This window comes from Thamnophis elegans, chromosome 2 (genome assembly GCF_009769535.1).
Source record: "Thamnophis elegans isolate rThaEle1 chromosome 2, rThaEle1.pri, whole genome shotgun sequence".
Taxonomy (NCBI): domain Eukaryota; kingdom Metazoa; phylum Chordata; class Lepidosauria; order Squamata; family Colubridae; genus Thamnophis; species Thamnophis elegans.
Window position 1 is genome coordinate 132,340,189 of NC_045542.1, and position 144,179 is coordinate 132,484,367.

General features: G+C 38.6%; 1 protein-coding gene across 1 annotated transcript; it reads left to right on the forward strand.

Annotated features, from left to right (window-relative positions):
- Positions 1 to 3,319: 3,319 nt before the first annotated feature.
- MDFIC2 (MyoD family inhibitor domain containing 2) lies at positions 3,320 to 64,200 on the forward strand. Its single transcript, XM_032239111.1, is given in 6 exon segments — positions 3,320 to 3,511; positions 9,985 to 10,072; positions 53,151 to 53,366; positions 63,939 to 64,015; positions 64,017 to 64,148; positions 64,150 to 64,200. Coding segments are annotated over 6 exon segments (756 nt in total).
- The last annotated feature ends 79,979 nt before the right edge of the window (positions 64,201 to 144,179 follow it).

The window sequence follows — 144,179 nt, forward strand, 5'->3', positions numbered from 1 at the left end:
GTCTTTTGTAACCTGGAATGTTGAAAAAGTGGCATATTTTGTTAAATGTAGATAAACATTAATTAAGTTAAAGTAGATGGGATCAGAAACTGCTTTTTTGCACTAGATGAATATTCTATCTAAGTAGAAGTGTTTCTATTTTAACGCATAGATTTACTAACTAAACCAATTGTTGAAGAAATATCAGAAGAAGACTGTTTCCTAATTTTCTCAGTGCCAGATGGAGTGATCAATGTTAGTACTCTGAAATTGATATCGTCCAACTATAGACTCTCCAAAATAAATGCATAATTATTCTCAACACTTTTGTGCTAAACCAACAGACCATAGAATTGCTATAAGTGATTTATGTCACACTGGATTCTTTTCTGGATTTTAATTTCCCAACATCTAAATTATATTCTCATAGTAATTTGCTAAATTACATATCATAAATGCTTTGCTATATTAGGTATCTGAATTTAATTTAGATGATATTTGGCATTCTATTAATTCTTCCTGGTATATACTTTACTCTCGTCATACACTGGACATGCTTTAAGACAGATGACTTCTAGATTACTCATTCTTGGTTACCTAAAATGGAAGCAGGTGAAATAAAAGCTATTATGATTTCAAAACATGTTCCTGTGATGGTTATTGCTCCATTTGAGGATCATTTACATACATTCTTTAAATGCATCTTAAATCTATCCCTGTTGAATGATACATTCTGCTAACAGATGGAAGATTCTCTTAACAGATGGAAGAGGAAATGATAGATTTTTTTTCATCTTAACCGAGACTTGGTTGCCTCCCTGACTTTGATATGGAATACCAGTGCAGAATTCATTTGGAGTCTTCAGAAATAGAGTGACATTTAAGTTGAAGTAATAAATAAATAAATATCACGTGCTTCCTATAAAAAAGTATCTACAACCAGTTAAAGTTTTAGAGGAGAAATTTTTATTAGGTTGGAAAAGACAACAAGGGAGTAAAATCTAAAAATTGTTTGGCTTCTAGACTTAATCAACTTAAGCAATATAATATTGTATCACTTCTCAGAATACAATTGGACATATTCTTTACTAGTCTTATTAATCAATGTTTCCTGGATTTTATTTTAAATGGTGTAATACTACTTTTTAATCAACAGGAGATGAGTTAGATTATTTTTAAACAGAATGTGAGCTTACTACACTTGTCAGGTTACTTAGTTAATTTCTTTCAGTAGTAGCTCCGACCCTTTGGAACGATCTCCCCGTGGAGATTCGTACCCTCACCACCGTCCAGACCTTCCGCACAGCCCTCAAGTCCTGGCTATCCCGTCAGGCCTGGGGATAAAGATCGTAATCTGTCCCCACCCGAATGATGAATGAATGTTGTGTACTATTTTTACTCATGTATTGTTTCATGTTTACTGTTTTGTACCCCCTTCCCTATATTTTGTAAGCCGCCCTGAGTCCCCTCAGGGAAAAGGGCGGCCTATAAATAATAATAAAACTAAAAAAAACCAAAAAACTCAAAACTTTCAAGAAGTGAAGAAATCACCACTTTATGTAAAACTATGGTGCTGGTCTACTTCATTGATTGGTATAAATGTATATTGGATTTTAGTCTCTCTCTCTAGTACAAAGGTGGTGGATGATTTCTGATCTGCAGCAATGAATTAATGTTTATAATTGAAAATATATGTGAATAAGAGTATGCTTTCATCTGTGTACTTTGTTATATGGAAGTAAGAGTTGGATATGCTACAGAAACATAACTGAATGCAGTCTGAACAAATATCTAAAAACTTCATGTGTAAAGCAGAAAAGATAGAATCAAGAATGCCTGCTGAATAAACATGGATTAATCCACAAATGAATGACCAGTATGAAAGAAGTATTTTGAGGTTGATTTGGCCATTTGTAGAGCGAGAAAATGCCCTCAATGAATCCACTGATTAAATGTTTTCATGTGTATTGGTACTTCAAAATACGTCTGATGAAAGTATAAGTAAGTTCTCTCAAGCATTGTTGGAAAAACAGGCACAAAAATATCCAGGAAGGTGATTGAAGTCTGGGAAATGGACCCCTCATCAGTCAACAGGATTTATCACCAGCTTATCAAGTATTTAGAAGGTGAGGACTTGGCAGCACAAGGAAACAACAGCCAATGATTTAATAGCCAGCCATCAACACCCTAATCAACATCAAAAAAGTCACATGCAACAGACACCATATAAATATAACCCAGAATAACCCAAAGCACACACTCTCTAGAGCAGGTGGGTCAAACTCAAGGCCCATGGCCGGATCCGGCCCACAGGGTGCTTAAATCTGGCCCATGGGGCCAGCCTGAAAATATGAAGGGACCGACTGCAGTGACTTTGATGGCTAAAATGGAAAACATACAGCCCCCCACACCTCATTTTCTCCCTCCATGGCCTTCTATAGCACTTTGCTGGCCAAAACTGGGTCAAAAAATGGGCCCAAAATGAGCCCAAAGTGGCCTGAAAAATGGGCACAAAACAGCTCCCAAAATGGCCCAAAATGGGCTGAAAAATGGCCCGAAAACATGCCATGCATCCCATTTTTGGCTGGCAGAGTGCTGCAAGAGGCATCAGTTCCCCCTCCCCTTTCTCCCCATCCACCAGCCCTCAGAGTAGAACTACAATGCTAACCCAGCCCTTGAAGAAATCCACTTTGACACCCCTGCTCTACAGACTTCTGCTTGAAGACTAAAGACAGCTTGAAGACTAAACCTCTGGTCCTGGCAACTGACTCTGATTGGGTTCTACAACATGATCCCGGGAAATGTATATTTGCCTTAATTCTCTCAAACATGTATAAAGTATTTACTACAATGTACATGAACTCTATAGGAATTTCTTCTGACTCAATTTACAGAAAACTGCTTTGTAAAAGGGCTCATATAGCACTTTGTAAAATAACACAGGGATAATTTTTTCCCTCAAGTTTTTATAAAAGAAATTGGATTCCACTATGATTTCTGGTATGTTAAGGGCCAATTTTACATCTATGCTGTGGGCAATTACAGCAACTCCATTGCCTAAAAGCAGGCATAATGTTGAGTACATCAAAAGCTGTAAGATTCTATTTCAAAGCATTTCTAGCACAGGTGCAACTTCTACCAGAAACTCTACATAGTTGATGTCTATCAGTGCAGCATACATTGACTAAGATAAGAGTTTGTGCTTTTCAGTTTTCTCATCTGTGCTCTTATCAAACCTATTATGCTAGTAAAATGCAGACAAAACCATGAAAGATTACCTGTGTCTGCCCAGCTTATGTGCCAAATCCAGTGCTAGTTGAAGATTACCTTTTAGATGGACATGGTTTTCAAAATAGGTGATATGGTTTACCAAATACACCTATATGGTAATGCACAACACCATCTTAATGTCCAACATGTTACTGATAGGACAGTCATAATTTCTGTAAAAAGAAAGGACCATAAAGAAGAAACAGTCTTCAATCCTTCTTTTCTTCTAATATGTCAAGCACAGGAAAATCAGGAAGTCCAGGTAATTCATATGATTATAAAGGTTTATTGCAAGCTTATACTCTGTACAAGAATCTGAACTACTAATGGTCAAAACAAATAGGCAGTAGGTAAGAATCAATGGAATTCAAAGTGGGCTGGACTGAGATCTCTTGTGGGCATTTGAGACTGATGACATGTTTGACCCTTCCTTTGGATTCAGCATGGTCATCTCCTACACAATCTTTGTGAAATTAACCTACTCTCAGATGGTCCCACTTCTAAGGAGTGATCATTGTACCACATGGCAAAGTTAGTATAAGTTATCTCTCCTTCACTTCAGTAACAGAACCTGGAATAGTTATAGCTCTGGGGAATAACTTGGAAAATATCATTTTCTGCTAAATCATTGATTCAAAAAGAGAGTGTTGTTCCCTCTTTGAAAGTTAATCAGATACTGAAAAGTAATTCTCTGGAAAGCTTTCCAGGACAGCTTTTTTCCCTCACACCAAACCCATCATCAATATGGTTCAACTCTGAATCCCCATCAATTATTCAAAGACATTTAAGCAAGCTAAGCAAATATGTAAAAATGCATGTTTCAGATATTTCATCTATATTTTTAAGCATTGTAAAGTGGCTTAAAGAGTTCATTAGCTTGATTCTTTAAACCAGTCTAGAAAAAAATGGGAAGGGGAGCAGAAGAAAGGCTTTTTTTAAAAAAAAGAGTTTAATTGATGACAGCCAAAGTGATCCACCTTGTGGGAAAATGCCCACCCTTAGGAAGAACCAAAATGGGTGGAGATTTTGTAAATAAAAAAAAGCTCTTCATTGGCATGAAACAAAATGCACTAATGACTAGGCTCTCAGCCAAAGAAATTGAGAGTCCTAAGCATTTAAAGAAATAAAGATTGTACAGAAAAGAGAAGGATGCAAAAAGTCTCATAAGGATTAATTTATGACATTAAGATGAAAGGGCAACAATTAAATAACAAGAACTTTTATCCTTTCTACTCCTTAGAAAGTTCCTACAATCTACATAATGCTTTTAAAATGCTGTTAATTCCAGGATCCCTATTCCTTTATTAAGATGAGTAATTTCATCATACTTTCCCAGAAAATATCATGATGGCAGGGGTGGTATACACTTACCTTCCCTACTGGCACACAAATGTGAGTGTGCATGCTTGTGCACTCAGTTCGCTCGCACACAGCAACTCCACACATGCGCAGATCCTTCCGCATGTGCACTTATGGCAAAAAAGGGCCTAAATGGGATGTCATAGAGCTGGGCATGGGTAGGCAGAGTCACCCGCAATTTCCACTACTAGTTCGGACAATCCGGTCTGAACCAGTAGAATACCATCTCTGATGATGGGGGTTTTTTTATTTGTCCGCTGAATAATTTCTCTTCGGGATCATTGACTTGACAATAGGACACTCATCCATGACCCTTGCACAACCAATGTGGTGCTCCAGGCCAAAAGTCTGGTTAATTCTTTTGCCAAATGTACTATGAAAATAAGAAGCCTATTTTAATGAAATAGAAGATTAGGCCCTAGTTAGGTGCCTACATGCTCCCATAAGCCATGAGAAAAAGACATAGAAGCAACAAGAACAATTATTTCCTCATTAAAAAAAGTTACATGGAAAAAAAATCTATAGATAATTCATACATCTGAAGTACAAGGAAGGCAAAATTAACCAGCCCATGATATTGTACCAGCATTAAGTAGGACATTTAACTGAGATCTTCCTTCACTGCTCTAAAATGTGTTGACTGAACCATTGAGATACTAATCTTTTTCTCCACCTGGTTTTTGAAATTCTGCTTCCTGAAACAGCCCGCTTTATCTTTTTGAGGATAAGGGCCTGCATACCAGAAACTTTACATGTAGTAATTTTGGTTAACATGATATCTGAATTTCTTCTTTTCATCCATTGGCAACTAGGGATCTGATCTTGTCCTGACATCTGAACTGTCTGCAAAAGAATCCTGGATCAATAAATTATCCTTCAATGTAAATACATTTAGACCCACCAAATTATTGGAAAGTGTGCTTAATATCAAGTTATTAGTTAACTTGGCTCAAATGTCGGCCTCTAACTCACATGAATGATTGTTCTTATTGGACCAGCAAGGAATGAGAAAAAGAATACATATGCATGAATCTTATGGGCACATGTATTAATATGGAAATGGGTTAGATAGACTTGCGTGGCATTAATTGTCCAAAATTATATGAAATATTTTAAATTCAGCAGCTCTAATCTGTTTGCCACACATGCAATTTACTATTAACTAGAGATGGTAGGTTACCCATTAGGTATTTTTTTAATACACACACACACACACACACACAGACACACAGACACACACACACACACACTCTTACGTACAATAAAAAACTTTTTTTCCCTGTGAGCAAGAATGACATATGATGGGAGAGCAGAAGAAGCTGCTGTCATAACAAAAAGGAATATATTATTATTTATTGGACAAACATACGTACATAGATCTTGGATTACTATATTGGGTGACAAATGCTGGATAAGATTTTGTAAATATTGCAGAAAGATACCATTGAATTCATTCTACAGTGAATCGTTCTGGAATTCACCTTTACAAAGAACAATTGGCATTTTCCTTCAATATGATAGGAGATTCATTTGATCTGCCATCAGTTGAGCATGAAGAGGTTGCAATGCTAAACAGATTGAATCTGACTAGTAATTCAATGTACGTGAGCAATGAAAGTGTCAGAAAACAGAAAAGAAGAGGAAGGAGGAGGAGGAGGAGGAGGAGGAAGGGAGGGAGGGAGAAGGGGGGAGAGAGAATTGGGAGCATCCATTTGTGAAACTATGAAAATTACTCTAACAAGTAAGAAATGATTGCATCAAGTACATTAGCAGTTAGACTTATATACCACTTCACAGTGCTTTACAGCCCTTTCTAAGAGGTTTACAGAGTCAGCCTATTGCCCCCAACAATCTGGCTCCTCATTTTACCAATCTAGGAAGGATGGAAGGCTGAGTCAACCTTGAGCTGGTGAGGATCAAACCCCTGGCAGTGACCACTGAGTTAACCTGTAATACTGCATTCTAATCACTGCACCATCATGGCTCTACAAGGGCCTTGCGTGATTTACAAGAAAGCCAAATACACTTGGAACTGTGCTTTGTTAAGGATCGGGTCCCTTCCATCTGAATTTTCATCCTCCTATTTTCAATCATAGGTTCACCAGCAATGTGGTAGGCAGAATCCTACTCAGTCAGTTAGCAACATAAAAAAACCCATTGTTTTTAAGATTTTTGCCATGTAAAAAAAGCTTAGAATATTTTTTGGGGGGATGGGGGAAAGGTGTGTCTCTCTATGTCTATGTATACACATACAAACCCAGCAATGCTGCCACACATATCACAAGTTTTAGGTGGACCATGTGCAGCATCAGAACCATTCAACGATGTTTTCCAAATGTAGTCTTCAAAGCTTGGATAGTATGAAGAAGCAAGAGAAAGATCTCGTGGGACTGGGGAGCCTATGATCAAAGTTCTATTTAAAGAGATTCTGGTTCCTCAGTTGCTAAAGGCATGTTCAATCCTTGACCTTACCAGACTCCATACATAATTTACACAAAACTATCTAGCTGCAGCTCTTGCTTTCCTTAACTTGCTGGGAAGCAGCTTGGGTGGGAGAGAGGAAAGGCAGGCTGGGAGCACAATAGCATCATAAACTAGCGGTCTCAAATGTTGTGCAAGCTATTCCCTTAACCCAATCTTTGCTTTTTGTATTCTCTATAAACTCCTCTTACCATACCTTCTCTGCCTCCTTTCCCTTCGTTCATTAAGCTCAAGAGTAGAAATTACCAAAAGTGGCCTTGATGGATTTTTACTTTGGTTACATTAAGGGATAACCCCACCACCTTGTTGCCATCATCTCTTCCTTTCACTTCACAAGCCCACTTGTAATCTTGGATTGCAATATTGGATGACAAATCCTGGCTAGGTTTTTGTAAGCATTGCAGGAAGATACCATTGAATTCATTTTTCAATGGATAGTTTCCACTTCTATTTTGGCAAGGACCGTCACGTCTCCCTCCTTCTCTTTTGCATTGCTGTGCACAGGAAAGTCCCACTCTTGAATAAACAGGCAGAATTTATTCAGATATGTTCAGAGATCATGCAAACCTGAAGGGTACAACTCATGCTATTAATGTACTTCTGCTCAGCATTCTTGAGATATGCCAGTGGCTTGAACTTCTAGTCAACTACAGATTTATCAACCACAAAATAGAATGAAGATATGTCAATCAATGCCACATAACCTTAGAGTTTGTTGTTGTTGTTGTTAGTTGCAAAGTCATGTCCGACCCATCATGACTCCATGGACAATGTTCCTCTAGGCCTTCCTGTTCTCTGCCATCCTCTGGAGTCCATTTAAGCTCACCCCTACTGCTTCAGTGACTCCATCCAGCCACCTCAATCTCTGTCGTCCCCTTCTTCTTTTGCCCTCAATCTTTCCCGGCATTAGGCTCTTCTCCAGTGAGTCCTTCCTTTTCATTAGGTGGCCAAAGTATTTGAGTTTCATCTTCAGGATCTGGCCTTCTAAAGAGCAGTTAAGGTTGATCTCCTCTAGCACTGACCAGTTTGATCACCTTGCAGTCCAAGGGACTTCTTCAATTATTTGTTGCTTAGCCTTTCTCATGGTTCAACTTTCACAGCTAGCTTATTCTATTCTAGCTCCAAGTTAGAGTTAGAGATGGGGAATTTTGTTGTATATTAGTACTTCTGTAGCAAATCTGGGGGGTGGGGGAATTCTGTCTGTCATTCTGGAGCAGAACAGCAGGCATGAAGGATCTGAGGTAGTTTCTTTTTTATATATATGGAAGGGTAACATATTTCTCAATAGGTCCATGTGATTCCCATTCCCATGTGTGAGAGACATGAAATCAATTCCAAGGGAGACTTTCATTTCTTGGAGAACCACAGCTCAGCTATTTTCTTTGTTTCGAACCTTTTCCTTTAAGGAAGACACCATCTTGATTTAAGCATAGCAAATCAGATGACGCCTCTTCCTTTCATCCTTTATCCAAAATTATTGTCAGGCAGATTTTTTTTAAACTGAAGATTGTGCTTTTTCTGCGCAGCACAGCCTTTTTGTCAAACACCCAACTTTGTAGCCATTACCATAAGAAATGTTGTCAATTTCTTTTCTTTTCTTTTTTTTTAAAAAAGAATCATTTTAGCACTAATGTGGCTGCTTCTGGCACCCAATCAAATCTGGCACTGTGTAGCACAGGAAGTCAGTGTGGAGGGGAGAATGCCTAACTCATCCTTTCAGTTTTGTCAGTGTGAGGGAATGCTGGACAGTACACAATCCGGGACTCTGGAGGAAGAGCTAAACCTATATTAATTGGATCTCCTAATCTTCGTTTCTCTTGCTGGGAATGGAAATTTCAACTACCTCAACCCTGAGAAGATGAACATCAGTTAGAAGATATTCCAGTATATTTATATATATGTATTCATATATATATATATATTCCCCTACCATTTCGTGGAAACAAATTACAAGAGGCAATCCATATCATACTACTCAGCAGGCTAATGTACACATAATACTCCCAGGTACTGTAATTTGCATGCTTTTGGTGGAGAACAATTCTCTTTGGGAGAGATGAATGGGTTGAAGGGGCAGTAAAGAATATTTTGGTTACACTTTTGCTGAACTACCTTTTATTGATATTTATTTGTGAGTGCTCGAATGTGATGCATTATTGCTATTTATAAGCATATTCTATAGCTACAGGGAAAACTCCTGCCCAAGCACAGCTTATCTCTGTGCTACAATAAACTCATAAGAATTATTAATACATCTCAACATAAAATTGATACCACGGCTGTTGAAGAATACATGTAATATTAATAAAGAGCTATAAAAAAAGCATCTTGGTTTAGGGTAAGATATTTTGCAGCATGTTGATTTTTTTTTGGTAAAAAAATGAATACTTGTTATATAACAAGACAGAAACATCTCATAACGTAGATACTGATCGGAGGAGCTTTTTCATCCAAAATAAAGCATTTTAGACAAGACTGCTGTACTCACCTTCCTAAGTACAGCTTACTGAATGCAGTGGCTATAAGTTCTTATTTCAGAGTAAGAATGCAAAGCATTGTGCCATTCAAACTGATGTTGTACCATCCAAGTACATATGCTTCATGATGCAAAGGACATTCCTATTAGTAGAGTGATGGAAAAATCTATTTTAATATATTATTTCTTTAGCAAACTTCTCATAAAACTAGTTCTGTAACTATTGGTCAACTTTTGAAAGTGCAGTGATAATGCCATAAAAGTAGTAATTAACTTTGAAAACCAGCTTGCAAAAAACCCCAATAATTAGAACTCAGTGGCAGATATGAAGCTCATTTATCTCACAGAAGTAAACATAAGCAGATGTCAAACAATACAGAATTATTTGCTGATATTTTTAATTTTTCCCAATTCTACAGATGTCTGAAACAGAGACAGACATAGGGAAAGTTAGAACACAGAGCTTTGAAAATGATCAGAGAACTACTTCCGTGTTGTTGAAGGAAGGTAAGTTTCTTTGTTTATATTGGAATTATTAAGATTAGCATTATTACTATTATTACTCTAAAAGGTTGAGAAACCAAATTCCCAGAGAATAAGGTTTTATGAGAACAAACCCTAAAAGCTTCCAGAAGGCTCACAAGAAACAAACTAAGTTTCTAGGAAACTAGAATAAAGCAAATATGGCAATGTTGGTCATCATTTCTTATTCCTCAGAAAAAACTAAATTTTCCAACCAATATCTTTTTTTTTGGGGGGGGGGGACTGTTAGGTTTTCTTCATGCTATAATGTGTGTATTTTATTTAAAAAGTTGCCAAATTATATTAAGCTTCATCATTTATATTTCCTCAGATATCAAATATTTAGCAAATATATGGATTTTTTATTCATTTATTTAAATTTTATCCACAATTCTTCTGAAAGGTCAAAGTTCTATTTATGATATATTGCTTGATATGGGCTACATATTTGGAATATTTTGGAGTGTTTCCATTTTTGCTGAATGCTTCCTTGTTTCACTGTTTTGGTTATATTTGTTTTGATGTGCTCTGTCCAGTTTTGTTGTTATGAATGAAACTCCTGCAGCCTTTGTGTTTGTATGTATATCTGAATACAATGGAGTCCAAAAGATTGCGGTTTTTTTTGAAGTATTGGTTTCCAAGCATACAAGTATATTTTTGTTATATTTTTGGCATGTTGGCATCAAATAACAAATTCATTCAACATACAGTGGTACCTTGGTACTTAATTGTTTGAAACATGTCAAATTTGGTTTTCAATGCATTTTGACATGAAAAGTTTGTCCCGGTATTCATTGTTCGTTTGGTACTCAACACACAAGCTATAACTTGTTGGTGTTGGCTGCCTTGCAACTCATTATATTATTCCTTATGGGAAAATTTGTTTGGTACTCATTGTTTTTGGTAGTCATCATATCTCCCACAACCAATTAATGATGAGTACCACTGTATAATTATTATTTTGGAGAAATGTGAAGTAACAGGATAGATCTGAGATTTGAGATAGATACCAATGTTCTCTCTCAAGGTGTTTGCATCCTTGCAATAAATGTGTAGACATTAATTCTTCTGAACAGCAGGACAAATTTTGAAAAGCATTTGAAAAACCTCTTCCAACTTCAATTCATTAATAAAATAGATTTTGAAAGTGACCAAAAGTGGGAGGGGAGGTAAGGAAAAGGGAATGCCAAACTGACCCCAGGTTTAATCATAGTGTCCAGTTAATGGAACAAATGAAATATAATTCAGTTTTGTTCTCTTTGTAAAGATGAAAGCACACGTATTAACAGAGGAGGAATTTTAATTTTTCATGCTTAGCTATTTTGGGCTGCTGTTGATCCTAATAGTCATTGCTAACGTCATCAGTGGTGTTTAGATAAGCACCTTAAATCTGAAAACAATCCTTGGGGATTATCAATACAGTCAATCAGGAACATGATCCAGGAGACTATGATACTAATTTCTATAAGAAATATGGCAAAATCCCTGTAAGAGTACCAGAGTTCCTCAGCTAGAAGGTTTTCATAGTAACAACTCTTAGATTAACAGAATGTCATTATGAGTTTTCAGCATAGATGCAAACTGGATAAGTGTGTTGTCAAAGGAGAATAGGTTTGTTTATTTGTTCATTCAAAAGTTGCCCATTTATAGGTTTGCTCATTTCAAACAGTTGTCTCTAGTAAGGTCACTTAATGGTAAGGCATCTACTTTAGGTCAAGATTTCGATTCCCCAAATCAGTGCAGATTAGCCAGATCCTTGTGGATGAGCTAGATGGACTTGATGTACTAAAAGACAACTTTTTATTTTGATTTCATCCCATTATGCATTTCTTCACCTGTGTTTCACCGTATTGCATGGTGCATATTGGTGTCAGGTCACAATATTGGTCAATATTCCTACTGTACAATTTAACCATATGAGTCTGTGTTTTCCCAAGAATCACTACTCAATGTATAATATAATTCCAGTATTTACCAGGACAACATTTATACACATTCTGCCCGATTTGAACAACTTATTATTGTGAAGGCTGGAAATGGAATGAAAATCAGGAAGCACTAAGTTAGGAATGGACTAACAAAAAAAAAATGACCAGAGATCCCCTTCCCCAATATTGTTTTTATTTATGCTTGTAACACACATGATTTTGAAATATTAATTTTCAGGACTCATAGCAAAAGAGGGAGTTGTGTAGTAGAATTTGATCTTGCCTGCTAAGAAGGAAAGCTGCATGTTCTTTTAGCATCCAATTTTAAGGGAAAGTTATTTTTATTCATGGTTTTATATTGATTATTTGTGCCTTCTAAAAGAAGCATCCAGGAACCACACACAATGGAAATAAGATGCTGAAAAGGTATGGAATGAAATGCCCTGCAGTTTCAGATCTTAGATATTTTTTTCACAAAACAATACTGGAAGTATTCTTAGCTCAGTTGTTGTGTACAATACTAAACACTTGTCAGCTTTACAAGATAACCTTTAAGTGTTTGTTGGCTAAGCAGGTCATCATCCCTTAGTTGCCATTTGCATTAGAAATACTAATACTTTCTAATGTGAACACTTATAGATATTCCTTATAGATAGTTATAGTGGACAACCATTTAAATATGAGCCAGCAGTGTACAGCAGCTACCAAAAAAGCCAACACATTCTAGGCTACATAAACAGAGGGATAGAATCAAGATCATGTGAAGTATTAATACCACTTTATAATGCCTTGGTAAGGCCACACTTGGAATACTGCATTCAGTTTTGGACACTCTGATGTAGAAAAGATGCGGAGACTCTAGAAAGAGTGCAGAGAAGAGCAACAAAGACGAATAGGGGATTGGAGGCTAAAACATATGAAGAATGGTTGCAGGAACTGGGTATGTCTAGTTTAATGAAAAGAAGGGTTAGGGGAGACATGATAGCAGTGTTCCAATATCTCAGGGGTTGCCACAAAGAAGAGGGAGTCAAACTATTCTCCAAGGCACCTGAGGGTAGAACAAGAAGCAATGGATGGAAACTATTCAAGGAGAGAAGCAACTTAGAACTGAGAAGAAATTTCCTGACAGTTAGAACAATTAATCAGTGGAACAGCTTCCCTCCAGAAGTTGTGAATGCCCCAACACTGCAAGTCTTTAAGAAGATGTTGGATAGCCATTTGTCTGAAATGATATAGGGTTTCTTGCCTAGGCAGGGGGTTGGACTAGAAGACCTCCAAGGTCCCTTCCAACTCTGCTATTGTATTGTATTGTATTGTATTGTATTGTATTGTATTGTATTGTATTGTATTTATCCAGACAAATAGACTAGGAACCAGAAATATGAGGCATGATCTGTCAAAGGTTACAGACTTTGAAGTCCATTGATTTCAAATAAAGGAAAGGAGTTTAAATTTGGGGGAAAGAGAGAGTTATGGTAGAAGTCTTTCAGGGCTTCACCACCAGATCAAGTTGAGCTGAGCTGGTGGTAGGCAACTCAATATTGGGAGGAGGCCACATTTTATGGCTGGTCCACTACTGCCCTGAAACCGTGACCCGACAAATGCGCGCACGACAAAAGCGCGCCGACAAAAGCTCAGCGAGAAAACCACAAGTTCGAAATTGCACCCACAACAGCGCGCTGACAACAGCGCACCGACAAAATCGCGATTAGGTTAAGGTAAGGGTTAGGGTTATGGTTAGGTTCAGGGTTAGGTTTAGGGTTAGGGTTAGGGTTATTACCTTGTTTTCGCGTTGTTTGCTGATGGCATGCTTTTGTCGGCGCGCTGTTGTCGGCCCGCTGTTGTCGGCACGATTTTGAACTCGTGATTTTCTTGCCGCGGTTTTGTCGGCACGCTTTTGTCATGTGCACATTTGTCGGTGAACCCCCTGAAACAAATTATTATAGGAAATAATGCTGAACCATCAGAGTCAAAAATGAACCTACAGTATTTTTAATAATGCCAAAGTCAGTGATGTGAAATTAAGGATGAAACTGCAGATAACCTTATTAGTGGCTATAGTCAAATTGCTCATTTTATGGCACCATAACAGGATTGCAAAAATTGTCCAGTGGAATTTATAGGAATTTATAGTGTGTGTGTGTGGGGGGGGGGTTATGGGTGTTTTATGGATGCACCATCTTGTTTTTTGCATCTGTGCATGCGCAGAAGCATTTTTTACCTACTGCGCATGTGCACATAGTGCACATCAAGTGTGAGCATGCCCAAAGCACATCCCTGAGTGAAGCGGCAATAGAAGAAGCTGGAACCCACCCTTGGTTTGACCCCTTCCTCTGGCTCAGCCTGATCATCTCCTACAAAAACATTTTGCAAAATGCGGAGATCAAAATTCTCTTAACAGCTAATTCACCAGACATTACTGTTATGGAAAAGAAAAAAGGGATAAAGCCTGCTAAATGAAAAATCAGTTGATAAAAATCATGATTTATAAACTGAGATCAACATTTTATGGATGAAAAAAACAATTGTCATACCAATTGTGTCAGTATAATACTAAAAATAATTCAGTAAATATTTAGTTGTACTTGTAGCAAATGTAAAAAAACAAACATTTACATAGATTAATAGAAAAGAGCTTCAAAATGCTGTAGCAGTGCCAGCATCATCTGAACTTACAGTTATTAATGATGTTTCTTAAGTTGAACACTTTCTGATACAGGTAGCTTTCAACTTGCAACAATAACTGAACCCAGTTATGATTGGGTTCATTACTCAACTGAACTCATTGAATTACATAATCTAAATTGTGGTAGAGATGCAACCATGTCCAATTTTACAAGCCTTTTTTGTGGCGGCCATTAAGCAAACACCAGGATCATGGAGCAAACCATTTTCAGAAAGGTTTTGGGTTTTGCTTTTTTGCTGGAAACTGAAAAATAATTGCCAAAAAATTGCCAAAACCACCAAAATCCATGGACATATGACTGTGGGAAGTTGCAAACAGTCATAAATGTGAGTCAGTTTCGAAGCAGCCAAAATGCAACCCCATGGGAGGAAATTGGGATTTTGCAGTAATCTTCCCCTGGAGTGGGGAGGGACTGGAAATTTTACAATATCCTTCTCCTGATGTTACAGCAGTTGTGGGATTCAATTTTTTTTACTATCTGTGGGCATGGCTTGGTGGGCATGGCAAGGGAAGGATACTGTAAAATTTCCATTCCCTCCCCATTCCAAGGGAATGTTGCTGCAAAATCCCCATTTCCTCCCAATCATCTGGGACTCGGGAGTCAGAGAATAGATGGGGCGAAGCCAGTCAGAGGTGGTATTTACCGGCTCTCTGAACTACTCAAAATTTCCGCTATTTGTCAGAACTTGCTGAATACCACCTCTATGTTACAGATATAGTTGCAGAAAAACCTGCAAGGTTAGGGCAGATGTTAGTATCGCAGGCTAATTCTGCCAATTGCCAAGAGTTCGATCCTGACTGGCTCAAAGTTGACTCAGCCTTCCCTCCTTCCGAGGTTGGTAAAATGAGTACCCAGATTGTTGGGGCCAATAGGCTAACTCTGTAAATCACTTAGAGAGGGCTGTAAAGTACTGTGAAGCGGGATATACAGTAAGTCTAAGTGCTATTGTTATTGCTATGTAAGCTGTTCTAAATAAAGTTACTTTCTGCAATTGACTGATGGTGAATTTGTCAATGCCAATAGTATTCAAGTGCTGCTCCAGTTGCTTTGGGATTGTACCCAAGGCTCCTATTATTATTGGCCACAATCTTTGCTTTCTTTTGCCACAGTTATTTTATTTGCAGGTCTTTGTGTTTTGTCTTCCTCTTCTATTCTGCTGTATTTCTTATCAAGATAAGGGGCAAAAAATGGAGCCAAAACCTGGTGTTGCTCATCCTTTGGGTAGCCAAAATCCTGGGAAAGAGCCTTGCCAACTTCAGGCCTCTGTTTGAGTGACTTAATCAATGCAAGCCTTGCTTTAAGTTGTAAAAAAAGGAGATTAAAAGACTTCTTTCCAATAGGCATAGAGTCTATCAAATGTAACATGCTTCCAGCTTGCTGCTATTAATTGCAGTTTTATAAGCTGAGTAGTTGTTAAATTCTGCAATGCATTCTCCTGGGGAAGAGAGAGGTTTTAAGTCCATACAGAATTGAAAGAACAATGTTCTAATAGCTGGGAAGTGCTACAAATGCTTTTGATGGCACAGCACCAACTGGACCGCTGGACTCTCCATATTGCTAACCAAGTACAGTGCACCAGTGTTTCCCAGGTTACTAGTTAGGAAGCATGGTAATATAGAGAGCCCTGCAGGCTCTTCTACAGTCCCCAACAGAGAGCAAAAAGACCCTGTTTATCCCTTAGAATGATGTCATGTAGAGCAGTCTGAAAACAAGTTTCCTAAAGTCAGAAGATGCTTTCTGGAGCTGAAACTGCTTTTTGGCACTGGGTGGGAGGATGATAAGGGATGTGGTGAGCCACCAGTGGGAAGCCATCCCACTAATTGACAGTCAGTGGAAGAGAGTGATACACACACACACACAATCTGAATCTTTAAGACAGAAGCATAGTTTGTAGGCATTGTAACTGCTTTGGTGCTGCTCTACAACAACATGGAGGTGGACATAGAGAAAGAAGGTAGGTACATACCAGTGGTAGGTTGAAATTTATTTTACTACTGGTTCGCTTGTGCATGTACTTGTGCATTTGTGTGACACTTCTGTGCATAGGCAGAAGCATCCGGGTGGGTGGGCAAAGCCTCCCGGTGCTGGCACTACTGGTTTGCCCAATCTGGGGCGAACCCGCAGAAACCCACCTTTGGTACATACATAGCAGTGCTGTGCTTACCTTTCTGTCAGTCTGTCATCTATCTATCTGTCTACCTATTTACCTATCTACCTACCTATCTACTTATCTACCTACCTTCCTTTCTACCTACCTATCAGCTATCATCTTTCTACCATACCATCGCTCTCTCTCTCTCTCTCCCACCTACCTGCCTACTTAATCATCCATCCCTCCACCCATCCTACGTCTGGGAGAGTAGGGAAACATTAGAAAGAGACTTAGCATAGATTGGTTTTAGTTATGCTATGTATAAGTTGACATTTGGCGGGCTTTAAAGATTCTGTTAAGATACCCTACTATTAGTAATGATCTTTCCAGAATTCCTAATGATTCTTGTTTCCTGCCCTTTTATTTATTTCCTGCCTTTATTATTTTTACAAATACCTCAAAGTGGTAAACATATCCAACACACCTGCCTCTTCCTATTTCTGCCACAACAGCAATCCCGTGAGGTGAGGTTAGCTGAGAGAGAGTGACTGGCCCAAGGTCATCCAGCTGGCTTTTGTGACTAATGGCTAGGGCTGGACTAGAATGTACAGTTTCCCACTTTCTGGCCTGGTGCGTTAAGAGTCCCTTGACCAAACTGAATCTCAAATTGTTTGAGAACTTGCCTGCTTCAAACTGTTTGACACCAGTCTGTTTGAACTTGAATGCCTCAAACAATTTGACATGCAGGAACATTCAATACACAATTGATATTTCAATAATTCATTTAAAATATACAAATATTAAAATAACATGGAGCAGGAGTTATAGGCCTATAGTATATCTAATTCCAGCAGTGGCTCTTTAAGAGGTCCAGACATAAGTCCTCAACTTTTTCCTAAAAAGTGGTTTGGAAATAGAATATCGGACAAACAACCTCTTTTACATCAGGAATGTCTAGAAGGAAGGTTCTAAAAAGATAAAAAGATAGCCACAACTATAGGATTGACATTGCCTCCTCTTTTTTACATAGAAATGTAAAAATGAATGGGGCTTCAATAGTGCAGTCACAACTATCATCTTGACACATATAGCAATAGCATTTAGACTTATATACCACTTCATAGTGCTTTACAGCCCTCTCTAAGCAGTTTACAGAATCAGCCTATTGTCCCCAACAATCTGGGTCGTCATTTTACCGACCTCGGAAGGATGGAAGGCTGAGTCAACCTTGAGCCTGGTGAGATTTGATCTGCCAAACTGCTGGCAGCAGAAGTAGCCTGCAGTACTGCACTCTAACCACTGTGCCACAATGGCTCATATACACTCACCCACCACTGGGGACACCTTAGTAATTCATGAATCTGTTTATAATCTATATTCAGCTCCTGAGGCTGTGCTTTTCCTTTGGTCTTAAAAGTGATAAAGTGGATATGACTATACCTTTTTGGTGGTGGTAGCATCCCAATTATTAGAATCTTCCTGAGAGCAATTAGATTGACCCGCTCTATTTTAAAAAGCCGTGGTGGCACAGTGGTTAGAATGCAGTATTGCAGAGTAATTTTGCCGACTGTCAACAGTTTAATTCTCACCAAGCTCAAGGTCAACTCAGCCTTCCATCCTTCTAAGGTGGGTAAAACAAGAACCCAGATTGTTGGGGGCAATATGCTGACTTTGTAAACTGCTTAGAGAGAGCTATAAATCCCTGTAAAGCAGTATATAAGTATAAATGCTAAGTCCTACCATGCTGTACATTCTCCAGGCTTTTACATTGTTTTTTCTACAAACTTTCATTCTGTTTTTTAGCCCCCTAAATCCCTAACAAAGCTCATAAAATTCATTCTTACTTTTAGGGTACAATCTGAAAGGGATGACATAGAAGGAAAAGAGACAGGGAAGGAGGGGAAAAACTACATTCGTTAATGTAGATCTTTTTTGCATTTTGTTTTGACTTATTTTGTGTTTGAATGTTGTTTTAATTGGATTGATAAAATGCCCTGATGATTTTCTCTTTTTAAGCTGCAAGACAGCAGAGACATATTTTATAAATAAATGAAGTAAATGGTCAAAAATAATTGGCTGCTTATTTATTACATTCTCAGAAGATGTTGAAGAAGTCTGATTGACAATACAGCTCTGCACAAATTGCTGCCTTTTCTTTTTCTGACCCTGAGTTTTTAAATGTTTTCTTGTAATGTACCATGTCATTTTATTGGATTGAACATTATAAAGAGAGGTGAGATTTCATGCTGCAGTATTTGCAAATTGGAAGGTCTGGGATACAGGGCTATGCAGAAATATTGTATGTGCAGTAAATAAATAATTGCTAGTAAAGATTATCTCTAGCTTTGCTGGGAACATGCTTGCAAGAGCTTTGCATAGTTTCTTGATGGAAGAGCTTAAGTGCCAAGTTTCTATGAAATTTCAAAGATTACTTACTGGAGACAGAAAAACAATTTAGTGCATGTTGCTGCATGTATAATTAAAAGGAAAATTTGTAGCATGGCTTCTTATATTATTTATTAATGAATTACTCAGGCCTATAAATAATAAAACTGATATTAATCATGAACCATTAAAATGACCATATTGGAATAGAAGTCCATGTTTCTTTGTATTATTATTTAATATATGCCTAATGAGTAAAAAAAATTCTGTAAGATGATGAGTAGGTTTTCATCAAACCATGCAGCTTTATATATTGGGGTTCACAATCTGTTATCCTGAGAACATTTGAGGTACTTTCTAGATCATAGCCAATATCTATATCTATATATCTAATCTCTGTCTCTTTCTGTCTCTGTCTATTTCTATCTCTATCCACCCATCATCTATCTATCTATCTATCTATCTATCTATCTATCTATCTATCTATCTATCTATCTATCTATCTACCTACCTACCTACCTACCTACCTACCTACCTACCTACCTACCTACCTACCTACCTATCTATCATTGAGAGTATGGCACTTGTGACATATCAGCCTGATGTGCCAAAACCTCTGGCATTGTCTTTACCATTTAGTGGGAAATGCTGCATATGGCAGGACTAAACTAAGACTGGTAACATTTGTCATTTTAGCATAAGTCTATTCATACACTAAGACTAAAGTATTACCAATCCCAAAGCATGATTGATTGCATTATTAATAACAAAGAATACAGGAGGAGGAGTATGAGGTTTTGAGTGGAGGGCAGCTCATTATTTGGTAGTATCAAAAATGGATTTTGGGGGGGGGGAAAAGTGAAACCAACAAGAGTGAAAGCAAGGGACAGGAAAATGATGACTTCTGAAAGTGAAACCAAAAAGAGGAGTTTTAGGGAGTGCTTTCTGAATCCCTTGGGTAGATGTGGTTTCTTGTGCAAGGATTTGTCCTCCTTATTGCACCTGCAGTAGAGACATAGGTCTAAGTCCCAGTGGTAATGGTGACTCTTGATAATGTTACAAGTGGATAAGCACCACGGTCAGCATTCCAGAAGAACCCAATTCCAATTTAAAGCTCCAAGACAGGCATTTTCTCAAAGTTCCCTTTTATTAGAGTAGTAATACTGGTACAGCTGGGAAAACCCGAATCTGAGAGTTCCGGGTTTTCCCTCAGTAAATCAAAAGCTCATCCCCTGCACCCATCAGTCCATCACATGGTCCAATCCCAATCCGTGCCAACTCGAGACATCACTCCCAACGCTCCTCCTCCAGGTGCAGGAATACCATGTCCTTGACTGAAAAGAAGAATGCTATTATGTCTAACTACATTCCCTCTACTAAATCTCCCCTCCTAATATCCCAAGCACAAGAATAGCAATAGCAATAGCAGTTAGACTTATATACCGCTTCATAGGGCTTTCAGCCCTCTCTAAGCAGTTTACAGAGTCAGCATATTGCCCCCAACAACAATCCAGGTCCTCATTTCACCCACCTAGGAAGGATGGAAGGCTGAGTCAACCTTTGAGCCGGTGAGATTTGAACAGCCGAACTGCAGAACTGCAGTCAGCTGAAGTAGCCTGCAGTGCTGCATTTAACCACTGCGCCACCTTGGATCTGGCAGCGTAGAAGCTTCCGGTGTTAATATGGCTTCCAAAGCTGACAACCACAATAAAACAGGGAGACAATTTACATTCTCAAAGATGTAGCAGAAGACAGGGATAGTCTATTCCTCCATGGGATTAAAATGTAATGATGGAAAAAGAATGCTCCTATCTATAATTATCCTTCATATGTTGAAAGGCAAATCTCTCTGCTAAAGAACTGAATGACTTTATGCAGAAGCTCTAGTCTACTTCCTCCTCGATTCTCATCACTATTTTAATCACCATATCCACTTCTTTTTCTTACTACCAGTATCTTCTCTCACCTGTTCAGTCTTCTTCTAAGATCAAAACTTGGTGTCCTCCAGAAACCAATGAGTTCAAATCCCATCAGTACCAGATAGCAATGACAATAGCAAGGGGCTATGGGAATTAGCCTGAAGGAATCCAAGTTCCCCAACATTTATTTCTCTTTACTTATAGACATCTAGACTGGACCAGAAGCTGTGTTCCATTTTCAGCTACAAAATTTTCTAACAGAGAATGTTATCATATACTGTCATGTATCTGCAAGACAGAAGTGAATTTAGTCACTTTTACTATAGGTGAAAACCTCATTTCCTGCTACCTTTCTCTGAAGCGATTTTGGCAATCCAGATGCAGGATCTAGTTGCTGTTTTTAGCCACAATGTCTCCTTCTTCCCATGTAATGTCAGTTTTCCATTTCCTCACTAGAAATCAACAGTACCTTTTTTTCCTGATGCAGATGAACAACTGTGGACCACATACTTTTTTGGAGCAAGTACTTTACTCTTTTTTATATCTCCGCTCCTTCTGTGAATGATAACAGAATATAACAGAGATGAAGGTATCTTGGAGCTCTTCCAGTAAATCCTCCTGCTCCTTCTAGTCTTTTTTTCATTAAACAAGACATACCCAGTTCCTGCAACCATTTTTCATATATTTTAGCTTCCAGTCCCTTGATCATCTCTATTGCTCTTCTCTCATTCTAGAATCTCAACATCTTGATAAGAACGTAGACTATAATACTTCATAGGATCCATATTTCTAAAATCTTGTTTTACGTGGAACATTGGAATGAACATCATGCTATCACTACTCAAAGGAAGAAGTTATATTTAATATATAACGTCTGTGGCAGCTCCAATGTGGATTGTGCCAATCAGGCTAGATCACAATGTAGCTTGTTTGGTTTCACCCTACTATGTTGTGTGAATCCAATCATTATTGTTTCAAACCCCAGTTGAACTGGAGCTTAGTGTTACATGTGACTCAGGCTAACCTGGAGGCTTGGACATTCTGAAGCATATAAATATGCAGAAGACTTAATGAATGGCTGCAATCAGGCTGCTTCATCAACTGTTCTGGCCTGCCAATGGCCAGCAGAGCTGGCAGCAGAGTGGACAGTGAGGAGATGGGGGAGGAACATAAGCCAGTCCTGGAAGCTGGGGAGGGCTTGGACCAGGGCTCTGTGTTGGAGGCAGAGATGGAGCCAAGGCCGTCTGCCAGTTCTCAGCTGCCTTTGGAGCTAGACAGCAGTGAGGCAGAGGAACAGCTGGAGCCTGTTCCCATTGTGCACATATGCAGAGCTGCCAGAAGAAAAGAACAGCTAAGAAATCAGGGTCAACTTGGGAGTAAAGGCACAGTTGGACAGTGAATGGCCCCTCCCATAGGAAATAAAAGAGAAGTGAAAGGGGAGTGGGCTTTTGCAGGAAACAATTCATTGGTTCATTCATTTGTTAGTTTTCACGAGTGTGAAGATCTGTCCGTGAATCTCAGAGACTCTGTGCCAAGTCTTTCCTTGCACAGCATTGTGTTTGGAAAATATTTACATGGCAGCTTTCCAAGATAGATAAGGTCTGTGGCCATAACTTCATCTTTGAAAGACTGTTTACCAGGCCTTTGCTGAATGTGAATGATAGGAATTCACATTCATCTAATAAAAGGAATTTTGTCGAGACCAGGATTCTGCTTCATGCTTTTTGGGGAAGCCTAGGTCAGAACATCATCCTACAAATAAGGAAACCTCAAATGAATTTCTGGCTTGACTAACCTGCTGTATTCAAACATTTTAGCCTATACTTTTCTTATATACAGTGCAGACAAAAGAGGTCCTTTCAAATATAAATGAAACAAATATAACTCAGGTGTGCAATTTTCCACAATTTGCTCCAGCCATGCCTTGTAAGAGACCTCTGGTCACCATGATGAACTATTTTTTAATCATATCTTAAAATAAGATCATGTAAAAATAAATAAAATGTTGAACTAAGCAGTGGTTTTACAGTATGACCCAGCAGCATTACTTACATTAGTCCAATTTACCACTTATGATAGCAGTAATGGGACTAAAAGCCAATAAAAGTGGTCTATTCTTTCAAAGGTTGGCTTTTAGGATTTATTCTAAACATTATCAAGCGAATCAAAAGCTGTCATTACAGTGTCTAAAGAGCCTTCATACCTTGTAAGCAAACAGTGTGACTTTGACGAATAATCATTAATGTGCCGGTGTGAAGCCAGAGCCAAGAAAAGGGAATCAAAGTAGAAACCTGGTATTTTACTTTAAATAAGTCATTAAAATAATTTTAACTAGATTTAAAATGAAACAGTTTTATATGTAAAATGGCTTTTATTTGTACCTTTTGATCCCATTACATACAATACTTAGGCGGCTGAAAAATGTCTGGGTACCAGAGCAAGGAGATGTTTAGTTGCATTTTTTGTGTAATATCCTCATTGTGTAGAAAATGTCAGACATTGCATTGTTAAGACTCTTCTACAGGCAGAAAGGAACATAAGCAATAATAGAGAATGGCTGCAACAAGAAGATTCACAAGGTCTCCTTCTCCCCGTGTAATGTCAGTTTGCCATTTCCTCACTAGAAATCAACAGTACTTTTTTTTCTGATGTAGATGAACAACTGTGGACCACATACTTTTTGGAAGCAAGTTGCTGCCTCTTTTTTTATATCTCTGTTACTTCTGTGAATGATAACAGAATAACAGACTATAACAGAGATGAAGGCACCTCAAAGGTCTTCCAGTGAAGCCCCTTGCTCCTTCTAGCCCTTTTTTTCCATTAAACAAGACATGCCCAATTCCTAGCTCAGTGGCTAAGATGCTGAGCTTGTCAATCAGAAAGGTTGGCAGTTTGGCGGTTTGAATCCCTAGGACCGCATAACGGAGTGAGCCCCTGTTACATGTCCCTCAACTAGCAGTTTGAAAGCATATAAAAATGCAAGTAGAAAAAATAGGGACCACCTTTGGTGGGAAGGTAACAGCGTTCTGTGCACCTTCAGCATTTAGTCATGCTGACCACATAACCACGGAGATGTCTTTGGACAGCGCTGGCTCTTCGGCTTTGAAATGGAGAATAGCACTACCCCCTAGAGTGTGAGGGGAACCTTTACCTTTACCTAATTCCTGCAACTGCACAGCATTCATTCTTTTTCTTTCTTCCGTTGCTTTTCATGGGAACAAGAGGAACTATCTTATATAGAACCAAGTCATGGATCTGCTTTGTTCATTGTTGTGTTGACAACAACCAACAATTGCTCTCTAGGAAGATGAGGCCTTCAATTGCATTCAAAATAATTGTTTAACTCTGAATAATGAACCTCTTGGGTGCTTTTTTCCATGCTTCCAGTATCTTAAAGTATCTATCTTCCTTCAAAAGTAGGATCAATATCTCCTAAAAATATAATAGGCTATATTATAGCATGCTTGCTAGTCCAGCCATTGCATCTCACAGCCTATCTTCAATGTTCAGATGTTTCTTTGAAGTCTGTAAATGGCAGTCTGATCATGAAAGTCTCACCAAAACAGTCCCAGTCTCAGTCACATGAAGAGCCTATTTGGCTATATGTAAAGTCCCCCTTTTACATATACTTTCTCTAAACAGTCAGAAAGGGTGATGAGGAGATGGAAGTTAGCATATGATGTTGATTATTCAACTTTATTTTGTCATTCAGATAATTCAGGAAGCAGATTTGGAAAGGAAAATCTAAAGGAAGGGTCCTGATCTGGAGCAGAGATCTATTTGGACTTTTACCTCTGACTGAATGTACTCTTTGTTTGCTCTGTGTAGTGCTTTATATAAATGGAATTTCTAACACTGACTACCTTATATACCTTTTCTAAGTAAAGGACAACAGTCTCTACTTACTCAGGAAGCACACTTAAATGCCTATTGTTGCAAACAGAGGCTTTTAAGACCTAGAACACAGGTGTCAAACTCGTGGCATATGTCATATGCCTGTATCATGATGTACATCATTATGTGATGTATCACGATGTTTTCCCCCTTCTCAGAGCTGGAGTGGGTGTGGCCCAGTGGTGGGTTTCCAATTTTATTACTACTGGTCCGCTCATGTGTGTACATGACGCTTCTTCACATGCGCAGAAGTGTCTGGATGAGTGGGCGGAGCCTCCTGCAGCCACCACTACTGGTTGACCCGATCCAGGCTGAACCGGCAGAAAACCATATCTGGTGTGGCCATCGTGTGACACATCTGGCCTGCAGGCCATCGGTTTAACACCCCTGACCTAAAAGTACCTTGCAATAAGAGCTATCCAGCTGTTCTTTTCATCCCTTACAATTGAGTATGCAGTTGTTCAGAACATACAGATCCGTCATAGTTTCTCATGCCTTTCTGAGTTCCATTGCTGGAATTGCTCATGTCTTTCTTGAATTCCATTGCTGATTTTGGTTTTTTAATGAAATAGAATGAATTTATACCAAATGAATATCTTGTCTCATAGAGGTCCAGTGGGGGTTCTTAGAAAATTTTAAACAATGATGGGTAGGTACAATACAGTGTTCTGCTTCCAGATTCTGTTTGCTGAGGGAAAGAAACGGTGCTTCTTGTAATTTAAACATATGCTGATGTATGATAATAAGGAGTTATTCAAGATTAACTAACATGGTTTAGCTTTTTTTAACAATGTACTTATATCTTGTTTCCCCAAAAATAAGCCCTTTCCAGATAATAAGCCCAAACGCTTTTGAGTGCATGTGCTAAAATAAACCCTCCCCCAAAAATAAGCCCTCCCTGAAAATATTACAACACAGCAGCATCCATGAGATGACCACACTCGTCGCCTCCTGCACCTCAAAAATATTAAGACCCTTCCAAAAATAAGGCCAAGCACTTATTTCAGGGATCAAAATAAAATAAGACCCTGTCTTATTTTCGGAGAAACACGGGAAATATGGCCACTTTTATTTTAATTGTTCCACTGCATGTCAGTTCAGATTTCTTGAGTAGCCCAAGTTTTGACACTAATGTAATACTTGTAAATATTTTCCATTTCTATATTTTTACTGATTTTTACTTATGCATGTTTTGTTTTGTTAATGCAAAGATTTTCCCCTTTCAATACATTATTGTAATGCACTTTGAGATTACACTTGCTATTCTCAAGAGTACTGCCAGTCATTCCATTAATGTATGAGAATATCTGCATATCAAGGGCTTTGTTGCTGGCAAGAGGACAGGTTTCTGCCTCTCATCGCAAAAGATGATTCCATGACCCCGGGACACTGCAACCATAATAAATACGAACCAGTTGCCAAGCATATGAATTTTTCACATTGCACCCAAGGTGGTATTCAGCAGGTTCTGACCATTTCTGGAGAGCCAGTAGCGGAAATTTTGAGTCGTTTGGAGAACCGGTGAATACCACCTCTGACTGGCCCCGCCCCCATCTATTCTCTGCCTCCCGAGTCCCAGCTGATCAGGAGGAAATGGGGATTTTGCAGTAACCTTCCCCTGAAGTGGGGAGTGAATGGAGATCCTGGCCCTGCCACTGCCACCAAGCTACGCCCACCAAGCCATGCCCACAGAACCAGTAATAAATTTTTTTGAATCCCATCACTGCATTGCGCCCAAGTCACTTTTTTCAGTGCTGTTGTAACTTCAAAAAGTCACTAAGTGAACTATTGTAAGTCGAGGACTTCCTGTAAATAGTCACTAAATGAACTATTGTAAGTTGAGGACATCCTGTAATTGTTTAGTGAATTTGGGACACAGATATGTTCATTCTGTCTCAGAATGAACATTTCTCCACTATAAATATTTGAAATGACAAGAATTCCTTTAAACTCAGTTGCGTTTATTTTGTGTTCATCACCTAGTAACTTCTCCTCTTCACCCGCAGAACCAATGGACTAATATTAGCAATAGCAATAGCATTTAGACTTATAAAAGTCTTCACTGTGCTTTTACGGCCCTCTCTAAATGGTTTTAGAGTCAGCATATTGCCCCCAACAATGGGGTCCTCATTGTACCCATCTCAGAAGGATGGAAGGCTGAGTCAACCTTGAGCCTGGTGAAATCCGAACTGCCAAATTGCAGGCAGCCGGCAGTCAAACAGAAGTATCCTGCAGTTCTGCATTCTAACCACTGCACCACTACAGTTCCTCATTTGATAAGCAGACCCATTCAAGTTTTAGAATGCCACATTTTATGATAGCTACGTGATTCCTTCACCATCAGTTTATAAAATAAGCAGCCATCCATTTTAATGTTCCACAATGTCCTGGATTTAAAGAATATCAGGAAGATTGTGGGAAATGCAAATAATTGTTTATGAGTCATCATCACCAGTGAGAGCAACCAATGGTCTGAGATGAATTAACAGACATAGTCAGGTGTTCTGTCCCCCCCTTCCCCGCTTGTTAAACAGACGACAGGCAAACAACTTAAAAGGAACTCTCTTTATCAGTTCTCGGCTCAGACTGGCTGCGAGCCCAAAAATAACATAAATAAAGTCTTTGACTAGATAACAGAATACCAAACAAAAACTCTTACAAGCAATGCACTTCTCCAAGTGTCTTCTTGAATCAGGGTTACAGAAAACAAAGCACTTTTCAAATTGTATCTTACATAAACCATATCCATATTAATGTGATAGTATATACTCCAAACAAATACGGGTAGTCTTTGACTTATGACCACAATTGAAACCACAAATTTCTGTTGCTAAGTGAAACATTTCTTCAGAGAGTTTTGCCGCATTTTATGACTTTTCTTGCCACAGTTGTTAAGTGAATCATCGCAGTTGTCAAGTTAGTAACATGGTTGTAAAGTGAATCTGACTTCCCCATTGACTTTGCTTGAAGGAAGGTTGCAAAAGCTGATCACATGAATCAGAGCAAAGCAACTGTCATCAACTGTCATGAGCCAGTTGCCAAGCATTTGAATTTTAATCACCTGACCCCATGGCTGTAAGAGTGAAAAATGGCCATCAGACGTTTTGTTCGGTGCCTTTGTAACTTTGAACTGTCATTAAATGAACTGTCATAAGTCGAGGACCACCTGTAATGAGCTAGGAAATAAGGAAGCAATTTGAAGCGAACAGATCTTTTCAGCAGTTTTAACAGCATGTTTTTTTTTTCACATCGCTAACAAAATCCACTGGAGTTCAAGAGCACAGCAAATTTACATCTGATAGAATAATGGCATTGACATTGATATTACGCCAAAGCTGTTTTAAATATAATCATTCTCTGTAACACCACTTTTCATGTCACCCCCCTCACACGGAAAGGGCTCAATCCTGTTTCCATTAAGGTCAACCGCAAAGCTTCTCATTTCATTTGAGAGAGAAAAAGAATGAGGATTAAATATAGGGTGCACAATTGGTCTTTGCCTTGAGTCTTTGGGTTGACATTGTTCCCTGAAGCACTAAAGAATGTTCATTCATCCACTTCAAGAATTACTAGATAAATGTTGTTGCTTTGCATTATTTAGCCATTGAATCAAGCCATGGCTGCAGTCGCCTTCTGTTCTTCAAAATACTTGAAGCCACACTTGTTATCAAGGTTTCTCAGGGAGAAAGAGCTAATCATTTGCAGTGCTTTGTATGTATAAGACTCGGTGGCTTGTTCAACTGCCTTCTTAACTGCATCAGGTCTTATTTAGAATCTGACAACCTTCTCTCTGTGTGTACAGACAATAGCCAGATCAGTGTGGGGTTGCATCAAGGTGATGGAATAACAGCAGAAGCCCGTAACAACAAAGCCAGCGTGATCTAAAAGAAAATGCATAGGATAATTTATTGGAAGGAGTGTGCCTGCAATTTATTTTGCAGAGGACAAATTTCTATGTAAAGATACCCTATATTATTCCAGTCCAAATTTGATTTAATGATTGAGAGGCATAAGAAGACAGAATAGGGGTCTTGAAGTTGTTCAAAAGCAAACTGAGCTGACAGCCAGGCCACCTGGCTTCAGTCTTCTCCTCTATGGTGTGATGCATTCTAATATATTTAATTAGGTTATAATATGCACTGATGTTGCTTAGCTAACATATGCTAATTTTATGCAATCTAGTTTGTCCTCCTTTTAGACGCTTCATATCTTCTTTTGTGATAATGTGTAAGAAGTCACCTTATTTGCAACTGGTGTCTTGTGGTTTGCCTTTAACAAAGTATTCTGGAACTTTCAATACTGTCCTTTGCATCTTGAAAGAAACTTGACTTGAGAATTCTAAATACATTTCCCAAGATTATCTTTCCTCGTGGACAACTAACAAACATTAATTTAATCTTGATGATCTTGCAAACAAATGAATGGGTTCGCTGATATCTTTCCAGTTGTGAAAATATTTAACAGTAAGCAACATTTATATTGAGAGAAGGTAGATGGAAAAATGAGTGTGGTTTTAAAAATGGAAGAAGAAAATCAATATCTTGTGCTCTGCTGATGACACTACTGATAGTCAAAATGCAAACGATCTACAAACTCTAGTAATGAAAGTTAAATAGCACAGCAAAAAAGGGAAGATAGATAGATAGATAGATAGATAGATAGATAGATAGATAGATAGGTAGGTAGGTAGGTAGGTAGGTAGGTAGGTAGGTAGGTAGGTAGGTGGGTATGGGTATGGGTATGGGTATGGGTATGGGTATGGGTATGGGTATGGGTATGGGTATGGGTATGGGTATAGGTATAGGTATAGGTATAGGTATAGGTATAGGTATAGGTATAGGTATAGGTATAGGTATAGGTATAGGTATAGGTATAGGTATAGGTATAGGTATAGATATAGATATAGATATAGGTATAGATAGATATAGATATAGATGATATAGATATAGATATAGATATAGATATAGATATAGATATAGATATAGATATAGATATAGATATAGATATAGATATAGATATAGATATAGATATAGATATAGATATAGATATAGATATAGATATAGATATAGATATAGAATCATGGTAACACATGTCACTGTGTAGTTAGAATGTGGTTAGAATGTGGTTAGAATGAAGTATTTCAAGCTAACTCACTGCTCACTCCAAGAGGTTGAATCTGAGTTGCTCAGGATGGACTCAGCTTTCCATCCCGAAGTGGGCTGCTGCTGGTTCAGACTGGTTCAGGCGAACCTGTAGTTCCAACCAGTGGCCCATCAGGATCGAACTCCAGACTGTAGGCAGAGGTAGCCTGTAATACTGCATTCTAATCACTGCTCCACCAGGGCTCTTCAGAAAACAAAGAAATCTTCAAACAAATTTACACAAAGTTCTTATTTGAGGCCCAAATTGCCAGGCTCAAAATTATCATGTTTCAGATACATTATGGGACGATCTGGTTATATTAAGAAAACTCTAACACTGGGAAAAAGAAAGAGAAGTGGTTGGCCAGCAGTGACAATTTATGCACCATTGGAAAATCAGAAGGATATCCTGGAGAAATCTCTATATGGTTGCTAAAAGTTAACACCAACTGGATGACACAAAATCAGTGATCACTTTGCTTTTGTAGCTTCCAACAAACAACTGAATGTTTAAAGTTATTGACTTGGAAAAAGATGTACACTCTAAAATAATTCTGGTTTAAGTTAAGGTCATCATGTTCTTAAATCAAACTATAAGGATAACATCTTCTCTAAGAATATGCAAATGCTTTGAGTTATTCCATATTATATAAAATGATAAGGAAGTTTAATCAATGTGGAAAAGCAGTTATATTTATCATACTTTGGATATAATTTTAAATTAGTATCTTGAAAGGGAAATGGAAAAATTGAACTTTGATTATAAGGAATTTGTTGTTGTTAGTTGCAAAGTCGTGTCCCACCCATTGTGACCCCATGGACAATGTTCCTCCAGGGCTTCCTGTCCTCTACCATCCTCTGGAGTTCATTTAAGCTCACACCTACTGCTTCAGTGACTCCATCCAACCACCTCATTCTCTGTTGTCCCATTCTTCTTTTGCCCTCAATCTTTCCCAGCATTAGGCTCTTCTCCAGTGAGTCCTTCCTTCTCATTAGGTGGCCAAAGTATTTGAGTTTCATCTTCAGGATCTGGCCTTCCTTCTCATTAGGTGGCCAAAGTATTTGAGTTTCATCTTCAGGATCTGGCCTTCTAGAGAGCAGTCAGGGTTGATCTCTAAGACTGACCGGTTTGATTGCCTTGCAGTCCAACGGACTCAAAGGATTATAAGGGGTTATAAGGAATAACTTATTTTAAAATCTAATTTCCATTTGTGCTTTGAAATGTTTACAAGTTGTTTTGCAGTTTTGTGGGCATGAGAAAAGGTTGGAGATAGGCTTTTTTTTAAACCTGGAGGTGGATGTAGGAGAATCCTGGCATGTTGGTTGGAGAAATCCTTGCCTAGAAAAAGAGGTTGGATTGAGTTTTGGAAAACAATAATACATGACGTCCTTAAGTTATTTCTTGGATAAATATTAGATTTATGGCATTCTGCCTTTTAATCTTTAAAATTAATCTTCCATTCGTCCGAGGGCTGTAAAGCACTATGAAGTGGTATATAAGTCTAAGTGCTATTGTTGTTACTTGTCCCCAATATCTATCAAGGTTTTGTTTTTGAGCTGCTGCTTATACATCTAAGACTGTGAGTATTGTGAAAGTAAGAACACTGCTTAACCATTTCCTCTGTTTTTCAATCACTATTCTGCACTTTGCCTTCCAATTGAATAACCTTTCACCCCATTTCTTTTTGACTGTTTGTTGCAGCCCTATAACTAGTATTTGTGCTGTTTTAAGCCAACAATTCAATCATATAATTTTAGATCTCTGAATCTAGTCATATAGAGAAATTTTAGATTTTGAAAAGACCATTTCTCTCTCCTCCTTCCCTTACTATTTACAATTGCTTCCATTAAGTCACAGTTGATCAGTTTGTCACTGTACAATATCACATTTGCCATTCACTCATATCATGGCACCATCATGGCTACAAAATAGGATGGAATTTTCTTCTGCTTCTCTGAAAATTTGTATGTTTAACTGAGAATAAGCTCCGTTATGTAGCAAAGTCTAATCTTTAAAAGATCCAAACAGTAAAGAAGAAGAAGAAGAAGAAGAAGAAGAAGAAGAAGAAGAAGAAGAAGAAGAAGAAGAAGAAGAAGAAGAAGAAGAAGAAGAGGAGGAGGAGGAGGAGGAGGAGGAGGAGGAGGAGGAGGAGGAGGAGAAAGAATGGTACGATGAGTAGTACCAACCTGAATAGCTCAGCCTCAATCTGTTTGCTGCTGCTCTATGGCTGATGATATGTTTGCCATATTTTAGCTCTAGAACTCAACTCTCTTTGTGCTACTAATTGTCTACTACTAACTTACTACATTGCATTGTTTTAGTTCATCCATTGGTCAGAAAAAAGTATCCTGTTTTCTTTCTCTACTTGTTCTTATATGATTTGCTGAAAGAGATTAGATATTTTTTTCAGCAATGAATATAATCAGATATACACTGCTGTGGTTGTTATTAGCCTGTGAATTAAAACCATGTGAAACTTACTGATTTTGACTTTTTCTTTAAAAAAAAACAAACAGCCTTCCCCCCCACCCCAAATTCACAAATTATAAATAACGGGAGTAGTAACATGTCTCAGGAAACCTGTTCACACCACTATTTTTATGAAACAATAAATTCCATATGGGTGACAAATGTCATTGGGATTGCATTGCGAGTGGAATAAAACACTTGGTAAATAAAGCGTTAATCTCTTCCTCCCTAAATGAATCATTTAAAAAAGCTATTAAGCTAAGGAAAATGAGCATAGTTTTCTAGTAATGACTTCTCTTCTTCAGAAGGAAATTGGTAAAAATCCCTGATTGTAGATATATATCCCTAAAGACATAAGAATTTAGAAACCTGGCTGGGCGAAGGAAAGCAATGATCTTTGTTATACATCTCTCTTCATATAATTTACTTGTGTACTTGTATACGCGGTATATTTAACGATATGCTTGGATGAACCTTTCTATTTAAAATCCCTCTAGTTTTGTGTTTTCAGTCTGGCGCTTAAAAGCAATGTTCTTCCTTTTTTTAAAAAAAAAAAAGATATACTTCAATAGATGTATATAGACACATGTGCTAAATATAAGTACCATTTGATTCATAAGTGCACATAATTCAGATTCTGATTGTTAATAAAAATGCATTTCTAACCATCAAATTCAAGTCTATTATTCTAAGTTAATTGCATTTGCCCTAAAGAGACTTGAAACTGGCTGTCAGCCTATTTGTGTCAGTTTCATTTTAGTCATCAGTCAATCTTGTCTTTCCTTTTTTCACATCCCATATATTGATCAAATAGATTTGTTAGCATGCCTGTTCAGCTTTGGAGAAAGGGGAAGGAGTTTATGTTATCCATCAGAGTTATTTGATTACCGCATTAGTTTATATTTATCTTAATTGATATTTCCATAGCAAATAGATGCACTTTTTGATGGGCCCATAAGATTCCTATTAAATATAAATCACCTAATATGTTTCTTGGATATGGTTCTTGTTGAGAGAGGAAAATCAAGCACATGAAATAAATTAGAGGCTCCCTGTGCATCATTTTTGCTAGTCAAAAACAATCATTTTTCGTGGTGGCTGGCCAGGTTGACAATAAGACAACGTGATATCGTTAGAAAAACGTCAATAGCTAATTGATAGCTTTATAATTTATTTTGCTGAAGACTCCTTTGTAACAAAAAAAAATGCTCACTTACTTCTATGTGAAGAGCTTTTATTGTTATCTCCGTTTTTAGCAAGGAGACTAGTAGTGAAAAGCAACAAAAGAAAAAAATGTGCCTATAAACTCTTTTTTTAATCTAAGTTTGCACTATTTAAACTGAAATTAATTAAATGAAATGTAGATAATGGAATTTGTTCCCCTTTTGTTACACTAAAAATACTGTAATTTCTACGTGGACTGGGGGGGTGAGGGTCATAGTTGAAAGTTTGGGGGACCGCTTGCAACTCTGGGTCTCAAGGTTGTGCATTCTTACTATACACATTCTAAGGAGGAGGAGGCAGAATTTACCACTCAGTTTGATCAGAAGAACAACGTAAGCTGCAGTTCTATAGGAACAGATCCAAGTATATATCATGATGTATTCATTGGGATAGGTTTAATATTTATATACATGTAAAATGCTGTTTTTAATATTGAAGCCTATGGGACTTTTAGGTGCACACCTAATTTTGTCATCATATCTAGTTTGCTGATTTTCCTCTTTTTAATTGTCGTTTCAAAGTAAAAGCATTAAAGAGTTAGAGAAGATACAGAATAATCAAAATGATTTTTTTTAAAAAAGCAAATACTTAAATATTCTTAGTTCTAAGGTAAGTAATAAAATTTGCCAGTGTGTCAATTTTTTAGTGAATGTTGTTTTTCACCCTTTTATTTACCATTCAACTAAAGGATATTTTGCAGCATTATGTCTGTTAGCTAAAAGCAGAAATTATATCAATGTAATAAATTTGCAAACATTTAGGGGGGGGGGAATAAAAGTTACACCAACTACAGGTTTCATTGGAAAGATTTGTGATTTCCCAATTTTCCCTCCAAATAAATTAGATCTACCGTAATTTAATTTTTCACCCAACTGAAATTTTCTTTTTCAGAAACAGCTCTTTAAATTTATTGGAAAGCATTGCTTGAAAGATACATTTTACTGATTTACATGGACTGAGATAAAGAAAATTAAATGAAAGGAAAATTTTGATCCATTCAGAAGCATTTTCTGGGTGAAATAGCTTGATTTTATACACACGGACATGCACACATGCACACACCACTTGGAGCTCTTCAATGTTCCTACAAAATCAGACATCAAATGACAACACTTACTGTACTGTATTCCCATTTCTTATCTTTTTTTAAATAAATTTTTTATTTTAAAACAAACACAAACAGACAAAACATCTAACATAAAAACCTCTTCAACTGCATACAGTGTGTCGATTGGTTACATGGTCTTTCTGCATCCTTTCCATAGTCATCAGTTGAGCTTTATCAAAAATCACATATTGTCAATCAAATATCTTTGTATACATTATTATTATACTTCATTTGTTTAATTATCACTATTGTTTCTCCATTTTAAACAAGGTATTCTAAATATATATCCATTTATATTATAATGATTCATTATATCATCTTCAATATATCCAATAATAAAGAATTTTTTGTATCTTATTCTAAATCATTTTATTATTTTAGTATTAATAACATTCTCTAATAATTTTCAATTCCATGTTTTTTCCATTATTAGTATTAATCTAATATACATGTATATAAATTGTTATAATTATTAAACATCCATTAAGCATAGCTATTATTACATCCTTTCTATATGAGGCATATTAAATTTGAAGTAAATTTATATTATGGCGTTTCATTACATCATCCTGAAATCATCCAATGATATTACATCTTTATATTCTATTCTATATAGAATTATTTACCTTTCATAAAAAGGCTTTTCAACATCATCTCCATCATCCTCACTTACAGTTTATATAAAATTTCACATTATCAATCTAGTGTATATAAATGCTTTATTATCATTATTGATCATTTATTTCACTATAGCTATTATTACTTTATCTTATATATAGTACTCAAAGTTTAACTACATTTAACTAAATTTTATTGTGACATTTCATTTCACCATCCTGTATCCTTTCAGAAATAGTGCAATCCAATATCTCTTGCCATTTGTAGAATCTGTATTCTAAGTGTTTTCTTGATAAGTCTTTTGTGGATTTCTCTTGACAACTTGTTCATTGGATATCTTATAAGAATTCGAAACCCTCCATCTGTTCCTTTCATCCGCTTGACTTTTGTTATCACTGGTGCTTCTGCCGAAATTGCTCTCATTGTTTCTGCCAAATTTTCTCCCCTTTCTTCATCCATGTTTTGACATCTGAGATAGAGTTCCAGTTCATCGATCTCTCCTTTCCAAATTTCGCACTTATCATTTCCCTCCACTCTCAATTTGCTGTCAGTGTCACCAATTTTCTTATTACTTTCATTTGTCTCTGTGATTTTTTTGAACTCTGTCCTCAAATTTCATCATTGTTTTATAAGTATTCTCAACTCTTCCCATACTTTCTGTATTTTGATCTATAATTTCAAGTCTCTTTTCAATTCTCTCTGTGATTATTAAAACTTTTGAATTTCTAACATAATTTTTGCAATGTTAGTCCCTTTTCTTCTTCATATTGGGCCATTTTTCCAAGTTACTTGGAAACTGCCACTAAAACATCCAAGGCTTTTGCTATGGTTCAAACAAATTCATTGAAGTTTTTTCCACTGACCCTTTCAGTAAACAAAGCGATAGTTTGTAATATCAGATGTTGCCAAGCCTCTAGCCTCTAGATGGCAGTGTTACATCTTTTCCCTCTGTTTTTGCCTCTCTTTTCTAAGCTCCGAACTCCAGAAAGGAAAAAAAAATGTTTAAAGATTATGATCTGGCTGAGCCTTACGAGGAAAGAGGCTTTTAATCCATGGATACAAAAAATACAAAAAGTATAGAAGAAGAAGGGGAAAAAAAGACCAGTCCAGTTTAAAAGTAAGAGGCATTTGTAAAAAGTCCATCCATAGAAAACAAAAAAAATTAAAGTGGAAAAGATAACACAATAGTTTTAAACCAAGGTAAATTTGCTGCTTGCTTCCTTCTGTCTTCAATTTTATTTTAACTCTGAGTCTTTTGGGTTTTCTCTTCTCTAATAATAAAGATTTTTCTCACCATTTCGACACACTGTCTCTCCTTTGCTGCTTCTGTTTCAGGGGCTTGTCCCAACCTTCTGAAACCATATTGGCTGTTTCACTTGTAGCCAGCAAAAAGAGCTTTTTCCTGGATCAATCAGAGGCCTTGTGATGCTCCTGAGATCAGCAGGACATGCCCTTCACTATCACCATTCCTTCAGAATGGTTTAGATCAAAAAAGGATCATCCAGCAACAGAGATATCAACAGCAATCCTGGAGTCCCAAGATTGCATGTCGTATCGTAGTGACATCAAACCCCGCCTCATCCCCATTTCTTATCTTCAAAGTTCATTTAGGCCCTTCTGTATCTGCAGCGAAGAGAACATACATATGTGCAATGAATGGTGGTGGAAATAATCCTTACAATTATAGAAAAACCAAGAGAGAGGGAATTTTTGTTCCATGAAAGACATTTCAAAGACCAACCATTAAAAAAAATGGCTTAAAATTTCTAGTAAAGTTGCTGGTGAGAAAACTGTCATAATCCTTAATCCTCAGATGACTTTAACAAGATACTCACATGCGCAAAAGTTTTTGTGGAAGATAAAGGTACACATATAAACAATCCCAAAATATAGATGCATTGGATTAGGAGATAAATACCAGGAAATAAAGGGGGATTCCCTAGCATTGTAATCTAAAAATTCAAGGTTCCAGGAGAGACAATAATGAGAAGTTCAGTAATAAAAGTTGTTCTAATGGCACAATTGTAATTGACTTTCTTTCAACCTGCTTATGAACCAACATTGCATTCATCTATGGTTTAGATTTGATTAACAAAGAAAATATATTTGGCTGTTGGTGACGTTTATTCTCTAAACTGTACAAAAAAGATCAAAATAAGATATTGATTACATTTTTTTTTATTGGTAGAGTTCAAGTGCTCCTCAGGAAGGAGTCTATGTCTATATTTATACCATTGTTATAAGGATAGTTATATGCTACTATAAAAACACCATTGAAAAAAACCCAAATAGGTAGCTTTGATGAGATAATAAGGAAAAGGTTTTTTAATATAATCATATTAATATTAAATAGTATGCTTGTTTTTAGCCTTGTATGTTGCCCAGAGTCACTTCATTGTAAGATCAGTGACTATATAAATATAATTTATAAATAAATAAGTGGTTAATTTATAAATAAATAAGTGGTTAAATAAATAGCACGTAGACCTATATACCACTTCACAGTATTTTGCAGCCCTAAACTGCCTTTAAGCAGTTTACAGAGTTAGTATATTGCCCCCAACAATCTGGGTTCTCATTTTCCCAACCTTGGATGTGCAGATTCTAGAAAAAGAAAAAAAAAATCACAATAATCAATAAATACACTAGTCTGAAGCCTGGCTACTTCAAACCTTATCTCCATCCTCATGATATAGAGTACTTGCAAAATATATTAAAAGTTAAATTTTAATTTAGTGGGTCTACTTTTCTTTTTTCTACTTCAACAGCCATAGGGAAGAGATAAGAGAATAATTTTGTCTCATTGAAGTTGAATTCATTTCCCTATTCAAGTACAAGTGGCAGAGGAGCCATTTCTATGATTTGCAGAAGGACAGAGTTATGAAAAGTTATGGAACGCCATTAGTAGTCAGCAGCCCATATAGTATTTGTAGGGTTACTATATTATAAGCCTAGGAGTGGGCACCCCTGAAATATAGAGTTGATATACTTGGAAATCAAGAAAAGATGAGAGTACTTAAGAGTAAAGATGTTTATTTTATTTATTTATTACATTTACATTATTTATTTATTTATCACATTTATTACATTTGTATGCCACCCATCTCTCTATCAAGCAACTATAGCTGGCTTACGATATCATAAATAAGAGAATAAAATAGCTAGATGATTAAAACATAAAAACATCAGACAACAAAAGCTAAAGCATTAAAATTAATATTAAAACAGATAAATAGAAACGATGTGTACTCAGAATGAAGATGAGATCTTGCACTAGTCTACTAGCTCCTTCCATTATAGCGCTACATACTGGGTGATTTAGGAAAATAAATATCATAAACGGCAGCCTTCAATAGAAGAACCATGCTTCCCTGGTTATTTGGCCAGTTCCTTCCCCAAACAACTAACATGGTTTAGGGCCATGATGGCGAACCTATGGCACGCGTGCCGAAAGTGGCACACGAAGCCATGTTGCCGGGCACGCGCAACCTTGCCTGTTTGTCTTCTGGGTTTCTGGCGTGCATTCATGCGTGACAATCAGCTATCCTTCACATGCACAACCGTGCTGAAAAACGGTGTGTGCATGCGCACCAGCCAGATTGTTGGATGCGACGAGCACGCACACAACATTTCCATGTGACCTTTTTGGCACTTGGTGCCAAAAGGTTTCTTCATCACTGGTTTAGGGGGACTCACAATTGCTAGCTTGCTACACTTGCTTAGGTTTTTCTTCTGCTTCTTTCCAAAATTATATCTGACTTCCCCTCCCATTCCTCCCCAAACAACATAAATGGTAATAAACCATAACTGATGGGTGACCCAATGAATGCAAATTGTAGGTAAACCGATTATGACTGTAAAATAAGTAGAAGTCATTCGCCCTTGTAAATTATTTTTGCTATTTTTTATGTAGAAACTGGATAGTTAAGTCTGAGAGATTCTGTACTTACAGCTTGCATTGCAAGTTTTGGCATCAAGAAGAGGAACGGGTTAACTGCCCTTCCCTTCAGCTCTATGTTCTTAATTATGAAGCTATCCAGAAGAAAAAAGGGTCAGAGAGTCAGTTCCAGGTTTAAATACCTGGTTTGTTTTTGTTTTTTTGCTTTCTGGTCTGCCCATTCTTATTTCTAGCATGGCCCAGCTCTATTTTATATCCCCTTGGAGAACCAAGTAAATACAGATTTTAAGGCATTGTACTTTTGAACATTTGGTGATCTTGTTTAGGTAATCACTGATTTAAAAAGAAGTGTTATATTGACTTCTTTTTTAAGTATTGTAAGTTCTTAATCTTCTCATCATTCCTATCACCCATCTCCTCCCACTTATGACTCTATGACTGTAATTTTGTTGCTTATCTCCTTACAATTTATACTGATTGTTTCCTAGTATGATTTGATTGCTTATTTGTAGCCTATGACTATCATTAAGTATTGTACTACAATTCTTGACAAATGTATCTTATCTTTTTATGTACACTGAGAGCATATGCACCAAAGTCCAATTAAACTTGACAATAAAGAATTCTATTCTATTCTATTCTACCCTACCCTATCCTATTTCCTCTCTTGTTATCTATCGTTTTGTCTGTCTGTCTGTCTGTCTGTCTATCTATCTATCTATCTATCTATCTATCTATCTATCTATCTATCTATCTATCTATCCTCATTGGATAGAATGATATAACTCAAAAGCTGCTTTGAGTGTTACAAGAAAGATTTCTGGAGAGATGATTAACATTGAATGTTATGCCTCAGTGTCCAAATCATTTGATCATCCATTTGATTGAATTGAAGGGTACTACTTGCTACTTAGTCTCTGCCAGCTATTGGAGGTCAGCTCATGAATATGTAGAAAGGTAAAAAGGTTTATGGGATTGTACTTGAACCTCTGGTTTCCTTCGTGTATTTTTTTGCAATGATATGTAAACCATTTCCTATTGCTGTTTTCTGGAATATTTCCTCAATTCCCCAGTCTAGCAAACAGTCTGGAATTCCACATGCTCTCCCATCTGTCCTGACCCTACTTAACTTCTAAGGTCAGCCAGGTGATGCTACCTGCTGAACTTCCACAAAGTCTGATTCTCTTTATGTTAGGAAGGCACTCACCTGCTTTTTGAAAAATGATCTGGTCTGCCAACAAGATTACTAGCAGGCAAAATCACAAAAGTACAGAAAATCTTTTATGGAGTCTTCGACCATATTGTTTACAGGGCTTTCAAGAAAGCTTAAGACCAAACTGGTTAGCCAATGACTCTCTTTCAGTCATCTATCTTCCCTCATCTGTGCATCCATTAAAAACCATGCAACTGCATTCTACATCACCTGAAATAGCCAAACAGAGTTTGGAGGTAGATCTCTTGGAGATTGTTGAAAGAAACACGTGGAATTCTGAAATGGAGGCCATAAACTAGTTAAACTAGTCATGTCTGATAGTCATTTCTGGCTCTATGGGGCGGTGCTCATATCCATTTCTAAGGTGAAGAGCCAGCACTGTCTGAAGATGTCTCTGTGGTCAGGTGGCTGGCATGACTAAACACCGAAGTGAATGGAGTGCTGTCACCCTAGTTGGTCCCTAGTTTTCAACGTGCTTTCAAACGGTAGGTTGAAAAGAACTGGGACAAGTAATGGGAGCTCACTCCATTATGTAGCGCTAGGGATTCGAACTGCTGAACTGCCAACCTTCTGATCATTAAGCTCAGCGTCTTAGTCACTGAGCCACTAGCCTAGCCCAATAAATGAGCTACAACCGCTCATACTGATTATGTTTAGTAAAATGGCATTATCCTTGGTTTCTTTGCAGCTTTATGTCTTTTCATACTGTATTTTTTAAATTCCTTTTATAGTCCTTGGTGTGGGTGTTCACTAAATGATCTCATGCAACACCCCATTTCCCCTGATCAATTCAGAGAGAAGTGAATCCTTTCCACCAGCCCTCGTTATGAACTGGAAATAACTTGGGCTGTATTTCTGGAATCTAACCCCTCCCCATGCCACCGCAGCCCCCAACATAACTCTTTTGTTCTGTCAATTGAAGGCAAAGTACTCATGTGATGTAATTTAGAATGGAGCTTTCTTTCATTTCATTTTTTTCCCCAAGAAAAGCTTTCAATCTGGAAAATCTTTGGGAACTCTGGGGGAAAAGCTTAGTTCAAAGCGAGAGGGAGTGGGAGGGAGGGAAGGAGAGAGAGATGGGGGGAGAGTGAGGAGAGAGAGAGGGAGAGAGAGAGAGAGAGAGAGAGAGAGGGAGGGAGGGAGGGAGAGAGAGAGAGAGAGAGAGAGAGAGAGAGAGAGAGAGAGAGAGAGAGAGAGAGAGAGAGAGAGAGAGAGAGAGAGAGACTGCACTGACAGCTTCATCCCGGAGAGAGGTGGCTGGGCTGTTGTCTAACAGGTCCTCTGGGCCCTGATGAGGCAGACACAGAGGAAGGAGTCATATTAAGTGAATGTGTGCTGCCAGGGCTCAAGGAGCAATTACCATTATGCTGCACAGTTCGCTCTTCGCTATTGCTATTTCCTTCAATAAAACCCCTGCTCACTTGCCAATTGGAGCTTGTCATCTAACAATATTTCTCATGCACAATACATATAGTAAAATGCCCTTGTGTTTTAAACACATTTGGAGATGTGAACAATAGTGGTTAGACTGACAGCAAAAAAGGGCTTGCTTGGAATATAGATCAGGAACAAAGAAGGGGGGAGAGAGAGGATGATCTTACTCCAAATGGGGATACAGGTCGCACTTTGCCCATACATATATACATAAGCATATATATTTATACTTTCTCTCTCTTACCTTCTCTCACTCAAACATACACATTATATGCGACTTATGTGTAACAGGCCTTATTCTAATTGCTGCCTATCAGAAGTGCAAAGACCTACTGATGTCAATATATGCTTTTAAGCAGAATTGTTGACCATTAAATCCAACCAACATTCAAGTAAGTTTACAGCTAAAAAGTTAGGCTGTGAAACAGGTGGATGTCTATGGAGACTCTCAGTCATCCAGGTTCAGTTGCCTCTTGAAAGAGCACCTTGGGGACAACGGGTGGATGTTGTGCTTTCCTGTTTTGCTTTCTGGAAAATATCTCATCTGAAGTGAAGGTTACATGAAAGTGGCAAGGATTGACCAGTTGGGATGCAATAAAGATGACAAGTAGCTGAAGGCATACTCTTCACTTTTAAATTTTAGATGGTGCCTGTTGTATGTGGCTTTTTAAATGCTGATTGGGGTGTCTTGATGGTTGGTTTTTAAGTCATTGGCTGTTGTTTGCTTGTGCTGCCCTGCTCTTATCATATTGTACTTGATATGCTGGTGGTAAATCAGCACTCTTGTTTTGAATGTGTGTCCTTGTTCAATCTGAGGCTACCAATGAGTTCAGGTCTCCTCATCTGACTGCTCACTTGTGCAATCTGGTGGTGATTGTAGCTCCCTCCCTGTCTGTCCTACATAGTCACAGGGACAATCCACACAGGGATTTGGTAGATTACATTGGAAGTATCTCCCATCTCCAAATGATCTTTACAATGCATAATTTTTCCTTGTACGGTGGACTCTGGGCAATCTGTGATGCCCACTTGCAGATCTTGGAAGCTGCATTCTACAGTTTCCAAAATGTTTTTGATATATGGCAGGATGTGGCATGTTGCTTCTTGTTTCTTCCTTTCTCTCCCCACAATATTGCACAGACTACTTGTGACAAACGATTGTGGGTATCCATTCTACTTGAATTGTTCATGTAGGAACTTGAATTGTTCATGTAGGAACTTGAATTGTTCATGTAGGGGTGGGTTGCTACCAGCATTACTGCCAAAAGTAAAGATGGCACCGCCAACAAGCAAACTGGTTCGGGTGCGTGAGCGACCGAGTTACTACCTACTCGGCCCAACCGGGCCGAACCGGTAGGAACCGACCTCTGGTTGGAACCTGCTTTCCAGCTGTTTGGCTTGCTAGGTATTATAGTGAGTTCTCACCCTGCCATATATTGTTCTGATACAACTCTTTTTGTGTGTGAGAGTGGATGGTTGCTGTTGAAATTCAGAATGCATGGAGGGTTGGTGGCCTTCCACTAGAATGCCCTTTATAAAGCTCGGAAGACTAAATCTCTGCTTCCAGTGTCTGAGCCAAATTAGATCCTGCAGCATTATCCTGGGACATGTATATTCACCTTCCTTCATTTGGAATTCTTGCTCATCGACAGGTAGTTTTTAATCATTTATGGCCACCATTGAACCCAAAATTTCTGTTGTAGAACAGTTCAGTGAGTTTTGCCCATTTTTATGACCTTTTTTGCCATCATTATTAAATTAATGACTGTAGTTGTTAAGTTAGTAACATGAATGTTAAGTGAATCTGGCTTCTTCAGTGACTTTGCTTGTCAGAAGGTCACAAAAGCCGATCACAGGACCCTGGGACCCTGCAACCATCATGCCAGTTGCCAAATGTCCAACTTTTGATCACATGATCATAGGAATATTGCAATGATTGTAAGTGTGAAAAAGAGTTGTGAATCTTTTTTTTTTCAGTGCCGTAGTAACTTCTGATGAATAGTTGTAAGTCAAGATTACCTATAAATACTTGTAACCAAAGCATGTCTGATCCTGAAGACCTACAAAATGAGTATCAGATTTAAAACTGTGCTAAGTATGTTTGGCACACTCTCTAGCTTTCTAGCAAGAAGTCAGCAAAGGCTGCCAGGTTTATCAATCTTGGTATTAGAATTTTCAACTGTTAAAGTAAATAAAAATGTTTCTAACCAAGGCTGGGCTTCAAAAATTTCAGAAATGGGTTCTCTGCCTAGTTTCTGGGAGGGTATGGCCATGGTGGGTGTGGCCTAGCTGGCCTCCTGCATCAAGGAGGGGCATTTTCACCTTCCCCAGGCTCCAGAGGCTTTCCATGAGTCTCTGGGAGGGTTAAAACTGCCTCCCCCCTCCCTCCTCTGAGGCCCACTGGAGCCCAGAAATGGGCCTGTTTCTGGCCTTCTGGAACTTCCAGGAGGCCCATCTTCCCCCTCTCCAAGCCTCCGCCCAGACCCTGCACTTATCTCACATCCAAACAGTGACGTGCGGTGAGTATTATGGTTGGTGAGGCAAGAGTGTGACAGCGGCAAGAAGCAACATCCCCACCTCTTTGTGTCTCGCGTTTATGGTGGACATAAACGCGAGATGCCTGGCCTGTTGGACACAGTGGCAAGAATGTCCCTGCCGCTGCCGCGCTCCACCACCTCGTCCCCCGGCCTCTTCTGACCCCACAGCTGTGTCCAACAGGCCAGGCATCTCGTGTTTATGGCGGACATAAATGTGAGGTGCCTGGCCTGTCGGACACAGCGGAGGGGCGAGGAGGCATCCGGCAAAGAAAGGGGAGAGGAGGAGTGGGAAAGGGAAAGGGTAGCAGGATGGGGCTCCCAGTGGGGGGAGAGGGCTGCCCCCCTCTTCTAAAACAAACTCTCTCTCAAATTGAGAGAGTTTGTTTGAGTGAAGAAAGAAACACACACACACACCAACACACACACAGAGACAAATTACTCACAATAAAAAATTACAAATTAAATTACAATAATTTTGAATTCCCCCCTCCCTCCGTCTGATCCACATACCTTTTCCAGCTGTGGATTTCAACTCTCCTCTTGTCCGCCCGCCATGATGAAAATGTAAAAAATTAAATAAAAAGGCAACTTAGGCACAATTTGCTGCTCTCAGATCAGGAGGCAGAGAACCACATGCCTCCTTTGCATAAGGAATTTTTTACCTTTTAACCCTTGCTTAACTCTGAGCAAGGGTGAAAAATTCCTTATGCAAAGGAGGCACATAGTTCTCTCACCTCCCCCTGCAGTTAGCACTAATAGCAATAGCAATAGCAGTAGACTTATATACCGCTTCATAGGCCTTTCAGGCCTCTCTAAGCGGTTTACAGAGAGTCAGCATATTGCCCCCAACAATCTGGGTCCTCATTTTACCCACCTCGGAAGGATGGAAGGCTGAGTCAACCCTGAGCCGGTGAGATTTGAACCGCTGACCTGCTGATCTAGCAGTAGCCTGCAGTGCTGCATTTAACCACTGCGCCACCTTGGCCCTCTAAGCAGACTCAAAGTCATCCACTGTGACTCTGGAGTCTGGCAGCAACTACCTTAGCCTTTTTCATTTTAATTATTCTTTTCTTTTCCTCATGACACTGGTGAGGCCTTGCTTCCCCTGCCTCCCCTGACTGCATGTCCCTGCATCCAAAACAGGTCGCATGGAGACTCCTGGGATGGGCGTGGTGGGAGGGGAGGTAGGCAGGGCCAGCCAGGGGTGGGATTTGTAGGCTCTCCGAACCGGCCATAATGTTAGCTATGGATTCTCCCAAACCCGGGCGAACCCGTAGCAGCCCACCCCGTTTGTAACATTTGAGGGAGACAGCAGATTCCCTGGCACATGAAACAAGAAAAACCAATGTTTTAAGCTTTGAATTAACAAAGATATTTATAATACAAGCTGTGAGGGTTTTTAAAAAACCCAATAGGTGCTGAATTCAGTTAAATGGAATTACCCAGTAAAAGAAAGGTAATAGTTTATTAAGTGGTTCATCTTACAAACAAATCAAAATAAACAATCTAATTCCAGGGTAAGATAGATAAAAGAAAATACAGTAATACAATACACAGGTGATAAATACAAAGAATCAGCATTCAGGGAAATATGACACCTTACAGGATACCTGTAAAATAATGGGAAGGAATAAGAGCAGTTTGGTTACTTAGAATAGAAATGAGCACCATATCTACCCTCAGCTATAGAAGCAAACTATATAACTTTGGGCCACTTTCTTTCTTATCCTAATCTACCCCATAAAATTATTGTATACTGAAATTAGAAAGGGAAATGCTGCTTTGAATTCCTAGAAAAATAGTCGGATAATAAATCTGACCCATGGATAACGATACCCTATCTATATCTATCAAATCAATAAATATGTACAGGAAAGTAATAACAGTTTGCGATTTCTTCATATAAGGTGTCCCTATAGAATAGTTAAAGATCCAATTTAGGTCTCTGAATGGTCACAGATTTTCTACCTTGAATACACATAATCAGTGTTATTATTGTTAAAAAAAATTAAATAGAATAACAGAGTTGGAAGGGATCTTAGAGGTCTTCTAGTCCAATCCAGGCAGGAAACCCCCACACCACCTCATACAAATGGTTATCCAATCTCTTCTTAAAAACTTCCAGTGTTGGAACATTCACAACCTCTGGAGGCAAGTTGTTCCACTGATTAATTGTTCTAACTGTCAGGAAATTTCTCCTTATTTTTAAGTTGCTTCTCTCCTTGATTAATTTCCATCCATTGCTTGTTGTCCTACCCTCAGGTACTTTGGAGAATAGCTTGACTCCCTCTTCTTTGTGGCAGCCCCTCAGGTATTGGAACACTGCTATCATGTCAGTGGAACAGCTTGCCTCCAGAAGTTGTGAATGTCCCAACACTGGAAGTCTTTAAGAAGATGTTGGATAGCCATTTGTCTGAAATGGTGTAGGGTTTCCTGCCTAGGCAGGGGGTTGGACTAGAAGACCTGCAAGGTTCCTTCCAACTCTGCTATTGTATTGTATTATATGTCTCCCCTAGTCCTTCTTTTCATTACCCTAGACATACCCAGTTCCTGCAACTGTTCTTCATATGTTCAGCCTCCAGTCCCCTAATCATCTTTGTTGCTTTTCTCTGCACTCTTTCTAGAGTCTCCACATCTTTTCTACATGGTGGCAACCAAAACTAAATGTAGTATTCCAAGTGTGGCCTTACCATTATAAAGTGGTATTAAAACTTCACGTGATCTTGATTCTATCCCTCTGTTTATGCAGCCTAGAACTGTGTTGGCTTTTCTGGCAACTGCTACACAGTCCTGGCTCATATTTAAATGGTGGTCCACTAGGATTCCAAGATCCTTCTGACAGTTACTAGTTGATAGTTATTTGTGACTGATATTCTTTTCTTTAAAAAAAAATCATTTCGGATTGTCATTTTTAGCATAATATTGAAATTTTAACCTCTGTTCGCAGCCCAAAGAACTATTGTTTAATCAGGGCAATATGGGTTATACAAATATGGGATGGCGCACACTGCTTCTGCGTTTAGCCCAGGTTTGAATCCCAGAAGGGTATGGTGAGCTGATAAGAGCTAAAATAGCTTGAAATAGATTTATACTAGTCTCCCTTTATTACTTTGTTTGTGAATATAAATTTAACACAAAAATGCCCAAAGAAGAGTTGCTTGTGTGAGATGGGTGGTCATATACATTGAATAAAATAGAATTAATATAAAATACATGTGTGCAACTACAGCTATCCTTGCCTTTCCTTTTTCAAGTACATGCTTTTTAAAAATTCAGATTTTTTTTCCCTGACTGCTCGGGTTTTTCTTTAATAGCTAAAGGTAATTGTAAAGGAAGAAAAAAGGAATATAAACAATATATCGTGACTCTTGACACTCCATTGCTTTCTTAAATGAGAATAATAAAATTTTGCAGATGAACAAAAGAGTGGGAGGAAGCTATCTGATTTACAATGTTTTTGAGATAAAGAACACCATAAAAAAAAAAGAGAGATCAATGTGAATAATAAACCATTGTTAACTGAGTCATGACATTTCTATTCTTAGGGAAAATTTGAAGAGTAGAAATCTGCAAATGAGCACCTTATGCCATTTTCAAAGTGGGAGGAAGATGTGTAATTATAATTTCTGAAGTGGTGAAAGTTTTATTTTAAATTGCAGGGGAAAATAATTGAAAAACATATCGACATATCAATATTACATAAATTGCTTTAATTTTATTAAGCTGGATGTGGGAGCAAATCTTTTCTTCTTTTTCTTCTTCCTGCCATTTCTCTTTCTCCCTCCTTTTACAATTTCTTGTTTTGCATGATGTTCTGGCTACAGAATATCCTCCCCAAAAGCCATTTTTATTACAAAAAGTACAGCAGGAGAACCATAGGAGAGACGAAATGCCTCCAAATGTCAACCCTATCATACATTTATCCTGCTCCTTCCAGTAGTTTGAGACCCATTTAAAAATTTCCTATTTTCAACATGGATTTCACCATTTGTTTCTTGAGGGTCTATCTTTCAATGCCTTTTCCTGACACATTTAATATTTGCAAAATGAACGTCAGTTATTTTAATTAAACAATGAAAAGAAAAACAAGCTTTCTTCCCAAATGTCTAAGTTAACATGGCTTGAGGTCCTTACATTTTCCTTAATCAAAGGGACGAGGAATCACGGATGCAATCGCTGACAAAATAATTTCATCCCATTCAGACTTAAAGTAGCTGTGCAGATTAACAGTCAAGAATGAAAGGAACTGTAAACTGACTTGCAAAGTATGCTGGTCCTCACACTTTGTGGACAGAGTACAGGTAGTCCTTGACTTACAACAGTTCGCTTAGGGCCAACAGCGCAAAAAAACCTGAGCGTTTTTCACACTTATGACCATTGCAGCATCTCCATGGACATGGGATCAAAATTCAGATGGTTGGCTATTGCATCTATGATGGTGGCAGTGTCCCTGGGTCATGTGATCCTCTTTTGCGAACTTCTGATAAGCAAAGTCAATGGGGAAACTGTTCTGACCCCCCTCCGTCTGGTGATTAATGCCGACACAGGCTTAGTAGTTTGCCACTCTTTATTTACAGCAATTACAATCCTGTTGGCTGAAAGCCCATCGCAACTCACAGGAAAGAGTTGGCAGCAACCCAGACTCCAACAAACAATGCAGACTAGAACTTCTCCAGCTTGTTATGAATGGTTTTGTCCTGCAAAAGGGCTCCTCCCTAAGTCTCTTCTTATATACTCTCTTGGGATGAGCCAAGCCACAACCACCTGGGCTTGATTATCTCTTATGAGTCTGTCTCCGTAACTGCTGCCTCCGTTTCTCCGCCCTTTGTTGTTGGTTGTCAGGGACAAATTCCCTTTGATCTTCACCACTGTTCCAGTGCCTGACATCAGGGACAAACTCCCTTTGATCTTCCCTACTGCTCCATACCTCAGGCGCCTCCTGGTGACCAACCAGCCTCGTTGGTCCCTGCTCGGAGTCTGAACCCTGCCCAGGGTCCTCCACATTCTCCATAGGTGACTCATAGGGTTCCTCGCTATCAGAGTCCATCGGCAGCTCCAACAGTTCCTGCTGAGCCACAACAGGAAACCAGATTCACTTTATAACTGTGTTACTAATTTAACAACTGCAGTGATTCACTTAACAAACGCAGCAAGTAAAGTCGTAAATGGGGCAAAACACATTTAACAAATTGCTCACTTTGCAAAATAAATTTTGGGCTCAGCTGTGGCCATAAGTTGAGGACTACCTGTATTTAACTGCACTTTTATGCATAAAAAGAAGCACTCTATCCTTCTACTACTTTTGCAAGGATACCCTAATATAACCCCTCAAGCCACGAACCATCATAAATCACTTGGGACGGCTTTTTTTTTCCTGTTCCAAACCAGAAAAAGAAATGCTGCAAAAAGTGGAAGGAAACAACAACGTTGGAGATAGGCTGCCTTGCTGTTGCCAGTTCTTTAGTTAGCTGAAAATTATTTATTTAATAATTTATTTAATAATTGTTTGATAAATTTAATTACCTGCAAATTATTTATGATATGATATCTAGTTTAATAGAAAGAAGGACTAGAGGAGACATGATAGCAGTGTTCCAATATCTCAGGGGTTGCCACAAAGAAGAGGGAGTCAAACTATTCTCTAAAGCACATGAGGGCAGAACAAGAAACAATGGGTGGAAACTAATCAAGGAGAGAAGCAACTTAGAACTGAGGAGACATTTCCTGACAGTTAGAACAATTAATCAGTGGAACAGCTTGCCTCCAGAAGTTGTAAATGCCCCAACACTGGAAGTCTTTAAGAAGATGTTGGATAGCCATTTGTCTGAACGGTATAAGGTTTCCTGCCTAGGAAGGGGGTTGGACTAGAAGACCCTTCCAACTCTGCTATTGTATTGTATTGTATTGATATATGATATATGACCTATCACTTTGTTGTTTAACACTGAGAGATTATGCACTGGAGACAAATTCCTTGTGTATCTAATTGCATTTGGCCAATAAAGAATTCTATTCCATTCCGTTCTATTCTATTCTATTCTATTCCATTCCATTCCATTCCATTCCACGCCATGCCACACCACACCATACTATACTATACTCTATTTTATTATTTTGACTATGACATATCATACATGGATAAGCAATATATATTAACATTTCACTTAGATTAGTAAAACACAATAAAATATAAATGTTAAAAATATCTATGTTCAAACACAATGTCTAGGTCATCTACGCACTGAACTGCAGCATCATTTATATAAAAAAAGTCAGATAGCAATAGCACTTAGACTTATATACCACTTCACAGTGCTTCACAGCCCTCTCTAAGCGGTTTACAGAATCAGCATATTGGCCCCAACAGTCTGAGTCCTCATTTTACCCACCTCTGAAGGATGGAAGGCTGAGTCAACCTTGAGCCTGGCGAGATTTGAACTGCCAATTGCAGGCAGCCAGCGGTTAGCAGAAGTAGCCTGCAGTACTGCACTCTAACCACTGCGCCACCATGGCTCATACTGGATATGTGCCCTCATCTTATAGCCAGTCATGATGTATTTGCTGCAAAGAGTGCTTTACATAAGGATTCATAGTAGTGCCAAAAAAAAAAAGTGCCTAAGCACTGAATGCACTGCAGCACACCGAATGCAAGCTATGAAAAGGATACCCATATATCAAAGCATCTCATGAACAATCACAGTTTATTACAACTACACAGCATTATCATGGCACACAAACCAAGCCCTTTAAGGCATTGTAAGTAAACCAAAACACTCACTAGCCCAAGGGGGGAAAACTGGAATCATCTACGATATACAGTGGAAGGACTGTAACAATAGCAGTAGACTTATATACCGCTTCATAGGGCTTTCAGCCCTCTCTAAGCGGTTTACAGAGAGTCAGCATATTGCCCCCAACAATCTGGGTCCTCATTTTACCCACCTCGGAAGGATGGAAGGCTGAGTCAACCCTGAGCCAGTGAGATTTGAACCGCTGAACTGCTGATCTAGCAGTAGCCTGCAGTGCTGCATTTAACCACTGCGCCACCTTGGCTCTGTAACAGCCACTAGCACAGACAGGCAGAAGTCTAACAGAGCACTTTCATGAACACCAGCTACAAATCAGAAGGTGTGATTGGAACTTCTTAATCTTACAATACATGAACAGTAAGACTTTTTTGTTATTGGAAAGATACAGATTGACAATGAAAGTTGATAATAAAAAATTAGTTGATTTTGGTGATTAATAAATAGGAATTTTGTAACTCTTAGATTATTTTTGATTGTTATTAAATGTTTACTCGCTAACAATTAATTAACTATAAATAATAATAATAATAATAATCACATACTCAGCTGCTGTAAAAAAAAATCACAGAGACTGATTATAAATTGCGGCACAATTCAGTAGCGCAAATGATCCATTGGAATTTGTGGAAAAATTTTAATATTAAAACAGCAACAAACTGGTGGGAACATCAGCCTGAAAAAGTCACCGAAAATCAGATGGTCAAGATCTTGTGGGATTTCCGTATATAAACGGACAAAATACTGGCGCATAATACACCAGACATCACACTGGTTGAGAAAAACAAGGTTACAATCATAGATATTGCAATACCAGGTGATAGCAGGGTCGCCGAGAAGGAACATGAAAAAATCGCAAAATACCAGGACTTAAAAATTGAAATTCAACGACTATGGCACAAACCAGCAGTGGTAATTCCAGTGGTAATTGGCACACTGGGTGCTATTCCAAAAGCACTGGAATTACATTTAAAACAGTTAAAAATTGACAAAATCACCATCAGTCAAATGCAAAAAGCCGCACTGCTTGGATCTGCACGCATATTACGAAAATACGTTACGACGTCCTAGGTCCCTGGGTGGGGCCCGACTAGTAACCAATGCCAAATCCGGCGAAACAACTGGCCGCTGTGATACAATTGTATAATAATAATAATAATAATAATAATAATAATAATAATAATAATAATAATAAAAATGATAATGGATACAGCATAATAATATATACATGTATTGGCAATTTAGTAAAAGAAATTTCGATATAAATTGTAAATTGTGACGGGAAAAAGATCTATAGATTTTATTAACAAATTTTCATTTAGATCTTGTTATAAAGGTGTAAGGGTTTTTTTTGGTGTGGGGGCTTTGCTGTAACAAAGTAGCATATGGTTTTGACTATCAGGTGCTATTTGTTGTTATGTATCAGGTTACCAGCAATCTGTATATGCTCCCCAAATGTTACCTATGCTTTTGTATTATTATAGATTATTGTTTCATGATTGGCCAAAATCTGCTTGGATATTTTTTTTAAATTTACTGGAAGAGCCAAATGCAAATTTTTCAGTAACATCCCCACTTTATAAGAGACAACATCATTTTAGCTATGTTACATTATTATGACTTGGGGGATTTACACTCATATGGGAATTCTGGGGAAAAAGTTAAAACTATCTGAATCAAGTAATTTTGATTTCTCCCCACCATTCTAGAACATCAGCTAGCAAATAAAGATGACAAATCTATGAAAAGTATTGTTCTCAGCTCAGTATCGGAATTTAGCATCACAGATGTGCCATCCAAAGACACCAGGAGTGACAGAAAACTCTCGGACTCTACTACATCTTCATTATCATCACTCCAGAAATGTGAAACACAATTCAGCTACCTCGAAGATGCTGCATCAGGCCACGAAAGAGACAATAGTGGTACGTTTTGCTGATGAAGCACAATTTCATGAATCTTCTATATAAATCCCCTTTACTTACCCTTGGTTCTGTACATCAAAAAGGAAATGGGGCTTTGTAGATGGATTTGACATTCCATTTTGTGGAGGTTAGACGCTGTATGATTCAGGTTTATATGAAATGGATTTGTGGGTCTGAAGCTGTGAAGCCTCATATGAAAATCTGAAAACCCTAAAAAAAAACCTGTTCATGTTGGAAACTGTAGGCAAGACAGATAGGAAAATGTTGGTATTTTAGTCAAACTTTTGTCTGAATATATGCAATGACACAGTGGTAGGTTTTGGATCCCAGTGCAACTGGCATGGTGCAACGAAGCCGGGCGTCCACCACATGAACGTGCATAGTGCATGTGCACATGCGTGCAGATGTGCATGCATACTTACCACCCACGATGCTCCGCGATGCCTCTGCAATGCTCCAGCTGCTTGGCAGAGCATCGCACAGGTGCTGTATGCTCCATGCGCTGAAGCCCCGAAAACTTCAAATACTGGTAAGGAGCGCGGGTGGGCGGGTGGGCTCTCTGAAGCACTATACCAGAATGGTACCTGGCGCTTCCACCACTGCAATGACAAAATATTCTCACAGCAATGACAGAAATTCAGATTTCAGCATTCTTCTTCTTCTTGACAACTTGCAGAGCTAAATGAGGGAAAATTTATCCCAGACCATTTTTGACATTTTCTCCTTTGCCTAAAATATGAAACTTTGTATGTTAAATGTTATGCAATCTTAGTTTGGAAGCAACCTGTAAGGGTGTTTTTAATGAAAATTGGCTATTTAAAATACAATTTTTACTAGTCATTGAATGGACTGAACTGTAAAAGTCTTCATTTGTAACCTCTCATTGCTTTGCGGAATAATGCAAGCCTATGGTAAAATACAAATTCACTGACTTTTTTGCCCTACAAAATGTGTTTTAAATGCAGACTAACCCTTTGATTCTTAGACAGGAAAGACAGAAAATATTGCAGTATAGCATCTGGCATACTTTTAGCTCAGAGATTAAATCTTTCTGATCTTGCTGTTTATAAATCGTAGTAGAAAGGATTGTTATTGAATAGTTATCACATCCATCACTAAACTGTACTAAATTTGGATTGGTGCAATAAATTACAGTGTTCAGAAACAGCCATTGGGGTCAGATCTATTTTATGGTTTGCAAAATTCCTATTTCCTATGCTACAAATAGTAAAGGGTTTTTATTTATTTGGATTCATTTAAATAGTTTGTGTCTAACAAACTTGAAAAATGTGACTCTGAGAAACTAAAAGATTAAAAGGAAAGCAAGATAACAATAGGTGTAAAAGAATGATGAGGAAATATAAAATATAAAACAGCATGATCAGAGGCCCAAAGGACAACATATTCAAACTGCTAAACAAATTTTCAGATAGGTTATCCAATGTCTTAATCCGGTGGAAGGTGCAGTTAACACACAACAATAACCTGTGGCCAGGAAAGGTGTGTGCTATAATAAAGCATTATGTACAGATCTGCTATGATTTGGTGTGTACAATAGTTAAAGATCCAATTTAGGTCTCTGAAAGGTCACAGATTTTCTACCTTGAATACACATAATCAGTGCTATTATTGTTTTAAAAAATTAAATAGAATAACAGAGTTGGAAGGGATCTTGGAGGTCTTCTAGTCCAATCCAGGCAGGAAACCTCCACACCACCTCATACAAAGGGTTATCTTCTTAAAAACTTCCAGCGTTGGAGCATTCACAACTTCTGGAGGCAAGTTGTTCCACTGATTAATTGTGGCGCAGTGGTTAAATGCAGCACTGCAGGCTACTTCAGCTGACTGCAGTTCTGCAGTTCGGCTGCTCAAATCTCACCGGCTCAGGGTTGACTCAGCCTTCCATCCTTCCGAGGTGGGTAAAATGAGGACCCGGATTGTTGTTGGGGGCAATATGCTGACTCTGTAAAACGCTTAGAGAGGGCTGAAAGCCCTAGGAAGCGATATATAAGTCTGCTATTGCTATTGCTATTGTTCTAACTGTCAGAAAATTTCTCCTTATTTTTAAGTTGCTTCTCTCCTTGATTAGTTTCCATCCATTGCTTCTTGTCCTGCCCTCGGGTGCTTTGGAGAATAGCTCGACTCCCTCTTCTTTGTGGCAGCCCCTCAGATATTGGAACAGTGCTATCATGTCAGTGAACAGCTTGCCTCCAGAAGTTTGGTGTGTACAATCCTTGGAAAGTAGAGAGTCCTCACAATCCTCCAATGACCTCACCCAACAAATTCATGTTGATGAAGAAAAATTAAATCCCCAAAGAATATACTGTAGGGGCGTAAAACTGATTGGCTTTGGAAGAAGAAGGTGAGAAACTACAAGATCAAGATGCCCATTCACGAAAGATAATCCAGAAGAGTACTATGACAGATAGCATTAAAAGCTGCTATCAAAGCACTACCCCCATCTTCACCCTGTCAAAGATCATCTAAACGTGCAATTAACTGCTGCGAATTACCTCCCATAGACCCGTTAGATCGCACAGGGTCGGCCTCCTCCGGGTACCGTCTACCAGCCAATGCCATCTGGCTACCACCCGGGGGAGGGCCTTCTCCGTAGCAGCTCCGGCCCTTTGGAATGAACTCCCTGTGGAGATTCAGACCCTCACCTCTCTCCAGGCCTTCTGGAAAGCAGTCAAAACCTGGCTGTGCCGGCAGGCCTGGGGTTGATGAGTTCCCCTCCCCTCTCGACTTGTATGGCTGTATGACTCTTGTGTAGTTTAATTACGTGTATTGTGTCTGTGTTCCCTTCCCCTTCTTAGTTGTTCACCGCCCTGAGTCCCTCCCGGAGAAGGGCGGCATACAAATAAACTAAACCTGAAACCTGAAACCTAATGCTATATCAGTTCTTTATCCTGGTCTGAGCCCAGGGAAGTTAGAGACAGATGACAATTGCCCAGAATTGTTAAATCCAGAACTGTTTTTTTGATGATGGGATAGACTATCACATACTCCCAGAGTTCCAAATAGCATCCTCCATGAAATAAGAGTCCAAGGCTAGAGATTCCTCAAAGCTCCCATTTATTAGAAGAGCCATGTTGGGCACATCTGTGAAAACCCAAATCTGAAAGCTTCCAGGTTTATCCCCGACCCAGTTGAAAGTTCAAGACTCTGCCCCAGCACCCACATGTCCATTACATGGTCCAATCAGTCACTGTCCCAAAAAAAGATTCCCCTCATTGACACTCAGGTGCCGGGGCAAGCTGACCTTGACTCTCTGAGAAGGAATGCTATTTTTACTACGAAGCTACCATGCTCCATACAACCCCCCCTCCCAATTTCCCACAGGAGAAAATGTTGCAGGCTTGAAAGGCCAATGTAAAGATGGCTTCCAGGCCTGATACATACTATATTTACATGCTGATAGAACCGCGATGGTGAACCTATGGCGCGCCTGCCACAGATGGCACACAGAGCCATTTCTTAGGGCATACAATGTGTTGCCCTGTCAGCTCCAGCGTGCATACGTGCACTAGCCAGCTGATTTTGGGCTTCATTTTCGGCCATTTTTCACCCTCCAGAGTCTTCAAGGAAGCCTCCTGAAGTCTTGGGAAGGTGAAAAACGGCCCAATGTGCAAACCGGAAGTTGGAAAATGGGACATTTCCGGCCTCCAGAGGGCCTCCAGAGGGCCTCCAGAGGGCCTCCGGAGGGCGGGGAAGGCTGTTTTCACCCTCTCCAGGCTTTAGGGATGCCACGTGTGTGTGTGGGAGGGTGTCACTCACCCATGCACAGTGGGTGGGTCGCTTGCACATGTGCAGATGGGTGGGCACATGCATGTGTGTGATAGCGCGTGTGCACACAATTTTGTCACACCTTTAGAAAAAAGTTAGCCATCACTGTGATAGAACCATTTTTCTCTCATTGATCAATACCTCTTTCTGAATCCATCACCAAATTATCTCCTGAGAAGAAGGATCATTCAACAGAGGCATGGAACTAATACTTAGGTCACTGCATTCACAGCCCTGAAGTCCAGTAGAATCAAAGTCTTCCCAGATAATCATGCTAGATCATGCCTCAGTTCCACAGGACCCATGCAGCTGGAGTCCAACTAATATTTCAGGCAATTTTATCTGACAAATGCCTGAAATAGACTTCATAGGAATGTGAATATGTTCCTCAAGAGGGACCGGGTCACCTTGCAGGCCCCTGACTGGCTATAAGTGAAAATGATAAGATTTGTCCTGCTGTCACTGCTGCCTTAATTAGTATTATGGTGGGTATTTTTGCTGAATAATGACTTGAAAAGCTCCCTAGATGTTATGAAAGAAGCAGTCGTGTATTCCAATACCTGAGCATGGATCATTATAAGGGTTATTTTATTGAAAAGATTCACCAATAGAAATAATCTCTCAAATATTCAATTCCAGTTTCTGGAATTATTTAATTTAAACATCAACCAGAGCTAATCGGAACTGGCTTTAATTAAAACACCCTGTAAACTATGTATATAAACAAACAAACAAAGTGTTTGCTTTATTAAACTATGTCTCTAGCCAAAGTAATCCCTTAAGATTACTTTACCTGCTGTCCCTTGAGATTACTTCACACATAATATAAGGAAGGGACATGGTTCATTGCAGTTCCATTAGTGGTCTTAAAAAGAAGAAACAAAGGCATCCAGTTTAAATTCAGGATTTGCCTGCATGTTGAAGGATTCATTGAATCCACCAATATGTTTTACTATACTATTCATTTTGTGATGACACTGGCTGTGAACTGTTAACCCCACATTTAATTAAATACCCTGGTCACTGATTAGTTTTACTTAAAACATTGAATCCCAGATTCAGATGATTCCATTTCCTTAAGTGTGGCCAAATTTTGTCATGTTACAAGATCAGTTTGTTTGATTGGTTTACCTAATTGGGTAATCAATATCAGTTTTTATGTATATAAGGTGCTTTATGTACTGGTCATTGACCACTATAAAAATTCACTCTCTTTCTTATGATATACATATGTATTGATTTACAGAGAAAGCTGGATCTTCTAGAAACGCCTTAAATTTTCAACAAATGCCCTAAACCTATGATTCCTCAAAAAGGATTTTTATAAGAATTTTGTTTAGTTCTTTCTCAATTATTCAATAACTTTCACTTTGAATTAAATTGAAGGTAAAGCTCCATGCAAGCTCATGGAATTGCATTCTTTATTTCGCTGAAACACCCAAGAAAGATGTCTATAGATTGCATTTACAGAAAGACTAGTTGATATTGAATTTCAAATTATTCCTTGTCCGCCTACCCGCAGGATGAATAGAAAGAAAAAATGATGATAAACACAGGAAAAAATCCTATGCAAATCCCATCTTCTTCACTTTGTCAGCCTAGGGTTGCAACTTCGGATAAAATAAATACTAGAAATACCATACTCCCAGAAATAACTACTTGTGATATTTTTCTCCAAAATCAAATAACCTGTAAAATAAGATATCTCAGTGGTATCCATCTATCTATAAGTGGCAGCAATTCTTTCACCATTCTTGTGTACCTGTGTACACATTTTGTGTGGGCACAGGTACACACAAAAACACATTCCACTCCCTCCTTTTAGCAGAAACATTGAAGAAGAGGAAGAGGAAATGGAGACTGGTCAAAGATGGGGGCAGTAGGGGGAAGGATGGGGGAAATTGAAGGCAAACGAAGGAGAGTATTGAGGATGCAAAATTGGATAGAGGTGAATAAAGGGAAGAGGTAACTGAACAGGGAAGAAAAGAGAAAGATGATTAAGTTGCAAAAAAGGTTCAATTCACCAGGCAAACTGAAAAGAGTAGCTAATTTTCAAAGGTATTGATGCACTGAGGCTGTCGTTTGCAGGTTTCATTATTTTGTTTTCAATAGTTTCTTCTATTGCTATCAGCAAATGTAAGAATAAATTTGAGGCAATTATTTGTGGGGAAAATAAATATACTGTAAATATGGAAGAAGTGTTAGGTATGCAACAATGGACAACTTGAAGTCCAGGACTACGTGTAGTTCTCAGATGATGAGGCTCCTCCCAATTATCCCAATTTTTAATGCAAAAATGCAATCTTAATGCAAAAGAACAAGAAAACAAAAGCCAGGAAGTGCAATTGCATTTCCTAAATTAAATATATTTAATTTAGTTAAACTTAAAGCTTTAAATCACTTTCAGTCAAACATTCTGGTCTGTGTAGGAATTCAAATTAAAGTATTCCTATCAGATAACTATTCAGCCTCTACTTGAATGCACAATATGATGGGGCAATTTCCTGTCTTTCTGGGTAATTTATTTTAATTTTGAGTGTTAGAAATATATTTATTGTCCTAGATCTTCTTTATTCTGGACTACTTTAAAGTGTGTTCTCACCAATTTTTGAGAATGGCATATTAATGAAATTTCAGTGGCACCCTCCCACATAAGATGTACATTCTCACATTTAACTATATCTGGAGCGATGAGAAAACGTATATTGACTTTTGTGAACCAAAAACAGTTCCACTTATTCCAACTTTAGGTAGCCACGTGGTTCATGGAAATAACTTTCCAGAACTAAATGAAATATGTGTTAATAAGAAACATGGCAGCAAAAAAGATTTATTTGGATAAATAATGGTTTTGATGAATAATAATGGTCACAAGAAATAAATATTTTGGTTTGGGAAATAATCTAAAACGAATCTATCAAATACACAGGCCAAATAAAAAACAAATGCTTGGTGCAACTTAATGATCCAGTCAGAAGAAGGAATTTAATTCACTTTGCAGAAATGATTCAGGTCACGTCATGAAGATCTATTGATAGAAATCCCTTCAAAAATTGGACTGTTTGAATCAGCAGTTGGGCAGGAGGAACTATGGCACAAAGCAAGAATGGACCAATGGTAAAAAGCAACTGAGGTCAAGAAAATGTAGAGTGAAATCAATCTGACAACAGTCTGTAGAGATTCTCAATCATTCAGGTCATCTCAATCATCCAAGTCTGCAAGGAATATAAATCCTTCCATTCCCCACTATCTGTTCAGAGCTGAAGAAGCTTCTTGGATGAGAAGTGAAACATCTTCAAAAGAAAAACCAAGAAAGTCCAGTTGTCTCTTGAAAAAAGCTCCTTTGGGTCAATTTGACAACATTATTAAATATAGTTCTTCTTGTTATCATTTATCTACTGATGGAGAAGGAAGATCTTTGTTCTTGTTGAAATAAATGTGCTAATAACTTTTTTTGTGAGCAGCCAGACAGGCAGAAGACAGGAAAGAAAGTTTGGATCTGAATTTGTGGCTAATTTATTTCACGTATAAATGCATAGGAATGAATGCTCAGTTGCTAATATTTATTGTTTATTAAACATTTAAGTTGTGGGAGGAGGGAGGAATAAGTGATACATGCAAAGCTTGCAAGAAAGAATTATATCCATTACCATAGTTTCATGGTATGTAGTCTGATGGGGATTTAAAAGCATCTTTAATGTAAGGCACAGTGTATCCACCGGAACATCACTTTCTTATTAAAATGTTGTCTTTTTGTGTGGTCCTTCCTGCAAATAATGGGAAGACCTTAAGAGCAAAATCCATTCTCTGATTAAAATTATGCAGATGCCAACAAGGTTAATAAACTGAGAAGCGTGCATATTATTAAGAAAACAGATCTTACATTTCAAGTTAGAATTGAAAGATGCTTAACTTCAGATTTGATATTCTTCTATCTGAGTGCCAAGGCAGACGGGAGGGGAGAGGGAAAAACTAATAAATATATGTTACCTAAAAGAGGAGAACTTTAATTACACCATGGACTACTGGATAAAATGATTACGTTTTCTACACTGTAAATTTCATACAATTAAATGCAGTAGTGTCACCTTATAACATGTTTCAATTTGATAATTATTTCAGTTCATTTACTCAGGAAAAAATATAAGCATGAATTTACTTAGTATCTCCCAAATCTAGTCATTTTCATTCTCTCAGACTGACTTGGGAGTTATTTGTGCTTGTCTGAACTTAAATAGATCCCTGACAAATTTAGATAAGTATTAAAATTGATAATATTATGGATGATAGCTTACTAATAAAATTAATTCAGCACCGTGCTTCTTAGTGTTATTATCTGATATTATAAAACTTGATTTTAATGTAATATTTGGGATACACAGGGAAGCTTTTGACTGACAGAAAGCTCCTAGGGATGAGCTGGGTTATTGATTTACAATGTGAATAGGTTAAGAAATTTCATCAAAGGGTGTTTATCGATACCAGTGAACCAAATGGTACTTCCCTGTAGTGTGGATAATTAGGAAGGGGGATTCAAGTCTAGGCCAGTGATGACAATAGTAAAATGTCACCAAGGTTAAAATTTCCCCTTTGTGACAATCTATGCAACCAATCACAGAAAACATTTGTTTGCCTTTCAAATTGCTGTCCCATGGCTAAATAAAGGGCACTAACCCTTGAACACCAGTTTGGAATAATGATTACTGCAACAGCCTAGAAAGACTATGAGTTATAGTCTCAGTTTAGGCATGAAAGCCAGCTGGGTGACTTTGGGCCCATCACTCTCTCACCACCCAACCACCTCAATGGGTTGTTGTGGGTTAAATAAGAGGAGGAAGCAATATTAGGTGTGTTCACTGTCTTGGATTATTACCAAAATAATAAAGGCAGGCTATAAATAAGTATGGTGCTGGAGAAGACTCCTGCGAGTCCCTTGAACTGCAAGGCAATCAAACCAGTCAGTCCTAGAGGAGATCAATCCTGATTGCTCTTTAGAAGGCCAGATCCTGAAGATGAAATTCAAGAACTTTGGCCACTTAATGAGAAATAAGGACTCACTGGAGAAAAGCCTATTGCTGGGAACGATTGAGGGCAAAAGAAAAAGGGGACGGCAGAGAATGAGGTGGCTGGATGGAGTCACTCTGAAGCAGTAGGCATGGGCTTAAATGGAACTCCAGAGGATGATAGAGGACAGGAAGGCCTGGAGGAACATTGTCTATGGGATCACGATGGTGTTGGACATGACTTTGCAACTAACAACAATAGCAAAATAATAAGTAAAGGCAAATAATCTCTTTCTCCCTGGGATGTTTGCAAACTTATTAAAAGAGTTAAGATGCAGTTAATATTCTTGGAATCTTCTTCCAGGAGATCCTTTTCCTTACTAGCATTTTTTCCCCAAGTACAGGGTCTGCTTTCTCAGATCAACTGATTACTGATCCATTAATTGCAAAAGAATTGACTGACCAACTGATCATCATGGGCTGAGACAAATTGATTGGCCCAAAGTCCCTGAGATGGCTTTCAAGGCCAAGGCTTTTTAGCCCAATGCCTTAACTACTAACCAAATTGCTCATTCTCATTTAAACAGGAAATAGTTCAACTATCAAGCCTGATTAAAACAAAATAGTCCTCCATTACTTTTTAAAAAGTTTTTATTTAAAAAAAATTAAACAAACATTGATATGTGAACAGTGTAGCACCAGATGCTATACATTCTAATACAAATAAAACTAATAGCATTAGTCACAGTTATTACTTTCAACCAACTTAATATTTCTAATCGTAATACATATTTAGATAAGTTATTCAATTATTCCATGTCTTCTCTTATTATTGCTCTTATTTTATTATATAAAAGTGTATTCACTAATCTTCCCCTTTCTTATTTCTATCTCTTATTCTAGATTTTAATCATGTTACCCTTTGCTCCAAAACATTTTATTTCTATCCTAACTAACTTCTAGTCATATCACCAACCTACAAAAAAAAGAAGAAAGAAGAAAGAGAGGAAAAGCAAATCAAATCAAAACAACACTAAAGACAAGAAATCATCTGTCTATCATCTCTTACCCGCTTCAATACTTTAATTGCTATGCTTTTTTATTTTTGACCTGCCTCCCTTATTCCTCTCTAGGATCTTTATCTGTTTCTACATCTGCTTCTTGGCTGTTCAATCTGAGTATTTTTCCCACCTCTACCCTCCTCCACTGCCAGTTTCCAGGATTTCTGCCCATGCAGAAATCTTGTCTCCATTTCTGATGCAGTACTCACAGATTAGTACTTTTCTTGGAATAAGTATTTAATTTGAGTCTTTTAATTTAACATTCTCTGTGACATCTCCTTTAGCAATTTTTTTAAATTTTTTTTAATGGGATGTTAATCTGTACAGAGCCAAGAAGATATTTTAAGCATAGTAAATGAGAGTTTGGGAATCAGGAGGCCAGCATGTAGGGAGAAATGTTTAAGGCCACATGGTATACTGATCCTGGCCATGATTACCTTATATAGATGCTTAGTACGTACACATTCTTTTCACAATCTTTTTTTCTCTCTATCAATCTAGTTTTTATGGCTGCAATAAATAAGATTCCTCTAGCTAAGAGGGACTTCCTGCTAAGCAGTTGCATTTAATTTGTGCTAGAAAATGTTTCTAGTGATTCGTAGCATAAGAAGTGTATGAATCCTTTACTATGTTATTTTTAATGTGAAGAATCTATCACAATGCCGATGGATTCCCATTTATCTTGTGAATCTCACGCTTTGCCCTTTTCCTTTTGAACACAGATGAATGTGCCACACTCATCCTGGCCTGCTTATTCTGCCAGTTTTGGGAGTTTCTGTTCATGTTGCCCGACGTCTGTGGAAAACTGGCTGATCGATACCTGCTGCCCTTCCCATAGATACTACCCAAACATCAAACGACACTTCAACAACGGTGACTGCAGCTGCAACTGTGACCTTGATTGCAGCATCCTTGAGACTTGTCAGGAAAGGCGGAGAATGTCTTGAACTGGCTCTGGAAATCTCACAAGTCTGTTATCACTAGAGTAAAATACTTGTGGGGTTCCCTCAAATTATTCCTGAGGAAACCGAAGGATGGGTTGATTTAAATCAGAATAGCAAGCTTAGAGCAACATGTTTGCCAGCTTCACCTGTTTAAATGCATCTTATTTGAAATCCTGTGCAGTCTGTATAGCTTGCACCCTCTCGCCTCAAATTTAAGATGTTCTGGATTAGAAACTGTCTTGTAATGAGGTTTAAGAATCATGTATGTAATATTCAAAAGTGGGGAACATAGATATTGTTTTCCTTTTCTGATAAAACTCAACTTCAAGAAACTAAAGGCAGTTTGGTAAGTAGTATATTTAAGACAATTCTCTCCACTATAAATAAGTCTTCACTCAAGACATAATTAATAAGATATGCTGAATTTAGTACTGTAAGATTTAATGACAGCTCAGAGGTACTTCTTCAAGAGGCAAATGGACTTTCTGGTTTTCATTTGGCTTTGCGAAATGTCTTCAAAGAAAAAACCAGAAAGTCCAGTTGCCTCTTGAAAAAGCACCTTTGGGATAACCATGACTTGGATGACTGAGAATGTCCATAGACATTTAATGACAGCATTGGCAGACGATGGGGAGTTTTTTGCTTGTTTTTTTAAAGTTATTGATTTAATGGAGCATCTATCTATAAGATATCTCCATCTCAAGTATCATTTGCAGAGAGCAAATTAGAAAAGAGGACAATAGACTAGATATGCCTTAATTTGACCCAGCATGGGACATCCCAATTTATTAGTGAATCAATCCAATTGCTTGCAATTTTTTTTGCAAATCTTATTTACAATTGATTCTGTACTTCCTGGAGAAATGCTTGTCGTATTTTAGGACCTCAGCCAGCTTATCTTCCTAATGGATTTTATATATAAACATATTCCACATTGTTGGCGATTATTAATAATGAATGATGTTATGTCCTTTTATAATTAAATTTTCATTTTTACGGTCTCTTATGACACACCCACATGCACATACTCATTTCAATCAGAAAATTTAATGAATTAGAAAGAAGGTGAAGCATAATTACAGTAAATGTACATTTAACATATTTTGAGTGTATTGTAAAGAACATGTATTTTACCATGGTTCTGAAAGCTGTGAGCCTGAGATTTTCATTGTGCACCAAAAGATTATGGCAGCATGATGCTTCTTCGTGGTGTTGGTTCCACCAGAAAACAAGGCCCCATTATCACGTTTTAAAAATTTCACTACTTTATGTATGTGTACATATATATTGATTTTCACAATTGTATCATAAGGAATGGATTTTGGATGCCATTATACTGTTGCAAAATAAATTGAATTTCAGAGATGAACTAATGAGAGTTCATTTTTGATGTTGTTAAAAGTGACAGACTCACCCCTGTCTAAATCCATCTGTGTGTGGCATGAAATACCCACCCTCAGCACAAAGGAGAATGCAGAATGTGATCATTCAGAAGACTAGCTTATAACTACCTCGGGGAAACCATATTATTTTGTGCATCTCTATTAGCAAGAGATAATCTACTGTATGTTCTAGTGTAATTTTATAGAAGCACGGTCAGCAACTGATAAAAACCCTGAGCCAAAGGCAGATCATAAAGCCAGCAGTTTAGAAGGACACTTAATTAGTACTAATATCTAACCTGGGTGACTGGATGGAACTGAACCAGAGGTGGTATTCATCAGTTCTGACCAGTTCTGGAGAACCAGTAGCGGAAATTTGAGTAGTTTGGAGAACCGGTAAATACCACCTCTGGCTGGCTCTGCCCCCATCTATTCTCTGCTTCCGAGTCCCAGCTGATCGGGAGGAAAATGGGGATTTTGAAGTAACCTTCCCCTGGAGTGGAGGGAATGGAGTTTTTACAGTATTCTTCTCCTGCCATGCCCACCAAGCCATGCTATACCCACCAAGTCATGCCCACAGAACCGGTAGTGTATTATATATATATATATATATATATATATATATATATATATATATATATATATATATATATATATATAATATAGTAGATACTATATATATATATGTATATATATATATATAATATATATATATATATATATATATATATATATAATAATATATATATATAATATATATATAATATATATAGTATATATATATATATATATCTATATATATATATATATATATATATATAAATTAAGCAAGAAGAGTCTCATATATATATATATATATATATATATATATATATATATATTATATATATATATATATATATATATATATATATATATATATGTCTTCTAGGACTGAGAGAGAATGACTGGCCCCAGGTCATCTAGCTGGCTTTGTAAGTAAGGTAGGATTAGAACTACCATCTTCTGGTGTCTAACCTGGTGCCTCAACCACTATACCCAACTGTCTCTGCAATTCCTAGACTTGGAATTCTAACACCACATAGGCTGTTGCGTTTTATTTCAAATATACTGTATGTATATATTTAAGTGCATTTATAATTGTGTCTATTATGCATTTATTTCTATGATACATAGTAAAAGTGAGTGAAAAATACAGAGATAGGAAAGAAAAAGGTATAGTTCTAATTGGCAAACTCTTAACTTTACAAACACTTGAAACATGAACAATTGCAATCATTTGAATTGGGCTTTAAATAAAATGAAATAATAATAGAGCTCAAAAAGGTATTTAAAAGCAGGTGCATTACTGAAGAAATATTATTTTTGAGTTCTTGATTATTAAATTGGATAGTACAGATTTCTTTTATTCAAAAATTGTTTTTCTGACTGCAGTGGGTAAAAGAGCCATGATAAGTTACTATATTTTGAAAGACACCTTCTCTCTGTCTCTCTGTCTGTCTACATTTCTCTCTCTGTCTCTCTGTCTCTCTCTCTCCCCGCATTAAGAAATAATCAGAGTTCAAATATAGATATTATGAGTGACCTGGTGGTGTAGTGGTGAAGACTCTCGCACTTGGAAGGTTGAGAGTTCAATCTTAGGTAGCAGCAGATATTTCTGACCTAGGGTACAAAGAAAATCTGCTGCAAACTCCACATGGCGTCAGGAAGGGCATCGCCAGTAAATGCTGATCTCCATCCAGTCGCCCGACTCTGCCCTGAATTAAGGATTAAAGGAGTAAAAGGGGAATTTAAATATAGATATTATAGCCCACTATAGATATTTTATCCCAAGTTATAGACTCACAGCAAGCAGTATTCTATCATTAGAATTTCTAGAAGTTCCATTTGTATTTCCCACAATGGGAAACTTTTTGTGTATTTGGGAACTATTCTAAGTCAGGAAAAACAAGAATAGCAAGAATGACAGGCGCATGGAATTAAGCAAGAAGCGTCTCACTTTCCCTCACCAAGGGCCTAGGTAAAGAGACAACTTTCTACTGATTTTTTTTTAAAGAACAAAGTAGAGGCCATCCAGATCTCAAGAGGAGCCTCAGTTGGTGCTGGTACAGAGAAGACAGGCTTCTGGATCTGATGGGTGATATAGTTTAATCAAAGGAACTTAGACCACACCAAATCTGTAGAATTGAATCAGCTAGGCAGATGTTATGGGAGACATATGTCCTTCAATCAACAATCCCTCTGCTATGATGTCGGACTTTAGAGGTAGCAATTAGTCCTTTGAATCATACCTAGAAGCAAATTGGCAATCAGTGCAGTTCATGAAGCAGAGGTATTCCATACTGGGGCATGCCCATCACTGCCTGTGCCTCTGCATTCTGGACCAGTTCAAGCTTTCAGGTTGTCATAAGGGCAGCCCCTTGTACAGTATGCTGCAATAGTCAAGCCATAATGTTAATAGGGCATGAGAAACTGAAGTACATTTGAAAGCATAGCACATATTTAAACAAATTGAGTCATGAATCATAGGGGTGGAAGTTTTCTTTCAACTTCCCATCCAAGGCAGGAACTCTTACACCATCCTGGACAAATGGTTGTCCAATCTTCTCTTGAAAATCTCCAGGGATAGGGCATCCACAACTTTAGGAGGCAAGCTTTTCCACTGATTGATCAATCTCACTGTCGGGAAATTATTTTCAGGTTGGATCTCCTGATGGCTTCCTTTAAGATCACCTGCTTTTAATCTCTTATCTTCCATTTGCTTTGTCAGGAAGTTTGTGTCATTCCTTGATTTTAATTTGCCCCCAGATGCAGGTCTACATAGCCAGCTTTTATTATATTACACACCCCTCCTAGCAAACCAGCAGCGTACACCAACATATAACAACACACCCTTCTAGCAGACTACCAGCCTACACATAACAATGTAATCATTGTCAGGGTTCCAAGTAACACCCCCAATGAAAAAGACTCCGAGGCTTGAGGTTCCTCAAAGTTCCATTTATTAGACATGTCATATTGGCAATCTGGGAAAATCTGAATCTGAAAGTTTCCAGGTTTCCAGATGAAAGTTAAAATCCCTGCCCAGCACCAACATCAGAGGTGGGTTCCTACTGGTTCAGACCAGTTTGGCCGAGTAGGTAGTAACTTGGCTGGCCACCCACCGCCCCAAATCGGTTCTATCGGTGGTGCCTTTTTTTAACCTACCGCGTAAGCATGCATGCATGCAAATCATGTGTGTGCCCAAAGCACATCCCTAAGAGAACTGGCAGTAGAAGAAGCTAGAACCCACTCCTGATCCACATGCCCATCATACGATCCAATCAGGCACCTTCCCCACTGGAGATGCCTCCCATCACACCACTCCAAGTGCAGGGCAAAATGTCCTTGAGAAAGTAATGTTATTTTGACTATATCTACTCCACTCTATATAATTCCCCTCCCAACTTCCCACAGGCTTAAATGTGGCAGGTCTGAAGGCTCAATGCAAAAGATGACTTCCAGCCTGAGAACCATCCCAATTGCAAAGATTTCTCACAGTTTCATCTATGTCTCCATGTTTGCTTATTAGAATAAAGGGTAGAAAGGATTTTATATAATCAGTCAAGAAAAAAAATATTCCCAGTGCAAATAGAACTAGTCACCTTGAATCTCCTCCCTGACTTTGCTGTACATTTTCTCATTTAGAAACAGATATCATGGCCAGGGAAAGAACGGTAAGTGCTATTAGGTAAACTGTATAAAAAGAATTCTATTAGCTCAACACAGAGGAAAAAATGAAAGACTTTATATCTAATAAGTATAATGTACAAAGTACCACATCCATTTTGGGGAATAGACACAGAATTGTTCACAACAGCTCAAGAAAACAGCTGCAATTTTTGTTTTTATTCCATAATAATACATGCTTCATTTCACGCACAATGTGAACATTTGTAGCTCATAATATTTGCATTTAATATTGTAAACTAAACAAGGTCCTGCACAATAAATTTCATGCTATATTTCAGTAAATCTTACTTCTTTTTAGACTCTATTTACATATACTAAAGTAGCAAATGTATTTACATTTACTGGAAGTATGTTCATTTAACTTAATGGAATTAGCTGAAATTCTGAAGCACTGTATCTATGGGCCATTTTCCTGTGAACTCACCAAACATATTAAATGAAATCTCTCCAGGAAACACTTCTAATGCAAGTGTTGTCAGTTTAAGGTAGTTTCAATCAATTAAACTGGGAAGATTATGACAAGCCCAAGCAAAATGGTGACTGTCTTCTATTCTATTCTGTTCTATTCTATTCTATGATGGGGGAAAGTAAGAACTTTCTTTCTTTCTATACCTGATTGCAGAATGCACTCAATTCTCTGTCAATGTAAAGCTAAGGAATTAGACTGAGCTGGAGTCAACCTGCATTACCTATAGAAATAGAGAAAAACCATGATTATCAAACATAATCCCAACTGTACATGAGAGGTGAAAAGGCCAAATAAATGACATAATGCCATTGTCACAAGGCTTTTTTTTGCTAGGATCTCATGCTGACTAATACATACATCTTTCTTGCAATTAAATATAAATTATAATAGCAGTGCTAAAGTTTCTATATTCTGTAAGCTACACAGATCTTGACTATTGTTTGTGTATGTGTTAATATGATGCAGTCAATGGGTGTGTTTCCATTTTTTACTACCAGGTTTACTCGTGCATGGACACACATACGCGATACTTCTGCACATGTGCAGAAGCATCTGGGCAGGTGGACAGAGCCTCCTGCCACCACCACTACTGGCTTGCCCCATCTAGGTCGAACTGGCAGCAACCCATCTCTGGATGCAGTTTTACACAGTGATCATCATAAAAATTCCATCATAAAAATATTCCTTAATATTTTAGGTTATATCCAGTTCTTAGTCATATACATTTTGTTCAAGTCCATCAAAACCCATTCCAAAATCTCTCAATACTTAGTGTTGGACACAAATACTAAGTTCCACTTAATTGCTTTTTGAATTTCAGGAAGGTAAAGCTAATGATCCGTACCTTAATAGTGAACCACAGATGCTGAAGTCATGTGAACTGCATTTTACCTTTATGAAGAGCACTGGATGCCAAGTTCAGTAAGGGTAAACTGATTTTCTACACACTAAACAATTTCTGGATGGAATTAAATTCAAAAATTGGTCACTTTTTTGTTTGGATTTGCTTTTTTTAAAGCTATCTTTTTAAATATGTTTATGCTTGTTTTGCCAACAATATTAATTTTACATTGAAAAGATGAAAATGCTCAGAAACATGGATGCTCTTTTTCAAAGAATATAATATCTCACAGGGTCTGTCTTTTTTTCCAAAACTATTGCTCTCAAATACGAAAACAGATATTCTAGGGGCGTTCTTTTCACAGAGAGGAGATCAAAACTTCAAGCCAACACTGAATAAAATGAGGCAGCTGCTTTAAAAGGCTTGATTTAGGCTTAATAAATCACCCATTGCTCTCCTGATCTGCTGCCCAGAATAGCTGAAATCTGGATGTTGAAGTCCGCACATCTTAAAATTGCTGAAATTGAGAAACACTCCTTTAAGTATTAAGTACATCTTCCTGTTCAATGCAAAGAATCCCTGACAAACATTCTCTTAATATAAATTGATGCCAATAGAAACATCTGGAGGCGTTTTCCTGCTTCATTCTTTTAGGACAGAATGCCACCACATATTTCATTGTGGGGGTGAATCTTCCTTACCAATAACAACAAGAAATCTCTTTATCTTTTTTTCTGGAGGTCCAGTCAGTTGACCATGCTAGCACAGCATGTTCAAGGAACCAGCCTTTAATTAGTATAACTACAATACTTATATTAATTACATGACAACTGAAGATAGTCTTCAAAAATTAATGTTTTATTTTTGTAAATGCCTACCCTTAATGATTTTCTAAAGATCATTTCAAGCACCTCAAGGCCTTTAAATGTAATTTTAGAAAATTACACTTGTTTATGGTAGCCAGCAACACTCTAATTATTTCTTTACTAGGCTTGAGTTTGGCAACAATCTCAGTAAGATGAGATGATACCAAACTAACCAAACTAACTACACATGCATTGAGATATACCATAATTGCATACATTGGTTAAGACCTCCAACACAAGTCAGTGCAAGTGTCATATCATCATTACACATGTGTCAGCATTTGTTCCCATTTTCCTTCCTGTGGTACTCAACAGCATGCTAACTGTCATGAATTCAGGGAGGAATTTGTGTTGCAGGAGAGTTACATGTGCCAGTTCCCGGGTCAAGGAACTGTAAAAATGACAGAATTATGAGCCCTGCCTAGGCTTCTCCATCACTCATAGGAGGATGAACGCATTTGGCTGAAGGCTCATGGTAAATGTATGAAGACCTTTTCAAGCAGTTGAGTGGAGGTGATGTTTAGCTTTCCTTGTGAGAGTAGGCAAATTATATAGGGCAATTATTACACACAATGCTTTTAAAATTGGTTTAAATAGTCAGGGTTAATGTGCACTTGTAACAGAGAATGGAGACAAAGTTGTCTCGCATACATGATTTCCTTTCTCTCCATTTGAAAAAGAAATGATGTCCAGCACTGACATCTTTCTAAGCTGTCAAAATATTATGGGCTCTGCCAGAATGTTAGCAACATATTCCAGATCTCCTATACATCTATCAGAGAAGCAACAACATGTCACCACTATGCCAGTTGCCATACTAGCTTTGACATATTTGTCTGTTCTCTTCAGATTGCTATAATGCATAACAGCCTGTAGATTTACGCTGAGACTACGACAATGGGAAACATGAAATCGATTGTATTCTTTCTGAGACAGGCATGCTAAGGAGCATTTCCATGAATGTAAAGAAGCACCGCTTGGCTGGCAAAATAGAGGAGGCCTAGCAAACCAGCCCAGCCTTTAGATTTTATGACCTTACCAGATAGCAAATTGCACAGGCTGAGCCTGTCACAGTCAGTTTAGCCAAGCCATTAGGAGTCCTTTAAACCACATAAAGTCTTCAGTATGAAATGGGTATCCTTTTCTCTTTTTTTTTTTGAAAATAAAAATGTTGCAGGTTGGCTAGAACTAATCAATTACTGTAGGAAAAACAGTATTCAATTAGAAGGGCTAAGGTACTGTATGTGTGAATCATGAACTTAATGATACTAAAAGAATCCAGCACAATTAAGATGCTTCCTTAAAGCTTATCCATATGTTAATGATATGGCAAAGATCACTGTAAATCAATGCATGTATTAATAGACTGATATGTAGAATTGACACAAATAGCATGAATCTTTACCTTTGATATCAAACCTTCCAGACAGACAATTAAAAAATAATAATAACTTGAAGGATCTACTCCTTCCAACTGCTAGGCATTGCTGCCCAATTTACATTTAATTTATTTTTTATCTATATATCATATTTTATTTTTCCTAATGTAAAGATGATTATGTTTCTATATTACATCCTTCGGCTTATTTTATTGAGATTTAGGTGGGAAGGGGGATTTTGGCCATACATCTCTTCATCACCATGCAAGGGTCAGCAATGCTGAGGTGTTTGGGGGTTGGAGTTCATCATCCCAACCTTGCATAGAACTGGAGTTGTTACTCAATCAACCACCATTGTATTATTCTGACACTAGGACCCCAAGATAATGGAACACTGCTATTGTATCACCCCTAGTCCTTCTTGTCATTAAACTAAGGTAAAGGTAAGGGTTCCCCTCACACATATGTGCTAGTCATTCCCACTTTAGAGGGTAGTGCTAATTTCCATTTCAAAGCCAAAGAGCCAGCGCTGTCTGAAGACTTCTCTGTGGTCATGTGGCCAGCATAACTAAATGCCAAAAGTGTACAGAGTGCTGTTATCTTCCCACCAGTGGTAGGATTCAGCCAGTTCGCACCTATTCGGGAGAACCGGTTGGTAACTTTCTAAGCAGTTCGGAGAACCGGTTGTTGGAAGAACTCTTTTGTTATTTCCCACTTTACAGGGCTAATCCTGTAAGGAAGGCAGGAAGGAAACATTCTGATGTTGTTTCTAGCCTAATCTTTATTGCCCTGCTTACAGAAACTGCCTCTCCAGTTAACCCTTATTACCATTGTAACAACTAAGGTGACGTGCCCATTGACCTGAGTGACATTGACTTGGACATGCCCACATGATCACATGACCACCGAGCCCCGCCTGCCCAGATGGACAGGGCAGAGAACTGGTTGGTAAATTTTTTGAATCCCACCACTGCTTCCCACCAAACGTGATTCCTATTTTTCTACTTGCATTTTTACAAGCTTTTGGACTACTAGGTTGGCAGAAGCTGGGACAAGTAACAGTAGCTCACTCCATTACGTGGTGCTAGTGATTCAAACCATCGAACTGCTGACCTTTCTGATAGATAAGTTCAGTGTCTTAGCCACTGAGCCACCATGTTCCTGTCATTAAACTAGACATACCCAATTCCTGAAATTCTGTCTACCCATAGCTGTAAAAGCTCACTAGATTGAGATGGAGATTTATTAGATTTATATGCCGCCCTTCTCCCAAGGACTCAGGGCAGCGTACAACAATTAAGAGAAGCACATAATAAAAGTTAAAAAAAATTAAATGGAATATCCCAATTAAAATTGACAATACATTTTTTAAAAAAAATTAAAATTAACAGTGATCAATAAGTTATTGTTTTGTTCAGGCCAGGCTGGCTTGCTGGAAAAGCCAACTTTTTATGGCGTGTCAGAAGGACCGGAGGTCGAGGATTATACGAAGCTCCGGGGGCAGCTCATTCCAGAGGGAAGGTGCTCCCATAGAGAAGGCTCTCCCCCTGGGGGGTCACTAGCCGACACTGTCTGGCCGACAGTACCCTGAGGAGGCCAACTCTGTGGGATCGCACTGGACGATGTGAGGCTACCGGTGGTAGTAGGTGGTCTCGCAGATACCCTGGGCCTAAGCCATGGAGCGCTTTAAAGGTCATAATAAGTAACTCTGGGCAAATCCTAGTCTCTCCACCTAATTTACTTCATATGTTTGTGGCTGAGGCAAACAACTGGAAGAGAAACTGCTATATTATCTCACCTTGAGTCTCCCTAGAAGAAATACGAGAGGTTAATCTAGTAAATAAGTAACTTGTAACATAAGGCTTCTGCATGCAAAGAATATCCTGCATCAAAACTTTTGCCCATGTCCAGAATGTCAGTAATGGGTATTGAATTTAGATACCACAGACAGATGTTATCATCTGACACACAATACTTTTGTCTTAAAGATAATTCATATGCTCAGTAATCTAGGAAGTGACGAATGTACTTCTGTACGTGAAGCTGCTTTATTATCATTTATAAGCTAATTTATAGCAACAAAGTTATTCATCTTCTGACATAATTTGTTGCTAAGCAGATAACCAGTCCCAATGAAGAAGGTGGATACTATACTACATGTGCTTTTTTATGAAAGTTTATGGCTCGAGGTAATGAAGGATGAAATAAAAATCTGTTGACTATAACTCATGAGCAACGTGAATGCAGTCGTTTTTATTGTTGGCTTTACTACAGATGAAAACTCATTGATTACAAGTGTATTGTTTATTGTAATTACTTATACTTAAGGCCCCGGAATATTTACACAGAAGAGCCATAAAATGTAGCTACTGTAGTTTCATGATATATATCCCCATATAATGTTTAATGTTTAATAAATTTATATGCCGCCCAATCCCGAAGGACTCCGGGTGGCTTACATAAAAAAAAACAATTTAAAAGAATACTAAAAATTTAAAAAATAGAGAAACAAGGCAGTTAAAAAGGCACAACATGCACTCAACCTTAGGGGCTGGGCCTCATTCGAGAGGTCAACAGTCCCAGGCCTGCCGGAATATATAGGTACGGAGAAAAGCAAAGACAAGTTCCTCTTTAAAAAACTGTGGTTTTTTTACAACAGCTTCATTAAGGGTGGATAAATTAAAAGGCCACATAATTTTATAGACAAAGTCACCCTAATATTATCACTGCTGATTAAACATAAATTGTTTCAACTCCTACCTTCGAAACGACACTATAGAGCACTGCACACCAAGACAACTAGACACAAGAACAGTTTTTCCTGAATGCCATCACTCTGCTAAACAAATAATTCCCTCACCACTGTCAAACCATTCACTAAAGCTGTATTACTATTAGTCTTCTCATCGTTCCTATCACCCATCTCCTCGTACTTATGACTGTATGACTATAGCTTGTTGCTTGTATCCTTATGATTTATACTGACATTGATTATTTCCTGATTGCTTATTTGTACCTTAACTATCATTAAGTGTTGTACCTTATGATTCTTGTATCTTGTCTTTTTATATACACTGAGAGCATCTGCATCAAAGACAAATTCCTTATGTGTCCAATCACACTTGACCAATAAAGAATTCTATTCTATTCTAAACATTTATTAGTGACAAGCCATAAAATGATTTTACTAGAGATGTTTAAGGCATCTGACTAGAAACTGGGAGAATGGGAGTTATAGTACTGCCTTAATCATAAAAGCCAGCGGGGTAACCTTGGGCCAGTCACTCTCTCTCAGCCCCACACACCTCACAGAGTTATTGTGGGAAATAGGAGAAGGAAGAAGGGGGTAGTAGCTATGTTTGCCACCTTGACCTATTTATAAAAATAAATGTAGCCATAACTTCAAGGATGGATAGTAGTATTTTTTCAGCCCATCATTATTTCCAACAGTTGTTAAGCAACCAGTGATAAATTGAGGACTGCCTGTATTACAAATGTTCCTTGAATAGGGGTTTAGCCAAAAGAGAATGACCAGTTCTATGGCTCTTTGGGAATTAGAGACTAAGTTTTCCAAATATATATTTTTCACACTTCAGCATATCTAGTACAGTCACACACAAGAATGTAATAAGAATGATATGATAATATCTTCTTAATAAGAAAACTTATGAACATGTATACATATTACCAGTTTGTTTAAAGAAAACTATATATGTGAAACTCTTGAAACAAACCCAAAGTTGGAAGTCCAAGGCTAAAATCTCCCCAAATCTATAATAAGCTTCTCCAAGGCTGAGCCATCTTTTAAAAGCTCTCTGTAAAAAGCCCCACCAAAGAATCCTGGAAACTCATTGAGCATCCACTAAATAAATGAACAGATTGGATGTTGTTTGATGAAAGAACAAATGATTAAGAAATCATCTTTTTCAGTCAAGCTGAAAAATCATCTTATACAATGGAGATTGTTTTAAAAAGACCACACTTGGGGTTTCAGTTAACAATAAATAATAAATTCATACTTGAATAATGAAAAATAAGTAATAAGGTTTAAAAAAATGTGTACATAGCAATAGCAATAGCAGTTAGACTTATATACCGCTTCATAGGGCTTTCAGCCCTCTCTAAGCGGTTTACAGAGTCAGCATATCGCCCCCCAACAATCCGGGTCCTCATTTCACCCACCTCGGAAGGATGGAAGGCTGAGTCAACCTTGAGTCGGTGAGATTAGAACCGCCGTACTGCAGATAACAGTCAGCTGAAGTGGCTGGCAGTACTGCACCCTAACCACTGCGCCACCTCGGCTAAACAACCATTCACATACATTCAAAGAGCTTGGATATGTTGATTTTTCAACTGTGTTTGGCCATTAGGCAAAAAAGAAGAAGAGGGACAAATCTCACAAACGCAAAACAGCCCCGCCTGTATGTCTGCTTATTAATTAAAAGAAGAGTACTTGTGAGAACAGTGCAAATGCCTGCACTTTGATACATCAACACATAAATTCACTACATGTGTACCAAAACTTTGATAGTGGACAGTTTTAGTTGGATATTGATATTTCACCTTATCTTAATCTCTTTTCATTCTAAAAAATCCACTCCTGAAAAAAAAAAATATTCAGTCAATGTCCTACGTGCTTCTCTTTTGCTATGGCAGTATTTATTGTTGTGACAAATAGATCAATGGACATTATGTATTCTTGTGATATTTTAATAGGTTCATGTCAAACCTGGCACATTCCTTGATGTTGTAAGCCTTCGGTAATCTCTTTAAATCAGTAATCCTGAAACTGTAAAATATAGAATGTGAAATATCCAAATAAATATATAAACACCCCCATGTATAGCTTATCATCAGAGACAGGTTTATAAGTCTCAAATTGAATAAATTTACCATCCCTCTAAAGAAATCAATTTCACTGAATTCCTATCAACCCAGCGTGAGTCTTCTTAGCATTTTTCTAGCTGGTTGTTTACGAAGCATGACACAACACATTTCTTCTTGTTCGGATTCTTATTTGTATCTTGAAAAATCTTTGAGCATTTTTCCCCTAAGAACCAGTGGTAAGTTATTTAATTATCTTATCATCCAAAAATCAATGTTTTTGTGGTTCCCAATAGCATGGTGTAATTTTTCAAACCTAAGAAGAGAAACAACATTGGAATTTTAAAATGAATTCCATCTTGGTAGCTATGGAATGCAAAATCAAGATTTTAATGATCAAAAAGCCACACAGCAGGGATGTACAGTAATTTTTGCTTACTCCTGATGTATGGACTTTTCTTGTTTGACTCCTCATTGGTGCTTTTTCTAAAAGAATTCTTGATAACAAGCACCAGGATAGCAATGTAAACTAATGTTCTCTGAACGAAGTGTGTTGTGTTCTTCACTACAAATAAATGGCATAGTTTGTTTGTTTGAGGTTTAAAAATGATTTGGATTTAACAGAGTTCTGTAGAACAACCTTTCATAAGCTGCCACCCATCAGTTGTGTTGGAACGATAAGCTTATCATTCCTGTTGGCAAGGAATATTGAAATTTATAGTCTACTATATCCAAATAGAAGAAAGCTTTACTAGAACTGCTGGAATCAATCAACCATTTCATTTTTCCATTAGAGTGGTGGTTTTTTTTTTCCAGTAGAGGAGATAATCCATTTCCAAGCTGTAGATAAGAATAAGAATCTCAAATTCTAGGAGGTATGCCAGTTTACAACTGGTCCATTTCCTCTAGTACTTAAATCCTATGACTTTAGAGTGTAACTAGACAATCATATGAATACATTCCCTACTGCTTTGTTTTAGCCAGCCTTTATCACAAATATGGTATAATGCCAACTATATTAAACAAATAGCACTATTTTTTAATATTGAAACAGGAGTTTCAAAAATGAGTACTGACATTTGCTGAACTATACAGTACTTTCAGAATAAAAATCTAGACACTTCAATAAGAGATTCTTCCTTAATTTAAATCGAAAAACCTTCAATTTTTCATGAACACACCACCACCAAGGACTTCCAGGTGAGGATCTACTGGATGTTCCTGAAGCAGTGGGGATGTCATTGCATTGGAAATCAGCAGGCAGACAGTGAAATGTGGCTGACACAGCCTTACTGGATAAAGCAGAGATTGTGAAGTCATAAAACTACACTCCAGGCAACTGCTCCTAATGAGTAGCTTGCCAGAACTGAGGCTTTTGCGGCCAACTTGTGAGTTGAAGAGCTGAGAGTTAAGAGATTTCAATCAAGCTTGGAGGTGTAATGGTACAGGTCTCGTTTTCTAAACAACGTTTGGATATAATTAATTTACAGCTAAAGGAAGGTTTTCTGAATGGCAAGAAGGAAGGGATGTAAGAAAGTTTAAAACAGATAAAGTGGATGGTTAATTTAATTTTTGGTGAAGATGCTTTTGAATAAAGTGGAATTAAAATAGACAAATGAACTGAATATTTTCTGAGAATGTTTTTTGTTTATTATTAAAAACGCAGACAATTGGTGGATATTTACAAAACAAACAAGAATCAGACTCTATGCTGACTGGTTGCCATTTGAATCTATAGTATGCAGGGGACAGGAAGACAAATAGAAAAGAAAAAGGATATCATGGCTTTTATTTTTTCCTTTGGAAGTAAGATACCTTCATTTTTGAATTATGTTATTGCAATAGTAACTATCAGAAAAATGGCAAAAACAGCAAAAGAGATGAGAGGATTGATAAAGCAACCTTCAGAAAAAATAATTACACCAGATTTACTTCAGAAAATCTTTGACAAATTGAACTGAATCACTTGGTGCTAAATTGACTAAGTCACTGGATACTAAACTGACAGCTTTTGAAAAAAAGAATGGCTGAAAATTTGTAAAGATAGAAGATGAGATGAAACGGAAGAAGGTTGCATGTGTTTATGTTTTTGTTTATTTTTGTTTGTTTAAAAATTAAAAAATCTTTATTTAGAAAAAGATGAGATGAAAGAAGTTAAGATGAAAACTTAAATAAGTGTCTAGATATGTAAAAACAAATTCATAACCAAATGATATTCTGGCTAGTGAGACAGAAGTTATAGACAAATAGCTGGAAAGAGAATTAGGTACAGATAGTCCTCAAGTTATGATTATAATTGATCTCAGAATTGTTAAAAGTCATGCCAAGAGGGTCCCCACATGACCATGCAACCCTATTTTGCAATAGTTGTTAAGTGAATCACTGTGATCATTAAATGAATCCATTGTCCACAATGAGTGGGGTTTTTTTTTGCAAGAAACTGGAAGTAAATGCAGTTTCTACCAATAAATGGCATAAATTATGGTCATGTGACCAGAGGATGTGGCAACGGCTATAAATGTGGGCCAGTTGCCAAACACCCAAAACACAATCTTATGACCGCAAGGCATAGGGGAAGCTGTTGGAACTTCAAATGTGGGTCATAACTTTAGTCACTAAATCAAGGGCTATCTGTAATTTATTGCTATTAAAACTGAGAGAAAAGGAATAACAAAATAAATAATATAAGCCTATTGACATGTTGCCTAATGTTCACGTATTGGAAAAATCTCACTTGCTGTTTCTGTGGGTGTTGCCATAACATTATAGCAGTTAGACTTATATACCGCTTCATAGGGCTTTCAGCCTCTCTAAGCGGTTTACAGAGTCAGCATATTGCCCCACAATCTGGGTCCTCATTTTACTCACCTCGGAAGGATGGAAGGCTGAGTCAACCCTGAGCCGGTGAGATTTGAACCGCCGAGCTGCAGAACTAGCAGTCAGCTGAAGTGGCTACAGTACTGCACCCTAACCACTGCGCCACCTCGGCTCATGAATTATGACAACAACACCTGCTGGTTATAAGACTATACAATACTATAGCCATTGTTTCTCAACCTTGGCAACTTTTAGATGTATGGTCATCCATTCCAGAATTCCCCATACCTCACAAAGTTGCCAGGGTTGAGAAACACTGCTATAGGCTATAAAGGTAACCTGCAGAATTTAGGAACACTGATTTTACCTGCTCACTCAGGGATACCTTTGTCATTTACCTTGTATACTGTGATTAAGCATATATAAGTTGAAACCTAACAGCAAAATAGACACTGAGGCAAAACTGTCTTCTGGAAACATTGCTCTTGATCTCCATTCTAATTTCAAGATTCAGTGAGAAATCTGACAAGAAGAATACAATGTTGACAGGAACAATTTAGTTGCCAGTTTTAACAGTAAACATCCCATTTCATTACTTTTTCAAATGTGTATATCACCAAATAAAGGCATGCAGTGAGAAGTTAGCTGGATTTTCAATGGCGGAAGGCCATTTCTCTCACCATAGGACATAACGTACCACACAAACACACACACACACACCACACATCACACACACACGTTCACAGATTCCCCTTCGCACCTACAACATCAATGTGGCTGAGGCAGTGGCAGAGCTGAGTCCATTGTTAAGGGAGATTAATTGAATTTAATTAGTTGGGATTTAACTGAAATGTGGGAACTTAGATGTTTAGGCAGAGCTGGACGATGTACACATTTCAATGAAATGCTCTTGTTTGAAAGGGTTTTCTTCTAAAAATGCACAAGAAATTTTGAGGCAGAAATTGTTGTCATTTATTGCCTGATTTGTCAATTGATAACTTATTGAACATTGCATTGATTCTTGCAAGAGGGAAATAGATACATTGTTGTGTAAATAAATAAAAGCAATACATATATGCTTTTACAGCTCTAGCAAAACCTGTCATTTTTAAAAAAAAATGTAAGTTGAGGAGAATCAGTCAAGAGATCATTGAGTGACCTATCTATCTTTCTCCCCAAGCTGTTGATTGGTGACCTTGAGAAATTTAGTTAGAAACACCTTGCAGAGAAAACACTGCCAAACATTGTTGAGAAATACACAAATCTTTTCCTAAATTAAATGTTTTTCGGGGGGGGGGGGGGATATTCATTTTGCTTGATCCATTAGTTTTCATTTAATAATGAAATCTGAAAGATATTTAGCAAATCAATTAAAACACAAATTAGAAAAGAAATGCCTAGGTTAACATTGTTTAGCGCTATCAAAAATAAAACACTGACTTTTGTGAATGCAGTGATACTTTCATTTTCTCTGGGCAATTTTCTACAACTCATTATACCTTAAAATATACAGCTAATGGAGCAAATTTTGCTCTATCTTATTCTTTTTAAAGGATAAAGGTCTTAACCATTAAATGCTCAGCCAAAATCCCATTTCCTACCCAATGAAGTTGATACTTCTGTTAGTATTTTTATTCTTTGGGGTGCATTTTTTTTACAGTTCACCTTCAATAACTCTGCAATAATACTTAAATTTAGTAATTTTCTGCTCCTTTGCTATCTAAATGCACACAGAATACTTTACATTTGCCCATTTAAATATCACAGTTACATCTCATTTAGATGTCTCTTTTCAGGAGCTTTATGACTTGTAAATGTTCTTAAAAGAAAAACATTTAAATTTCATCTAGTACAGAGTGCTTTTATTTGGAGCTTTACAGAGAGAAAAAAAACTTGATTAATGGTCCAGGACGATGTATTTATACTATCTGTTATCTATTTTATTCAGATATATCAGTGTTTGAAAACTATAGTACTTACATGCCTTTGCTTTTTATAGATGTTGAATATTTAAGGCTCTAACAATATTGTTCATGTGAAACAAATTCTTTCTTTATTGCCAGTGATAAAACAAACATGACATATAAGATATGCATCATGTGTTAAGTGCGCATTTGCTCTCCTAAAAATATTTCAGTTCTCTAAGTATTATGTTAAAAAAAGAAGTAAAACATGGAAGTAGGCTAGCATTATGATTTGTATTGGTGGGATAGTGGCATAGTTCTATGGCAGTTATGCAGCCATCAGTAATATTTCTACTAATCCTCAGTCATATCAGGTCAAAAAAGTCAAGATGGTGGATGTAGAATTGCGATGCAATCCGTACTAACTGGGTATGTGCATTATTGCAACATCACATCACCATCCGATCCTTTGTGGCTGATCCCATAGGAACCACTTCTGAGCTCCCTTTGTATTGAAAATATTAATGGTGGAAACGTTGCTATTGCTACCATGACCAAATATTCTTTTTTATGATAACCAAGTATTCTGGAAGAAATATGCACATTGATTCCAGATTAGCTCCCTTGAAGCCCTAAATCTTGTCATCTTCTATCCCATCATCTTAACCTGCTCAGCATAATTTTTGAAGCACAAAGAATGCTGCATTTATGGAAGCATCCAATGCATTTGTTGAAGAGACTTGATTGCTGTATTCAGATTAGACATTTCGCTATAAAATTATGTAGAATGCATCGATCAAATGGGAAGTGGCCAAATTCAAGGGGAGGGATAACCTCAATGGCCTTTCAAAATCCTTGCCCTAGTAACGTAACAACTAGGTCTTAGTAACAACTAATCAGAGCTACTACATTCAGGTAATTTTCCATGACTAGACAAATGCTATTTTGATTCTTCTTCTTTTTTGATAATATTTTTTATTACAATTTACAGAAACAAATTCTTGAGTGAAGTAGTCAGAGCAAGATGATAGTTTTCAACACAGTCTTCATCTAGAGTACTACAGTTGAGAGAATACCAGATTAATTCAGAAATGCAGATTCAAATCCCCATTCACCTGGAAGGAATCACTAGATAAGTTTAGGCAAAGCATTATATTTCTATACACACACACACACACACACAACACACAGCAGAGAGAGAGAGAGAGAGGAGAGGAGAGAGAGAGAGAGAGAGAGAGCCATCATTTAATCATAGGATCGCTTTTTTATTTATCCAAAAATGAGCCAAAAAAGATTTGTTAAAACTTAAACAAGACTTTTATTTTTATTTTTGCATTTTCAACTCTTAAATTGTCAGCTCTAAGAACCAAGGAAAACATGTGAAATTACTTCTGAGCTGAGTTTCTTTTATTGTTCCTCACCTATAGACAGAAAATCAAGCCAAACAAAAGCAACTCTTTGCATCACTATAGATATACAATGGATATACTATGGGAATTACTAGAGAGGAGTTGTTTTAACTTTTTCCTCCCAACCAAACTTTCACTGCTTCTTTACCCCCTGGAATACAGCACTTCACTCCTGGGAATCACCATCTCTGAAGGTTTCCTTCTTCTTTCTTTCCTGGAACTGGTTCTCTCTTTTTTTTTTCTGCATCTGAAGACATAAAACAAAGGTTTACATTATTCCTTCCTCTTTGTTTCCCTGCGCTGATGAATCCCCTGAACCTAGATGAAGGATCTTGAAACTTTCTGTGAAATAGAATCCCTTGCAAATCTCCCAGATCCAACATGTTCGTTTTATAAAATAAGACCAGATGTTTTGTGTCTTTACATATTTTCATCTGAACATTTATTAATAATGCAACAGTTTAGATGTATATGCCTTAAACATAAATACCTATCAGTTAAGATTAATATTTTATTTAAACATATCTACATAAGCCACCTTAATCACCAGAAAAAAAAGGTTTATTTGCCTCTTTTCTGCATAGGATAACCTCCGATTAAGATAGATAAGTTTGATTGGAAGATAGGATTTGCAAAGTACTGTACTGGCCAATTTGACTCCAGCAGAGCTAATTAAATAAGTCTCCTGTATATAAAATATATCATCTTCAGATAACAGCATATGACTAAATTTTCATCTTACATAAAGGCTTTCCCAGCATAATTTTTTTACCATAGATAGGTGCTGTTTGAGGAGCCTGACAATGGAAAATACTTAGATTAGGTTAACAGTGTCAAGAGAATGTATCACCTATGGCTGTATTAGGAAAAGATGAATGAGAATAATTCCTCATTATTGCCTAAAAATGTAGGGCTAAGCATTATCTGCAGAAAACTCTTTCTGTGCACGCATGCGCCATTGGCCCGGTTGCTTCAAAAGAGGTAAGGAATTTGGGCAGGCGGGATGGCCAAATGAGCCACCATACCGCTGGTGGCCGCTGCTCCCGGCTAATACCGATACAGCCGTACCAGGCTGTACCTCCCAGAACCCACCACTGCACTATGCCTATTACTTCATTTACTAAACAGGTTTGAAGAGGCCACAGTCATAGTTAACCACCACCTCCTTGTGGTTTTAAGTTGTTGTCATTGTTATGGTTATTTGTTCCTTATCATTACCTAGTTTGGATGCAGCAAAGACATGCTAAAGGATGTAGATTAAAACAGGATTTCCCAAACCCCAGTTCATGGATCTGCACTGATACATGCATCAGTTGTGGAATTCAATTTTTTTTACTAGCGGTTCTGTGGGTGTGGCTTGGTGAACATGGCAGGGGAAGGTTACTGCAAAATCCCAATTTCCTCCCACTCAACTGGGACTCGGGAGGCAGAGAATAGATGGGGGTGGGGCCAGTTCTCCAAACTACTCAAATTTCCTCTACCAGTTCTCCAGAACTGCTGAATACCACCTCTGACGTGCATGCAGAAACTGCAAACAAGCAAAGCCCCATCCACGGAGTGTACACAAAACCACATCCCCTCTGGTCCATGGAAAAACCTCTCTCCACGAAACAGGTCTCTGGTGCCCAAAAGGTTGGGTGTCACTGAATTAAAACTTATAGCTGTGTTAACTGTTGGGCTAAAGTTACTTTCATAAACATAAATTTGAACCCCAAAGCTTCAATCTCAAAACTGTTCCTTTGGATGAAGATTTCTTCTGACAATATATAAGAATAGTAACTAAAGAGCCTTTGGAAAGTTCATAAGCAATAATGAATTATAAAAAAAAAATATTTCAATGTATACACGTGCATTAACAGTAGAATTATATGAATTGAAAGACTGAAAAAAATATGAATAGATGTACTTTAAATGTATAAATGATGTGATCAGCATTAGAACAGTATACTGAGACATTGAATAATGAAAGAATGAAGGATGTAATTTTGATATGAAAAGGATGTGAAGAGTTAAGTAAGAGAAATATGAACAACAAAACAAGTGAAAGGGGATGGAAAAAACCATGTCTTTGAATTTTACAGCAATGTGGGGGAGTTAAAATAGAGATAGAAATAAGAGGGAAATAATAGTATAAATATATATTAATATGCTAAGATATACAAAAAGAACAGAAAGAAGGTCCAGAATTGAAGGGTAATAATAAAATGTATGTGTAAACAATATGAAATTATGAAAATGAATGTAATAACTAGGAGTAATAAGTTTATGTTTATTTATATTGAAATATATGATACCCAGTTTTCATGCATTGATATGTATAAATAATAAAAAATAAAAAAACTTTGGAAAAAAATCAATAATAATTATTTATGTTTTTGATTCTTAGCAGCTGACACTGAGAAAATACAGATTCTGTATTGCAATGGTTACATCCAGTGGTGAAATTCATTTTATTTTTACTACCGGTTCTGTGGATGGGCTTGGTGGTGGGGTCCTGTGACTGAGTGGCCATGGCCAACTCAAGGTCACTCATAGCCATGCCCACTCATTCTCATGCCCCCACCACCACCAAACCACATCCACATAACCCACTGGGAAAAAATGTGCGTGCGAAGTTCCCAGAAGGTGACCTAATTAATTATGAGCCTTGAGACAAAGTTCAAAAGAATCCATTCATTTATTAGGATCAATATTCTGGCATGTTCTTCTGCAGAGCCGAAACTGATTTCCGCTTAATTGCATTTGAACTTTACCCCTCTATCCCCTCACTTACGTCTGTTTCATAATCATATCCACCAACTAGGAAGTAGAACTATGAGATCTGACTCTGGCCAAAGGCATGCATGGAATCATTCTTCCAATGCCAACCTGATAATAGTCATGGCAACGCTTTACAAGATGACATTGTGTTTGCCAATGTATTCACAAGTAGTCCTCAACTTATGACCACAGTTGAGCCCAAAATTTCTTTTGCTAAGCGAGACAATTGTTAAGTGAATTTTGCCCCATTATACGACCTTCCTTGCACAGTTGTTCAGTGAATCCTTGCAATTGTTAAGGTTAGTAACACCCTTGCTAAGTGAATCTGGATCCCTCCATTGACTTGGCTTGTCAAAAGGTCGCAAAAGGGGATCACGTGACCTTCAAAACCACAATGGTCATAAATATGAATCAATTGCTAAGCATCTGAATTTTGATTGCATGAACAAGGGGATGCTGCAAAGGTTGTAACTGTGAAAAACAGTCATAAGTCACTTTTTCAGTACTGCTGTAAGTTTGAATGGTCACTAAATGAACTATTGTAAGTCAAGTACTACCTGTAGTTTGGATGTAATACCAGGATAAATTAAATAATAGCTTAGCTTAGCATGTTTTGTGATTTTTTTAAAAATGAAACCTTTAATATATTTGATATACAACATACAAAAACTAGTGCAGAGGACTGTATTTTGTTACATTTTATGTTTGAAGGTACAAGAATTCACATTTCCTGAATAGGTGATCAGTAGAGTAAGAGATCGGTGCCTATTTTAAAAAAAACAGCATAGGTAACTTTGAATTAAATCTACTTAAATTCTCATATCCTCAATTGTAACCCATTGATATTAGATATTAAATGCTCCTGGCTTGCCACAGCACTGCTTTTAAATGAGAAACGTGGGGGTAGATGAGTAACAGCCAGCTCTGAATATTCAGAAGAGGATAAAATACTTTTTAGCAGCTGGTAAATTTAGAATTCTATGTATTAATAGAAAGTCTTACATTGACATCAGCTTTGCTCTGACATTGCAAGGCATTCGACACATGATTGACACCATAACAACTCATTTAAAGCACAATGTCAGTGCAATGGAATTAAGCTCCCTTCTTGACTTACAACAGTTTCTCCAGAAACATTTTTTTCCTCCCATGATAAAATTCCCATTGACATTTCAAGGGCATATTTATTGGTGGGGGGGGGAATGGCCTTTCCCTCCCCTTTTGTCTGGGTATTCAATGTTTCTGAAGAACCGGGGCAAGAAAAGGAATCATGTTCTGTTGCTGCTGTTATTATTAATCAGCTGTATCAACGACAGAGGTCAATGCAACATCACATCACAATTCCAGATGCTTAATGGAACAGGCTGCAGCTTATAAAGTCCTCTAAGGTGAGCTTTGCCGCTTGCCTTTCCTCCATCCTTTTCAAAAAGAACAAAAAATTGGGGAAGAGAGAGAGAGATTGGGGAGGAATTTATTTTGCTTAGTTTTTTAATATAGCTTATCTTCTTCCAGTCCCTGTACAAAGCTCATTTTGGTTATGATTCAAACTTCACAGTTCCGTCTGGTTTGCAAGATTCATTTTCTCCCCATGAACATGTATGCATCTGAACTAGATTGTGTTGTTTCTCTGTGTCATATAATATATGTGGGTATGGGCATAATTTTATATATTTGTTTTGTCGTGTTTTGTAGTATATATTGGTGGTGACCCTTTGCAATGAAATTTCATTTTAATGCATACCAATTAGTGTACATTCAAAGTGACAATAAAGTTAGTGAAAGTTCTAAGTTCCAAAATTTGCTATAACATCTATCATATAAAATCCGCACAGAAATTCACACACTTAGACACCTAATACAAAGAAATGCATTATCTTAATGATCTGCAAGAATTCTATAATATTGACAAACACACAAACATATACAAATACATGTTTGGAGTACAATGACATAGACATAATATTTAGTACAACCTTCATCAAGGAACTCTGCTAAATTTTAGCAAATCCAATAATAAGATAATTAGCAAAAAATGAGGAACTGAGGGGGGGGGAAATAAATTTTACAGTTTATTTATTAACAACCTTTATCCACTATAGGCTACAGAGTTAGATCAACCATGATGGCAAAAGATATTTTTAATTTGTTGGAAAATAGTGCTGTGATCCATTAACCTGCAAATATTTTTGTGCAGAAACATTCCTTCCGCTTAGCAAATGGATTCTGAATATGGATGTGCCTCACACATTATGTGACTGATTACAGTACCTAGAGCTACACTCTAAATCAAATATATAGTGTTTTCAAATGGATGGTGAACAATTAACTAAATGTGTAAAGAACAGAAAGCAAGTTGGGAAGTCTGTTAAGAGTGCTGGGTGAAATCCAGCCTCATTATGAGCAATGAGAGCTTTGCTATTGATTTTAAATGGGAAAATGTATTGCTTTCTTTGTTTTAATGCAAAAGGGCAATAATGGATTTTTTTTCCAGGTGAATATAAGAGCTTGCAAAAGCATTTCGCTATAGGTTACATAATACTCATTCTCTCCATAAGCATAACAGGGTGTTGAAGACAGGAAAACATTGAATAAGTGCTAATACTTTAAAAACAAAGGTACCCAACTTTTTCTGGACTGAGGACGGTATTTGACTGTTGAGTGGCATGCTGGGAGATGCAATTCAAATGACAGCAGATGGGACCAAAGTAAAACCTAAGGTTGTCTTTATGAACACATCCATATGCTTTTCTTGGTTACAAAACCAGAATTTTGCCATTTTCCTCTTGTTGTTTTTACTTCCCAGTCCAATTGGTGATCTTCATCTAAGTGCTAACCTTCACAGAGCCTGCCTGCCTGCCTGCCTTCCTTCCTTCCTTCCTTCCTTCCTTCCTTCCTTCCTTCCTTCATATCCTACCTTTATTATTTTCATAAATGATTCAAGGCAGCAAACATATATCCTTCATTCTGTACTCCTTGGGATGAGCAAAATTCTGCAGAGCACAAGTAAGAAATGGCATACAAAGAAATGAAAAGTTTGGATTAAGAAAAAGAAGAGATCACCAAACCATTCAATAGATCCCTTCATACATATCTGATCTAGAGGGTCATTCCTGCTGCCACCACATCTAGTCTAGATGCTCATGCCTTGTCCTTTGTGTTTGAAACTTCCTACTTTTTCAGGATCTCATCAACTCAGCTGTCAGTTTTTCTTCCTTTCAACCTAGTTACTGTTATTTCATATATTTGTTGCAATCTGATCCTTATTAGAGCTTTATATGCCCAAATCACATCACGTACTTTTTATTCTTTTGCATAAATTCAGCATCTACTCATCCTTGACCCTATCTGTTCTTGTTTTAACCCAGAATTGTGCAGTATTTAGATCTAAAGTGGACCAAGATGCTTCAGATTTGGCATCCTTAAAGCAGCTGCCCTTCTGTCCTCACACAATAGTTTTGTGAGTATACGAAAATACACTTTTGAGTTAAGAAAGCATCCAAGTGGCAACAGGGCAGCAGATCAATTTTTTTTGCAAAACACAATAACATTAGGCTTTGATTCATTACTTCTTGGAATTATTCTCTTGTTGTATCATACAATCTTTCAAACATTCACTGAAAATCATACAGGTTCTCAGGCAACAACTTAGTATCATTTGCCTTCAAAGGTACATATAAGTCTAAACTCCCAGCAAGCAAACAACAACCATCACAAGAATTCTTTACTCATTTATCCATTAAAAATATTAAATACATACTTGTTTTACACCCTTCTCAGGGCTGAAATATTTGCTAAGCATTCTATTTATACTTATGCATGTTTCAATCCATATTACATTAACCAATCACTATGGACTTAACACTCATGGAAACAATCCATAATTCAAATTTATTTAGGTTATCTTACTCTTTCTCTGATTTTATTTCATTTCTATATTTCTCAATGATCTGTTGAAGAGCAAAACTGTGGTCTGCCTTCCCCTCTCTTGGCCTAAAGCCATATTCACAAATTTTGCAAATTATCATACCTCATATCCATTTGATCTAAATTCTGTTAAACACCTTCCCAGGCACTTTAATTCCTCTCTACTTTATGCTCATACTCACTACTATTCCTTTTATATAATGGAATACTACCAGCATTATTTCAATTGTCAGGTACAGATGCAACCTTCATGCACATGCTAGACAAGTCATGTACCGGCTCTGTAAGCAAACCACAATCAGAAAAAAAAAGAATGAGTATAAAATAAGTGTCACTGAATATAAAAGAGAGCAAGCAAACTGAAAGAAATCAATTGAGTTGCTTTGATCACACAGAAAAAAATAAATGGATCAAATCACACATAAAATATACAAAAGGAAAATGAGAGGATGGAGAGGAAAGAGAAAAGCAAGAAATTGATGAAATCCTCAAGAAGAAAAAGGTGAGAAATTTAAAGAACAATGTGAAATGTATGAAGCATCATCAATCAGTCAGTCAGTAGTAAATCAAGGACAGTTTGCATCAATAGAAAGATAAAAGGATGCAAAAGTTAGAAAGATATGGAGAGGATAATGTTGATATACATAGTGAATAATGTTAATATACATACTACTAAAACAATCAAATTGTTTCTTTGTAACCTTCAATTGGAAGAAATAGTGCATTACAGGACAACATTTTTTTAATGAAATGCAGGGGTGGGTTTCAGCCGGTACGCACCGGTACGCGCGTATCTGATCGTGAAATTTAGCGTTCCTTCCAGTACCTGAGCTTCCAGAGGCCCCATACTGGAATGCTCCTTCCCCTGGCCTGCCACCCCAGTTTGCTCTCCCAGCCCACCCAGTTGCTTCTCGCTCGCCCTGCCTGTCTGCACCAGGCTTGCCCCGCCCACCCACTTCCTTTGTCGGAGAGGAGGATTGGGAGAAGCCCACATGGCGCACACTCCCTTCTCTTTGACAGCCGCCTGGTTTCCAATGGGGGGAGGGAAGAAATCCATACGTTTTTCCTCCCTCTGCATGGATTTCTCCCCCCACCACCACCACCATTGGAAACCAGATGGCTGTCAAAGAGAAGGGAGCGCACGCTGCATGGGCTTCTTCCAACAACCGAAGAAGGAACAGGAGGGGAGGATTTGGCTGTTGGGGGATAGCCCACATGGTGCGTACTCCCTTCTCTTTGACAGCCACCTGGTTTCCAATGTGGGGGGGAAGAAATCCATGCTTTAGAGAGGGAGGAAAAAGGCGTGGATTTCTCCCCCCTCCCCCATTGGAAACCGGGCAGCTATCAAAGAGAAGGAAGTGTGCACCACATTGGCTTCTTCCAACAGCGGAAGAAGGAGCAGGAGGGGAGGATTGGGCTGTTGGGGGATAGCCCACATACTGCACGCTCCCTATTTGACATCCACCTAGTTTCCAATGGGGGAGGGGGAGAAATCCATGCTTTTTTCCTCCCTCTCTGCTAAAACAGTGGGAACCAAGGCCAAGAGATAACAGGACGACTAACCATATTCGGTTAACCCCCAGAGTGGTAAGAGGCTCAATTGGGAGCTCTGAATTGGCTTGTAGGACACACAATGCCGTGATCATAGGATTTATTGGCCACTGGTTTTAGTTCATAGAATATATCTATGAATGTAATTGGAAGGGATGTGTGTGTGAGAGAGGGGGGGTGGAGAGAGAGAGAGAAAAAGAGAGAGAGAAAGAAAGAATTGAAGGAAGGAAGGTAGGAAGGAATGGAGGGGAGGGAGAGGGAGAGAAAAAAGAGAGTGACAAAGATAGAAAGAGAAAGAAAGAAAGAAAGAGAAAGAAAGAGAAAGAAAGAGAAAAAAGGAAAGAGAAAGAAACAAAGAAAAGAAAGAAAGAAAGACAAAAGAAAGAAAGAAAAAGAAAGTGTGAGAGAGAGACAAAAGAAAGAAAGAAAGAAAGAAAGAAAGAAAGAAAGACAAAAGGAAGGAAGGAAGGAAGGAAGGAAGGAAGGAAAGAAAGAAAGAAAGAAAGAAAGAAAGAAAGAAAGAAAGAACTTATGACCACAATTGTGCCCAAAATTTTAGTTGCTAAGCAAGAGCATGGTTAAGTGAGCTTCACCACATTTTCCAAGTTGGCCATGCCCACCTAGTCATATGACTGCCAAGCCACTCCCACCCAGTCACATGACCACTGAGGCACTCCCACAAAACAGGTCACACCTATAGAATAGGTTCTAAATTTTTTTGAAACCCACCACTGATCAAATGGGATAACTTACTGAATGATTCCAAATTCAGGACACATGACTCTTCGGGGATTGAAATTTGCTGAGTTGTAGCTACTTCAATGCTGCCACACTACCATGACACTCTGTTGTCATCAGCCACAGTCACAGGACCATAATTTCCAATGCTCTCTGCCAGTTTCCTACCAGGAAAGTGAATGGGGAAGCCCGCAGAAAGTCAAATGTCACTCGTATTCCCTCTGTTATTTTGTCCATCATTCTGTTTCTCTGTTTAGCTAAGGAAATATATGTGAAGTGATTATCCAAAAGGTTATTAAATCTAATTAATTTAATAAATATATTTAACTTTTTTTACATTACTATTTCTTATTCCTTTTCTGAGCACTATATTTCATTGCTTTCATTGAAAGAATGAGATTAGCCATCTACATATGAGGAATAGTTTAAAGCATTGTTCATTCTCACAGCGTGCAGATGGTTCAGAGATCATGTTGTGAAAGATGGACTATTAGTATGAACAATGTAAATATATCAGTATTGGGTTGAGTTAACAAGGATTGAGGGATGGAGAACTGGGTGAATAGACAGCAGACATGCATGTACACATATGACTGCTTTTGTTTAGTGTAGAGATGTATGCTTTTGTGGTTTTTTTTTTAATTTTGACTTCCCCTTTTCTGTTTCCAAATACAGAATAAAATAATTCTCAATATAATATTAACGGATGGCTATCTTGAAAATTTTCTGAAATTTTCTTTTGTTTTCCAAAGTAAGCTACGTGTTCTCTAATTAATCAGAAGTTAAGATAGTGTGTTTCACTTTTGTGCCAGCAGTAGACCAACAATTTCAAGACTAGATTGTGTTTACCAATGCTGCAGGCAGATCTCACCCTAATCAATGCAATTGCACTCACTTTAGATCTAGTGTTATCACCATCACTATATGTCACTCTATAAGTTTCACAAGGGTAACAAAGAGGCGTCATATTCATTAACATTTTAGCATAATGGACCAATTTACTATCCTTCACAGTAAAAGCAATCTTAGAAATCAATACTGCATATTATGTAATGATAATGAAGGCCAAAGTAAGACACTAAAACATTTTAATGGGATAGTTGGTTGAAAAATGCCAGTCAACGCTTTCTCTATAATTCACCAATATGTTGGAAGTATTAAATTGGAAGAAGGCATATGCTTTCTCCATTACACAATTTTCAATGGCCTCTCCAGCTAGTCAAGTCTACAGGATACTAAAACTGCTTATGAACCATCACTATTTTTACTCCTCAATATGCCAAAGTGGTTTGAAACCAATCAGGAATTTGTGAATTTAGAATGTAAGATATTTGGTGAAATCACCATGAACCAGTCAATATCCCTTCCAGGTGCCAATAAGAGATTCCTAATGGCATCTCTTCTAAATTAGGTCATTTTAATTTTTCCTGAATATTTGGGGACACCAAAGAACCTGGCACCAGTGAAAGGTCAGTGGAATGGGAACAGAAAACAACTTGCAATGTTACATTACTTGTAATGGAAAAATGGGGTCTGCAACTGACTACATGGTATGGTTGTGCATTGGAACTAGAAAGTAATTCCTCAAGATCATATCATCCACTTGAAGGATGTTCAGGTAATTGAGGGGATTATATTTATCCAGATTCTTGATGTTATTTCCATAGGACATCTGGATTCCTTTAGTTTTCACTAGTTTTCACTGAGCCTCAGTGACTACTTCTGCAGGCTACTTCTGCTGCCTTCCGGCTGCCTGCAATTTGGCAGTTCAAATTTCACTGGCTCAAGGTTGACTCAGGCTTCCATCCTTCCGAGGTGGGTAAAATGAGGAGCCAGATTGTTGGGGGCAATATGTTGACTCTGTAAACTGCTTAAAGAGGGCTGTAAAGCACTGTAAAGTGATATATAAGACTAAGTGCTATTGCTATTGCTATTTTCCCCTAGTGGTGGTATAGGTGACACATTTGAACTCAATTGCAATATCTTGAATGTATATATACACAGCATTGAGTACATATTCTATTTCAAATAGCATCTTTATATACAGCTTCAGATCATCCATGTAAAGGAGGTGGGATACCTTGGCAGATGCTTTTAGTATTTTATAACCATGGCTTGACTTGTTCAGTATTGTTGACAGGATCAGTGCAATGAGAAACAGTGATTGTGAGAGCAATTCTCCTTGAAATATTCTTCTCTTGATATATTATCTCTCCCCATTGATCAGCAACTATGTCTTCGATTGGGTCAGTGATCTTTGCACAAAGCTTCTAAAGTTTCTACTTATTCCTGTTATTTCTAGGTACTTTATTATCCAATCATGTGGCAGGGAATCAAATGCCTTCTTCTACAGTTTTCCAAAATCATCTAATCAATTACGTAGGAGCTGACCTTTCTAACCTTTTGTTCCTCTGCTGCTTGGACAGTTTCCTTTCTGCTTCGGTGGAAAAAGCTTGTTTGCACTTAAATGTTGTTGGACTGCAGCAGCTACCACACCAATTAGCAATCTGGAGGTGTTGGTAAGCAAGTGCTGTCCCTTTTGCTGAATCTTTCAATATCAGGTAGTTTTTGCCAGATGTTAACCAATCTTCAATTAAATCCAGCTTGTCTTATAAAAATATAAACAAATGAAACAAGACAGGCTGAATTAAAACATAATGAGAGTCCCATCTCCCTACCCCTCAGCTGAGCTGCCCATCAGAAAATCTGAAAACTCCAAGCTCCCTTGGAAGCCAACAAGGTTGATCAGTTGCCTGAGATGGGACAATCTAACAAGTCCTGTTTTCCTAATGCACTGGTAAGACAGAGGGCCACAAAATGGATATGTCTATGGCAACAGACTGGTAATAATGCCCTCCAGCATCAGAATGCTGTGATGGAATGTGTACCTGGAGGAGCAGAAGGCAGGCATTTGACAACACAAAGCTTTTCCAAAGAGAGGCCTGGATTAAGAAACTGTGCAGTCCTGACCTGGATGGAGGATAGGAGAAGAGATTCACCCTTAGAGTCTCTTAGGATATCTCTAATAGTTTAGAAAGTTTTAGCTTTATTTGGCAAGATTCTGTTTATTAGGTATAAACAGATAAAGGATTGAACTCAATTGGATTTTGCAGTGTCATCTCTGGTCTCGGATCTGACAAATGCACTGTAACTGCTCCAAAACAACAAACAAACTAACCAAATCTAGTGGACCACACCTGGTATGCATCAGACCCTGTATGACTTGGATATATCTATGGTTGCCATGGACTCCTGAGCTAAAATCACCAGGAGCTAGGATAAAATCCCTAAGGACCATTAGCGTCAGGGAATCCTCCACCAATCCAGCCATGAATCCAGCAGTCCAAGCAGGGATGATGGTGAATAACAAGGATGCAGAGGTGGTATTCAGCAGTTCTGACCAGTTCTGGAGAACCAGTAGTAGAAAACTTTGAGTAGTTTGGAGAACTGGTAAATACCAACTCTGACTGGCCCCTCCCCCATCTATTCTCTGCCTCCCACGTCTCAGCTGATCGGGAGGAAATGGGGATTTTGTAGTATCTTTCCACTGCCACACCCACAACCATGCCCACAAAGTCATGCCAAGCCCACAAAGCCACGCCCACAGAACTGATAGTAAAACATTTTGAATCCCGCCACTGCAAGGACAGTAGTACACCAACAGCAGAACTAACTGTTCTCAAGGCCAGCTTAAACCAAGGAGTCTCACGTCCAAATGGTCAAGGCATAACAATTCAACAGTTGCTAGGCACTAGAATATTAATAAGTTGAGAAAACTAAATGAAACTCTCAAGGACAAACTTAGAAACTTTTTGCCTGACCTGATTCCTCTTTATCCCCAACATCTCAAACACACAAAGAAGAAACCTTTGGAGAATTATTTAAAGGCTTAAAAACCAAACGCTTGAATAACATAAAAGCAACAGACCTCTTGCTAGAAGTGCAAGTTAAAGCTCTGACTTTAAAATATGAGGGTTGAATGAAAAGTAATGTCTCCATGTGTGTAACTTTAGTTTAAAATAAGAACATTTTAATAAACAAAATGAGAATATTCCTTATAACGAGCTCTCACTCAAAGTGACTCTGGGCAGCATAAACAATCAAATAAAACAGTGCATGTATAAAACAATCATTCAAAAGAATCATAATTAAAAATAGATACCATCAGATACAAGGGAGAATAAATTTATCCCAATGGTGGTGCCATCTTAGAATAGCCACTGTCCTCTGGGACACCTAGGCCCGATAATAGAATATTAATAGGGATGGCACTAATCTCAGTAAGAATAGTTTCTGGTATGTGTTATTTGCTTCTCCTCTTCTTTTGTTTTTGCAAATTTGGATTTTATGGCTTTAATTCTCTTGCTTTTCTTGTATCCTCTGAGTGTCGCAAGATTGCAGTAAGATAGAAATAAATAAATAAAAAATAAGCAAACAAACAAATTCATTCAAACAAGGTCAGTGGGGGCGTTCATAAGTGCACCAGTATGCCTAATGTCCCTGTCCTATTGTCCCCATTTATTTGTACCCATTTCCTGTGTTCTTATTCATGTTTATTCTTTTCCTGTTATCTTGTACATGAGTGACAAACTAAATAAAATAAACAAACAAACAAACAAATTCAATAAATTATAGATAGATGATAGATAGATAGATAGATAGATAGATAGATAGATAGATAGATAGATAGATAGATAGATAGATAGATAGATAGATAGGGAAAGAGAGATACAGATACAGATACAGATACAGATACAGATACAGATACAGATACAGATACAGATACAGATACAGATACAGATACAGATACAGATACAGATACAGATACATAGATATAGATATAGATATAGATATAGATATAGATATAGATATAGATATAGATATAGATATAGATATTATGTAGCTGGTATAAATGCATAAAATGTAAGATGCAATAAGAAATAGGGATTGGAAACTGGACATATCATAGACCAAGGTAGCTGGGAATTGGAGCAAATGATTACCTGCTATGCCCAAATGGGGAAGAACTAGTGGAAGTAGATGAATCTATATTTTAATTATGATGAGGAAATGGATGGAGCATTTTAAGACATCTGCTTATGCTAGCAGAAAAGTAATGGATAATGTGTGGTATGTTGAAAGAAATCAATGTTTGTTGAAATAAGCAAAAATAATGTATGAGAAGGATGCCCACTTTATTATATGGGAGTGAGAGTTGTGTATAGTATGTAATAAAAAAAACATTAAAGTAAGTTGGGTTCAGGGATAGTGGGATAGTTTTAAAACGTGTTATGTTAAAAGGAAAACAAGAATGAATAAGGGCCAAATGCAAAGGTGGGTTCCTACGGGTTCGTCCCGGTTCAGCCAAGTAGATAGTAACTCAGCCGGCCATGCCCCCGAACTGGTTCTATTGGTGGTGCCATAGGCACCACCATTTTGTTTTTTGCTTCTGAGCATGTGCAGAAGCAATTTTTTACTACTGTGTATGCGCGCATAGTGTGCCTCAAGCACATGTGTGCCTGAAGCATGTCCCTGAGTGAACCAGCAGTAACAGAAGCTGGAAACCACCCCTGTCCAAGTGAGTATAAAAGTGAATGCCCAAAATGAAAGAAATGATTTGAAACAGTCATATAAGCAGAATGCATGAGAGCTTAAAGTAAATGAGAATTCAGCCTGAAAGGTATAACATTAGACTGGGGTTTGGCAATCTTAAACACTCAAAGAGTCACAAAGATCCTAACCAGAAGCCCCCATTCAATTCTGGGGCTGACTGGTTCTCCCACCATAGAGCCTCCTACTAGCACAGTGTCCTTTTTCCTCTGCCGACCAGAAGTCTGCTTCCCCACCACCACCATAGAGTCTCCTGCTAGCATGGCATCCCTTTTCCTCTGCTGACCAGAAGTCTGGTTCCCCACCACCACCATAGAGTCTCCTCCTAGCGTGGCATCCTTTTCCCTCTACCTGTCTTAACTGAATTGTGGAGTCAATCGGCACAGGGAGCTGGAGCAGAGGGATGAAAGAGCCACATCCCTGCATGACACTAAGGAACAGACTTGTCATTAAGAAGTAACTTTTACTTGTATTTGGTAATAGGTTTTATTTTTGAGGTGGCATTATTTCTAGGCACCTTGATACCTAGGAATCAGGAGCAATTTCAGCAACCTTTTTCTTCACTTTCAAACATATTTGGCTAGATGAATTTAGTGTACTGACTTTGGAACTTTCTTCATCTAGGTGTTACCCTCCTCTGCAACTTTAGTATTGCTGAAGCGGGACGCAGACTGATTAAGCCCAAATGTTGCTTCGTTGCTGCTCTCATTACTATGTAAATACACAGTATTTTTTCTTTGATGTGCAATAATTATTTTTATGTGCCTATATTTATGTACATATATTTTACAAACATATCAGACTTACCTGTATTTGCTCCCTTTTCTGAGGTACAGGGGTGGGTTTCAGCCGGTACGCACTGGTACACCTGTACCCGTTCGTGAAATTTAGCATGTCTTCCCATACCTGTTCTTCCAGAGGCCCTGTACCAGAACGCTCACTCCCCTGGCCTTCCTCCTTGCTCGCTCCCACCGTCCACCCAATTGCCACTCACTCGCTTGCTTGCCCTGCCTGTCTGCACAAGCTTGCCCCGCCCACCCATTTCCTTTGCAGGAGCGGACGATTGGGAGAAGCCCACGTGGCATGCACTCCCTTCTCTTTGACAGCCACCTGGTTTCCAATGGGGGGAAGAAATCCATGTTTTTCCTCCCTCTGCAGCCCCCTCCAATTGGAAACAAGGCAGCTGTCAAAGACAAGGGAGCACGCACCACATGGGCTTTTCCAACAGCCGAATTCCCCTCCTGTTCCTTCTTCATCTGTTCCCTTCCTCCCATCCATTTATCTATTATTATATCTTTTTTTGAGAAGAAAGAAATGCAACTTTGATCTTTGTCCTTGTCCATTTCCTTCACTTTGATTCTCCCGCCCTGTTTTTTTTTTATTATTATTCTTCCTTCCTCTATGGTTAACCAATGTCCGTTGTGTGCTTTCTCAATTGTGTTTAGATAAAAGAAACCTTTTTTCATTTGCTCCTCTGGCAAAAAGGGAAAAAAACCACCATATGTGTTTGGTATGTGATATATATTGAATGAAATGGGGCTGGTCTATTAGGACGAAGGTGACAGTAAGACAATGTATTTGAGTCTCCTTTTCTTTTCCTTTTCCTTTTTCTCTATTTCTCTCTTCTTCTTCTCTCACAGGTCTATGTTAACCTTTGGGCTCTTTCTGGTCCATAAAATATAGATTGAAATTTTCAAATTGCATCAGTGCTGCTAATGGCCATTCCCATTAGTTAGTTACATTATTCCATTATAGCACTATGAAATAATGACAGAACTAGTTGCACAACAAAGAGGTAAGTTACAGCATATCCAGTGCTATTGATAAACAAATGTACACTTTGAAAGGTGCTCCTCGAGCTACCCTGATTTGAAGACCCTAAAAAATTGGGCAAACTAGACAGTTTTCTTTTGCCATCCTGAATGTATGTTGCTAGTCCATAATTCAAATCACCAAAGAGACTTATATACTGTCACAGCCGAAGTTTCTTTTGAATAGGGGGAGGAAAGAAAAAGATAATATTCTTATTATTAACAAATGCATATTCCAGCACTCATTCTCCCTCTACATTTGATAGCAGCTCCATATTTACAACAATTTAGATGTCAGTGTCTGTTCATGCTTATTTGTCCTTTCTACACATGCTTGAACGAGAGAAAGGCACCTTCTTCATTTGAGTTCATACTTCTTCTGGACAGTATCTATTAGACAAATGTTTTTCCTAGTATTTTTCTGAACCAAATAACAACTAAACGGTTTCTTCCAACTCTAAAGGTGTTCAGTAGACAGCTCCAATGAATTGGGCGCACCTATTGGTTTCAACAGTTGAACTGCTTATAATGATAAGGAAACTTTTCCTCCCTTGAATGTTTCATTCCATTAGTTGGAATAAACACTGGACTAATAAATAACTTGACTTTCTTGATTTTCCTCTTTCAGATATTTGAAGTGTGCTAACATACCACTGCATCTTCCTAAAACTAAACATGCCCATCTTCTCCATTCTTTCTTCATAGAATTATTCCCATCATCTTTCTCTGAACTTGTTGAAGCTGATGTTCAAGATAAGGCCTGATCAAATGAAAAGCAATGGAATGATACTTTTGTGTGATTTGGAAACTATTTAGCTTTTGAAGACTTTATCTTCCCTTTCTGTTGGTACATCAAGAGCCAAGGTGGCGCAGTGGTTAAATGCAGCACTGCAGGCTACTGCTAGATCAGCAGTTCAGCGGTTCAAATCTCACCGGCTCAGGGTTGACTCAGCCTTCCATCCTTCCGAGGTGGGTAAAATGAGGACCCAGATTGTTGGGGGCAATATGCTGACTCTCTGTAAACCGCTTAGAGAGGCCTGAAAGGCCTATGAAGTGGTATATAAGTCTACTGCTATTGCTATTGCTATTGCTATTGCTATCATAATACCGATTGTTCAGTTTTCAATTATTCTTTCTTGAAAGTATTATTACTAAGTTTCCTCCATCTTGTATTTTTGCTTATTTTCTATTCCCCTAACGTCATTTGTTTCTATTGAGTTTGAATATTATTTCTGCATTCTATTTTATTTTATCAAATTATCCACAAATTTGTTAAGATTTCCTCCATATCTTCTTCCAAGTCATTTAATGAAACTGTCAGGAATGAATTAAATACAGTTTATGTTCTGCAATTTAATTTTGGAAAACATTGTCTTCCTCTTCGTTTGATGAGCAATCAATATAGAGATTTGTAACAATATTGCTCTTATTCATTGTCCAATTATTTTAAAGCAGTTTTGTTCACTTTGAGTTCTGAGCAAATGTTAATACTTTTGACATACAATACAATTTCATTCTTCGCTATTGCTTTCTATTCTTTTGAATAAACTGGATCCTTCAGGTTTTTTTAATCCCAATTATAGGAGTCATCTCAGGTCTCAATTATACCTACTATGAAATCTTGCCCTTGTGTGCGAAGAATTCAAATCATTTATTACCCATACTAGTTGCACATTCAAGTTATAAGTTTGCCATTGTTTAGAAAGTCTGCCAATCATAATCCAAACACAGATAGATGTTGGGAAAGACTAGACTGAAGTAATCAACTCAATATTTTCTTTCAGACCTATAGTTCACCCTAAGTAGCCTTGATATACCTTAAATCAGGTGAAGAAAACTATATGGGATGGGAGATCTTCTTTAGATACTCTAAAAGTTATATATGAAATCAGCAGCATTTCCTAAGCATTAAGACATGAAATTTTTCCACCCCCAAACTTGTTCTTTTTATTGCCAACATCACAACATCCATCTGGGACCAATTTTCCTTCTTTAGTTTAAGTCATCCCTCCCTTTCAAATACGACATAATGACCCAGTTGTTAAGAAATGAACTTGTCATATCCTGGGATGATTTTCAGAAGTTGGACAGTAAGTGGGTTAGCTGACCCATCGGAGTTTTTAAGATCATCTTGCTCTACTTCAGAGCTCCTCTGTGGAGAACCGCTTAACATTTTCTGACACTCTGGTGCAAGCTGCCCCACCTTTTGGGAGGCACATGGTGGAGGATGCAGGGAAGAGTTAAAAGTGACGCCTCTGCCTATTTGAACTGTTTTCTCCGCACTGCGTGTACACAGATAAACTTTTGATGTGTTAACTAGAGAATCTGACGGAGGGAGAACAAAGCAGCTGTCACTGAAAGGAAGATGCTGATGAAGAGCCATACCGCCTTTTATTGAAGAACTGTCAAGATTGATCCTGCAGCACTCAGTTTGTCTGTAGTATTTATCAAAGACCTAGATCAGATGAAGGAAATTAAAAAATCTCTCTCTCTCTCCCTCTCCTTCTCTCCTCTTGGCTGGACAGTTATTAATGGCATCCTGGACCGTGTTGTATTTTAAATGCCCAGGGAAAGGGGTTTTCTTAAAGCTTTATATGCACAGCAAAGAGTAAACAAATAGTTGCTCCTAACCAAGCAAATGTACATAAGGCACATTCGCTGAGACCTTTAAATGCAGCAGTTGTTATTTTTCAAATTGACTTCTGCACCAGCTTATTTGCTCATTTACCTGGCATTTGTTCACAGAGCTGGGCTGATCTGCTGTGCTCCAGTTCATTTCTCACAACGATTCCTGATAGAAAAAAATAATATTGCCTGTATTTGAGTGTAGGAGGGCGGCCAGGGGTGGGGGAGGGACCATTATCATTACAGCATTATTTTCCTCGATTCCTTGTTAGGAGGCTAGCCCAAATTTCGCCCTTTGATTCCTCTCTGTGGCAAGGCAAGCAAGTCACAATTAAGAGGGCCTTTTCTAAGCTAGGTGAGGTGATTCAATCCAACAGTCTTTCCTCTTTTCCTTTGAAATGGTATGGGGTTTCCTGCCTGAGCAGGGGATTGGACTAGAAGATCTCCAAGGTCCCTTCCAACTCTGTTGTTCTGTTCTGTTCTATTCTATTTTCTTCTCTTCTATCCTATATGCTAAAAAAATAAAGTAATATAAAGAAAAATAATGCAGAAAAGTAGGAATTTCAGATCCCAGAATTTCTCATTCAGTGGAGCAACTGCTGAGAATTCTGGCAGTGGAAATTCAGAAAACTAAAAGGCACCCATACTAGGAAAACGTAAAGTAACCAGATTTCAATAAATTGCATATTTATTGTAGCAGTTATTTTTTTAAAAACTGCTTCCTTACTAGGGATTTTTAGCATTTTTAAAAATAATTACTGATATTTATTTTATTTCATTATTCTTAGAAGTAATAAATAATTATAAATATTATATAATTTTTATAAAATTGAAACAATTTTATTTAAATTTTATAAATTATAAAAGCTATAAATGTAATTAAAATGTGTTCAAACTTACACTGATGCAATTTTATCATGGATTTCTATAATATCTTAATAAACAAATATTATAGATCTAGGAAGGACAGGGGTTGGCAAATGTTTTTGGGTAAAGGGTTGGATCTCTTATGCCTTCACAGGCATGGCTGGCAGATCTGCAGAAGAAGGAGTGCAACAACCATTGGATGGCACTGCTGATGCCCAGGATGTCCTGGCCTTCCACACATCACCCTGGGAGCTCATTTAAGGCCAGGTGATGTGTTGCCCACTTGCTATCCATTCTTAGCTGTAGTGGCTAGAGGCTGTATTAAAACTGATGGAGATTTTACTTGCTGACTCCTGATATAGGGCATTAGAGTGAGAAGAATAGTAGGTCCCATAGTTTCTTGAAGAAGTTCAGCGAAGAAGTTCAGCCTTCTTTACTTCTGTTACCAATATTTAAATATAAATATAAGGGACTGTTTGGCTACTTTGCTAATCATGAAAAACAGGGCAAATGTCTCCATGTGCAGTCCTTGGTGCTCTCTGAGATTGATTGTTTTGTTACCCAACTAGGTAACATCTGAAGATGTTACCTAATTTGGTAATGGAACATCTGTAAACAAAGAACCAAACTCAGAGAGCACCAAGGACTCCATAGATCAACCCTGAGCTATAGAGATTCTCTTCAAATGTCTCATTCCAACACCATTCAGTAGAATAAAGTACAATATAATAAAATAACAGAGTTGGAAGAGAAGTATTCTAGTCCAAGCCCTGCTCAGGCAGGAAACCCTATATCATTTCAGACAAATGACTATCCAATCTCTTCTTTAAAACATTCAATGTTGGAAGAATTAACAACTTCTGGAGATAAAACATTCCACTGATTAATTGTTCTCAATGTCAGGAAATTTCTCTTTAATTGCAGGTTGATTCTCTCCTTGATTAGTTTCCATCCATTGCTTATTGTCCTACCTTCATGTGCTTTGGAGAATAGCTTGACTCCCTCTTCTTTGTGGCAATCTTTATTGGAAGACTGCTATCATGTCACGCCTAGTCCTTCTTTTCATTAAACTAGACATACCCAGTTCCTGCTACCGTTCTTTATAGGTTTTAGCCTCCAGTCCCCTAATCATCTTTGTTGCTCTTCTTTGTACTCTTTCTAGAGTCTCCACATCTTTTTTACATCATGGTGACCAAAACTGGATGCAGTATTCCAAGTGTGGCCTTACCAAGGCATTATAAAGTGAAGTTAATACTTCATGCGATCTTGATTCTATCCCTCTGATTTTTGCAATCTATTTCAACACTGATGAAGAGTGAAGATATTACACTAGCTGGCTCAGTAGATGTGGGAAGAGTCATCTGACTTCCAACAATTGCCATTCAACAACTTCTTCCTCAGGTAGCCCCCTCTACCCTGCCCCTAATCATGGCACAGCTTTCCTTGAAGATAATGTCCTTAGTATAAAACACAGATGAGACATGCAGTCCCTGAGAAAAAAGTAAATTAGTTCTTTCTATTTCCATTAAAATTTTGGGCCGGGGTAGGGTGATGACAGGTATCCTGACCCATGTTCCATTTGATTTGTTGAGTTAATGCATGAAAGCCATTTTGCTTCTAAAAAAGTTTAACATTAGAGAAGGATGATCCTCAAACCAGAGTAAAGGCACTGAAGTAGGGTGGGTTTTTTTTCTCTTATCCTCTGGCAAAGCACATGTTTTAAAATACCTGAAGGCTGGAAAACTGAGCAAACTGACAGTTACATCTCTCAGGAGCAACAGTTGATAGTAATACCATTTTCTGAACATTCCTGCCCTCTGCTTTACGGATCATTAAACCTAGATCTAACCTGCATTTTATTTTAGGCCATAATTTTCCAATTTAGGAGGGGGGAAAGCAGTATAAAGAAAGAGAGATTATGTTAAGGTTTAATTTTCTTCTTGCACGATCCAGTTACATAAGATGCCAATTTTATTCTAGCGAGAGAAGTTCTTATTCTGTTGAGGGGGAGAGATTCAGTTTTCCTTTTCAGTTTTTAATACACTTTAATAACAAAATACAAGTGGTCATTCAAAAAGAGTTATTCAGAAGCATACTTATTCATTCACACACAAGCAGAAATAAGTAATACAGCTGTCTGCTGCAGAAAATGAAAGCTACAGCAAAAGACGAAAAGGCTAACAGCTTTTGAGGGACTTTTGAAAGCATACTGTCAATTGCAAAAGGTGTATTTTTTCCCCTTTCATGTAAATAAATAGGTCACTTTACAGCAGATTTCAAAATGGAAAGTGAATGAAGGCTATTCCAAAGACTTTTATTCCTCTCTTGAGTAAAGCATTACTAGCTTGAAATGTTATTTTTAAAAGACTTGATACACAAAAGAGAGATTTACTTACAAGTATAGCTTATCCCTGATTTAAGAAAAATGTGGGGATCAGAGAGAATCACTACCTTATCAACTGATATCTTGGTAGTGTTAATGTCAAGGCAAAAAAAATGTCACAGCACCAATTAGTGACCTAAAATGTTCCTTTTTCTACAAGTAATGTGGTGCTTAAATATAAGGGAGGAGGGTCTTCTATGCATTTCTGCAGCAAAGTTTGGCACAAATTTCAAAATGATGCCAAACTTTCAAAAAGCTAATCTAATGTGCAAATGCTGAAACATCCAAAAGCAGATTGAGAAAATTATTTTGAAGCACTTACTGAAATGAGATCTGCATCTGAAGCCCTGTTCAGGCTTCAGGCAATAAATATTAAACACCAATTCTTAAACAGAGTTATTCTTCCCAAAGGGATTTTGAACCAATAGTTCTTCTGATACCTGCCTGCTCCATTTAAGTCTAATTTTATCCCAACTTTGTTATAGCTAATGGGAAGAGATTGTACCTAACTGCATTCATTTGATTTGGATGTTTGCCCTTGTAAACGCCGTCTTTCAGTGGGCCCACTCTTCTGACAACGAATCCTTCTCCTTCTCTAATAGTTTTCAATCCAGTGAGGATTAACCAACTATACATGAAATTAATGCATACAAGGCAATACTTTAAAATGTTTCCAATTGCATTGGTCTTTCATGAACCCCGTGCTTCTTCGAGGTCCTTTTCTTAGTATTGTGATTTGTACTGGTAGGTTGCTACTTGGAAAAAGGACATGGGATGCAGACTGATATACTATAGGTGATTTTTTTAAAAAACTCACACCTTTTAAAGTTGTTCTTATGCAGTTATTGCCCCATTCCAATGGTTGTTTTTTAATCGATACCCGTTGTTCTGATTTATTGGCTGATGCAGTGAAATGCAGTGTAAAATACTTTTAATAACTCAATACCATTTTAAATTAACATTCAGAGCATGTGACAAGCTTCATGGAAAGAATAGGGCTTAGACAAAGGATGTTAACTCTTTCTTCTGATTGTTCACAGCAACAATCCTTAATACAATCATCTCTGGACTTCAATAGGAGTTCTTGCCCACTGCCCTGCATGTCTAATTATTTATGGGTTTAGCAGAACGTTCATGTAGATAGCCAAAAAGTGACGTTGGTATTCTTTTTTAAGCTTCATGATATGTATTATTTACCATTAGATGTAGTTAGGCAGAGAGTAAATAATTAAATCCTTCAAAAATGGAAAGCTTTCACCTGGCATGAAAGTAAATCCATCTTCCTCTGGACAACTCTGGAAATATCAGTAGGCAGGAAATGATATTAGGTAAAAAGCCAGTTTACCCCTGGTTAGAAAAATGGTATATTCAACATGCAGAAGGATCCTTTGATGATCCTCTCTTGAACATTACTGATAGCCTTTGAATGGGATTTAATTGCCATAAAAGAGCCAGGAATATTCTTACTTGGAGTCAGTGGTATGAAAAAGAATTAGGGTCACAACTGCACAAAGTCCCACTGCTTTGTTTTTTAAGTATCATGCATTTGACACATATAACATAGAACAGGGATTCTACTTGCTTAACCTGAAAGAAATGGGAAATTCTGGAATGTATGAAAATGGTTTTTAAGAAGCAACCTAAAAGGTACATTTCAGTCAGTACAGTGAATTATTTTAATTGGAAGTGCAATTAAGGCCTTAATCATTCAGAGGAATCCTAAGCAAATAGTCTCACTTCCACATTAATATGTAATTTGTGACATCCTATATACATCTCCAATTCCTCAAACTTAAAACAGTCTGTTGGGAGAGGGAGGGGAACCCAACTGGGATTTTTTTTAAGTGTAAGAAAATTACAGGTTCACAAATTTAATAGCTCTTCTAGAAACTGTTAAGAGTCTGTCAAGCAAACTTTCTTTCCTTTGCAGAATTAATGAAGCTTGTTAAAACTATATTACTTCAAGTAGCCTGAATAATACGAGTGGTTATAAAGGATCAATTTGAACTGCTCAGAGAATATTTTGCAGACAATGGGCAAGAAACTTTTGAAATACAGAAGAATATTTTGGATATACGAATATGCCATGTCAATGTAGCTCTACTGGAAATTTTAGACATAAACCCAAACACTACAGTCATAGGACATTTCTATATCCCAATAATTAGATTTTCACAAGTTGGGCACATGGAACATTATATCAAGGTATTTAGGAAGCTATGCTCTCTCTATTAGGGATCATTTAATTTTGGGGGGACCCTGTTGCTGTCTACTATTACCTCCATATTTACTTTTAGAAAGTGCCTATTTAAAACATTGCTACTACTCAGCTATGATTCACAATGTATGAAAGGGACCGTTTTTAGCCTAATGCAGCCTTCAATTTGCTGGACTCATACATCCCAGTTTCCATGATCCTAATTATCATTATTTTGGTGGGCCATGAATAGAATTAGGTTACATTTTTCCTTGGCTATCCACAATCAACTTACAGTTTCTTTTGCCACCTGTCTTCTTAGAAAATTTCATCTCTTTTCTACATTTTATGTATATGGGATTAGCTAAAATACAAAAATATGAATCATCTGTATTTAATGTTGGTTTAGCCAATTCCTGCAGATTTGAATACCCATAAATGAATCATCCTTGCCAGATCTCCATATGTTGAAATTGTTGAAAAGTATGTTGCCAGGATGATTAGCACAAGGGACAGGAGTCTTAAGTCACCAAATATTATCCAGGATACCAAATACCATCTAAGCACAGGTTGATACTGGTTTTTAAACGTGGCTATTGATTGATGGGTCATGTGGATATAAAGCAAATATCTCCCTTTTTTGCCTGCAATGGCTGGCATAAGTTCAAATCCCATATTCCTGTCAAGTTTACAGAACAGGCTTTTTGCATACCCAATAAATCTACTTTCTCTCTCCCCCTCAGTTAAATCTAATATAATGCAGAATTTACCTCAGTAAATAATTATTTTTAAGCCTAAAATTTAGGCAGCATTAGGTTTTGATGTTATGCTAATGTTTGACAATTACTAAATGTGGATATCAGCCAGTATTTTTTTAAGTTTAATTTAAAGCAATTTGACAGGGAAAGGTTATTACTTTAGTTGCCAATAAAAGCTGTACTTTTAACATAAGTGTACACTAGACCCTAGGGTATGTGACTATTATCTTTTCTGCAATTATGTGGTGTTCTACATAAATGCTAAAAATTAGAAATATCAAAAGTACAAACTTAGATGTAATATTTTAAAAGTTGAAAAGATAAAACAAGAGAGGGATTTGATGTAAATGTAAAGGTAGGTTGAGATTTCCCCCTAGAGGTAATGTTTGGAATGTCATCTAGCTTTTTAGTTTAATGCATGCATTCAGGTTTTAAATTTGATTCTAACACCAAGTCATATTCATCTTCTTTTGTTAGCACTTGCAGTAAGCAAGTAACCCCATTTTTAATAATCAGTCTAACATAGTTTTAAGGAACTGAAGAGCTTGTTCATCATTCTGCAGCAACTGACCCTAATAAATTTATTATCTTAACTATGAATTTTAGAATGTTCTAAAGGATTTTAAAATGTCATTAATTTTAGAATAATTTTAGAATTTCTTTCTCTGTTAACACATGCTTTGTTACCGCTATAACACGTGCTCTGTTAACGCGTTTTCTGTTAACACATGCAAATATTATTGCTGTAAATACACATTAAATATTTGATTTCAGACTGAAAAAGCCTTTTGATAACTGTTTAAGTGCCTAACGGATTTGTAGGAGTGCCAACATAGCCATTTATATTTATATATCTCCTTGTATACGTTCAGTAAAACGTGAGTTGGAAACTTCACCAACATCTGTTTCTTGGGATCTGTCTCCTATTTGCTACTCTTCCGGTTTCCCATCTTGCAGGTTAATTTGGCTGGCCATCTATCAGAAGAGAGTGGAAAGACTTTTGGCTACTTCTGTTAACATTGGTAAGGCAGGATAGAAAACAGGTTTTGAAAAGTAAAGCTGAAAAGTAGAAGTAGTCTGGACAAGGAGCCATGTTCAGGAACTGAGCAGTAGGGATGAGAAGGCAAGAAGAGAGAAAGCAAAACTGGAGAATCAGACTGGTTGAAGTACAGCCATGGGGTGGTCTGAAATGAAGTTTGAAGTTGATATACAGAACGTCTTCCAAACTCAAGTGTTTGCATAGAGCTTATAATACATAAGATCAAAGTAGACCACATTCTTAAAAGTCTTAGAAAATTGCTTTTTCTGTTTGAAATAAAATGGGAAGTACCTATGCTAAGATTTCAGCTTATGGTAGCTACATTACTAAACATTACTCTCCCTAGGAAATTCTCTCCCTAACCCCTATTTTATGTTTTTTCAATGAGTTTACTTTTTAATTGTTTTTCTGGAAGTTTAGAAATCAAATGAATTTGTTTCAATTCTGCTATATTGGTACTCAATATCTATTGAAGTCTGTAGAGATTCTCAGTTATCCAGGTCATGGTTGTCCCAAAGGTGCTTTCTCAGGAGACAACTGGACTTTCTTGTTTTTTTTCCTTTGAAGACATTTCCAGAGGAGAAAATTCAGACTACAGGGACCAGGAGAACTACTCAGGTGACCCTGAGGACACAGATAAACCTTCAAGTGCTTCAACAACTCTCTAAAAGGATGCAGATTACCAGCTGTCTGCAAGGAATATAAATCCTTCCATTCCCCACTATCTTGTCAGAGCTGAAGAAGCTTCTTGGATGAGAAGCTAAGTGTCTTCAAAAGAAAAAACAAGAAAGTCCTGTTGCCTTCTGAAAAAGCACCTTTGGGACAGCTAATATACATTAGCAACTCTGATCTTAATGAATCCACAAAAGTTCATTATGTTATATTCCAGTTGGCCTATTTATAGCACTAATCCAGAGATTGGCATTTCACACTAAACAATGAACAAGTGAAGTTGCAACATGTTAATTCAACCAATATTAAATGGAGAAAGAAATGAAATTGAGAACCATCATGATTTATAGAGGAAGATTATAGTATAGTGTAGTTTAATGGCAATGATGTGACTCATTTTGTGCATTTGTACCAGATGTTTCCAGTTTTAAACTGCAAGAATCATTATGTGTGCACACATGAGTTCTCAGGTCTGATTACTCCATGGTTTTTTGACCAGTTCTGGCTGGAAAACAAGGCTTTCACTTACCAGTTAGAAATGAAAGGATTATGTTTCTAATTATTTGAAGTGAGTTATTTTTCCTCAATAGGGGCTCATAAAAACTACAGGGTGCAAATCCCCCTATATTTAGTTTGAAGAACTCTTGCTTGTGCATCACACCTGGATTTAGCAGCTGGTCTTAAAATGAAAATCAAAGCAACTTTTTCCAAAGCATGTCACAAGAAAGGATTCTTATACAATAGGCACCCCAAGAAAATAATTAAGTATAAGGCAGTTTCAAAATTTGTTCACTCTTGATGCCAAAATGTAATGCTTAGAAGGGCAAAAGATATTAAGAGAAGGACATGGAGCCAACTGAACTTGTGATGGAAAGGAAAAATCTGCAAAGACAATAGGTTGAAGGATAAGATATATCTAAATTTGTGGATGTAAAATTATTTCAGACTTTTTCATAAATTTGCATCCAGATATTTGGTCCAAGGACAATGTAATGATGAAAACGCTCATTAGAGAGATGACCAGTAGCCATCACATCTGATCATTGTTCCTTCCATACAAATTAGAAATTAATTTTCCACCAGATTTTGCAGTGTAGGCCGATTCTATTCAAACCTGCAGATAATCTAGATCCGAAAAGAATAATCTTATGTATGGAAGAAGGGTGAATACAAAATAGAATGATCTACCTTTCCCTTATTGCAAATCAAGTAGGATGCAGAAATAATTCTGGGAAGCTAGAATATGACACACACTTCTTATCTTTCAAACAGAAAGTGTGGTAATCTGCATGACGCAAAATAATGCTTGCTTACTATGAACTAGTGCAAGTAAACAAATTTGACTTGGTGATTGTTATTTTCATTTTGTAATGCAAGAATGCAGTCCCTACCTTTCCTAGCAATTGCTAAAATAATTTGAATGTTATAGATAGAGATGAGGAGAGAAACACATAACACAGAATAATTAAAATGTTGACCATCAGTCCTCTACCTATTTATTCGGTCAATTTATCCTGCTGGGAGACCTAGCATTACTTTCTCATTTTATGTTATGGTCGTACGGAAATGACCAATACTTTTTTCCTTGATTAGATGAAGCAATAACTTAATAAGAAGACTAACATGAAGTTGTTCCCAAAGGTTAAAAAAAACCTCTTCCAAAGCAAAATGAATTCTGTTCAGCAGCCACCCACAATTCATTTATTTCATTGAACTGAAAGGATCTTTACAGAACCAATTTGGAGACCCAGCAATTTTAGCCAGTATTGAAGAGGATCAGTCCTTGTTGTTGTTGTTTTTATAAAACAAGAACTATGATTGAGGTTTAAAAAAAAGGAATGAAAAAGTGTAGGAGCATCTGTGGGTCTCTATATACATATACATACCTAGGCAAACATACTCACATTTATGACAAATTGCACTAACAATTGCAATTGAACCTTAGGTCATCTAGAGCAGGGGTCTCCAACCATGGCAACTTTAAGCTTGGCCGACTTCAACTCCTTCTGGCTGGGGAATTCTGGGAATTGAAGTCCGCCAGGTTTAAAATTGCCAAAGTTGGAGACCCCTGGCCTAGAGTTTGGGTGGGATCAAGATCTCCTTGGCTAAACATTCCATTTTTTGCCTTCCTTCAATACCTAATTACAGCCAGTTATCATCCATAGCTGCAGGTACCCCGTAAACCATGACATGTGACTTGAACCAGTTTTTTAACTGGGATGTCTGTGCACAAGCAGTTTCATCTTTTTTGAATGGAGAAAAGTCATCTCCACAATCTCTTTTACACAAAGCAGCTGGTTATGGCCTCCCTTCTTTTTCTCCTCTTTCAGCTGTAACAGGCCATTCTGATTCAGAAGAAAGCTGCAGCCTTCCTTTTTTCAAAAAGAAGACAAAATGTCCATCAGGAAAGCTTTGGAGAGAATGGGAACCTCAGATTTCTCAAACAGAGGTGGCTTGGCTTTAAACAATAGCCAACTTGCCATCCTCTTCCTTAGCTACATATACAAAACAATATTTATATCTGAAGAAATGTTCTAATTTCTCCCTCCTCCAGCCCCTGTATAAATATATTTACATAACTGTGCCTAACGAGAAATTACATTTAACTCCTCAGAAATGACAATAACTAAAACCTGCACTGCCAATTCCACTTCATTAGTGTGGTAGAAATGCATTCCAAATGTTAATAAAAATTCCAACATGCTGATAAATTAGCGCTTCTAAGGAGCATGTGACACCTTGGTTAACATATTCAACCTCAATTATATTTCTCTTCAGCACCCTGTTATCTGGAACCTTTGCTGGCAATCAGAGGTGCTGTTTTTCAGCGGCCAATTTCTAGATAATGTAGCTTATCAACACTGTGGGTAAACTTGCCAATGAAATCAGGCCGCACTGAACCACACACACGCTAATTGCATCTCTTTTTTATGCATATTTACAGACTGTCACTTCAAAGAAATCAGTGGCCCATTGAGGCACCCAGTTAGCTGGAAGAATTGCCTCTTGCAAATTAAAATTAGCAAACAAGCTAGTGATAAATATGAAATGAACAAAGTCTCAAAATGTCATTTTGCTCTTAAATTTCACCCTCATCCCAATTTGTACTTCCAAAGAAATAGGTTTTAGAAACACACTGAATTGAGGGATGTCAAGCACGCTCCCCCCACCTTTTTTTTGTTTTAAAAGGAAGTCTGTTTGATATCATTTAATGGATATGAGTCAGATTTTGCCCTCTTCTATATTTACATTTTTTTTTCTTTAAAATTGCTAACCAGGTCATTCTTTAAATTGTAGCCCCTCTTTTTTTCCAGACGGAAACTGACAATAAACAGTATAGCTACTCATAAATAATACCACACAAGGGCAATTTGATTGACCTCTGGCACCATCCAGCATTCCAAAGTAATATTATAATCACAATATTATTTTCCCCAAGCACTTCCTTCCCCAGTCTCTGTAGTCCCTCGACTGAAGTGCGTGTTTGCTGGAAAAACAAAGCAACCGGCAGGCTTCACTTGGTGTTGTTTTTTTTTTTACCTCCATTTTAATTTTTTTCTCTCTCTCTCTCATTCTTTCTTTTTCTCCCCCTCCCCCTCATGCATGTATGACATATTTTGCAATGCTGTACAAAATATAGATACAAATACTTAAGGATAGTTCCTACTCCTTTTCTACCATTGCTGTAATAGACAATTGCTGAATACAGGTAGTCCTCACTGAATGTTCACAATTCAGACCAGCAATTCCGTCATTAAGCAACTCGATGCAATGGTTGCAAAATCCCCAAATCTCTATCAAGAGACTGTGGGGATGCTGCAATGGCCATAAGTATGAGGACTGGTCATAAGATTACTTTTTCAGTGTTGTTCAAAAACAGGGTCACTGAATACTTCCTGCACTGACCAAGTTCTCATATATTTCCTGTGAATTTAATATTGACCTTGTTAGAAATAAAGGACTTTTTATGACAGGATTTTATTTCCTTATAACTATTGTTGTTTTCATATCAGATAAATTCTCTGATTTTCATAATACTTTTACCAGATAATATGGTTTTTTTCCCCTTGAGATATATGCTATAATCATGTATGTAAAAGTTCAGTAGGTAGATAAGCTTTGGGCAACCTGCTGTATTCCAGAAGTGTTGGGAGCAGTTGAAAATAAATAGACAGAAGGAAGATCGTTTTGCTTTTTTTTTTTACTTTATTATCTATTGAAATGTCATTTAAATGAACAGACTTATTTGCAGTGTTTCTTGGACATTTTTTGTCCCTTGGAATGTGTATAAACTGGGAGGATGCCACAGCCTTTTCTGGCAAGCTGCCTGAAAAATCATTTCTTTTTCAACTTGCACCATATTGGCTGAGGAATTCTGGGAGTTGAAGTCCTTACATCTTTGAGCTGTGGCAGGTTGAGAAACATTGGTCTAAACCAGGGTCTGGAAGAGGATCTGGGGACAAAGCAAAGTTACAAACCTTTCCTCCAACTTAGTGCTATTATAAAAGGTCTCTCTGCTAAGATATGTATGTATGTATGTATGTATGTATGTATGCATGAAGGTATGTATGCACATATTTCCTGCCTTTATTAGTTTTACAAATAAGTCAGTGAATATATTCAACACACCTTCTTCCTTCTATTTTTCCCACAACAACCCTTTAAGGTGGATTGGGCTGAGAAAGACTGACTTGCCCAAAGACACCCAGCTGGTTTTCATGGCTAAGGTGGGACTTGAACCTTTAGTCTCCCACTTTCTAGCCTTGGTCTAGTTGCCTTGACCACTAGACCAAACTTATTACATGTGGTGGCCCACCAACGGCCAGAGGTGCTGGTGGCAGACTCAGACAGTGAGGAGGTTGGGGAGGAGCCCTGGAGTCTGGGAAAGGCTCTGATGAGGGCTCTGCATCTGTCAGCCTCTGCTTTGCTGTTGCTTCGGCTGCCATGAAACGGGGAGGGAGGGCTTGGTATTTGGGAGGGGTTACTCATTGTGCTGGAGGAAGGTTCTGGAGTTCACCAGTTGATCGGACTAGCATGTGTGGGAGTTTCCCGCCAGGACTAACGGCACTGACATTCCATCTTCGTGATGCCTTTTGAAGTTATCTCGCACCTGACACTTGGGAGAATTATGATTGGACTGTAACTGTGATGCCAAGGGGTGGGGAATGGGCTATTCTATATATCAATCGCTTTCGCACCTAAATATTCAGATTTTGCTTCGCTATGCCTTTAATCATTTTTAATTAGTAAAAGTACACTTGATTTCCACACATGGAGTCTCGTGGTCTTTCTTTCCTAATTATTTAATGGAGAGGTGCTGACAGCATCAGAGGCAGAGATGGGGCCAGGCCCGTCTGACAGTTATCAGCTGACTTAGGAGGCAGAGATCAGTGGGACAGAAGAACAGCTGGAGCCTGTTCCTGATGTGCACATGCGCAGAGCTGCCAGGAGAAGGGAACAGTTAAGGAACAAGGGCCAACTCTGGAATAAAGCCACAGGTGGATGGTGAATGGCCCCTCCTACAGGGAATAAAGAGGAGTGAAGGGGGAGTGGCGTTTGCAGGAGATAATTAGTTTGCTTAATTAGTGTGAAGATTTGTTTGTGACGACTCCTTTCCAAGTATTTTCTTGTACAGTGTTGAGTTTGGAAGATATCAGCCTGGCAGCTCTCCAAGCCTGATGAGGTCTCTGGTTGTAAATTCACCCTTGAATGACTGTTTGCTGGGACTTTACTGGATGTGGATGAGAAGAATTCACATTAGCTTAATAAAAAGGAGTTTTGTCGGCACAAGGAGTCTGCTTCGTGATTTGATGAAACCTAGGTCAGAACATTACATGCATAAGCTCTTCAATACATTTTAGGGAACAAAGGGTGACACTTTAGTTAAGTTTGCCCAGTGTGCTTAGCTTCCGTATGAAACTGATCCACACTCTGGGTATACGCAATACATTGAATCATAAATTCACTGAACCGGCAGAATTTCTAGTACATTCTAAGCACGTTTGCACAAAACTAACTAAGGTTAAAACTAAGCAAGCTTTTACTATTGTCCAAATGCAGCTGCCAAAGGTTCAATTGACCTGGTTAGAATATTGTATAAACTCAAACTATGCCCAATTTTGCTTGAACTCAAGCACACCTAATTTGATTTCACCAAGATGGCTGCAGAAACTGTCTCCTTAGAGCTCCTGGGGAAACAGTCCTAGGGATCAGAAAAGCTGCAGTAAGACTCAGGCAACTTAGAAGAAAACAAGTATTTCTGAAATTAATTTGAATATCTACCTATTAAAGGAGTATGCCTTGCTTTTAAGGCATTTAAAAAACATCGATGATGAAGACAACAAACCTTACATTTAGAGAAGTAAATAATGGTAAATGCATTCTACTGCAAGGACACATATCTATAAATATTAGGCTACTCCCAATACTGAAAATTCTTTTGGACAGCCTCAGTGCCAAGATAGGAAATTTAATTCTGGAAATGGAAAAACCCTTTTAGGCAAATTTGTGTTGGCTCTTAACTATTCTGAGCGGTGACAACTGCCAATGCATTAAATTCCCATCTCATCTGGAATGCAACATTGTTGCATGACAATCTTTTATTATACTGGATATTCCTTAACTCAGATGCAGATCTGACATTTTGCTTCTGACACACAGGCAGATTTAAAACTCAGTAGACACAAAACAAACTCTACTTTGTGCCAGTGTGCATATTGTTTCTAAGGGTACCACTCGTCAGCTACTTCATTTAGTTATCTGCTCATCTTCCAAAGGTGAGAAGGGGGTTAGATTCCATCTGTGTCTAAGCTGATTTCTTTCAGATGAGATATTAATTTGACTTCATTTACCCAAGAAATGTTTAATCAGTAAAATCCACTTAATTGGGATGTCTCCCAAGAAACCAGATAAAAGCTCAAAGATACTTAAAAGCAACTGCTGTTGCTTAATGGAGATAATAATGTTGGTTAATTGCGTTGCCTTCAAGTGATGAGTGGTGTGAAGTTCTACTCACTGGTGTAGATTTATGTCAGTTCTATCTATAAGCTTTAAAAAAAAGATATTTAACTTCCAGGCTGGAAATCAGTTCTGGGATATTTGTTTACCCACTTGTGCTGGAGTAAGTCATTTGTAATCTGATTATTCTCAGTATCAACTAGATCCTTTGTATTAACACAAGATCTGGGGTTTACTGGGTATTAACTTAAAAATGGCTTTCACATCTATCTAGCTACAAGAAAATTAATTAATAGGAAGCAGGTATCATAGGTAATAGAACTTAGAGGCGTTTCATCACTAATTGCTCAAAAGTGGACAGAATGTGTTTTGCTTGCAGAATAAGATGTATGCCTGTAATTTATGCAATTTATCCCCTCCCTAAATCCAGAGGAACTTAGGTACTTAACTGATATTAAAAAGATAGAAGAGCTAAATAGATAAAAATCACAATAATGGATACTTATACATACTAATAAAGGCAGTGTTAGCTACATCTAATCCCCATAGCTCTTCAGAACACCAGAAGGCCATAACATTAGGGTTCATCCTTGTCTTAGGGTGGAGACTGTTTCAGAAATGCGAAGCTCCAACTGTGAATATCTGCCAAACCTCCTGGTAGATAGAAGCCCTCCACAGGCACTCCCTGGCTGCTCAGATTATGTGTGTTAGATACCAGAAACATTGGTAATGGTTTACACCAAGGCCCTCTGTTACGGCGGGAACAGAGATTCAATCTGATTGTCAAAGGGTCTGACAGCTCCCTATAAAAGGGCTGCTGTCAGACTGAACCTTCACTTGATTGTACATAGTTGACTTGTGCTAATAAAGAGCTGTTTGTTACTCTGACATCTGAGTGTGCCTTCATTCACGCAATTCAACACTGTTGACGAAGGTGGGATTGGAAGGCAACTAGGCAGACAAAAAGAGCATGACAATCCAGCAAGTCAATTCAGCCCGGAGCACGGCGTAGCATTGAGCAGCCATCTTTGAGCGGCAAATTCAAATGCACTCAGGAACACAAGATGACAACGTACACCCCACCGACTCTGTACAACCCAGCCACCGAACACTGGGAATCCTACATGATGATGTTGGATTGCTTCCTCAAAGCCAACGACCTCATGGGCCTTTCTGAAGGCCAGAAAAAGAATATGTACCTGAGCTACTACAGACCAGAGATGTTTGAGACGGCAAAGGATTTGTCCGAGCTAACACCACTCCAACTGGTTGCTTGGTTGGTTCTACAACAGACACTGAGAACATCCTACGCTCCCAAGACTGTCTAAATACGTCCAGAGACACGAATTCAACATCCATAACTAAAAAGAAAGGGAATTCATCAACGAATACATTGCGGCACTCAGAAAGGCCACAACGTACTGCAAGTTTAGAGATCTTGATGAACTACTACTTGACCGCATCATATGCGGTGTTAGGGACATTGGCCTGCAGAAGAGGTTATTAGCAAAAATTAATCTTACTCTCCAAATTGCCCTAGACGAAGCCAGGGCAAATGAGTCTTCAATTAAATCAATGGAAACTCTGCAGTGCCAAAATAGTCCAAAGAGCATGCGGAAGAGCACAGAGCCACAGAGCCTGAAGGCCGGTGTGAAAATTTGAACCATGTTTCCCGCCTTGTGCCGGCTGTGGAGGAAACCACCTCAGAACACATTGCTGTTTCCGCAATGCCATCTGTCAATGCTGCGAATGCAAGGGGCACATCGTCAAGGTCTGCAGAAGCGATCGCCCCGCTGCAACATGGAAGTCCAGAAGCATACCTAACCACCAGCAGAGGCCCAGCCAAGGGGCATTACAGCTGCCACCATGGCTAACAGAAGGCAACATAACTCCTTAGGCCAAGTCCGCACAAAGTGGCCAAAAAAGCTGAAAGTCACAGTCCTCATTGAGGACTCTCCATGCAATATGGAGATTGACATGGAATCATCCTTGACCATAATATCTTGGGCAGCGCTCAAGCAAGCTATACCTAGCCTTAAAAAGCATCAGCTGTGAGTTCCAGACATCTGCCTTAACAACTACCAGAGGAACTGAGTCCCCATCGTGGGCCAGGGGACCTTCTGGGTGAGGTTTAAGACCTTCTGCGGCCAGCTACCAGTGACAGTAGTCAATGGAGACCTACAGAGCCTCTTGGGGCTTGACTGGTTTGAAGCCCTGGGCCTAGAAGTAATTTGAATCAATGCCATACTCTCATAAAGCACTGAGGAATTCCTTAAGGAGTTCAAGGACATCTTCGGCACCGGTCTAGGTAAGTATGAGGGGACTCCAATATCTTTTAATTTGAACCCTAATGTAGCCCCCATCCGGCTAAAACCCAGGAGAGTACCTTTCGCTCTCCGTCCTAAAATTGATTTGGAACTAGACAAATTAATTGGCCAGGGAATCCTAGAGCCGATAGATCACACACCCTGGGAGACCACCTGTCAAGCGTGACAGGTCTGTCCGCATCTGCATGGATTACAAGTGCATGATAAATAAAGTTTGCAGCAAAGCGCTTATCCTGTACCCATTGTACAGCATTTACTGCACTCATTAGTCCCCGGAAATGTTTTTGCCAAATTAGATATGGCACAGGCAAACCAGCAGTTGCCTGTAGATGGCGCCACAGCAGAGGCCCAAACCATCGTGATGCACAGGGGTGCATTCAAATGCATCGGCCTTCAATTCGGAGTTAGTATCGCCCCTGGACTGTTCCAAAGCATCATGGAATGGCTTTTGCAGGAGTCGTCCCCTATTTTGACAACATATTGGAATCAGCTGCAAATAAGGTGCAATTATTTAAATGATTGGGAACTGTTCTGGCCAGAATCAGAGACAAAGGCCTTCGCCTCAAAAAATAAAAATGCCAAATTAACGTGCCAAGGGTTGAATTCCTAGGGTAACCCATCGACGGCTCTGGGATTCACCCAACCAACAAAAAAATTAAGGCAATCCAGGACACCCCTACACCTCAGACTGAACTGCAGGCATTCCTCAGGCTCCTTAACTTCTACAGTGTTTTTCTCAAGCAGAAAGCCACAGTTGCTGAGCCTTTGCATCGGCTTCTCAGCAAACATGCCAAGTGGTCCTGGGGCAGAGCTGAAGCACCCGCATTTGCTGCAGTGAAGAAACTACTGTCAGCGGACATGTTTTTGGTCCTAACATTCGACTTGTCCTAACATGCGATGCTTCCCCATTTGGCGTAGGAGCCGTCCTTAGCCACCACATGCCCAATGGAACCGAGGAGGCCATCGCCTACTATTCACGAACATTGTCTGCTGCCAAGCAGAACTACAGCTAACTGGACCGTGAGGCTCTGGCTGCAGTCACCGGCGTAAAACAGTTCCACAAGTACATCTACGGTCATGACTTTGAACTTATCACAGACCACAAACCATTGCTGGGATTGCTGACTGGGGACTGGCCTACCCCTGCTTCTTTGTTGCCACAAATGACCAGATGGACAATCTTCCTCACGGCCTACAGTTATCACCTCGTCCATCGACCTGGCTCTAGCTTGGGGCATGCTGATGCCTTGAGTTGATGCCCACTGCCTGAACTGCTTGCAGACCCTACCCCCGAGATGCAAGTCCTCCTCATTGACTATCTTGAGGCTGGTCCTGTCTTGTCTTGTGAGGTCGCCTGCCACTCAGCAAAAGACAGGTTTTGAACTGGGTGTGGAGGGGGTGGCCCAGGGGGCCTCTGGGGTCTGAATTTAAAATGTTTTACGGCAAACGTGATGAACTGTCAGTAATAAATGGTTGTTTACTATGGGGGGAGCGGGGCATTGTTCCACCCAAACTGCGCATTGCAGTATTAGAGGCCTTTTACATAGGGCATCCTGGAATTGTCAGGATGAAATCTTTGTCCAGGAGTTATGTGTAGTGGCCTAACATGGACAGGGAGATAGAAGAATGGATGGCTACCTGCACACCATGCCAGGAGTCCAGACCAGCTCCCCCAGAGGTGCCCGCTAAGGAGTGGGAGTGACCTCAAGCACCATGGTCTAGAGTGCACATAGATTTTGCTGGCCCTGTTCATGGCCCTGACCTTTATGGTAGTTGTGGATGCCTACTCGAAATGGTTAGAAGTAGTCCTCATGACCTCTACCAAGGCAAAGTGGTCATCAAGTCACTACAGAGACTTTTCTCCACTCACGGCCTGCCCAAAGTTTTGGTCTCTGACAACAGGCCCCAATTTACGGCCATGCAATTCGAGACCTATTTAGCAGAACAGGGGATCAGACATGCCCTGGTTGTTCCATTCCATCCGGCTTCCAATGGTGGAGAGAATGGTGAGATCTGCAAAAGAAGCCCTATCCAGGATGGGCCCGGGAGATTGGCAAATACGGGTTGATCAATTCCTCCTCATACAGCACATCATGCCAAGTGCTACCACTGGTAGAAGCCCTTCCGAGCTTCTAATGGGTTGCCAGCTAAGGTCCCACCTAGACCGGCTACACCCAAACTACTCTGACGCATCACCTCCAGATTCAACTGGCAAAATAAGAAACTTTAGCATAGGGGATCAAGTTTACACCCACAACTACGCTAGGAGAACTCTTTGGATTCCTGCCACAGTAATAGGCATCACCGGCTCACTCTTACCTATTAGAGCTCGAGGATGATCTAAATTGGAGACGGCACATTGACCAACTCCATGGCCGCATCTCCAATTCCAGTCTTAGGCAACCAGAGGTAACTCCTGCATGAGTTAGTCAAAGCCCTACACAAAAGGAGCATGAATCCACTCCTTCCACAGATAACTTAATCCCGAAGGTACCGAGGCACTTACCTGTAAGTGTTGCAGGCCCACAGCGAGTTCGAAGCAAACCGGCTCCAGAAACTCCAGCCGCAGCCTGTGAGAAGTTCCAGGAGCTTCCACCAGGTGAAGCCGCGGAGACAACAGGTCCATCCAACCTGACTGAACAAGTCACCAGAAAACCCGCCTACCTGCGTGACTACGTCACAAGTCAATTGAGCCCATCTAAGATGGGAGGGGTGTTAGATACCAGAAACATTGGTAATGGTTTACACCAAGGTCCTCTGTTCTGGCAGGAAAAGAGATTCAATCTAATTGGTCGAAGGGTCTGACAGCTCCCTATAAAAGGGCTGCTGTCAGACTGAACCTTCGCTGGATTGTACATAGTTGACTTGTACTAATAAAGAGCTGTTTGTTAATCTGAAGCCTGAGTGTGCTTCATTCACATGATTCAACAATGTGGGTGGAAACTAGCTAAGAAAGACAATCTCTTAACTAAATCCTGAGCCATACCAGATGTTTTGGTAACTACAGCACCTTGAATTGCATTCAGAAACATATCAAAACTAATTATATCAGTGCAACTCCCATAACAATGGTTTAATGTGTCTGTTTTGTGGCTATTCATACTGGACCAATTTCAAGGGTAGCTTAGAAGGGCTGGGTAGACAATTTACAGGAAATAAACCAAGAAAAGAGAAAGGAATAAATGACTATTCTCACAGCATTCTGTTCCAGGTGGTACTGCAGAGAACTACAAAGAGCTAAGACAAAATGTTGTAGTGTTGGAATTGAAATGGCATCAAATGAATTGTTCACATTACCTATTGTGTTACTTGCCTAAAGCATGGATGCACATAGATCTTTTTAATTCTCCGATTCAGATTATCAATCTGACATTAAATTCTGAATTAATCTTTATTTAGATAATGCAAATTTATGAAACTTGCATGAAAGCTGTTGTCAAAATTGCTACACACTGAAAATAAAATTGTTAATAAATGCAACAGGCAGGTACCTGGTAAAACTAGACACCAAACATCACAAAATGCAGAAAACTCAGTGTAAGCACAATAATGTTTATAATGCATACATTTAAGAGTCTGACGTCTTTCTCAATGGACTTAGATGAATCCCTCAAATGGAACCACATATGACATAGAATTTGATCAATAATTTGTTTGTTTAGCTTGCTGTTGTGTTGGACAGTTGGAAGATTCTTATTTGAGCTATTTTCTTTACATTGCTTATATTTATTTCATGGTGTTTGTGGCTTATAAAACATTTTGAAGAACCTGAAAATTTTTAATTAATACCCATGAACCATCATTTCAGGAATATTTCCTTATCCCAACAGAGTAACAGAATAACCATGGGTGTACAATATGTATGGGATGGTCTAGTATGTATGGTATGGTGGGATATGGTGTGGTGTGGTGCAGTGTTAGGATTCACTTACCTTCCCTAGAGGTTCACAAATGTGAGCGTGCATGCTTAAGCACTCGCTTCACTCACAAGTGCCACGTCTGTGCATATGCACCACCTTCGATGCTCACAAGTTATGTCGAGGCAGGGTGGGTGGAGCTGCTGCTACCGGTTCACCCAAACCAGAAAGAATAGGCTGAATAACACCTCTGGTGTGGTGTGGTGAAGTGAGATGAGGCATCAGCATGGCGTGGCATGGCGTGGTGTGCTGTTGCATTCTTGTGCAAAACAATTGTGATTGTTTTATATCCTCATTAACACATAGAACAATATTGCATATCAATATTTTTGAGGAAGGTGCATATCAGTCAAAGTTAAAAAGCGAAACAAAATAAAATTCACATACTTTGGGCCTTTACTACCCTCTTACCATCCAGAAGTAAAACCAAAATGGAATATAGTCCTTCAGGAAAGATGAAATCTGTATCTAAAAAAATGAACAAGATATTTTGGTGTTTTGAGCATCACTTCATTTACCTATATCCAGTCTCCTGCTCAGCTCAGATATGGATGCAGTATTTCCACAGCTTCAGAAGAAAAGAGAAATAGAACTGGTCATCCCTGGCACAACGATCCTGAGGAGTTCCTTTGTCAAGAGGCAAGCAATAATTTACAGGGCGGGGCATAACCTTTTCCTAGGGGGTCACAGCAACACTTGTAATAACAACACAAATAATTCATACACCATTCGAAAGCCCATCAAAAACTGAGTTTATTGACACGATTTAATAGTCAGTATGACCACCATTAGCCCTTTGAACAGCATTCAAACGAGGTGGATAAGAACACAACAAATCTTCAAACAGTTCCGTTCGATTTTCCAGATTTTTCAACACAGTTTCCAAATTCATTCTCAAAGTTTCAACCGAATATCGATTTTGACCTTGCTCCTGAATCATCAGAGCTTCCACTTCATCCTTAATTATGGCCCCAATGTTCTCTGCCGGATTGAGATCTGGCGAATTTCCCGGCCAGACGTCATTGCCCCAAAATTCGACATTGTTTTCCTTTAACAATTGCTGAGTCGCATTTGCACGCATGCAAGGAGCTTTGTCATGAAGAAAGACAGCCTCACCAACCACCAAGACATTGTCTGGATCACTGAGAAATGGAATGACATTCTCCAATAAAATTTTCTCACGGAAATAACTGCCATCCCAGGATTCCCCTTTATCCTTCAAAACCCAATGCAGTTTCTTGGCTGTGAAAATGACGAAAATCCCGATGCAAGTCGGATTGCGAACGATTTGTCGATATCGTTCATGTTTGGCGATGTCGTCGACGTCTTTAGCCCAAATTCGATCGTTCTGGAAATTCGGTTTTCGAATGGCATAAACGAAGAATTCGTCAGATGGCGCCAAATGAAGAAAATCTTCCTCGGTCCATTCATACAACCAATCGCACAACCAAAGCCGATCTTGGAACGTGTGTTTGAGTTTTCAATGGTTTGCAAATGACGTGGAATGGCTTCAAACCTTCTCGTTCTCGATATCGGCCGATTGTCCTTTGATCAACTCGTTTTCCACGAATTTGAAGGATTTCTTGGGCCACTTTTCGGTTTCCTTTTCGTTGTTTGCGACTGCCAGTTGCAATGATGGCTTTGCTTTCTTGGGACAGTTGCAGAGGATGCCCTTCTCCAAATTTTGTGAAACATTCTTGGGCTGTTTTGTTCCAATTATCAGTAACCCAATCCGGATGACATTTCAATTTGTTTGCAATCCATTTTCGATTGATAAACGTCGCTCCAGCATCGCGAGCCTCTCGAAAGGCAATGCATTTTATTCTGTCAATGATCCTTTGTTCTTCCGAATCGAATTTTCCAGCCATTCTTAAAGCAAATTTAACATTTAATAGCTCATTCAATTCAGTTTTTTATGGGCTTTAAAATGAGGTGTCGCGGAAGTTGTAAACTGCTGTCGATCTTGCTGTGACCCCCTAGGAAAAGGTTATGCCCCGCCCTGTATATGTGACAGGGGCTAATCCCAAAGGATTAGAGGCTTTGTATTTCATTGCGTATCCTACATACCAGACAAACATCCTTCGAAGGTAATATGGAAAATATTAAAGCCTGTGGAAAGATTTAGCACAAACAAGGAATCCAGTTCCCAGCCAAGGTATACCATCCAGAAAAACCAAAACTATTTCCTCCCCAGGTTTCTAATTATCATTGTCCTGCAAAAATATCCTTGGGAATCTGCACATCTATTCAAAAATCTTTTTCAAAAGAAGAACCATGATGAAACTCACAAATGCATTAGTTACATTTTCCTACCATCTTCTTTGGGCAAACTTGCCTTTTTTAAAAGAGGCACTAACAATCTTGCCACATGGCTACCCTCTCGAATGGGAAAATAACCTACTAATAATATAAATAAATATATAATTATTTGTTAAAAAACAAACAAACAAAGGCTTCTGGTTTTACCGGTGATTACTTTACTGTACTGTGGTTCTGAGCAGAGATGTTTCCAGAGTGACTCGCCCAGGCTGATTATTGATTCTTTAGTGGAACTTCTGTAGAGATTTTCAGTCATACAGATCATGGTTGTCCCAGAGATGCTTTTTCAGGAGGCAATTGGATTTTCTTGTTTCTTCTTTGAAGACATTTCACTTCTCGTCCAAGAAGCTTCTTCAGCTCTGTCAGACAGCTTCCAGTCAGAACTGAAGAAGCTTCTTGGATGAGAAGTGAAACGTCTTCAAAGAAAACCAAGAAAGCCCAGTTGCCTCCTGAAAAAGCACCTTTGGGATGTCCTTCAGGGAAGAAAGGAAAATAAGAGTGGGGGCCTCTTTCATAACAGCATAACAAAATTTATCACCAGGATCCTGATTTTTTTGGCTTCCTTGATCTATGGCCCTAAACATCTCTTATCGACATGATATCCTTTCCAGCTGAGAAATATGAGAATTGTCAATAAGCACACAGGACAGCCATCAGGCTAAAGGCTAGATTGTATCAGGTCCACATTACATATCGGTATTTGATTTATTTATTTAACAAATTTAGAAACCGGCCAGCTCCCTCACAGAGGGACTCTTGGCAGTGTGCAACTAAAATATGAAAATAGAAAAACTCTGCATAAAGTTTACGGTATGTAAGAGGGAAAAATAGATAAAATTCAACATTAAAAGTTAATTAAAACTCTCCATATCCAAGTAAAAGGTTCTCTTTTATTGTTAAAAAGTGCTGTGCTTCCAGTCCCAATGTACTTTATACTTTAAGGGGCAGAATTACAAACAGCAGAGTTCATGAGGGTAGATCAAGTTGGTGAGATCAAAGTCCCAGGAACGTCATGGTGCCTGTAACACAATTGAGTATGAAACCAACTCTGCAAAACCTTAAGCAAAACACAAGACAACAGCAAAGAGTTCTCTCTGCCTTTTTGCAGCCCTGCTTCTTCTTAAACGAGCAGTAATATAGAAAGAATAACTCGGGGTTGAATTGAGGGACCCTTGGTACTTTCTGAGCTTGGTTGTTTTATTGCAGATGTTTCATTATCCTACCTGGTAATTTCATCAGTGCTAACAGAGATCACCAAGGACTCCTCAGTAACAAAGAAAGATTATATCTGGAAAGCTACCCTTCATGCAACGGGAGTGCATGTTATTAAATGGCAGGACCTTTTCAAAAATTCCAAAGAATCTCCAGCAATCAGACTGAGTCTGTGATAAAGAATTATGTTTGTGCTATTATCTTGGTGCCTTCAAGTCAGTGTCAATTCCTGGCGATTGCTTGGACAATTCCCTGCAGTTTTCTTGCCAAGGTTTTTGGGAGTAGAGTAGACTAGACTAGACTAGACTAGACTAGACTAGACTAGACTAGACTAGACTAGACTAGAGCAGAGCAGAGCAGAGCAGAGCAGAGCAGAGCCGAACAGAACAGAACAGAACAGAACAGAACAGAATAGAATAACAGAGTTGGAAGGGACCTTGGAGATCTTCGAGTCCAACCCCCTGCTTAGGCAGGAAATCCTACACTACTACAAACAAATGGTTATCCAATGTTTTCTTTAAAACGTCCATTGTTGGAGCATTCACAATTTCTGGAGGCAGGTTGTTCCACTGCTTTGTCCTTGCTTCCTGTGGGTGAGTGACTGGTCCAAAGTCCCCCAGCTGAGTTTGTACCACAGGCTGGACTAGGATCCATAGTCTCCTGGTTTTTACTCTTGACACCTTAACCATTACATTAAACTGGCTCTCTATATTTCTTCTATCCTCATCTCAAATTTTCTTTAAAAAAAAAAGAAGGTACTCACAGATGGCTAGTCAAGAGTATATTCTGAAATAGAACTGTTAATCTGTGGAGGTTACTTTAATTGTTGCCAATTTATTTTCCCATACATTCAATCTGTACTTTATTTATGGAGAAATGCAGTTTATTCTCACTCCGTAAACGTCTGTACTCTCTGGTGTCTGAATTAGATTTACGACCTGGTTTTCAATGCACTGCAAGCTAATTGCTTCTGATAGTGGGGAATGGAGACCGGAGCAAGTACAAGTAACTATTTAGCACATATTAATGGAGAAATACTAAACACAATTGCTTCTCTACTAAACATACACATTCTTACCTGTCTGTATATAATACGATATTATACTGATTTCTGGATGGATGGATGAATTGAAAACTGAGGCCAAAACAATCGCAAACAAAGCCCTAAGCATCTAACCTAAGTGTTTAACAGTGTAATTGTATGCTTGTCAATTCAAACACAATAACTTTGAATTCCGTAAGACTTACCGCTAGGCAGAAATATCACAGAATTCAGCCTAAGATATTCTGTATACATACTTAGCTGTTCTATTCTGCCTAAAAATCCATTTCTGTAAGTTCAGGAATGTATGCAGCTGTTAATGATCTTATGACTCCCCACCCTGCCAATCTCTTCTGCATCTCTGCTTTTTGGGGGATGGAGGAGGGGGGAACTATTCTATGATTTCAAAAGTCAAAGAAAGGCGTATGAATTCAGTTATGGCCCATTTAAGAAGCAGTTCTACTCAGTACTTGAGTTTTGCTAACAGGGATATATTTTACAAGTTATTTCTGCCTTATGTCTGCCTTTAGCCTTTAATTGGTATGCTGAGATCCATCTTTCACAGAATAAAAATAAAATTGATTTCATTTATATTTAAATTAATTAAAATTTAAAATGCCTAATAGGATTCCTCTCCCAGCACATATTTAAGAACATTTCCCCCCATTACTTTAGAAATTACAAGTTAGTGTATTCTTGGGTTTAAAATGTGCACGGATGTTGTGTTGGCTGAAAAGCCTCCTGAGCTTTTCAGATATTCCTGCGTCTATGAAGGTGCATTCAGTTCTTTAAGAAATTCATACAGCTGTACCACAATATCAGATCACTTTATATAGACAAGAAGCCCTAGTCATCCACTAGCCATTTCCTATCATCCCTTTGAGATAGAATGGTTTTGACGCCAAAATCATGAATACTAAAACTATTTTTATTAAAAGATTACAGTAACATAATTTTGCAATTCTGAATGAACCTCCCCCTCCTTGCTTTTATCCTAAAGTGAACTACAGGTAAGATACAGTTGCCTGTCCAGTCCTGTCCAACATTTCTGTGGTCATGTGGTCATCATAACTGTACACGATGCACTGAATGCTGCTACCTTCCCACCGAAATGGTACCTATTTATCTACTCACATTTGCCTCAGTGGTATGATTTAAAAATTTTTACTAACAGTTCTGTGGGCATGACATGGTGGGGGTGTCAGGGGAAGGATCTTGTCTATTGCATAATAAAACCTAAATTGTAACATGTTCGTGGATGTGTAAAATCCCCTTGCTTTATTTAAAAATGGATCCAATTTATTTACAAAAATATTTCTGAAATATAATTTAGTAAATAAATAAATGCATTCAAAGAGATTTTAGAAATGTTGTCTACTCTTATGCTGTTGTTTTGTCTGGCAAACGAACATCTAGCACTCCATGTGGGCTGGCGGAAAAGAGGAAAGGAATATAATTCCTTGATTAATTACTCTACCGAAGTTCCAAGTTACCTACAACTTTGGTAGTTAACCTCATCACCTTGCAAAAAGGCACACCTGTTAAACTTTCCAAATATGCCTGCATATGATATATTACTTACTTATGAAATAGTTGCTTAGAGGAGTGAAATGCTTCTGCAACTTACCCAGATGAGATTAGAATTTCTTTCCAGACAATCAGAAACTCCTTTATTTCTTCAATTTGTCCTCTAGCTCAGGCAAGCTTGTTGCAGCGATGCTCAAAACGTTTGAAGAGAAATTTCTAAACTGCTGGGACCCTTCGCTATTATATACAAGATGAAACAATAATGTAAATAATGTGTTGCTAATTAATCATTAGCCTCCTCCTTTTTAAAAAGAATGCTAAGAAGCTTAATGCCTTACAGCAATCAAATACACAACAGAAAATAAACTTTGTGAAATAAAATTACCTAGAGATCAAATTTGTTTCAAAGTCTGCAGCTTGTCATAAAGAACCACTAGCTTAGGAAGGGACTACAGTATATTTCAGTTATCTGGAACAGCTGCTTGGTGTGTAACATCTCCACATGCAGCAAGTGATGGGGAGGAGTAGGAGAAGGAAGAGGAGGAGGGTATTGATTAAGTCAATTGACCATATCAAATATATAAAACTGATAAAAATGCAAATAGATTCAAAGAAAATAAAGCTTCATAAACCATCATCCCTACACCTAACTAAGGAAAGTGACCATTATAATCAGAAAAGGCAGTTATTGATTGGGAATAATAGGCAGCAATGTTTATCAAAGCAGAAATTACAACTCTCTTGAAGGGTTTCCTAAAGATCAAGAAAGGAATTTTCACTAAAGTAAGTGGAGGTGATCAGAAATAATGATGTGCTAGATGACTGAGAAGAATAATTGCTAAGATAAATTCTTAGTACTTAGCACTTCTAAGTTCTAATGCTCTAAAATAATAGATCTGAAACCAAGAGAACTCACAGATAGACCAATGCATGTTAGGGTAAGTTAGCACTGTTCTCAACTAATTTGGTCCAAGGCAATGTTATATATTTCCAGGCATATTATCAAATATGCTCCTACAAATATTGCCTTAAAATTTTTGGATTCACAATGATCTTAAGTAGTTATTACAATAAAAATGACCCATATAATAAAACAGGTTTCATGCAGAAAATGTAATGGTTGGAAAATCCAATTTCTTATACCTCTGGACTGAGTGCTAGTTTGTATTGGTTTCCACCCAAAGAATCGCAGATCTGTAGACACTTAATTCAGAAGACTGACTGTTTCTCATAGAGTTGTATCTCCAGACTCTGACAACCTTGGTGACACACTTCTGAACTCGCTCCAAAAAGTCTCTATCTTTAAAAAAGGAAAAGGAGAACCCAGGAAAGTATAGACCTCTCTGTACTTTGGCTTTTATATTGGGCAAGTCTATGACTAAGATTATCAATCAAAATGTCAAAGAACACTTGACATGCCACAATTAACAGAAGTCAGCATGGGTTTGTTGCAAACAAGCCATGCCACAGTAACATTTTCTCCTTCTTTGATAGAATTATTCACCTAGTAGAACAGGGAACTGCAATAGTCCTAATGTGTCTGGACCTTCATCAAAATCCTTGATGAAGTGCTTCATGATATTTTTATGCATCTCTTGGTAAAATGCAGGCATAAAGATACTGCTATCGGTTCATTAATTAATGACTCCACTTGAGCTCAGAGGAAAGAATCAAGTGGAATGCCACTCAGCTCAGTACTGGGCCCTCTGCTGTTCAGCCATTTTATGGATTAGTTGAATGAGGTAATTGATGGGACACTTATATCTGCAGATAATACATCACTAGAAAGAAGAGCTAATACTTTAAATAAAATAACAAAAAATATGCACTGGCTTGAGGGATAAGCTAAAACAAATAGCAATCCATTTGCTTTTTCAACGGACAAAAAAAATTAAATTATATGCTAGAAAAATATAAGGTACAAGTATGGGACATTGACTCCTGGATTGGCAGCATCCGATTTTCTTTCCCAACCACAAAGTAAAGTGGAGATCAGGATGGGAACCTTAGTAAGGCCAAGTAGTTTTGGGTTTTAAGACTTTCTATCTCTTGTTCTGGTTGGAATTACACTGCCATACACTGGGCATAGTCTGAGGCAGAGGTGGGCTGCACTTACTTTAACAATGGGTTCGCTGGTTGCGAGAGCTCTCTCAAAGCACCCTTTGGGAGAGAAACAGAGCTTTGAACATGCTCCTAATCAACTCAGGCAGCTTCGGTGAGTACAGCAGGAGCGGCGCAGATCACAGCTGGGCCAGCCAATGAGCCAAAAAGTGAGTTATAAATGGAAAGCATAGCATAGCACAAGGGCATGTGGACAGGCCCAGCCAGCAATCAGAGCTAAGGGTTCACCCCAGGGATGGATTCCGGCTTCTTTTACTGCTGGTTCATTAAGGAATGGGCTTCGGGCACATGCACTTGATGCACACTATGCACACATGCACAGAAGTAAAAAAAACTAAGATGGCGCCATCTATGGTGCCGCTGATAGAACTGGTTCGGGCGAATGTCCAGCCAAGTTACTACTTACTTGGCTGAACCGATCCAAACCAGTAGGAACCCACCTCTGGTACACACGAACCCGTGTGACCAAGCAGAACCCCACCACTGGTCCCTTTAGACCAGGGGTCAGCAAACTTAAACACTCAAAGAGCCATTTGGACCTGTTTCCCCACAGAAAAGAAAACACCAGGAGCCACAAAGGTCCTAACGGAAGCCCCCTGTTCAATTCTGGAGCTGACCGAAAGTTCAGTTCCCCCACCATAGAGTCTCCCCCCCTCCAGCATGGCATACTTTTTCCTCCACCTGTCATAACCGAAAGCCCTATCAATTGTGGAGACAACTGGAAAACCCTCCCCTTGCCATAGAGTCTTCTCCTGGTGCACTGTACTTCTCCCCTCCGGAAGCTCCTCTTAAAATTGTGGCGCCGTCCGGTGATGGAGCCGCAGCAGAGGGAGGAAAGAGCCACATGCGGCTCCAGAGCTGCAGTTTGCTAACCCTGCCATAGACTCATGGTTTCTGCTTGAAGACAGGTGGCAAAGGTAGCCAGGAGGGCCTTTGTAAAGTTTTGTTCAACAAGCTGCACCAGGTAGCAGCATGCTTCCAGGTACAATTCAAAGTTTACCCTTTAAAGGGAATTCATAATTTGGTGTCAGGTTATCTACTGGACTGTTTTTCCTCAGTGGCTCCTATCCATTACATCTAACAGGAGAGGTGTGTTCTGAGTCTGATCTGTGAGGGAGTGCTATCTAGCAGGAGTCTTCTGCTGTGGGACCTGCCCTCTGGAACATCTTCCCTATGAAGATCAGACTCCTGATGGCTTTTTGCAAGGCCTCAAAGACCTGGTACACTGTAGGGTTGCACAGGCAAAGGAGATAGATTATACTTGCATGCAATGGAAGGAATTTGATAGTGGTACCAAAATTCACCCATGCCTACTGTTAGAGTTCAGGCCCAGCCCAGGTCTGCAGAGTAAGGGGAATCCCTATGTGATGAGATACCTGAATGCCTGGGACTCTGCTAATTTCAGTTTGACCCAGTTTCTAATCCCTTAAGGCAGTGGTCCCCAACCCCCGGTCCGCGGACCGGTGCCAGGCCATGGAGTACCTGGCACCGGGCCGCGCAGCGGCCGGGGACCATGATCGCTGCAGTGGCCGGGGGCCATGCAACGCCGACTCTTCACTCATGCAGCGCCGTTGCCGGAGGGGGGGAGCTGCGCGGAAGCACATGAGCAAGTGAGGCGAGGAGGAAGAATCCCCCGCTACTACACCACCTCCGCCCCCTCCCCGAGTCAGCCGTCCCCTCAGTGAACACCTCCGCCTCTTTCTCCTTTCTCGCCCCAGTCGGCTCGCCTGGAAGCGAGGCGAGGAGGGGGCGGACCATGCGCTGGAAGCGGAGCCCTTGGAGGCCCTGGCGGATTCCCCGGCGGTCGTTGCTGGCCGCTCTCTTCTTTTTCTCGCTGTCCTCCTCGTTCCTCGAGAAAAAGGGGCTCAGTCGTCTCCGAGTTGCCCAGGGAGGGGCAGCGCGCCCGGGACGGAGACGGCGCTTCCCCGCCCGGCCTTGGCTTGTGAGAAGGAACGGCGGGAGAGGGAGAGAGAGAGAGAGAGAGAGAGAGAGAGAGAGAACGTCGGGCAGCCGAGAGCGGGGGGGGTCTTTTGAGGGGAGATGGGGGTGCGCAATTTTGGCGCGCGTGCGCCCTCCGCGGGCGTGGGTGGGGGGCTGAGAGGAGTCTAACGGTAGCGCAGGAAAGGGGAGGGTATGAGCGCCGCCTGAGGTGGTGAAGGGCAGTTGCCAGATTCAGGCCGCCGCTGCCGCTATTGCAGCGCACGGTGGAAAAGTGGCGGTCTTGCCCACCCCTTCCCTGCCTCCCGCCTGCTCCAGTTGCCGCAGCCAGGGGTGGGGGCTCGGTGCCTGAAGTCTCTTGCCTCTCTTCCAAAATTTCGCCAACGGGCATCGGTGAAGCGCGCTCTTTCTCTTCCTCACAAAACACATTTCCTTTCCCCCCACGTGTAGTTATTGGCGATATGGACTCTTGGAGGCTGCACTCCCGGGTCGCGTTTCCTTTTTGCAGCCCACGAGAATGCCTGGTTCTGAGCCTCAAAAAATGAGAGTTCTCTTAAGGCTGCAAAAAAGGAATATCCTTTGGTCCTTGAAGCACTTTTCCTGTTATTTGGACATTATATATATACGTACGTACATACGTACGGTATGTATATATGCATGTATGTATGTATGTATGTATGTATGTATATATGTATGTATGTATGTATGTATGTATGTAGTCCATAATATAGTGATGATTTAAAAAAAAATTAGTTGAGCACATGGAATCTTTTTTCTTTTAGTATATTTTGGAGGTGGGGACCCACTTTGTTATTTAAGATAGTATCTCCTTTTATATATGGTAGTTTAATCAAAACAATCTGATATATAAACAATCAATGTGTCGTCGCGAACAACGCCCCCCCACCCCTGCGCGCGCTCAGCGGGCCACGGTAAAATTATCAAAGGCTGACTGGTCCACGGCGATAAAAAGGTTGGGGACCACTGCCTTAAGGGATGAATCACTTTTCCTGACAAGCATTTAGAGCAGCGGTGTCAAACTCATGTCGTCATAGTGACACCACTTGATGTATCATGACTTTTTCCCCTTTGTTAAACTGGGTGTGGGCGTGGCCAGTACATAATGCATCCGAGTCATAGGCAGCAAATTTTATTTAGTGCATCCATTCAGAAATTTTCCTTCTTTTCCATAAGTACAATATTTTGTTAAGCCTTTAAAAGTGAGGAGCCTTTAATAGGGCATTCACTATGTGAAATGGCCAATTTCTCCATAATATAGTGATAGGTTTTATGCATACCAGTACAACTTTTTTTTTGGGGGGGGGTGATATTGGAGTTCTGCTAAATGTAGAAGTACATGATAAATGTTGAAAACATGCCAGTTGTATGTTTTCAACATTTACTATTTCAGATATACAGGAGGGTAAACTAAAGGAAACAGTTTGCATATTCATTTTGTTACTTTTACTTTAAACACATATTATTCTTTTCAGAAACAACATGGGATATTTTCCTAAACATTACTGGCTAAAATCGATACTTCTTAATTAAGTTGTTAATTAAGTCCATCATCTGTTATCTAGTAGTATCCACCCCATCATTTCTTTTTCCAGAATGCTGAATTAATTACTAATTACTGAATTAGTAATTATTATTTACTAGTTACTGAATGTACCGCTTATGAGTGGTATGGTGGCCTAGAGGTGAAGTTCTTTCCTCACAATCAGGACGCTGTGAGTTCGATCCTCGGTAGAGGCAGTTATTTCTCTCTCTGGGCACGATGAGAACATATTTGCTGAATATATTCAGCTCAGAGATGGTATTCAGCAGGTTCTGAACAGTTCTGGAGAACTGGTAGTGAAAATTTTGAGTAGTTCAGAGAATTGGTAAATACCACCTCTGACTGGCCCCACCCCCATCTATTCTCTGCCTCCCAAGTCCCAGCTGATTGGGAGGGAATGAGGATTTTGCAGTATCCTTCCCTGCCATGCCACGCCTGCCAAGCCACACCCACAGAATCAGTAGTAAAAATGTTTGAATCCCACTACTGACTCAGCTCCATTCAGTTGTCCAGACTCCACCCCCAAGGGATTATGGGGTCATTAAAAGAGGATGATGATGACTGAATGTACTGCTTACCTAAGTTTGCCAATCCGATTATTCTTAAAGGTGTCACCAATGTGTCCACTTTTGGTTGCATGTTTCCAATATCAACCAATTGGAGACAAGTGTAAAGAAGTGGGATATGGTCGTAAGCCACCCAAAGTTGAGATAAGATGGGCTGCCTATAAATTTTATAAATAAAGAAACAAGTAAACAAATAAATACATTAGGGAAATCACTGATTTGAACCCTGGTATTGGAGAAGATGCTTGAAAATATCATGGACAGCCCCCCCCCAAAAAAAACCCCAAATTGATACATCATCAAACAAATCAATTCAGAGTTCTCACCCTGAAACACAAATGACCAGATTCAAATTATCTGACTTTGGACACATTGTGCAAGCACCCACCTCTCTGGAAAAGACTCTAATGTCGAGAAAGGTAGAACGAAAGAGAAGCGGATGACCAGCAGCCAGGTAGGTGGACTCAATGACAGTGGCTATAGATTGGTTATAGAGATAGATTGCCATGGAGAAAATCTATCCATGTGGTTGCTAAGGAGTGAAAATGACTCAATGGTATAATCAATCAATAAAGAGCTACTCATCAAGCACATCTCATTCCATTCATTCATTCAAATGGAATTTATACACAATATCCACACTGACCTTACACAATAAATCTACAACCCGAGTGCTTGCTGCAATTTCCATAACATACTTTGTTAGGTGTTAGAAATATCATTGCCTGATTCTGAATTACAGCTAACAAAACAGTACAGGATATAGCCTTTTATATTTCTGTCTGTGCTGACAGTACACATTCTTTTCTTCAACCAAACTGTGGTTCTTTTTTCCTAATAGATCATTTGCATGCAATAATTCCTTACACTTGAGCAAGAGCTGTTTCCTGGGTGTGATCATCATAAGTGGGGCAAAGTACTTGAAAAAAAGATTAACAGCCACATAAATGTTTCCCCCCCCCCTGAAGAAACAGTTAAAGTTACCAAGTAATAAATGGAACACAAAGTCAAAGAATGTCAAACTGGGCACAGTAAAAATAAATGGTGTTCCCAAAGAAAATAAAAAGACTGTATATTTATGTGTATTTAGCAGATGGACACGATATTAATATCGAGCGACTCAGTTGTACTTTTATAGCTACTAGGCTTCTTTTTTTTTTTGGCCTAACTTGGCAGCTCACAGGCACCATTTGATTTTTGGATTTGGACAATCCTACAACAGATGTCCAGACCAATAAAACAAATTCCTCAAGGACTCTGCTTAATTTGTGTAATTGATCAATTTTTGTTACATGGGCCTCAGTTCACCAGCATGTAACTGCCTTCCAGATTAGCTCAGCAGTTGGGATTTCGTTCCATATGCTGCAAAGAGTTTATTGGCTCTTTGATGCTGCTGCCGATACAACAGCTCCAGTGGAGGCACCTGTTGGCACGAAGCATTAAACAGAACAATTTGGTATTAGAGCAAAAGCAAGACAGCCCAGCTAGCCCGCAAGACACCTGCAGGCAGCCATTGGCCCTTGATTGGCTTCGGAAGGGTCATTGCCAATAACAAACAGGCTGGAACCAAACCGGCTCTTGCGTAAGCAAAGCAGGGAAGAGTCATGAATGCAACTACGAACGACGAATGTGATCGTCGGAAGCTATTTTTTAAAGCTTTTTAATTTAAAAATGCTTTAAAAAGCTACAAAAAAAAGCTGAAAATGAAAAAAATTGGCCACACCCACCCAGTCACAGCCACGCCCACAGAACTGGAGGGATTAGATTTCACCACTGCTCGTGTTCCTTTCTTTTTAAGTGTGGGAGAGGATTAACAGCTATGTAACTTTCTTACCCCATAAAATGTGTCAGACTCAAGAAGCTTTAACCCCACCTCTTCTATCAAGAGTAATAGGTGCTCTCAAATTGAGAGGACAGATAAATGTTGAAAAATGGTATCAATAAAATTTTTGTAGTACATTTCTCCCTAATACAAAATGTCAGTGATTTACTTCTATGCAATCCTGGCTTAATTGATTCAAATAGCATCAGTAGTAATTAAAATATGGATTCTGAAGCACAACTGTAAGCTCTCATCACTCACCTATTAAACTTGCCATAGATGCTGTGTTAATTATCTTCCCATATCCTTGATTCAGCATAATGCGGCCTGCAGCCTGTGATTGAAATAAAAGGAGAGACCACTGACCCCTTTTGTGATTCTGCTAATAATGACATGATAATAAATTAGTCCTCACTTTTCAGAAGAGTTTATGTGCTAACTAATCCCCACCACCACTTTAAAGGGCTTGATATAAAACCTTGATAGAGGGAGAAAACAGTTAAAGCAGAAAAAGTTTTTGCTGTCCTAGTTTAGTGCATTTCCAAATGGGCAAATTTGAAATTGAACTTCAATTTATTTATTTATGTGTTTGTTTGTTTGTCAAACATGTAGAAGATAACAAGTGTAGGTATGAACATAAACATGAACAAAGGAAGTAAATCAGTATTGGGATTCAAAAATTTGTACTACCGGTTCTGTGGGTGTGGCTTGGTGGGCATGGCAGGGGAAGGATACTGCAAAATCCCCATTCCCTCCCAATCAGCTGGGACTCGGGATGCAGAGAATAGATGGGGCGGGGCCAGCCAGAGGTGGTATTTACTGATTCTCCGAACTACTCAAAATTTCCGCTACCGGTTCTCTAGAACTGGTCAGAACCTGCTGAATACCACCTCTGAAATAAATACGGATAAAGGGGGACAGTACGGCGGGGATGGTAGGCACGCTGGTGTGCTTATGCATGACCCCATTTTTTTAGACACATTGCTAAAAAAAAAGTAGCCAGGTTTTGCCTGTTGTGGATTGAAAATGGATAAAGGATCACAGAAAAAAGTATGCATGGTTACAAGTCATTTTATTTTATTTACATATATGAGATGTTTATCTTGCCTTTGGTAGGCTAAGACCAAGAACAATGCAGAATAATCCAGACAGAGTTCAGTTCTTTGTTTGCTCACACAAAATAGACAGAATCCTGCCAGGCTAAACCTTTGCTATTCTCACCTTAATGAATATACTCTGGAAGATTCTAGAAAATTACTGTCCTTCCTGTCTCCTAACCAGTTCCAAGTTGTGCCGCCTCTTGTCTCACCCCTCTTTCTGGAATGTGCTTCCATCTTCCTGGGCAACTGACCCTTCACTGTAGCCCATTACACCAGTTCTCTCTCTTTAGGCACCATTCTTCCTCTAAAGAGATTAAGCTGCTATATGGGTTTCTCTACCCTTTTTATTATCAGCCCTACTGCAAAGTAGGTGAGGCCAAGTAATGTTGTTTGAGCAAGAACTTGACATGGCTGGGTGCAAGACATTCCTGGTCTTATCAAACTCCAAGGACAACAAGTGAATCAAGTTCTAGTCTTAGAATAGAATGGAATGGAATAGAATAGAATAGAATAGAATAGAATAGAATGAGCTGGAAGAGATCTTGGAGGTCTTCTAGTCCAACCCCTGTTCAAGCAGTAGAACCTATATCATTTCAGATAAATGACTGTCTAGACTCTTCTTTAAAACATCCAGTGATGGAGCACTCACGATTTCTGGAGGGAAGCTGTTCCACTGGTTAATTGTCTTCACGGTTAGGAAGTTTCTCCTTAATTCCAGGTTGCTTCTCTCTTTGATTAGTTTCCAACCATTGTTGGAAGCAGTATACTTAATACAGATCACAGATATGAAAGGTGAGCAATCTTATTTTTTCCCCAGATTTTGTGCCCCATTCCTCTAATCTCTTGGATGTCCTCAGGTAAGACCTATGAATTCCCCAATCCAGGTAGATTTAGGAAAGAATTTCAGGAAGAATTGTAATGTCCATAGGAGTTATTTGGAAAACTAAAATTAACTATCCATGACTGAAATCTGTCCTCCTGGCTGTAGAGCTTTAATATTCAGCAAGCAGTAAGAACAGAACAATTTTCATTCAACTAGTATACAAGTAGTCCTCAATTTAAAACAGTTCCCTTAGTGACCATTCAAGTTACAATGGCACTGAAAAAGTGACCTATGACCATTTTTCATACTTACAACCATTGCAGCATCCCCATGGTTACATGATCAAAATCCAGATGCTTGGCAACTGACTCATAGTTATGACTGTTGCAGTATCCCAGGGTCATGTGATCCCCTTTTGCGACTTTCTTGACAAGCAAAATCAGTGTGGAAGTCAGATGCTCTTAATAATTGTCTTATCAACTCAACAACTTCAGTGGTTCACTTAATAGTCGTAAAATGGGACCAAACTCAGTTAACAAATTTCTTGCTTATCAACAGAAATATTGGGCTCAATTATGGTCATAAATCAAGGATTACCTGTACTGTATTATTCATTATGGCATTCATACTGTGATTACCCGAAAATGTGACAGATCTTATTTTCTTTTTACCTACAAAATATGGCTTGGGCTTTATTAGGGGGGGGGGGGTATTGTTTTGGGGTTGCCAGGTGGCTGCTCTCTTGCGAGCGGGCTCCCAAAGAGCTGGCCACAGCCTCATGAGCGAATGGCTGTGTTGCACTGTCGCAACAGCCATGAAGCAACCACGCTCATGAGCAGTCACCCAGCAAACCCCTTTGCAGCCAGGCACAGTGCCATTCACTGACCTAGGGGTATCACCAAACCGCGTGAACGCCTGTTCGCTGCTGCCTGGCTCCCGCACCTTGGCGCCTTCCAAATGCCAGTGAATGGTGCTCTACACAGCTGGAGAGGGGGGTTGCACAAGCGGCTGTTCCACTCTCACTCACCCGCCTCCTAGCCTCACGATGCATGGCCCAGCTCTCATTATGGAGCAAGGGCACCTCCGCCGCCGCCGTCATCCCAGCCTGGCTTTTTCTATGGCTTCCAACTTGAGTCTTTCAGCAGTGGCCACTCTGGGCACATGCTCTATGGTTGTGGGCCAGGTGTCTGCAGAGCGTACAACCATAGAGGGTGCGCCCAGAGCGGCCATTGCCGAAAGACTCAGGTTGGGAGCTGCAGAAAAAGCCAGACTGGGAGAGCAGCCACCCAGCAACCCCCCTCTTCAGCTGGGCACAGCGCTGCTCACCAACCTAGCGAAGGCGCCAAGCAACACGATCACCTTTGTCTCCTCCCAGGTTCCCACGACTTGGCACCTTTGGGATACTGCTAGGTTGGTGAGTGGCACTCTGCCTAGACGGAGGTCCAGGGGGCTCATATATGGGGGGGGTTATATATTTTGCCCACCAGAAAAATGTGGCATGGCTGTATTATGAGGACATGTCGTATTTTCGGGAAAACACGGCATATTCTCTCAGACCACAAATGAAATACTGAGAGAGAAGACTAAGAAAACTTTTCAAGCCTCAAGAGACTGTGGAGCCTATACAAAATTATAAATGGGTATTATTATTTATCATTGTTATCTCTAGGTTCCACAAATTATCCTCAATACTTTAAACAGTAAAATACTCTTAGATAAAATATTACAGGGTCCAGGAAACCAGAAATGAGTCCGATAAATTGACACATTAAAGTTTTTGTCCTATTTTTCTAGTAAATGAAATTTGCTGGGGGAATTTGCTATCTATTAAAGTCTGCTTTGTTACATGTAAGGTCAGCTATGCCATTCTTAACACGTTTTGGTGATCGGTTTTGCTTAGATCTGATGGTATTCCAGAAAGAAATAATAATTTATTTAGTTTAAGTAGGCCTTTTCCTTACTGTACTTTCTTACAGTCTGTATGGTAATGCTAATTATGCATGATTTACCAATGCATGATTCCAAAGAAGCAAAATACTTTAAAAAAAAAAGATTTATCATTTCAGAAGCATATGCATGCCACTTCTAAGATGCCAACATTGGTAGAAGTCTTTGTACACTCTGCCATCTACTGTTGAATAACTGCAATGGTCATACTCAATGGATCATTTCTATTTGTGTATTAATTTGGCATTCTGCCTTCTTACCCTTTTAGCCTTAAAATGTAATACATCGAAGGAGATCCAGGTATGAAAATGACTGCAACTCAGAAAATGAAACTACAGTTGTGTCAAATGCAAAGTTTGTGCCATCTGAGATGCTACATGAATGCTCAGTTTGCTGGTTCTGTGTTCAAGTAGATTGTTGCTCTCATCTTATATTTGCTTTTCTTTGTTTTAGAAATTGAACTGGAGTCCCAGTCTTCTAAATCTTAGAAATGCTCTCTTTTCTCAGGACAAAATGCCACTGATGCATATATGAACTCAAGGGACATGGTGGCTCAGTGGCTAAGATGCTGAGCTTGTTGATCAGAAAGGTTGCCAGTTCAGCGGTTCGAATCCCTAGTGCCGCATAACAGAATGAGCTCCCCGTTACTTGTCCCAGCTTCTGCCAAGCTAGTAGTTTGAAAGCATGTAACAATGCAAGTAGAAAAATAGGAACCACGTTTGATGGGAAGGTAACAGCGTTCCTTGCACCTTCAGCATTTAGTGATGCCAGCCACATGACCACGGAGACGTCTTCAGACAACACTGGCTCTTCAGCTTTGAAACAGAGATGAGCACTTCCCCCTAGAGTCAGGCATGACTAGCACATATGTGCGAAGGGAACCTTTAACTTTTTATATATGAACTCAAAAGCCCCACACTTGTAATAATTATAATTGCCTACCCTGATATCTGTTGAACAAAGCCATTACAATATAGAGATCTGACCTGTTAAAAAGAAGAAAATTGACATTTGTAAAATATCTATTGTATTTCACTTCCTAAACTCTCAAATGCTTTCTTTGGCCTTGAAACTAAGAACTTTCTAACCAGAAGTGCTGGAGCTTAAACCTGGATGTGTTTCCAGGGCATTGCTCTGACAAAAGCAATGATTATAATCACAAAGGAAGTAAAATTTTGCAAATAATCTAATTCCATCCCAATCTTCCATTTTTAATACCTATTCTGAATCACAAGCAGTTTGCTGAACTTTGTGGCTACTATTTAGGAAGCTTTATAGTGGTGGTATTGACCAGGAAAAAATGCAATAAATTGATCAAATTTCAAAACCAGAGTAAAGAAGGATTCCCTTAATATTAAAACTTTGACAGAGCTGACAGGGGTACAGTTCATCTCTTTCTGTGGTACCCAACTTAATTCTGGCAACTATTTCTGCCTGGATTCTGTGTGTGCAAATATTACAGCAATTAATACCTACAAAGCATTGTGCATTGGGTAACATTTGATCAGAAGCTATCCCTAATGTGTTGCAGCTATTTAATTGAAGATGTGCTCCTTGGGAGCATAAATATAAAAGAGAGTGCACTTTCTGTTTGGCTCGACTTTGTTAGGGAAGTCTTAAATGCCACCGCTGACACATGATTTATTGTATGGAATACCTTCTTTTGCTGGATGATTGATGTGTATTATATAGAACCGGTTAACAAAAGATTGCTCTCCTCTGTTCCCGTCAGTCATGCCTCATTGTATGTTATTTTTCCTTCAAGTACCCCAGTGAAGAAATTCTATATAGGGTAATTTGCTTTCCTGGCTGAATCATGTCTGCTAGGCAACAGCATATGGCTCAGTTGTGCTGGTCCTTGTTTACCAATTGGAAGTTGATATGGTATCTTCAGAAGAGTTGCTTTGATCTAGTATTGATGTATGGACCATTGCTGCAGCTGTGGGTCAGCAAACCACATAATCATTTCATCTTCATTTTTTCTGTTGCTGTTGTAAACAGAAAATCCTGAAGCATTTTCCAAAATCCTAAGAATCTAAAACAGTAAATAATTCAGTGTATAGATCAATTGTTGTTGTTGTGTTGTTGTTGTTGTTAGTTGCAAAGTCGTGTCCGACCCATCGCAACCCCATGGACAACGTTCCTCCAGGCCTTTTTGCCTTTTGGTACTGTCCATGGGGTTTTCATGGCAAAGATACTGGAGTGGGTTGCCATTTCCTTCTGCAGTGGATCACATTTTGTCAGAGCCCTCTGCTATGACCTGTCTGCCTTGGGTGGCCCTG